At 41.9% G+C, this 142674-nt stretch overlaps 9 protein-coding genes across 24 annotated transcripts in view; 2 read left to right on the forward strand and 7 right to left on the reverse strand.

The window, feature by feature from the left end:
- Positions 1–7073: 7073 nt before the first annotated feature.
- On the reverse strand, positions 7074–33248 carry LOC107982488 (H-2 class I histocompatibility antigen, Q9 alpha chain). Of its 5 annotated transcripts, XM_062969439.1 has the most exons (9): positions 33079–33246; positions 30898–31173; positions 28351–28626; positions 24573–24857; positions 22960–23043; positions 21394–21426; positions 20617–20649; positions 17840–17983; positions 13287–13646 (listed from the first exon to the last, which is right to left on the reverse strand). In XM_062969439.1, the coding sequence occupies exons 1-8, from the start codon at positions 33146–33148 to the stop codon at positions 17847–17849; spliced, it is 1194 nt and encodes a 397-aa protein (XP_062825509.1). In that variant the 5' UTR covers positions 33149–33246; the 3' UTR covers positions 13287–13646; positions 17840–17846. The 5 variants fall into 5 exon arrangements, with proteins under 5 accessions (XP_062825510.1, XP_062825509.1, XP_062825511.1 ...); XM_062969440.1 differs by lacking the exons at positions 13287–13646; positions 17840–17983 and adding an exon at positions 7074–7206; XM_062969441.1 differs by lacking the exon at positions 17840–17983.
- On the reverse strand, positions 7215–9993 carry LOC134295935 (ubiquitin carboxyl-terminal hydrolase 4-like). The gene has a single exon (XM_062969452.1). It carries the CDS (start codon positions 9186–9188, stop codon positions 8349–8351), a length of 840 nt encoding a protein of 279 aa, XP_062825522.1. The 5' UTR covers positions 9189–9993; the 3' UTR covers positions 7215–8348.
- Positions 33249–35193: 1945 nt separating the features above from the next.
- Positions 35194–62173, reverse strand: LOC100559386 (zinc finger protein 420). Of its 4 annotated transcripts, none has more exons than XM_062972957.1 (7): positions 62143–62173; positions 46078–47006; positions 45470–45596; positions 42865–42947; positions 41661–41790; positions 41239–41322; positions 35194–40173 (listed from the first exon to the last, which is right to left on the reverse strand). In XM_062972957.1, exons 2-7 carry the CDS (start codon positions 46933–46935, stop codon positions 38087–38089), a joined length of 3369 nt encoding a protein of 1122 aa, XP_062829027.1. In that variant the 5' UTR covers positions 46936–47006; positions 62143–62173; the 3' UTR covers positions 35194–38086. The 4 variants fall into 4 exon arrangements, with proteins under 4 accessions (XP_062829027.1, XP_062829026.1, XP_062829028.1 ...); XM_062972956.1 differs by lacking the exon at positions 62143–62173 and adding an exon at positions 51773–51922; XM_062972958.1 differs by lacking the exon at positions 62143–62173 and adding an exon at positions 51379–51437.
- LOC103278147 (neurotrophin receptor-interacting factor homolog) lies at positions 52215–71639 on the forward strand. 3 transcript variants are annotated; one of them, XM_062972964.1, is made up of 6 exons: positions 52215–52352; positions 64598–65007; positions 66043–66154; positions 66434–66519; positions 66692–66812; positions 68998–71639. In XM_062972964.1, the coding sequence occupies exons 2-6, from the start codon at positions 64648–64650 to the stop codon at positions 69708–69710; spliced, it is 1392 nt and encodes a 463-aa protein (XP_062829034.1). In that variant the 5' UTR covers positions 52215–52352; positions 64598–64647; the 3' UTR covers positions 69711–71639. The 3 variants fall into 3 exon arrangements, with proteins under 3 accessions (XP_062829034.1, XP_062829033.1, XP_008104166.2); XM_062972963.1 differs by lacking the exon at positions 52215–52352 and adding an exon at positions 62246–62519; XM_008105959.3 differs by lacking the exon at positions 52215–52352 and having other exon boundaries at positions 64328–65007.
- On the reverse strand, positions 54943–59216 carry LOC100557418 (zinc finger protein 420). 3 transcript variants are annotated; one of them, XM_062972961.1, is made up of 3 exons: positions 59094–59124; positions 57587–57788; positions 54943–57194 (listed from the first exon to the last, which is right to left on the reverse strand). In XM_062972961.1, exon 3 carries the CDS (start codon positions 56925–56927, stop codon positions 55314–55316), a length of 1614 nt encoding a protein of 537 aa, XP_062829031.1. In that variant the 5' UTR covers positions 56928–57194; positions 57587–57788; positions 59094–59124; the 3' UTR covers positions 54943–55313. The 3 variants fall into 3 exon arrangements, with proteins under 3 accessions (XP_062829031.1, XP_003218132.3, XP_062829032.1); XM_003218084.3 differs by lacking the exon at positions 57587–57788 and having other exon boundaries at positions 59094–59216; XM_062972962.1 differs by lacking the exons at positions 57587–57788; positions 59094–59124 and adding an exon at positions 58945–59069.
- A 7106-nt stretch (positions 71640–78745) lies between the features above and the next one.
- Positions 78746–88479, reverse strand: LOC103278146 (zinc finger protein 660). Its single transcript, XM_008105958.3, has 3 exons — positions 88390–88479; positions 85431–85815; positions 78746–80757 (listed from the first exon to the last, which is right to left on the reverse strand). Exons 2-3 carry the CDS (start codon positions 85759–85761, stop codon positions 79418–79420), a joined length of 1671 nt encoding a protein of 556 aa, XP_008104165.2. The 5' UTR covers positions 85762–85815; positions 88390–88479; the 3' UTR covers positions 78746–79417.
- A 1247-nt stretch (positions 88480–89726) lies between these two features.
- LOC100556893 (caldesmon) lies at positions 89727–114162 on the forward strand. Of its 4 annotated transcripts, XM_062973032.1 has the most exons (5): positions 89727–90001; positions 93683–94140; positions 100051–100088; positions 107003–107462; positions 113890–114162. In XM_062973032.1, the coding sequence occupies exons 2-4, from the start codon at positions 93714–93716 to the stop codon at positions 107018–107020; spliced, it is 483 nt and encodes a 160-aa protein (XP_062829102.1). In that variant the 5' UTR covers positions 89727–90001; positions 93683–93713; the 3' UTR covers positions 107021–107462; positions 113890–114162. The 4 variants fall into 4 exon arrangements, with proteins under 4 accessions (XP_062829102.1, XP_062829100.1, XP_062829101.1 ...); XM_062973030.1 differs by lacking the exons at positions 107003–107462; positions 113890–114162 and having other exon boundaries at positions 89732–90001; positions 100051–101517; XM_062973031.1 differs by lacking the exons at positions 100051–100088; positions 113890–114162 and having other exon boundaries at positions 89848–90001; positions 107003–107463.
- An 8287-nt stretch (positions 114163–122449) lies between these two features.
- Positions 122450–129909, reverse strand: LOC100557222 (uncharacterized). The gene is made up of 4 exons (XM_003218083.4): positions 129850–129909; positions 126651–126756; positions 126028–126466; positions 122450–122688 (listed from the first exon to the last, which is right to left on the reverse strand). The coding sequence occupies exons 3-4, from the start codon at positions 126434–126436 to the stop codon at positions 122480–122482; spliced, it is 618 nt and encodes a 205-aa protein (XP_003218131.2). The 5' UTR covers positions 126437–126466; positions 126651–126756; positions 129850–129909; the 3' UTR covers positions 122450–122479.
- A 6276-nt stretch (positions 129910–136185) lies between these two features.
- Positions 136186–142674, reverse strand: part of LOC100559185 (zinc finger protein OZF) — a 19168-nt gene continuing 12679 nt past the window's right edge. Inside the window, exons 3-5 of one of the 2 annotated variants that reach the window (XM_003218093.3) lie at positions 141835–142055; positions 141229–141591; positions 136186–137895 (exon numbers count right to left, since the gene is read on the reverse strand). In XM_003218093.3, coding sequence (XP_003218141.2) covers positions 136727–137895; positions 141229–141535 — 1476 coding nt within the window. In that variant the 5' untranslated portion in view covers positions 141536–141591; positions 141835–142055 and the 3' untranslated portion in view covers positions 136186–136726. The remainder of the gene's footprint in view (positions 137896–141228; positions 141592–141834; positions 142056–142674) is intronic. The other variant, XM_062973006.1, reaches the window with a different exon arrangement.

Genomic DNA, 142674 nt, shown 5'->3' on the forward strand with positions numbered 1-142674 from the left:
AAACTCTAGATGACCTTTCCCAGCGGTTTCATGTATATCTTCAACAGCATGGGGGACAACACAGACCCCTGAGGGACCACACAGGCCAGTGGCCAAGGAGTCAAACAGGAGTCCCCTAGCACCACCTTCTGAGAATGTCCTCCAGGAAGGAACGGAGCCACTGAAGAATAGTATCTCCAAGCCCCATCCCAGAAAGTTATCTCAGATGGATAACATGGTCAATGGTATTGAAACTATAATGAAGATGCATGTATAAACAATGGCAGAAAGTCCACCCATGCAGCTCCACCTCCTCCCTCTTGCATGCCCAGGTGGAGGACATATTCCTTCCCTTCCCTTGAAGCCCAGACTGGCTGCCTCATCCTATTCCGACTTCCCTCTTCATTCTTCCAGGAGACAAGCACAACTATTTTCTAAGTGGATGAAAAGCTTAAGTTCATCCTTTTAGCTGCACATGCATTCTAAAATACTTCATTCCTGCAAACAAACAAACAGGCAAATCACCTCAAACCCATTTCCCTACAAAAAAGACAAATCTCAAAATCTGTACAGGTGACAAGCCAGCCGAAAACACAGAAGAACTGCTCCAGGGGTTTAAATGAATGCACTTCCCTCCTCTTTTCTTCCATGGCAGATCAGCCAGTTACGCTAGGGAGAGAGAAACAGGGAGGTGTTTTAGAATTAAGGACAAGAGCATGAAATGCGAAGATTTTGATTCAGTCTGAAGACAGAGTTTGAGCAATACTACTAGTTGTGTGTGTCCCTGCCTCCACCAGGCAAGATAAACTACAGCTGCCACCAGAGCATATATCAACATCAAAGTGGAGAGAAAGGGGGAAAGCAGATGTGTCTGCTTCACCAGGTCCCTCTAGCACAGTGATTCTCAGCCTGTCGGTCCCCAGATATTTTGGCCTTCAACTCCCAAACATCCTAACAGCTGGTAAACTGGCTGGGATTTCTGGGAGTTGTAGGCCAAAGCACCTGGGGACCCACGGGTTGAGAATCACTGTTTTAGCAGCTTAAAAAGCAAAGATCTGTAAGTCTGACCACTCAAACAGAAATCATAAGAAAACTGGAGGCAGGTGAGAAAACCCACATCTTCTCTGGATCCAATTGGAAGAATTTTTGAAGTGGTTTGTAGAACATCCAGAATTATTTCTTCTGCAAGCCCATTCTCTCCTGGCTGGTTCACATGTAAATATTGCTTTTTTGCAATTCCATTTTGCATTGTCTCCTTTGTTGACAGATGTATACCTGTCTCAAAAATACACTCTGCCCTGTGCCTTGGCACTCCCCTCCTCTGAACTCCTCCCCTCAATGCATACATGGGGATGGGAGGGGGAATGTGTCCCCAATGGAGTCCCTATCAAAAGCTTGATCCTCTTCCTCCTGTGGCCATTTATGTGACGCCTCTAAGCTGCGTGAACACTGGAAACCAACACGGGGCCAATAAACAATCTAATATCTTTATTAAAGCAATAAAGGAATCAAACAAAAATAAGCAGAGTATATTTATTTATTTATTTATTTACAGTATTTATATTCCGCCCTTCTCACCCCGAAGGGGACTCAGGGCGGATCACATTATAACACACATAGGGCAAACATTCAGTGCCCATAAACACATCAAACAGAGACAGAGAGAGACACGCAGAGGCAAGTTAACCTTCTTCTGAGGGGATGTTCGATTCTGGCCACAGGGGGGAGCAGCTGCTTCATCCACACTGACGGCACTTCCTCATACCAGGTCGTAAATTAGTTAATCTTGCCTCCCCACTTTTTATTAGTGGTACCTTATCTCCTACTTGATAGATGCAACTATCTTTCGGGTTGCTAGGTCAGCAACGAGCAGGGGCTATTTTTTATTTTTAATTGACGGGTGCTCACCCCGCCACGGGCTGGCCTCGAACTCATGACCTCATGGTCAGAGTGATTTAAGGCAGCTGCTCAACAGCTGCGCCACAGCCCGGCCCAGTCCAGCAATAGTCCTTTTAGGAAAAGTCAAATATAGTCCAGTAATATAAAGTTAAATGTCCAGTATTAGAGTTCAAAGTTTTAAATCCAATAACCGAAACACACTCAAACTTCCAAGCAGTTTGAGTGGGGAATAAAGCAAGGTCTCTCAGGAAAGTTTCCAGGCACGATGTCCAAGGCAAGGAATCAAGGCAAGGCAAGGAATCAAGGCAAAGTCGTGGTGAATCTGAAACGCAGTCCAGACTTGGCAGGGAGATGAGACACAACTCCCGGTCTACTCAAGAGTAGCGCTCCGTCAAAACAGGAACAAGAGTCGATGTTAACTTTCCAACTGACACGTTGACACCGCGATAGAATCATAGAATCATAGAATAGTAGAGTTGGAAGAGACCACATGGGCCATCCAGTCCAACCCCCTGCTAAGAAGCAGGAAATCGCATTCAAAGCACCCCCGACAGATGGCCATCCAGCCTCTGCTTAAAAGCCTCCAAAGAAGGAGCCTCCACCACGGCCCCGGGGAGAGAGTTCCACTGTCGAACAGCCCTCACAGTGAGGAAGTTCTTCCTGATGTTCAGGTGGAATCTCCTTTATTTCCTGTAGTTTGAAGCCATTGTTCCGTGTCCTAGTCTGCAGGGCAGCAGAAAACAAGCTTGCTCCCTCCTCCCTAGGACTTCCCTTCACGTATTTGTACATGGCTATCATGTCTCCTCTCAGCCTTCTCTTCTGCAGGCTAAACATGCCCAGCTCTTTAAGCCGCTCCTCATAGGGCTTGTTCTCCAGACCCTTAATCATTTTAGTCGCCCTCCTCTGGACACATTCCAGCTTGTCAACATCTCCCTTCAACTGTGGTGCCCAAAATTGGACACAGTATTCCAGGTGTGGTCTGACCAAGGCAGAATAGAGGGGGAGCATAACTTCCCTGGATCTAGACGCTATTCCCCTATTGATGCAGGCCAGAATCCCATTGGCTTTCTTAGCAGCCGCATCACATTGTTGGCTCATGTTTAACTTGTTATCTACAAGGACTCCAAGATCTTTTTCACACGTACTGCTGTCGAGCCAGGCATTGTCCCCCATTCTGTATCTTTGATTTCCATTTTTTCTGCCGAAGTGAAGTATCTTGCATTTGTCCCTGTTGAACTTCATTTTGTTAGTTTCGGCCCATCTCTCTAGTCTGTCAAGATCGTTTTGAATTCTGCTCCTGTCTTCTGGAGTGTTAGCTATCCCTCCCAGTTTGGTGTCGTCTGCAAACTTGATGATCGTGCCTTCTAACCCTTCGTCTAAGTCGTTAATAAAGATGTTAAACAGAACCAGGCCCAGGACGGAGCCCTGTGGCACTCCACTCATGAGCACCCTTTGGGTTCATTCGCTTAGCCAATTACAGATCCACCTAACCAATGTTGTCTAGCCAACATTTTACTAGTTTATTTGCCAGAAGATCGTGGGGGACTTTGTCGAAGGCCTTACTGAAATCCAGGTACGCTACATCCACAGCATTCCCTGTATCGACCCAACTCGTAACTCTATCGAAAAAAGAGATCAGATTAGTCTGGCATGACTTGTTTTTGGTAAATCCGTGTTGACTATTAGCAATGACCGCATTTGTTTCTAAGTGTTCGCAGACCACTTCCTTAATGATCTTTTCCAGGATCTTGCCTGGTATCGATGTGAGGCTGACCGGACGGTAATTGTTTGGGTCGTTCTTTTTTCCCTTCTTGAAGATAGGGACCACATTCGCCCTCCTCCAATCTGCTGGGACTTCTCCCGTTCTCCAAGAACTCTCGAAGATAATTGCCAGTGGTTCTGAAATAACCTCAGCTAGTTGCTTCAGTACTCTTGGATGTAGCTGATCTGGCCCTGGGGACTTGAATTCGTTTAGAGAGGCCAAGTGTTCCTGGACAACTTGTTTCCCTATTTGGGGTTGGATTTCCCCCAATCCTTCGTCCATTCCATGTTGCTGAGGTTGAAGATGGCTTTCTTTTTGTGAGAAGACCGACGCAAACGCAAAGTAGTTCTGCCTTTTCCCTGTCCCTTGTCACTATCACCCCATCTTCTCCTTGCAGTGGCCCTATCGCCTCCTTGTTCTTCCTTACATTTGGGAGTTGTAGTTGAATTACAACTCCCAGAAATCAAGGTCAATTTCCCCCAAACTCCTCCAGTATTTTCTGTTGTGCCAAGTGTGGTCCAGGTCTATCATTGGTCGGGTTCAGAGTGTTCTTTGATTGTAGGCAAACGACAAATCCCAGCAACTACATCTCCCAAGTGTCAAGGTCAATTCCCTTCAAACCCCACCAGTATTCAAATTTGGGCATATTGGCTATACCTGCCAAGTTTGGTCCAGATCCATCATTGTTTGGGAAAACAGGGTGCTCTCTGGATGTAGGTGAACTACAACTCCCTTAAATCAAGAACAATTCTCCCCAAGCCCCTCCAGTATTTTCTCTTGGTAATGAGGCTTCAACATGCCAAGTTAGGTCCAGATCCATCGATGTTGGGGTTCAGAGTGCTCTTTGATTGTAAGTGAACTATAAATCCCAGCAGCTACATCTCCCAAATGTCAAGGTCAGTTCTTCCCTGTGAAGATGTGGGGTAGAGGAGGAATCTTTTTATTCACTTTAGATGGTAGCATTACTTAAGTTTAGGATATGTGTGACAAAGGCTTGGATGTTGAAAGATAACAAGCTTATTCAGGTACAGAGCTTAGTGGTTACAATTTGTTTCTCAGAGTTAAACTTTCTTAATCTGTTGCAAATGTAACTTTTGAGGAATACACTTTCAAAATACTTGCTCCTTTCCCTTGAGCAGTCTAAACCTGATCACTTTGGATCTAACCGGGATTACTTCCCCTTACTACTCAGACTCTACAGTAAATATAAACAAGTCACCCAACTTGCTTAATTTGACACAACTAGAGACCTGAGTTTCCTTGGTTTTTCCTAACTTGGAACCAGTCCTTCCCCTGTGACTAAAAATCACAGACTAAACTGTTTTTTTAAACATTCCCTCCAAACCGCGGTTGGCTCCACCCCCGTTGCTATGGTAACTGCCTCAGAATGCTGAGCCGGTTACCTTCCCCCATGTATTGTTAACTATAATACTTACCCACTTTAAACATAGCCAAACATCATCATCATCATCATCATCATCATTTAAATACTTATTAATCGCCCTCCATCCACGATGCTCTAGGCGATTTACAAGATAAAATTGTAAAGGATCAAAATACATACATGCAAATATTGATTAAAAAATATTAAAATAGATTAAAAGCTCTAGTAAAGAGCCATGTCTTGAGTGCTAGGGTAAAAGGCCCCAACTCACGCATGGCTCTCATATGGGGCGGCAAGGCATTCCATAAGGCAGGGGCAGAAACAGAAAAAGCTCTGCGCCTGGTCCTTTCCAAGTGCACTTCTCTAGGACCCGGTACATAGAGTAAGTCTCGTTGGGATGGTCGTTGCGACCTCCAATGATGGGAGAAGGAGAGACGGTCCCTAAGATACGATGGGCCCTGGCCGTAAAGAGTTTTAAAAGTCAGGACTAGCATTTTATATCGACCATGGTAATCAGTTGGAAGCCAATGCAGATGCTGCAGCACTGGTGTTATGTGGCATTTCATGGGTGTTCTTGTGAGTAGCCTGGCTGCCGCATTTTGAACAATACGGAGCTTCCGGGTCGTGGACATCGGAAGGCCAACATACAGGGCGTTGCAATAGTCCAGCCTAGATGTGACCGTGGCATGGATGACTGTTGCCAGAGCCTCATCAGATAGATAGGGTGCCAGTTGCCTCGCTTGTCGTAGATGGAAAAAGGCCTGTTTGCTGGCAGCAGCGACCTGAGCTTCCATTGTCAGCTGCGAATCTAAAACGACACCCAGGCTCTTAACAGTAGGCGAAGGAGATAGGACAGCACTATCGAAGGTGGGTAGCAAGTGGGTCAGACCAGTCGAGCGGCCATGCCAGAGAATCTCAGTCTTTGCCGGGTTCACCTTCAGTCTACTAGCACGTAGCCAGTTCGACAGAGCCTCCAGACATAAGGTGAAATTTTCTGGTATTGACGTTGCTCCAGGCTCCAGGCGCAGAAGGAGTTGGGTGTCGTCCGCATATTGATAGCAGTCTAGGCCAAAACTCCGAACCAAGCTAGCAAGGGGTCTAACGTAGATGTTGAAGAGAAGAGGGGAGAGAATTGCACCTTGGGGTACCCCACATAGGAGGGGAGATCTGTCGGAGACTTGACCCATATACTCCACGCATTGGCTCCGGTTTCGCAGAAATGAGTTGAACCAATTGAGGGCCTGACTGCGAACTCCGGACATGGCGAGACGGTGAATCATTAGATCGTAGTCAACGGTGTCAAACACTGCGGTAAGGTCGAGAAGTACCAATAGTGCTGATCCGCCGCTATCAGACTGGCGACGAAGTTCATCTGTAATGGCAACCAGGGCTGTCTCCGTCCCATGGCCGGGGCGGAAGCCTGACTGGAAAGGGTCCAGGCCGGCTGTATCATCCAGAAATTGTTGCAATTGTCCCAGCACAGCCCGCTCTATCATCTTACCCAAGAATGGGAGGTTGGAGACAGGATGATAGTTGGCAAGGGTCATGGGATCCAAGCTAGGCTTCTTTAGCAAGGGACGAACCCTTGCCTCTTTTAGGATGTCCGGGAAGACCCCCTGTTCAAGAGAGCCATTGATTATATTACTCAATGGATCGAGTAGATCTTCCAGGCAGCTCTTCACCAGCCAGGAGGGACACGGATCAAGGGAATAGGTGGTTGGTTTTGCAACAGCCAGGATTCTAGCGACATCTTCCTTGTCTAGCGGATTAAATCGGTCAAAGATAGGCCCACTAAGCGGCCACAAAGTCTCAAGCTCACTTAAGGTATCAGCTGTAGGGGGCAGTTCCTGCCGAAGCACGGTGATTTTATCAGTGAAAAACTTCTGGAATGCCTCTGCTGTAAGAGCCGTGGTTGCTGGGTTTTGGACTAAGGGAGCCGGACTGGTCAAAGCACGAACGATTTTGAATACTTGAGCTGGGCGCGATCTAGCAGAGGCTATTAAGGAGGAATTGTAAGATTTTTTAGCATCCTTGACGGCTGATTCGTAGGACCTGCAAAAAGCCTTGAACGCGGACAGTGACACCTCGTCGGGCTTCTGTCGCCACCGATGTTCCAGCCGCTTTCATGCTTGCTTCATCGTCCGTAGCTCATTAGTGTACCAGGGGGAGCGAAACATGACTTCTAAAACAAAATCAAACAAACATGTCATCCATAAATCAAAACAAAACACACACTTCTTTACACCTCCCAACCCATAAAGATTATTTTTGACTTTTCTATAACCTAGAATAGTCACAAATAATATGGATTGTATCTAAACATATACAACAATACATGGTAACATACATTTAACATATAATCTTAACATATTATCATGCAACACATAAATCATAAATAAAAACCTTCAATGTTGCATATACACATAACATATTCATATCTTACCATACAGTTATGTAAGTAATATGCATAAACATTTCTATACACATGTCCAGTCTTACCATCTTTTCTACTGTTAAGATTCACAACCTCAAATCAAAAGACATTTTAAAATACATTTTCCATAAATCATATTTCTAACAGTTTAATTTTTATTCATACACTAGACCAATCAACCAAATCACAGGGATCCTCTTCATGCCACCTAGCACAGCATATAGATGTTTCACACTGCGCACATTCCAGATGTTAACATGTTGCCAGTGACAATTACACTCATCCTTCCCAGCAACTCCCTCTGTCCCAAAATGTCTTTTGCAAAACTTCCAAGAGTCATTTAAGAAGTCTTGGGAAACATAGTTCATGTTGCTGTGTCTTTTAACGATTTTCCATGGTCCAGTCCAGTCCAATTGGTGAATTTCCTCAGGGGAATCTCTTTAATCTTAGCTGGTTCTTTGTTTATCTCCTTTGCTGGGGCTTTCGCTAGATGTTCTTTGGCGGTGTTCCTGGCCATCTTCTTTTTTCCTTTCATAAAGGTGTTCTTTGGTCTCTTGGGCTCTCCCGCACACAGTAATTCAACTGGATCAAATTTGGTGGTTTCCTGAGGTAAATTTTTTCTTGGCCACAACTACTGACCATGCTCTGTACATGCAGTGACCAAAGAGGTAATCACTGAGTAAATAGAATCAGTCATTTCCCAAAATTCCCTCAGAACTTCATCTTCCTCCTTCCCATCTTCACTGGGAACCGCATTGTTTTTTCTGTTAGCACCAAGCAACTTCATGTCACCATCTTTCTCTGGCAAATCTTTTGTTATGGCACAGTCACTTTTTAAACCATTACTCTTCTTTATAACAATGGTCATTTCTCCACAATGCTCAAGTTATTTATTTATTTTGTGTCAAAAGCATTGCACGACAAATACATTTCAAAATGATGGGGGGGGGGGAAGGAGGGGGAAAATGCTCAAGTAAATCATTCTCATCAGTGACTGGCACTTCTAAATTCTCCATCACCTCAGCTTGTCCTACTCCTGCGTCATTACAGCGCTGAACAGGGATTTTAGCCACTGGTGACTCATTTACCTCAGCCACGCAATGAATTTCAAGCTGTGACCCAGATAACTTCTCTTGGGGGTCTATGATTTCTCCATCTTCAGCAGAATCTTCTGCTTGTTTAAATTGAGAGCTTACAAGATCCGTGGAGTCGTCATTCTGACATAGTTTCAACTCTGAAGGATAAACTTCCACTTCACAGTGCTTGAAATATTTGCCATGCTCCACAACCTTTCTCTCAATTGGTCTCTGTCCCTCTATACAACCATACCAACTGACTAACTTATTCCAGGCTGCAATAGGAATCACCTCATAATCCACTCTATTCATGCGATACTTTTTTAAAGTCTGAGTTTCTGAATCTTCAAAAAGTTTTGAGTTGTCAATGGGTCCTGGGTAGTGATCAGGCTTTCCTGCATAATACAGGTCCCAACTTTCAAAACCCACATATCTCTTCCACTTCATAAACCACTTATAATCAATCAGGCACATAGAATCTCCTGGACACAATGGCATCTTCAAAAGTGGTGCAAGCTCAATCCGCTGTATCTCCACATCCTCCTTAGTATATTTAGAAAACCTCTTTAAGGCTAAATCACTAGGAGTTCCTGGTTGTGTTACCAGAGAAGGCTGGGAAAGTGTCAGCTTCTGTCTTTCCCATTCTATCTCCATCTTTCTCAACTCTGCCTGTCTTTCTCCTTCTTTCTTTCCTTTGCCTGTCTGTCTTTCTCCTTCTCTCTTTCTTCCATTTCTAATTTCTTCAACTCTAGTTGATATTTCATCACCATCTCTGACATGGTGGTCTTTTCCTGTCTTTTGGTGGCCATTTTCTACAACTTTTACCTCACAACTTTTCTTTTTAAGTGATCTTAGGTACTGAATTAGTGGTGTTACACGAATCCCGCCGCTTGCCACCAATTGTGAAGATGTGGGGTAGAGGAGGAATCTTTTTATTCACTTTAGATGGTAGCGTTACTTAAGTTTAGGATATGTGTGACAAATACCTTTCCAGTATTTTATGTTGGTCATGGGGGTTCTGTGTACCAAGTTAGGTCCAGAAAAATGGATCAACTCACCCTAGTATATATAGAGCAGCTTTCCGAAAAGACACATGATTCACTTTCTTCTTGGCTCTGGCAAGGCTAGCAGAGAAAAAACACACGGCTGCTGTTGTCAATCACAGAGCAGCTGATTAATTTAAATGTTGCCGAAGGATCTGATGTCACACGGTCCGTTCCAGCCGGGGCTTGGACTGCCCCCTCCCAAGTCAATAATTCTATTATTGTGCATTTTGGGATTCGGGGAAATTTGGCTGCCGGATCACTGAATTTCGTCAAACCCCAAAATGGAATTACGCACACCCTGGCAGTATTCAGAGTTGGCCATGTTGGATGTGTGTGCCAAACTTGGGTCCTGACCCATCATCAGTGGAGCTCACTGTGTTCTCTGGAAGTGGGTGCCAATAGGAAATTGGCCACACACATACATACATACATACATACATACATACATACATACATAGAAACATATTTACATACACTTTTATTATAGACTAACTTGGGTACCCAGCATTGCCTGGGTTATTTGAAAAAGTTAGTTGTTTTAATTGTACAAAATGGATAACGTTGTGGGTGAACTACAACTCACATCATGCCAGGTTAACCGCCAGAGTGTGACTATTATGTGGTGGCAACTATTTATTATACAATGAAAAAGGCCCCCTTTGAGGGGCTTCTTTCACCACGTAATAGTTCTTGGGAGGGTGAAGCTGTGCAGGTGGGTGAAGCTTCAATCTCCCATGTGCCTGTGCCCACAAAGGGAAGCACCTGAGTGGCCGGATGAAGCGTCACCTGCCCACGCAACTATTCTCTTACCTAAAGGGAAAGAGGCCAGGCAGGCACCACCAGGCAACTGAATTAAGGGTGCGACTATTATGCGAGGACAACCAAAGTGCCAATTTTGCCTTTCCCAATAGAGGGGTGCGACTATTATGCAAGGAAATACAATAGTGTCCCTTATATAAAACAGACTACCTGTGCCCAGCCACGTGTTGCTGTGGTGGTATGGGAAATAAAGTATTGAGGAATAGGTGGTAGTTAAGGTAAAGGGTAAAGGTTTTCCCCTGAGTCTGGGGGTTGGTGCTCATCTCCATTTCTAAGCCGAAGAGCCAGCGTTGTCCGTAGACTCCTCCAAGGTCATGTGGGATGACTGCATGGAGCGGCGTTACCTTCCCGCCAGAGCAGTACCTATTGATCTACTCACATTTGCATGTTTTTGAACTTCTGGGTTGGCAGAAGCTGGGGCTAACAGTGGGGGCTCTCTCCGTTCCCCCAATTCAAACCTGCGGCCTTTCGATCCAGAAGTTCAGCAGTTCAGCACTTTAACACGCTGCGCCATCAGGGGATATTATTTCCTAAAGGTTGTGAATATACAATATTTGTGATTGTTTTTTTGTTTTTTTGTCTGTTGGAGGCAAGTATGAATGCTGCAATTAGGGGAAATGATTAGGATGTAATGGCCTTGCAGCTTTAAAGCCTGGCTGTTTCCTCCGAGTGAATTTTTTGTTGGGAAGTGTTAGCTGGCCCGGATTGTTTCCTGTCTGGAATTCCCTTGTTTTCAGAGTGGTGTTCTTTGCGATATTTTATGTGCTTCTACTGTCTGTGGCCCTGAGAAAACAGAGGATTTGCCAGACTTTGATGATGGGAATGCTTTGCTGGGAGGTGTTAGCTGGCCCTGATTGTTTCCTGTGTGGAATTCCCCTGTTTTCAGAGTGTTGTTAGTGTTCTGATTTTAGAGATTGTATTGTTCTGTTTTATTATACCACATTAATTTTTATATATTCTGATTTTAGTGTTTTTGAATACTTGGAGCCAGATTGTATTCATTTTCATGGTTGACTGCAACACAATAATAATAATAATAATAATAATAATAATAATAATAATAATAATAATAATAATAAATAATGATAGTAGGCTTTTCCTTAATGCCTCCTTATTATCCAACATATTCGCTTATCCAACATTCTACTGGCCAGTTTATGTTGGATAAGCGAGACTCTACTGTATTTCAAATGTGGTGAAAAAGGTTTCTATGGATCTCATAGACTGCTAAACAGATAATGGAATGGGTCCTAGGGAAAATCAGTCCTGAATACCTCCTAGAAGCCAAGATACTACACAGAGATGATTATGAAAATTGTGTGACGAATGTATCTTGGGAAATGAGATCCTTGCTGAAGACAATGAAAAAAGTGTAGACATTAGAAGTGAATTGTGGGATTGAATGATTTTGCAAAACTCTGTGCACATAAGTTGGAGAAAATGAAAAACTGTCTGTGCTTGCAGTTATTTATTTATTTAATTAATTTTATATACCACTCTTCTCCCCCAGGAGGAACCAGAGCGGTCTTACACAACGGCAAAATTAAATGCCACATTTAATGCAAAATGTAATAAAAACCAACAATCATAAAACACACTTAAAAACTGATATCAGGTCCAATTAAAACAGTAAAACACAGTGTGACCGTTACAACAGGGCCAGTAGAATTGAGCCACAAGTCAGAGCCAGTCCATGTTCAACTTCACATTAATCCAATGAATCCATCAGGTCATATCAGCCCATATCCTAGGATGGGCCAAAAGCTTGGTCCCACATCCAGGTCTTCAGCTGCTTCCTAAAAGACATGAGTGAGGGGGCTTCCCTAATCTTCCTTGGCAAGGAGTTACACAGCCGTGGAGCCACCACCGAAAAAACCCTGTCTTTCGTTCCCACCAACCACACCTGTGATGGTGGCGGGACCGAGAGCAGGGCCTCACTTGAAGATCTTAATCTGTGGGACGGCTCATAGGAGGAGATATGTTCTGAGAGGTAAGTTGGACCGGAGCTGTTTAAGGTTTTGTAGGCCAAAGCCAGCACTTTGAATTGTGCCCAGAAGCTAACAGGCAGCCAGTGGAGCTGCTTCAACAGAGGAGTTGTAGGCTCCCCGAATGGCACTCTGGTTAATAACAACAGATATGATAGGCATTCCTTAATGGATCTTCCTGTTCAGCCTTGGGAATCAGGATGTACTTGAGGAACACCAGAATATGACAACGTGGCCAAATGCACAACGTGGATGCATAAATGATGGGACTTTCCCAACTCGATTGTGTGCCAGAACCAGCCCAATGCTACTGCGCCAAATTGCTGTGTGTGTGTGTGTAAAGAAATCCTTGCAAAGTTGCTTGCAAAAGATCTCTACAAAAAGGGAGCTGAGCTTTTTGCAGAGACAAGCCAAGCCTCAAAACAATGTATCAGTTTGCTGGCAAATGGCTGGGTTTTGTCAGTTGGGAATCTGAGCTTGCAGGGAGAGCACACAAAAAGACAGGCTCTCTAGCTACAGTCAAGTAGCAATTTGAATATGCTATGCTGGATATATTGATTGCTGATTGATTAGTTATTGATCCTACACAACTACAAGGACATTGTACGATTGCTGAACTGTTTACTTAACTTCAACTCAATAAGTAAAGTTCCTTTGTTCTTTCAGTTCCTCTGCCTGGTCTGAGTCTTTTGCACATGGTGTTAACTGGACGCTACTGATTCCGCTATACACACTCGTTAACAAATGCTACATCTGACCAGCCCTCACCCTTTCTACAGCCTGCTCAGCTCTAGACGAGGGATTATGTATGTGAGTATCCAATGAATGATTTATGGAGATGAGACCTCTATGTATTGTTGGAGACTAGCCCGGAGGAGAAGTAAAGGAGAGAATTCCAGGAGAGCAATAAAACAAGCCTTTTATTATCAGTTGATGATAAGGCAAAACAACTATAGGTACCCACATTTTGTGGGTCCGTACCATGCAAATGGCCGTCGCCACATGTGCGTAGCAAACAAAAGATTTTATATCTCATCTTATCTACAATTGACCAATGGCTGAGGATCTTCCTCACCTTCCACACCTACTTGGCACAAGTGATACCAATGACCTAACTTGTTTCAGCTTTCTTCTCTTTCTGGAACTTCCTGAAGGAAGGCACCAGCTCACAGGAAGGGAGGGGCACAGGTCCTGTGTTGCACATACAGTAGAGTCTCACTTATCCAACATAAACTGGCCGGCAGAACGTTGGATAAGCGAATCTGTTGGATAATAAGGAGAGATTAAGAAAAAGCCTATTAAACATCAAAATAGGTTATGATTTTATAAATTAAGCACCCAAACATCATGTTATACAACAAATTTGACAGAAAAAGTAGTTCATTACACATTAATGCTGTGTAGTAATTACTGTATTTACGAATTTAGCACCAAAATATCACGATGTATTGAAAACATTGACTACAAAAATGCGTTGGATAATCCAGAACGTTGGATAAGTGAGTGTTGGATAAGTGAGACTCTACTGTACTACTTTGGTTTATACAAAGTGCTTATATTGTCTATATAAAGGCTATATGATATATGCAGAAGCAAAGCTATATAGGCAATGGTTTACTATTTTCTGGCTTATGGTCCCTACAGTATGATTATAAGTTGTTGAATAAATGTGGCATAAATAGTGATTACAACCCAGATCTGGTGTCCTTAGCCCTTTGTGCTTGACCATACATGGATGGTGGCAGTCCTTAGGTATATCTCTGGCTCTAAAAGAACTTGTGTTGTCGAAGGCTTTCATGGCCAGGATCACAGGGTTGTTGTATGTTTTCCGGGCTGTGTGGCCATGTTCTAGAAGTATTCTCTCCTGATGTTTTGCCCACATCTATGGCAGGCATCTTCAGAGGTTGTCAAGAACTTGGTTAAAAAAAACTTGGTTACTATTATGATGACAATTGTTCTCATTGTAATTTATTTACACAGCGCCATCAAATTTACACGGTGATTTACAAATGCAGAGGCATTTGCCATAGGCACACAATCTAAAATACGTATACATCCACACACAGAGGGAAGTAGGAATAACAAATCACAAAAGCGATATAATACAAATGCAAAAGAAATCATCTAGATAAAAGGCAGCAGAAATAAAAGGTCTGATTTTGGCAGTGTTGTCAAGGCAACGTAAAATCAACATGGTTTTGACACAGCCTCAATGTGAGGAACAAATGTCCCGCTCCATTTCTCTCCATTATTGGGAAGAAGAGAGACCTGGATTCCAGAAACAGAGGAGTCACTCTCAGTTCTTCATGGCACATCTGCCAAATGATTATTTCGTTATTTATTTATTTATTTATTTACTTATTTACTGTATTTATATGCTGCTTTTCTCACCCCAGGAGGAGACATAAAGCAGTTTACAACCATAATGGGAAAATTCAATGACTCACATACATACAAAATCAAATCATACATCTAAACAAAACATATAACTATTAACTATGTTACAAGCGTTGAATGAAAAGTAATGCCTCCACCTTTGTTACTTGGGTTTGGATGGGAATATTTTAATAAATCAAATGCAGAAATAATCCTTAGAATATGCTCTTTAACTACCACTATTCACTTTTCCACATAATCACCAGACAATTGGATACATTTCTGCCAATGATGAACATGTTTTCTGAAGCCGTGACGGAAGAAGTCGACACTCTGTTTCCGCAACCGACGTCTCACAGTCCCCATCATGCTCAGATATTCTGACAGCCAAGCAAAGCAATAATGTGACCCACACGTTCTTGTGCAATGCCGATGATGTTTGAAATTTCTCTGAGTGATACGACGATCATCTTGAATCAATCTGTCAACCTTTTGCTTGTGAAACTCGGTGGTTGCTGTCACAGGACGTCCAACTCTTTGTTTGTCAAGCAAGTCAGATGTTCCCACCTCAACACCTTTAAACTTACTCGCCCAGTGATGCACAGGACTCACATCAACACAATCCCCATAAACAGCTTGCATTCTCTGATGAATCTCCTTTGGGGTGACAACATCTGCTGTCAAGAATTCCGTGACTGCACATTGCTTAAGTTGCAGTGGCTGACTATCTGCGCAGGGTTCCATACTTCACACTTTAACAACACAACCGTTCAATGCTAAGGCTTCCCGTGTTGGGGGGATGATGAGTAGCAGAGTGGATTCCAAAAATCAACATTCTGGTCTCACCTCCCCCTTCTTCAGCAGGCTGACTTCTCTTGCGGAGAAACAGCACTGGCCAACAGAATTCCAGCAGCCGGAGGTTCAGTTGTAAATCCAATGGTTATAAATCTTTATTTACATAGCTATATACAACTAGAGTCAATTGCCATAAGTCCCAGACACATGGCAGTGTCTCTTCGGCAACAGAGCCATTCAGTTCTCAGTCCATCCTCCAAGAAAAGCTCACGCCGAACACAAGCACAGATGACACTCCCCTGCATTTCACAGACCAAGAAGGAAGTCCCGGTCAAACAAACTTGACCTTATTGGTCCTGTGATACGTCAATCATAGCAGGTTCCCATTAACTCCATAATTACTGAAATGCCTTGCCGAAAACTAACACAGAAGGCATTTCTAACAACCCAGATTGATTTTAACATTTCACAATACACAATACCCTGACATCCCGTCATATGGAACTGTAGAGGAGAGTCTACTGAACAAGCCAGGACCTGCCGCAGACCAGGACTGCCATCTGTTGAGGAGTTACGAAGGTGGAGGCATTACTTTTCAATCAACCCTCGTAAAATCAATAAGACAATTAAACATAAGATAAAACAACATTTAGACATGAGGACATAAAAATTACAACCACCTAATATAAACATTAAAATCACATGATCTGAACTATTTTACAAAAAACTGTTTTACAAAAAGCCGCTGTAGTCACTCAGACATTTCCAATTTCCCCAGACACTCATCCACATGTAAGGGAATTCCTCCATGCAGGCCCCATCTACACTGTCATACAATGCTGTTTCATAATGCAGTCAACTACATAATAAAACTGTATTATATGGCAGTGTAGATGGGGCCTCAACCAATGGTAACTGTAATGAAGATGCATGTATAAACAATGGCAGAGAGTCCACCCATGGAGCTCGACCTCCTCCCTTTACCCAGCCGATTCCAGGAATGGGGGAGTACGGATACAGACATTGCTGGCCCAGTACTCCAGAGGAGGACGGTTTTTATTTATTTATTTATTTATTTACAGTCTTTATATTCCGCCCTTCTCACCCCAAAGGGGACTCAGGGCAGATTACAATGCCACCAGACAAACAACATGCAGTATAGACACACTCAGAGGCATTTAACATTTCCAGCTTCATAAGGGTATGCTCGATTCTGGACACAGGGGGAGCTGTTGCTTCATCATCCACTAGTGACACCGAGTACTCTACTTCCTTATTCCTTTCGCCATGCTGCTGTCAGTTTTATGGTGTTGTAAATTAGTTAAATTAGCCTCCCGCATAAAGCATACCTAAATTTCCTACTTGACAGATGCAACTGTCTTTCGGGCTGCTTAGATAAACAGCAAACTGGGCTATTTAATGGTCGGGGGCTTAACCCGACCCGGGCTTCAACTCATGACCCCTTGGTCAGTAGTGATTTATTGCAGCTGGTTACTAGCCAGCTGCGCCACAGCCCGGCGGTTTCTGTGGGCTATGAGGGGAAGGGAGCGCATTTCCAGGTGGAGGACTTTATTTATTTATTTATTTATTTATTTATTACATTTCTATACTGCTTTTCTCTAAGGGAACTCAAAGTGGTTTCCAACATTATAAAGGCAAAATTCAATGCCGTACATACATGTGAAAACCAAAGGATAATAGCAAGACAATAACATATAACTATAAATTAATCAAAACAAATGAAAACATAAAAATAAAAGAACATCTCAACATAAAGCATAAAAAATTGAACGTTGATAATATATTAAAATTTATATTATTAAAAACAGTTATTAAAATCAAGTCAGTAGTCGTTCCATTGGCCCGATCATCAATGGAAAGAAATGCTCTTTCCCTTCCCCTTGAAGCCCAGACTGGATGCCTTGGACATGCTTAAAATTTTATATAATGTGATTTTATTTTGCAATGGTATCTGTTTTATATGAATTGTTGTTTTTACATTGTTTTAGGCATTGAATTTTTGCCTATTTATTGTAAGCCGCTTTGAGTCCCCTCGGGGAGAAAGGCGGGGTAAAAGTGATGTAAATAAATAAATAAATAAATAAATAAATAAATGTCCTATTCTGACTTCCTTCCTCATTCTTCCAGGAGGCAAGCACAACTATTTTTTATCAGATGAAAAGCTTAAATTAATCTCAAGTCGCTCCTGACACGGAAAAAAAATTCTTTTAGCTGCACATGAATTCTAACATACATCCCTGCAACAACAAAAAAAGCAAATCACCTCAAGCTCATATCCCTGCAAAAAAGAAAAATTTCAGAATCTGTACAGGTGACCAGACAGTGAAAAACACTGAAGAATTGCTCCAGGTGTTTAAATGGATGCACTCTTCCTCTCTTCTCTTCCATGGCAGATCAGCCAGTAATGCTAGGGAGAGATAAACGGGAAGGTGTTTTAGAATAAAGGACAACATAATGAAACAGGAAGATTTTAATGTGTTGTCGAAGGCTTTCATGGCTGGGATCTTAGGGTTTGGAAGCACTCTTTGACTGTAGGAGCAGTTTTTACAGTGGAGTAGACAGCCTGATGGGTGGTGGCCTCTCTTCTGGTACTTTTTACAGAGAGATTGGTTGGTAAGCTTTTGGGAGAGATGTGATTCTGTATCCCTGCATGACAGGAGATTCGTTTTACGGGACTTACATCTTTTTCCAAGTCTTTTTATTTGAAATTACTTGCAATTGTACAATGGAGTTGAATTTTAGTAGAAAGGGCTAAAATATATTTTTATAGTAAACCTTTTTTTGGAGCTGGAAATGATGATATAAAATGGCAAAAAAATTGAAGTCATTGCAGGGATTGGGTTGTTGTGTGTTTTCTGGGCTGTCTGGCCATGTTCCAGAAGTTTCCTCTCCTGACGTTTCGCCCACATCTATGGCAAGCATCCTCAGAGGTTGTGAGGTATGGAAAAACTAAGCAAGGAATGTTTATATATATCTGTGGGAAGTCCAAGGTAAGGGAAATTTTGTAATACTGGTAGCCAGATTTTGTTCATTTTCATGATTTCCTCCTTTCTGTTGAAATTGTCCACATGTTTGTGAATTTCAATGGCTTCTCTGTGTACCAGTATTTAAAAAACTCAAAAATCAGAACAGTAAATAAGAAGCAACACTCTGAGACATGGGAACTAGGGGCAGTTAACAAAGAATGCCCCCAGGCAGAAAGTAGCCAGTAGATGAAGCCATTCAATGCAAATTAGGGTGATTAACTGGAACATTTACGCTGTTCCCTCACCCTGGACTTCCCACAGATATATATAAACATTCCTTGCTTAGCTTTTTCATACTTCACAACCTCTGAGGATGCCTGCCGTAGATGTGGGCGAAACGTCAGGAGAGAATACTTCTGGAACATGGCCACACAGCCCGAAAGACATACAACAACCCCGGGAAGATTTTGATTCAGGTTGAAGAAGGGGTAGGGAGGAGAGGGCTCCAGGGTGAGAGTTTGTGAACACGGAAGGGAGGGAGTCATCGTTTAAAGATTATAATTGGAATAAACATCCCTTCTTCTTCTTTCAAACTGATATGTCACTAAAGTTGAGTGTGAGAAACAAAAAGAGGATAGCAGAGACTGGTTTAGGGCAAGATAGGATTGTGTGCAGATAGATGAAGAGAAGCTGCCTTCCTGCACTAGAAAACTTAGAAAATGTATATGCAGAAACAGTGAGTTAAACCGCCGAGCTACTGAATTTTTATTTATTTATTTACAACATTTTTACCCTGCCTTTCTCACCGGAGGGGACTCAATTTTCTGACTGAATTTTCTGACTGAAAGGTTGGCGGTTCAAATCCAGGAAGTGGAGTGAGCTCCCACTGTTAGCCCCAGCTTCTGCCAACCCAGCAGTTCGAAAACATGCAAATGTGGGTAGGTCAATAAAGCAGGAAGGTATTTGCGCTCCATGCAGTCATGCTGACCATATGACCTAGGAGGTGTCTATGGACAACGCCGGCTCTTCAGCCCCCAGAATCAGACACAACTGGACTTAATGTCAGGGGGAAACCTTTACCTTTACCTTATCTAAAATATAAGGAAAAAAAGCTAGGTTTGGAGGCAGCTTTCATTCTCAAGCAAAGTTTGAGCTTCTGCTCCAGCCAATATTACTGTAGCTGCATGTGTAGCTGCCTCCACAAGCTGCCACAAGGCATATATCAACATCAAAATGGAGAGAAGGGGGGAAAGTAAATGTGTCTGCTTTATTATGTTCCTCTAGCCCAGTGGTTCTCAAACTGTGGGTCCCCAGGTGTCTTGGTCTATAACTCCCAGAAATCCCAGCCAGTTTACCCAATTTCTGGGAGTTGAAGGCAAAAACATCTGGGGACCCACAGGTTGAGGACCTGTGCTAAAAAAGCACAGATCTGTAAGTCTGACCACTCAAATAGAAATCATAAGAAAGGTAGAGGTAGGTTAGAAAACCCACATCTTCTCTGGATCCAACTGGAAGAATTTTTCAAATGTTTTGTAGAACATCCAGAATTGTTTTCTTTATGTCTGCAAGGCCAACCTGTCCTGGTTTGTTCACATGTGAATATTGTATTGGAAAATGAGCACGCAAAGATACTGTGGGACTTCCGAATCCAGACTGACAAAGTTCTGGAACACAACACACCAGACATCACAGTTGTGGAAAAGAAAAAGGTTTGGATCGTTGATGTCGCCATACCAGGTGACAGTCGCATTGACGAAAAACAACAGGACCTCAAGACTGAACTGCAAAGGCTCTGGCAGAAACCAGTGCAGGTGGTCCCAGTCGTGATCAGCACATTGGGTGCTGTGCCAAAAGATCTCAGCCGTGATTTGGAAACAATAGACATTGACAAAAAATCATGATCTGCCAACTGCAAAAGGCCACCCTACTGGGATCTGCACGCATCATCCGAAAATACATCACACATTTCTAGACACTTGGGAAGTGTTTGACTTGTGATTTTGTGATACGAAATCCAGCATATCTATCTTGTTTGCTGTGTCATAATAAAATAATAATAATAATAAACACTTACCTGTCCCAGAACTGTTGGAACCTTGCTTAATTTCTGAAAAGGAGGAAAAAGAGGAAGAGGATCGGTTTTTTGGATAGCAGAGTATATCCCTTTCTCTCAAAACTAACATGTGCACATACATTTATTTTATTATTTATTTACAGTATTTATATTCCGCCCTTCTTTCTCACCCCGAAGGGGACTCAGGGCAGATTACAATGTACACATACGAGGGTTATCCAGAAAGTTCACTACGATTTGGAATTAAAAATAAACAAAGTATAGGAGAAAACATTTACCACATTCAGTTGAAAGCCAGACCCAAATACTAGTTCTCACCATAGTCCCCATTGAAATCTAGGCAGTTATCATAGCGATAAAAGTGTTTGAAAAGCCCCCCCCCCCCCCCAACATTCCCTCCTGGATTGCATCCTGAACCAGGCTGGCTTCCCTTCCCTCAGCTGTAAAGTGCTGCGCTCAGCTTTCCACACGATCTTCCTGGATCGCTCTTTTGTTTTGCAGGAAGGTTTTTTGGGACAGGAAAGGTGTGCTTCTTGCAAAACCTTCTATATGTCCAGAGGAGGTCGATCAGCATTATCTAAGGCCTGGAAGCCATAAACCGCTATGAAGAGCAAGATGAGCCCCTTTTTACAAGAGGAAGTCAGCAGAAGTTTTTACATTTTTACTCCTTGTCCTAAACCCTTGGAGATTGGAGCACATCCTATAATTTATCTATTTATTTCCCAATCCTGCCTCAGCCATCTGCAGTAAACCTGCAAGAGGGGAGGAGACATTCACCTGAGGGTCCTTTGTAGCCTTGTGGTGGTTTTTCTGCAGAGAAAGAATCAGGCAATTAAAGCTGATCCTCAGAGATCAACACCATCTCATTCTCTGATGAAGAAGACCACCCACCCTCCTCCTTCTCTCCTCACAGGGTTTCTCCCAACTCCTTCCCAACATCCTGCTGGGATGGAAGTCTTCCAGCCTTTTAGGATAGACATGAACAGAAATGGGAGAGCGTCCCTAGGCCACAGGCTGAGACTCGACCGCTTCCAGACAGCTGTATAAAATCAACATTTAACTGGATTATCTGGCAGTGTGGACTCAAGATAATCCAGTTCAAAACAGATATTGTAAATTATCTGTCTTGATATTCTGGGTTATATGGCAGTGTGGAAGGGTCCTCAAAAACTCATGACATGGACTGAGAGGAGGAGAGTAATGTAATCCAGGCCTCCAAGTTGTTGGTTAAGCTGAACATCAAGGGGAGGGGATTCCTCAAAGGGAAAATAATTCTCTATGAAATTAAGTCATAACTATTGACCAGTGATTCCCAAAGTGGGCGTTACCGCCCCCTGGTGGGCGCTGCAGCAATCCAGGGGAGTGGTGATGACCACAGGTACATATATCTTTCTGTTTAATTGCTATCAAAAAAAAATTTTTTTTTTTCAAATTAATTTCCAGGGCACTGAGTAATATTTTTTTTCTGGAAAGCAGGCAGTAGGCCAAATAAGTTTGGGAACCTATGCTATAAACCAGGGGTCCCCAAACTAAGGCCCGGGGGCCGGATGCGGCCCATCAAAGCCATTTATCCGGCCCCCACAGCACAAGGGCAGAAGGGGGTTGGGATAAATTACCCAAGGGGTCTCTTCTTCTCTTACAACCATTATTACTATTATTATTATTATTATTATTATTATTATTATTATTATTATTATTATTATTATTAACATTGAGGCTGGGTGGCCATCTGTCAGGGGTGCTTTGCTTGTGTTTTTGGTGCACAAAGGCAGAAGGGGATTGGACCAAATGGCTCAAGGGGTCTCTTCCAACCCTCTTTATAATTATTATTATTATTATTATTATTATTATTATTATTATTACAATTATTATTATTATTATTATTATTATTATTAACATTGAGTCTGGGTGGCCATCTGTCAGGGATACTTTGCTAGTGCTTTTGGTGCACAAAGGCAGAAGGGGGTTGGACTAAATGGCACAAGGGGTCTCTTCTAACCCTCATTATTATTATTATTATTATTATTATTATTATTATTATTATTATTATTAACATTGATTCTGGGCGGCCATCTGTCAGGGGTGCTTTGTTTGTGCTTTTGGTGCACAAAGGCAGAGGGGGATTGGACTCAATGGCCCAAAGGGTCTCTTCCAACCCTCTTTTTTATTATTATTATTGTTGTTATTATTATCATTTATTATTATTATTGCTCGGTGGCCAACTATAGTTCGGCCCTCCAACGGTCCGAAGGATCGTGAACTGGCCCCCTGTTTAAAAAGTTTGGGGACCCCTGCTATAAACTGTCTTCTCTCTGCAAGAAAATACAATCAGAATGTACTCACTGAAATACACAGCAAATCCAGCCATCCCGGATACCAGGAGGGCAACACCCACAACACACACAATGATCAGCCACAGGTTGGAGGCTGGAGGTGAAACAGGAAAGAACGAAAGAAATAAATGGAAATCTCCAAGTCAAGGCCTTTATGGAGTAATTTATAGATAGCGAAAAGAAGAACTGAAGAATTCATGGAGTCCAAGGCTAAAGTGTGTATTCAAGGAACAGCCCAGCTCCCATGATCATGTGTCAGTGATTACAGAGCTGGAAGTGGCCATAATAGAAACACAGCCAGATACAGATCCATTATGCCTGACTCCAGGGGCTCCATGTCTTAAATGGCTTTTCTCTGGACTCTGTGGGCGGGAAGAGCAGCCAGATCTACTAGACTTCACATTCCCCTCGCACTGCCATTCCCTTTTCCTTGTGTATTTAGAGGTTAAACCTGATGGCAGCGGTTAATGATTTATAGGAAACTCAGTGTATAAATACTCTAAACCAGTGATGGACAAACTATGACACACATGTCAGCACTGACACACCTAGCCATTTTTGCTGACACGCTGCCGCATGCAGATTGATTGGATGACTATGTCTTTTGTGGCCAAATTTGGTGTGATTTGGTCCAGTGGTTTTGTTGTTTACTCAATGGGAATGATGCACATTGCATTTATATATATATATATAATTTCTATTATTATTCTATTATTGTAGTAATATATTATCATATTATTACTATTATATTATTTTTATATTATTCATTATTCATGACTACATTGAAACTAGAATACAGAGAAATCAGCATGGAAACTGCAAGAGGTACTACATGGAAATAATGGTAGTAAATAGTTTTTTATTTATTGAATACAGTTATATACAGTAGAGTCTCACATATCCAAGCTAAACGGGCCGGCAGAAGCTTGGATAAGCGAATATCTTGGATAACAAGGAGGGATTAAGGAGAAGCCTATTAAACATCAAATTAGGTTATGATTTTACAAATTAAGCACCAAAACATCATGTTATACAATAAATTTGACAGAAAAAGTAGTTCAATACGCAGTAATGTTATGTTGTAATTACTGTATTTACAAATTTAGCACCAAAATATCACGATATATTGAAAACATTGACTACAAAAATGGCTTGGATTATCCAGAGGCTTGGATAAGCGAGGCTTAGATTAGTGAGACTCTACTGTATTACAATTATACATTTTTATTATTTAAACTATACATATTGCAAAATTATGGTGTTTTTTTTTCTCGAAGTGACACACCACCCAAGTCATGCTAGGTTTTTTTGGTGAATTTTGACACACCAAGTGCAAAAGGTTGCCCATCATTGCTCTAAACAAATACACACATAGTGAACTAATAAGCTTTGCTTATTGCATTTTGCTGGCACATTTGTATCAAATAGTTTAAAATTTACAAACTTCTCATCAGGAATGCGAATGTATGGCCCACAAAATATATGGCAGAAGAGTAACATTATGGCTGATAACTATACAACTGGGGTTCTCATGGCAGACTCTGCAGTGCTACAGTGCTACATATGGTGCCGGGGGGGGGGGGGGTTGCCCTCCTTTTACCCTCCCTCCCTGAAATGACTCACCAGGCTCCTCCCAGACCACATCCACAGGGTTCAGAAGCCCATCGTGCTCCACGTGGCATTTGTAGTGTTCCCGCTCCTTGGGGTCCACCCTGATGCTCCACCAGGTGTAGTATGTACCATCCGAGTTGGGGGACACAAGGCCATGGAAGACATCCTGCATCCAGACCTCCCCATCCTTGGTCCAGGTGATGTCAATCTCCTTGGGGTAGAAGCCCCTAACATGACAGATCAAGGTCTCCATTCCATCATAGTCCTCCTTGCGTGTCACCTTCAGTTCTGGTGCCTCTGCAGAAGTGACATGAGAATAAGCACAGGGCCTTTCCAAATGCCAGGAAAAGTGAACGCTCCAGTTTCAAAAAAGCAAGTTTCCCCACAGATTCAGCACTCGCACCTAAAGGATCTCCCATGACTCGGGAGAGCAATGAGTCACTGACCAGGAGGTCATAAGTTCGAGGCCCGCTCGGAGCTATGTTTGTTTGTCTTTGTCCTGTGTTAAAAAGGCATTGAATGTTTGCCTAATATGTGTAATGTGATCCGCCCTGAGTCCCCTTCGGGGTGAGAAGGGCGGAATATAAATGATGTAAATAAATAAATAAATAAATAAATAAATAAATAAGAAGGGGATTCACAAGCACTTTGAGATGCTTTGAAAAATCCTAACCACAGCAGAGTCATTCCTGATTCTCATGTTTTATCAGGACATCTCAGGGGCAAATGTGATATCGAGCTAGGATTTGGGGGGATCCCCTTCTTTAAGAGGGAACCCTAGCTCCTATCCCCGGCCATAGGTCTGAGAATCCTGGCAAGGGGGGAATCGCTAAAAGTCAAGATTTCTTGCTACGAAGATCTCACCCTTAGACGTGAAGAAAGAAGACCGAGTTGCTTATTCAGTTCAGCTGAAATGGATGACACCCGCGATCATTCATCAGGGAGCCATCACACAATACAGAACAGTAACTTTTATAATACAGAAAATGGGAGGCACGATTTGAAATTCGCGCCATTCATCTCCCCTCCCACCTGCGTGCTTATTGGTCCCTGAGGCAGCGGCGCGAACCCCTGTCCAATCAAGGAGCTTCTGCCGTCTCAGTTTTTCCACCAATCAGAGGCGACGGGGCGGGCTGACCCGAGAACAATGGATTTGCTTGGGATTGGCGACTCTCCTAGCTCGATATCAAATGCTACCAGGTTTTCATGCCTGAAGAGGTTCGAATTCCTCCAAACCAGAAGCCGTTGCGTGCTCATTTTCCAATACTTTTGCAGGTTTGTGATCCCACCAATTCTTTCGTGCTGGGAGGTGGTACTTGAGGCATACATTCCAATGAATCATTTGGGCCACATAGTTGTGCCTCTGTTTGTAGTCTATCTGTACAATTTTCTTATAGCAGCTGAGGATATGATCAATGGTTTCCTTGCACAGTCTGCATTTTGGGTCATCAGCTGATTTTTCGATCTTGGCCTTAATTGCATTGTTCTGATGGCTTGCTCCTGAGCTGCAAGGATCAGGCCTTCGGTCTCCTTCTTCTTCACTTCACTTCACTTCACTTTATTTCTTAATTAGTCGCTCCAAGTGCTCCGAGCGACTTACAATTTAAAATATCATTCCACAATATAAAAACATTCAACATAAAAACATTCTTCAGGGTCCCATTCATGAGCCATAGCCAGGTCTTCTCCTTATCAGCTTTTCCTTCAATTTTGTCAAGGAACTTTCCATGCAATGTTTTGTTGTGCCAGCTATCAGCTCTAGTTTGTAGTGCGGTTTTCTTGTACTGATTCTTTGTCTGCTGTGCTTTGCGGAGTTTCTGATTTTTGACTTCAATCAAAGCAGGTTCTTCACTTTGCTTTACATATTCTGCCAGGGCATGTTCTTCTTCTTTGACTGCTTGTTTTACTTGTAAGAGTCCTCTGCCCCCGATCTTCTAGGCAGATATAGCCAGTCAACATCACTGCGTTGTTATTATTGACACAACGACGTTGTATGACACAGCAAACAAGATAGACATGCTGGATTTCATTTCACAAAACCACAAGTCGAACACTTCCCAAGTGTCTAGGACTGTGTGATGTATTTTAGGATGATGCGTGCAGATCCCAGCAGGGTGGCCTTTTGCAGTTGGCAGATAGTGATTTTGTCAATGTCTGTTGTTTCCAAATGCCGGCTGAGATCTTTTGGCACGGCACCCAGTGTGCCCATCACCACTGGGACCACCTGCACTGGTTTCTGCCAGAGTCTCTGAAGTTCAATCTTGAGGTCCTGATAGCAGCTGAGTTTTTCCTGTTGTTTTTCATCAATGCGACTGTCACCAGGGATGGCAACATCAATGATCCAAACCTTTTTCTTTTCCACAACTGTGATGTCTGGTGTGTTGTGTTCCAGAACTTTGTCAGTCTGGATTCGGAAGTCCCACAGTATCTCTGCGTGTTCATTTTCCACGACCTTTGCTGGTTTGTGATCCCACCAGTTCTTTGCTGCTGGCAGGTGGTACTTGAGGCATAAGTTCCAATGGATCATTTGGGCCACACAGTTGTGCCTCTGTTTGTAGTCTGTCTGTGCAATTTTCTTACAGCAGCTGAGGATATGATCAATGGTTTAATAATAATAATAATAATTATTATTATTATTATTATTGACACAACGATGTTGTATGACACAGCAAACAAGATAGACATGCTGGATTTCGTTTCACAAAACCACAAGTCGAACACTTCCCAAGTGTCTAGGACTGTGTGATGTATTTTCGGATGATGCGTGCAGATCCCAGCAGGGTGGCCTTTTGCAGTTGGCAGATCGTAATTTTGTCAATGTCTATTGTTTCCAAATGCCGGCTGAGATCTTTTGGCACGGCACCCAATGTGCCCATCACCACCGGGACCACCTGCACTGGTTTCTGCCAGAGTCTTTGAAGTTCAATCTTGAGGTCCTGATAGCGGCTGAGTTTTTCCTGTTGTTTTTCATCAATGCGACTGTCACCAGGGATGGCAACATCAATGATCCAAACCTTTTTCTTTTCCACAACTGCGATGTCTGGTGTGTTGTGTTCCAGAACTTTGTCAGTCTGGATTCGGAAGTCCCACAGTATCTCTGCGTGTTCATTTTCCACGACCTTTGCTGGTTTGTGATCCCACCAGTTCTTTGCTGCTGGGAGGTGGTGCTTGAGGCATAAGTTCCAATGGATCATTTGGGCCACACAGTTGTGCCTCTGTTTGTAGTCTGTCTGTGCAATTTTCTTACAGCAGCTGAGGAGATGATCAATGGTTTCGTCAGCTTCCTTGCACAGTCTGCATTTTGGGTCATCAGCTGATTTTTCGATCTTGGCCTTAATTGCATTTGTTCTGATGGCTTGCTCCTGGGCTGCAAGGATCAGGCCTTCTGTCTCCTTCTTCAGGGTCCCATTCGTGAGCCAGAGCCAGGTCTTCTCCTTGTCAGCTTTTCCTTCAATTATTATTATTATTATTATTATTATTATTATTATTATTATTATTATTATATGTTTGGAGGCTGCTTAATCTTAAACAGTATCAAGTCTCCTGCAAGAAAAACATGAAATAAAGCCTCCTTCTCTAACTCCTCTAGGCTCGTTTTCTACTTCTAGGATTTTTCTTTCAAAATCTGGGGAAATGTTCAAAGATGTATCCCTCCCCCCTCCTTCCTTTGTGCCTGTAGTGTCTGCCTTCCTTCCATCAAAATACAAATTGTGATGGATGAGAAGGAGATGAAGACACCAGCCCTCCCCTCCTGTCCCCTCTGTCATGCCCTTTGTGACACACTCTTCACCTGTTCTCAGCAGTATCTCCTTCCCGTACTCCAGGTATCTCTGCAGCCACTCAATGCACTCTTCCTCCAGGTAGACCTTCCTTATCAAGGCAATGCCAGGTTCGGCCTCCCACTTCCTCTTGGTGTTCTGGGCTGGGACATCAGCTGCTATCCAGGTGAGGGTCTCCTTGTCCAGGCTGATGTAGTGCCTCCCGTTGAAGGCACACTGATAATACCCTACTTTGCTCCCGTCTCTCCTCAGCTCACAGCCATACATCCATTGCCATGTATTAGCCCCTGGAAGAAACCCACAAAAGGGAATGAGGGAGACAACAGAAGGCCATTAACAAAGACAGGCAAGTGCTCTTTTCAATGCTAGAAATCTGATGTCTCCCACGTTTCTCCCAAACATTTACAGAGGTTCACAACTCTTTCATTTTCATGAACTAAGAATTCAACTTGTCATTTCAACAGTTCACTACAACTCCACAATCTGTCGGAATGATTTGAAACTCGACAATCAGAGAAACATCAGGTTTCCAGCATGCAAAAGTGCACTTTTCTATCTTTATTAATGGCTGGGAAAATGAACGAGAGGCATTACTCATAGCTTCTCTTACACACTCAAGGTCCTCTACTGAAATGTTATGGTTTCACTTTCAATTGAAAGTTATGCTGTAAGATTTAGATTCCTACAGAGTGGGCTCCTAGGTTAAAAAATAAGCTTTTAGAATGTATGATTTTGCTACTTTGGCAAAGACCCTGCATCCCAACCACAGCAAATATGGAGGGTTTATTGTATTTTAACCTGTATTAGTTTTTACAATATATAAACTGACTTGAATCCGAGGATCAAAGTATTTTTTTTTTGGGAGGGAAGCGGTGGGAGGGAAGCGGTTAAATTTCTGTGAACATCATTTGCAGACATTAAAATATGAAGATGTTTATGTTTTGTGGAGCTCATTTTATAACATCATCCTAAGCATGTTTACTTATAAGAAAGTCCAAGACTAAACTGAATGGGGCTTCTTCCCAAACACTTCACAACCTCTGAGGATGCCTGCCATAGATGTGGGCGAAATGTCAGGAGAGAATGCTTCTAGAGCATGGCCATACAGCCCGGAAAACATACAAAAACCCTGTGATCCCGGACATGAAAGCCTTCGACAACGGCCCATGTTTCCTTTGCAAGGCAGTGCATCCACCCTCTCTCTGGGGATCTCCCTCTTCTTTTACTCTCTCAGCCTCTGAGAGACCTTGTTCGAGAGAATTCTTTGATGGGGATGGTGAAATTGGGACCCGATGCCCTCTTCCAGGATGGGATTGGCACGGAAAACACTGGCTGCATCCACCTCACTTGCCTTTTTATAGTCTCACGAGCCTCTGCTTTCCATTTCCATGGGCCGGGCTGTGGCGCAGGCTGGTGTGTAGTAATGATTTATATTATGATCAAGAGGTCATGAGTTCGAGGCCAGCCCCTGTCGGAGTGAGCACCCGACCATAAAAATAAAAAATAGCCCTGCTCGTTGTTAACCAGAGCAACCCGAAAGACAGTTGCATCTGTCAAGTAGGAAAATTTAGGGACCGCTTATGCGGGGAGGCTAATTTAACTGATTTACAACAGTGGATGAGGAAGTACTCCATCAGAAAAACAAAGGAGTCGTCGTCCCAGTGGATGATGAAGCAGCAGCTCCTCCTGTGGCCGGAAGGGGCATACCCTCACAAAGCCAGAGGCTGGGAAGTTAAATAGCCTCTTTGTCTGTCTGTCTGTGTGTTGTTTGTCTAATGCAGGGGTCCTCAAACTTTTTAAGTGGAGGGCCGGTTCATGATCCCTCAGGCTGTTGAGGGGCCGAATTATCATTTGAAAAAAAATACAAACAAATTCCTATGCACACTGCACATGTCTTATTTGTAGTGCCAAAAAAACCCAACCCAACAACTATTTTATTTATTTATTACATTTATACCCCACCCTCTCTCACATATTAGCATTATATATTACTATATTGTCCTATACCACTACTGTAATATTATTAGTAATATTACATTTAATATATAATGTATAATTTATATTATTATATTGTATAATTATTAATATTATATTGTATTACATTATAATATTAGTATCAATATTATAGGTATACACAATATATTCAGTTGCTACCATAGCACAATATTAGTAAATTAAATACAATATTTAAAAATAAAAACAATTTTAACCAACATAAACCTATCAGGATTTCAATGGGAAGTGTGGTCCTGCTTCTGGCCAATGAGATAGTCAAGTTAAGTAGGATTGTTGGTGTGAAGTCTAAAACTGAGGGTGGGGGCCAGGTAAATGACCTTGGAGGGCCGCATCCAGCCCCCCGGGCCTTAGTTTGGGGATCCCTGGTCTAATGGCATTGAATGTTTGCCATATATGTATGTTGTGATCCGCCCTGAGTCCCCTTCGGGGTTAGAAAGAAGGGCGGAATATAAATACTGCAAATAAATAAATAAATAAATAATATTTCTGTGAGGAAGAATAATCGGGATGAGAAGACCTGGTGCCCCGTCCTTTCCACTTACCTCTGCTCTGGTTGTAGTAGCTGGCCACGTTGGCCAGGGACACCCGGAAGACTTGCTCAGCATTCCACGCATATCGGCTGTTCTGCTCCCAGTATTGAGGGTGGTCCTTGACCACTTCTCTTATCCAGGGAACGGCAGGAAGACATCTCTTTGTCTTGGTGTCGTAGTACATGAACTGCTGGTCATCCACATAGCCCACAAGGAAAAACTGGGGCACCGGCTGCCCAGGCTTGGAGACAGAGGTGACGAAATAGCACAAGGAATGGGAGGAGGAGCCTGGAAAAGAGGGAGAAAGGGAGACATCAAGTCTTGGTGTAATGGGGCCGGGCTGTGGCGCAGGCTGGTTAGCAGCCAGCTGCAATAAATCACTCTGACCAAGAGGTCATGAGTTCGAGGCCAGCCTGTGTCGGGATTTGTGTGTGTGTGTGTCAGGAGCAACCAGAGTTGCTTCTGGAGTGAGAGAATTGGCCGTCTGCAAGGATGTTGCCCAGGGGACCCCCGGATGTTTTGATGTTTGTACCATCCTTGTGGGAGGCTTCTCTCATGTCCCCGCATGGAGCTGAAGCTGATAGAGGGAGCTCATCCGCACTCTCCCCAGGTGGGATTCGAACCTGGCAGCCTTTAGATCAGCAACCCAACCTTCAAGTCACGAGGCTTTCATCCCTTAGGCCACCGGAGGCACTGGTTAGCAGCCAGCTGCAATAAATCACTCTGACCAAGAGGTCATGAGTTCGAGGCCAGCCTGTGTCGGGATGAGCACCCGACAATTAAAATAAAAAATAGCCCCTGCTCGTTGTTGACCTAAGCAACCTGAAAGATAGTTGAATCTATCAAGTAGGAAATTTAGGTACCACTTATATGTGGGGCCACGGTGGCAAAGTGTGTTAAAGCGCTGAGCTGCTAAACTTGGGAGACCGAAAGGTCCCAGGTTCAAATCCCGGCAACGGCTTGAGCGCCCACTGTTAGCTCCAGCTCCTGCCAACCTAGCAGTTTGAAAACATGCAAATGTGAGTAGATCAATAGTTACCGCTCCGGTGGGAAGGTAACGGCGCTCCATGCAGTCATGCCAATGGCCACATGACCTTGGAGGTGTCTACGGACAATGCCGGCTCTTCGGCTTAGAAATGGAGATGAGCACCAACCCTCAGAGTCAGACATGACTGGACTTAACGTCAGACGAAACCTTTACCTTTACCTATATGTAGGGAGGCTAATTTATGACACCATAAAAAAAAAATACCCAGCCGCTGTCAGAATGAGGAAGTGGCCGTCGCAGTGGACGATGAAGCAGCTGCTCCCCCTGTGGCCGGAATCAAGCATACCCTCAGGAAGCTGGAAGCTGGAGAAGGTTTAAATTTATTTATTTATTTATTTATTTGCGACATTTATATACCGCCCTTCTCACCCCGAAGGGGACTCAGGGCCGTTTACAAGTATATATACATACATTATATTATACAACTATATCGCAATATTATTAGTAATATTGCATGTAATATAAATATACAATTATAATAGTCAATTATAATTATTATTACATTGTATTACATCATAATATTATTATTAATATTACATGTATATACAATGTATTATAATATTAGTGTAGTATAATATTATTATATATCATTATATCATTAAATTGATACAGGAGACATGGTGGAAAGATGTCTTCCCGGCCCCGCCTTCTTCATTCTGCTCCAGATATAAAACTAGCATAGCATGTTATTGCGGATAGGGGCTTCTAGCTAACCCTAACCCTAATTTAACCCTTAAATTGCCTCTGCGTCTGTCTCTGTCTCTGTTCTATGTGTATATGGGCATTGCATGTTTTCCTTATATATGTGTATAATGTGATCCGCCCCGAGTCCCTTTCGGGGTGAGAAAGAAGGGCGGAATATAAATACTGTAAATAGATAAATAAATAAATAATGCCCAAGACAACAAGAATATGGACAACAGGGGCATTAATCACTTTCAAATAAAAAAAAAAACAAGCAACAGAGGAGAGAAGGACAGAAAGAGAGGGTTCCTATGGCTGTTTCCTCCTGGGAATAAATACCTAGTCTGGAAGCAATGAGGGGGCCCTCCCCCTCCCCCTCCCCATGACAAACCCTGCCAGGAAGGGAGGGAGGGAGGGAGGGAAGGAAGGAATCCAAAGAAGGCCACCCCACCTCCACTCACCGGCGCCCCTCCCCACCAGGAAGGCCAGGAGGAAGGGAAGAACGGCAGGGGCGCCCCGGGACAGAGGCATCTCCGCCCCCCAGGCCCCTGGGTCTCTCCCTCTCTCGCTCCCTCTCTTTCTCTTTCCCTCTCTCTCTCTCTTCCACTCCGGAGCAAGGAAGGCCGAGAGGAAAGGACTCAGCCAATAGGAAAACAAGCATCGCGTGACGTCACCTGGAGCTAGGAAGAAAGCCGGTCACATGCTGACATCTGGCTGGAAAGGGAAAGCGAAAGTTGCCTGCGTCCGGAGTCTTTCCTGGAATTCGTATCCAAGCCAGGCTTGGCAGAAGGAGGAGGAGGAAACGCAGAAAAGGGCGAGGGTGGGGGGGGGGGGGGGGGGATAAGTAGGCCTGTAGCGGGGGAGGGGGGTTAGGGGTTCAAACCTCCCCACCCCGCAAAATTTTTCAGGTTAAAAAAAACCTGGTTTATTCATGAATTTTAACTGGTTTAACCAACTCCCCCGGAGCCCCGGTGGCGAAGTGTGTTAAAGCACTGAGCTGCTGAACTTGCAGACAAAAAGATCCCAGGTTCAAACCCCAGGAGCGGAGTGAGCACCTGCTGTTAGCTCCAGCTCCTGCCAACCTAACAGTTCAAAAACATGCCAATGTGAGTAGATCAATACCCTGTTTTCCCTTAAAATAAGACATCCCCAGAAAGTAAGACCTAGTAGAGGTTTTGCTGAATTGCAAAATATAAGACCTCCCCAGAAAGTAAGACCAAGCAAAGTTTTTGTTTGGACACATGCCTGCCAAACAAAACACCAGAGCTTGCACAATCGGTAAATGTATGTACCATCGAGTGTTGTACATGGAAATATTGGTAGTAACAAGAAATTCTTGATAGGATTCACAGTTTGCCTGGTTATGCTGGTTTGTGATGACAACTACTGTACAGTATATAATAAATGTTCGTTTTTTTGTTCAACAGTAAATGTGAATTCTTTTTCATGGAAAAATAAGACATCTCCTGAAAATAAGACTTAGAGCATCTTTGGGAGCAAAAATTAATATAAGACACTGTCTTATTTTCGGCGAAACACGGTAGGTACTGCTCTGGCGGGAAGGTAATGGTGCTCCATGCAGTCATGCCGGCCACATGACCTTGGAGGTGTCTATGGACAACGCCGGCTCTTCGGCTTAGAAATGGAGATGAGCACCAACCCCCAGAGTCAGACACGACTGGACTTAATGTCAGGGGAAACCTTTACCTTTACCTAACCAACTCCCCATGCTAAGTCTATGAGACGCAAAAAATTAAGAGTCCCTCCAGAACTACAAGCACTATATCAAGCGAATATTGACAGGCCTGTAGCCGGAGGGTGGGGGGGTTAGGGGTTCAGGTGCAGGGTGTTCTTGCTGTGGAAAATGAGGAGCAGGGAGGCTTTCCCACGGGAGGAAATGATGTTGTTAATGAGGATGGTTTTCAGGTGCAAGAAGCAGGAAGGGAGAGCAGCTCCCAGCCTCAGCCTGATAACACTACGAAGCCTGTGGCCTTGACGATGGGGCCGCATCTCTGGATCGAGCTAGTCGTCTGGAATTTCAGGGGTTGTGCAGAAGTCTTAGAATAGCAAATAAGAGGGAGGTCAAAGGGCAAAGAAATGCCTTCATGTTATGCTATTAAATCAGTGGGCTGAGAGGGAAATCTTTGTCAAAGCAATTTCCTCGCTTGAATCAAGAACCAATACTGCTTTCCTGTGTTATCTTATGGCTTGGATGTAAGCTTGTTTCTGGGACTCTGGTGTCTATTGAAAGGACTCTGCTCTATGTCTATTGTTCCCATGGATTTGTTTCTTACAGCCTTGTTTTGCAACTATCTTTTGGAACTATACTTTTGCCTTTTATGAACTGCTTTTTCCCTATTTCCTAATAAACTACAAAAGACTACATTCTTTGTGCAGCCTGGAGTCTTTAGCAAGGTGAAGCTAACCTAAGGTGCGACATCCACTGCTTCTTCCTCGCCTCCACAGAAACCCCCTTCTGCCCAACAGGACACTCGTCCCACCTGTTCTGCTGCGGATGCTGCAAACCCAAATGTTCCCCAACTCTAGTAGACAAACAAAAAGAGAAGGTTTTAATGTAGATATGGGTTGAACTTTATTTATTGATTTATTGATTTATGTCATTTCTATCCCACCTTTCTTACCTGAAGGGACTCAAGGAGGCTTACAGATCTGGCAAAAATTCAATGCCGATAAAAATAACAACACATTAAAAACATAAAACAGTTTTTTAAAAACGATTTACATTAAGCATTAATACACATGAAACAGTATATACAAAACTTAAAACATATAAAGTGCATAGTTCCGTTCATCCAAAAAACCTTGTGCATAGTCCTTAACTTTCTGCATTAATAAATATTTTAAACAAAAGAAAGTTACTGACATTTAGGAGAAAGATTAAAAGACAGAAAAAAGGCAGAGATCAGTCCCAAACCGACTAGGCCCGGATCTATTTTTATTAGGATTACAAAGTGAAGAATAGTAAATGCTCAGGTCAATAAATGCATTAACTTGCTTCATTATCTGGAGTAGGAGCTGTAGTTTTACAAGGTGATTAGAGTTCTCTGCTGAGGAGAACTGGTGCCTCGCCAAACTACAAATCCCAGGAGTCTCAGTATTGTGCCATGGGGGTTATAAGTGGCATCAGACTGCATTAATTCTACTGTGCAGATGCATCCCAGTTCAGCACGTGAAATGGGTACATCAGAACTGAAAAGGAAATGATACCTTGTCAAGTAAGATGCTCACACCTGGTCAAAACACTATCCAGCAAAAAGAGAGTCTGATAGAACAAGTGTGCAAAGTTTTATACTCAATTTTATCACACATAAATATAAGTAAGACCTTTCATTGCAGGAATATTGGGAAACATTTCCCTGACAGAGAATGTTTTATTATTGGATAGATGTCTGGACCACAACACCATTAATCTGCAGATTGAGCATCCACTATCTGAAATTCTAAAATCTGAAATATTCCAAAGCTTAAAATTGTCCACATGGGAAGCCAAGATAGTTTACTTTCTGATGGTTCAATGGACACAAACTTTGTTTCATATGCCAAGTTATTAAAATGGTGTATAAAAGTATATTTTTATTAGACTCTGTATATAAACTGTTTATGAAACACACAATCTGCATGTTTATATTTGGGTTTCATCTCAAAGATAGCTCATTAAGTATGTATATGCAAATAAAATGTATTCCAAAATCCAGAACACTTTCTTCCCAAGCATTTAGAAAAAAGATATACTCAACTAGGGCTATTTAGCCTTATTTATTTTGACTCTTGTGTTTGCTAAAACAAAAATTGGCAGGAGAAAAAACAAAGCAGGATTTGACAAACACAGAAGACTTGACTTGTTACATTCTTTTTCATAGAAGAAAGTTAGCAGTCATTTAAACAAAATACTCCACCTCATACAAAGATCTACATATTTTTCAATATTGTCAAATACTTTTGATTCTATACCTTCAAATATTTATCTCAGATGTGAGATTTTCTATTGTCTGTCATACAAATGAGATGTCCATATCATTGCAAAATAACTCAGATGACAATCAATGCAGATTGGGTGAACGGAGGATTAAAATTGTACAAACACCAGTATTATGCCTTTGAAACTTCAGACATTTCAATGAGAAACAACACAGAAAAAAACAAAACAACTGATGAGCTATATCACAGATAAGCCAACATGATTTTCTCATAATGTTAAATTTCAAAACTGCCTTTCAGTTTACTCCAAAGCACCATCCATTAAAGTAAGGTCCCAGTGGTTGAATATAGCAGACAGGATTCTCACTTTGATGAAAACGCTGCTGAAACATGGAGGTTAAATAAAGCCTGGCTTGCTTTGTAAGCCAAAAAGGGACCAAAGATTCTGTAGTATTTTGTGGATCAGGCCATAAACAAAACCCATTAATCACAACATTTTTAAAATTATAACCAGCATCTCCGAATAAGAACAGCAGCAATGCAAAATTAGGTTCTATATTGGGGAGGGATACTAACTTATACTTTAAATGGGTGTTTAAAGTGATGACACACATGATAATAAAATCTCTTTTGAAAACCCTAGAAAGAAATGTATTGTCAACTTATATACTTAGACACCCATATCCACAGGCATACGTTCCCAGTGGATACACTGTTACATGAAACTGGATACACATGAACAACACAGAATTGCCTCATTTCCAGTCCCAGAATAACAGAGTTCATTGGACGACCTAGAATGGTGAGTGTAAAGTTTAGGGTGGGGGGCAGAGAAAGGACCTTGACAAACTGGAACCAGCACATGGACTGTAGTTTGAGGGGCCCTGATCTAGGAGATGGCACCCATCCAGCAAGGCCAATTCTATGTACTGAAGACAGGAATACGAGATGTCTCTGGCCACACAACCATGCCTATTGTGGACAGAACTTTGGCCATTGTTTTAACCCTTAGCACAAGGAAATTGCTTCTTATCCAGGTTCTTTCCACATGCTAGACATGTATACTTATCAAAGCACATTACACATTTAAAAGTTCACTCTTCTATGCAGGTTACAGGTTGAGTATTTGTTATCCCAAATTTGTGGTACCAGAAGTTTTGAATTGTGGAAGACTTTTATTTGCTTACATATATATAATGAGATAACATGGAGATGGGACATGCAGTTCATTTGTGTTTCATATATACCTTATACACCTAGCCAGAAGGTAATTTTATACATAATATTTTTAATATTTTAATAAGTTTGTGTACTTTACATTACCTGAAAGCAAAGCAGACAATTTCAGACTTTGGAGTATTTCAGATTTTAGCATTCAGAACAAGGGATGTGATGTGATGAAAGAGTTCAACTAACTGGCCACTATCACATATCATGCAAAGCCAGGGTACCATGAAAAACTTGGCTTATGGTATATGGACAGTGTGACAGTGCATGCTACACAATTGCTACCGCTTGAAGCTGATACACCTAAACAAGCCATGGAACTTCATTCCATGGCTTATTTACTGATTTGCTCTGCTGGCAGGCAAGTCCCATGCTGTCACCAATGTAATTCACATATTCTAGAGATTTAAACGGTTTCTCCTTTTTATGGACTCTCTGATGATAGATAAGACTCCTGTTTTGACTGAAGCCCTTTCCACACTCTGGACATTTATAGGGCTTTTCACCTGTGTGGACTCTTTTATGTACAGCAAGGTTTGCACTAAGTCTAAAGAGCTTTCCACACTCCAGGCATTTAAAGGGTTTTTCCCCAGTGTGAACTTTCTGATGGAAGTGAAGGCTTCTGTTTTGCGTGAAGCTTTTTCCACACTCAAGGCATTTAAACGTTTTTTCCTCAGTGTGCACTCTTTGATGGTAGATGAGACTTCTGTTCTGACTGAAGCTCTTTCCACATTCCAGGCATTGATAGGGCTTTTCCCCAGTGTGGATTCTTTTATGCACAGTAAGGTTTGCACTAAGCCTAAAGAGCTTTCCACACTCCAGGCATTTAAAGGGTTTCTCCCCAGTGTGGACTCTCTGATGGAAGCCAAGGCTTCTGTTCTGTCTGAAACCTTTTCCGCACTGTAGGCATTTGTAGGGTTTCTCCCCAGTGTGGGTTCTTTCGTGGCAAATAAGAGAGTCTCGCTTCATGAAGGCCTTGCCACACTCTGGGCATTTAAACGGCTTCTCCCCAGTATGATGTCTTCGATGGATGGTCAGGTATTCATGCCTCAGAAAACTCTTTCCACATATCAGGCACTTATATGGTTTCTCTCCTGTGTGAATTCTTTTATGTGACATGAGATGGGAATCCTGGCTAAAATCCTTTCCACACTCCAAGCACTTGAAAGGTCTCTCCCCAGTGTGGATTCTCTGGTGCCGGATGAGGCTTCTGTTTTGGCGGAATCCCATACCACACTCTGGACACTGATAGGGCTTTTCTCCAGTGTGTACTCTCAGATGTATAACGAGTTGCCCACTCTGACTGAAGCTCGTTCCGCACTCCACACACGTGAAGGGTTTCTCCCCTGTGTGGGTTCTCTCGTGACGGGCAAGGCCGTTGCTCTGACCAAAGCACTTCCCACATGCCGAACATTTGAACGGTTTCTCCCCAGTGTGCACCCTTTGATGATCAGTAAGGTGGTGGTGGCTGCGGAAGCTCATGCCACATTCTGCGCATGTGTACGGTTTCTCCCCAGAGTGCATTCGTTGGTGGTAGGTGAGACTTGTGCTCCAGCTGAAGCTCTTCCCACATTCCTGGCAAGTGTACAGTTTCTCCCCTGTATGAACTCTTTGGTGGATGGTCAAAAGTTCATGCCTAGGGAAACACTTTCCACACTCCAGGCATTTGTAGGGTTTCTCCCCAGTATGGACCACTTGATGGTACGTAAGGCTTATGTTTTGGCTGAAGCTCATACCACACTCCAAGCATTTAAAGGGTTTCTCCCCGGTGTGGGTCCTTTGGTGGCGGCTGAGGCCTGTGCTTGAACTGAAGCTCTTTCCACATTCCAGACATTTATAGGGAGTCACTCCTGAGTGTATCCTTTGATGTATCGTCAGCTGCCCACTCTGGCTAAAGCTTTTCCCACACTCCACACACTGAAATGGCCTCTCCCCTGTGTGTACCCTCTGGTGATCTGTAAGCTGGTTATGGCCACGGAAGCTCTTTCCACACTCCAGACATTTATAGGGTTTCTCACCTGTGTGGATCCTTTGATGGTAGGTGAGGCCTGGACCTGAATTGAAGTTCTTCCCACACTCCAGGCATTTATATGATTTTTCCCTTGGGTGATTTCGTTGATGGATAATAAGCCGCCCACTCTGACTGAAGCACTTTCCACATTCCAGGCATTTATAGGGTTTTTCCACCACAACTTCTTTATAGTGGTAAGCAAAGCTTGATGCAGTCTGGTTGATGCATTTTCTTGATTCAAGAGACTGCAACGGTTTCTCCTCCATCTGCACTCTCTGATGGCAGCTGAAGCTCTTTTCATACTCTGGGAATTTTAATGTCTTCTCTGCTGGGCAGGGTTCCCAGTGGTTTTCTAGTGATGAATTAAGCACATCCTTAGCTTTAAAAAGAGAAAGAAATGAAATTATTGGAAAAAAAGAGTTGCATTTTTCAATTGAGGAATGAATCAATGAAATGTGGTAGAGAATACTGAAATATAAAAGCATTTTAACTAATGCTGGTGTGGAGGCCAATCCTAACAATAGAACATCTTAATATACAACCTCGCTTGGATACTGGAAACCCACCCTGGCTGTGTTGGCTGCTGTAAACCATTCTATACTTTTGATGCATTTTAGTTGTTTAGCTTTTATTATGTTGTAAATGTGTTTACTGAGATTAATCATGTTTATTTAAGCACTTATTGTTGACTAGTTATTATATGCTTATATTGATGTAGCTTTAATTATTGTTTTGATTTGGTCTGTCTGTCTATTTGTTTTTTATTATGGCACTTTTTTTTTGGAAACTGCCCTAATCCCCCTGGGGTTATAAATAAAGATATTATTATTATTATTATTATTATTATTATTATTATTATAACAGAAATTAGATTTCATCAATTTTATCTCAGCTGCATATTCACAGTAAAAAAAAGTTATAGCCAATAGCTAACAAGCCAGTATCAAACTAGAAGTGCAAGACAGAAAAAGCTGATTTTGTTTTTTGTGCTTTTAATCATAGTTCAGCTCTTAGTTTGATTTCCTTTCACTTTTTGGGGGGGGGATAATAATACGCCTTTTTAAATGAACAGGTAAATTAAAAATTAAATATTGCATGCAAGTCCTTATAATGCTGTTTATTAGTTTGTTGTTACCTATTATATGAAAATTTGGAAAACCCATTTCCAATAGGTGCTTTTATAATGCCCTTTAAAATATTTTCTTCAGACATCAGGCAAAGGTTTCAAATGTAGCATGTGTGTATGCCTAAAAGTGGTCTATTTCTTTTTACTTCACTAGCAACAAAAATCCTGGTATTCGCTTTTAGAAAATCGAGTATTGCACTTTTTATTAGCCAGTTTATGGGTTACATGTTATAAATTGGGATATAAACAGAAGTGATTAATATAAAATAACATTCTGTCTTGTGAGCACTTTCTCTTTTTCCCTCTCAAAAGTAATACCTGGCAATCTTTCCTGGACACACAGTTCTTCCTCCATTTCATTAAGTCTGGGGATAATGCCAGACTTGGGCATCAGAGAGCCATCTTAAAGAAAGAACAAAATTGGACCTGTTATGTCTGAAAGAAGGGAAGGCCTCAAATAGAGAAACTCCTTTCATCAGACAATATATACAAACACTGGTGAACATTTCCCCTCTGTCCCTAAACTCTTGTTCAGCTTGGAGTTGGGCGATGGCACCACAGTTCAACCAAAATATCCAAGGGATCCCCTCCTAGACAAAGGATTGCTTATTATTAACATTCAAGTCCCATTTTGCAGGAAGGTGGAACAGAAATCAACTAAATAAACAAAAATATCATAAACAACCCTTCCTGCTAAAGAAAGAAAAATAAGGGGAATATTCAAAAAAAGAGGTCCCTACCCGGAAGAGCGCCGGTCTTTAGCTTCTCCTCCATTGTTTCCTTCTGCAGGGCTTTTTTCTCTGGATTTGGCAGGGACCCTTCCTCTTTGGTGAAATCTTCTGCTCCCAACTCCTCGAAGGACACTGGGACCTGGAAAAAAAAACAAAGAGTATTTCTGATTGCACAATACACAAACAAGTACAACCATCAACTCCTTGCAGCCAGGCATTCACTGCCATCATTTAAGGTTAGATTCGTGTTTTGCTTCAATGTAGCGTAAGGCAAGCTTTCAGTGGCTGGACCACTCTGACAATCATAATGTCAGACAACACAGAGAAGCCACTGAAATTCACAAGCACATGGACAATTTCAACAGGAGGAAAACATGAAAATGAACACAATCAGGTTACTACCAGTATTAAAAAACACCAGAATCAAGACAGTAAATAATGAACACTACTCAGAAACAGGGGAACTCCACACAGAAAACAATCAAGTGCCAATGAATACCTCCCAAACAGAGGATGCCTTTAGACAACACGGACAAAGCTACCCCTATGCAGATACCCTCAGTGATTGACTGTGCAGTTTCATGGCTACTCAATGCTAGTCAAGCCTAGGATTATTGTGTGTTTTCTGGGCTGTATGGCCATGTTCCAGAAGTATTCCCTCCTGATGTTTCGCCCACATCACAACCTCTGGGGATGCCTGCCATAGATGAGGGCGAAACATCAGGAGAGAATACTTCTGGAACATGGCCATACACCCCGGAAAACACACACCAACCCTATGATTCCGGCTATGAAAGTCTTCGACAATACATTAGTCAAACCTGGTAATGGCAACATTCACACTTGCTTTAACCAGACAAGGGTTCTTTCTCCCATCCTGGACATTTCACAGGTATATATACACTCCACTTCCCTCACTTCCAACAGACCTCTGAAGATGCCAGCCACAGATGCAGACAAAAGGTCAGGAGAGAATGCAGCTGGAATATGGCCAAAAAACAGTCCAAAAAACTCACTGCAACCCAGTTTCAGTAGCATGTCACTCGACAGCTTCAAAACAAAACTTCAGAGCAATAACCTTCAGAGCTGGTTACATGTTAAAGAGGACTATTCTGAAACTGGAAATCAGGAATGAGGGAGAAGAAGCATGAATCCATTTGTCTCTAATCTGCTCCTAGAGAATCTTTTCAACAGACAGAGGAACTTCCCTTACCTGATCTGAGTGCAGAATAGCTTTTCCCAATTCATCACACACAGGAGCAGATCTGGATTGCATCATTGATGTTTTGTCACTGCCTTTAGAGAGTAAGGGGGGAAATAAAGAGAACAGACTAATTCTTTTTGTATTACAATCTTTTCCTGAAACTACATCATCCTACTTGTCTTGTGGCACATCTCAATATGTTGGGCATGACCTTGGAATGCTCAAAGCATTTCCCCTCAACTTAAGTGTCCTCCAGACAAGATGAGCAGCGGAAAGTGTAACCCAATACACCCAAAAGTCTGGATGTGTTAAGTATTTCCAAGAAATAAGTGGATGGGAGAAGGCAATGGACTTTTCTCGACGTTTCTGCCTTTCTTTGCCTCAGGACCTATCCACATAGCTGCCCTATGAAAGGGTGACGATAACATTCTGAAGTACTGGAAAGATCTTCTACCTTTCCTCTCTGAGACTATTATTATTATTATTATTATTATTATTATTATTATTATTATTATTACAGTAGAGTCTCACTTATCCAAGCTAAACGGGCCAGCAGAAGCTTGGATAAGCGAATATCTTGGATAATAAGGAGGGATTAAGGAAAAGCCTATTAAACATCAAATTAGGTTATGATTTTACAAATTAAGCACCAAAACATCATGTTTTACAACAAATTTGACAGAAAAAGCAGTTCAATATGCAGTAATGTTATGTTGTAATTACTGTATTTACGAATTTAGCACCAAAATATCACGATATATTGAAAACATTGACTACAAAAATGGCTTGGATAATCCAGAAACTTGGATAAGCGAGGCTTGGATAAGTGAGACTCTACTGTATTATTATTATTATTATTATTATTATTATTATTATTATTATTATTATTATTATTATGTTTATTTATATCCCATTTTTTCTCTCCATAAGGAGACTCAAAGTGGCTAACATTAAAAGCATTACAATACAATTTCAAACATACTAATATTAAAACAGAATTAAACATCGATAGTATTAAAAACAATTCAGATTAAATCCATTAAAAACTACCAATCTCTTTTCTCTAGTTTTAGACTCCAGAAACTTTTGAGAACAGTACAATGCACAGACTTCATGTGGATATGCAAAATTTCAAATAATAATGAACCCTGTATTGTCAAAGATCCTCTGAAGATGCCAGCCACAGATGCAGGCAAAATGTCAGGAGAAAATGCTGCTAGAACACAGCCATAGTGTCCGGAAATCACACAACACCCCAATGATCGACCCTATTGAAATGGGCCCAAGCAAGTCACAGAGTCACACTGAGGGCCCTTCCACATAGTCCAGAATATTAAGGCAGATAATCCACAATATCTGCGTTGAACTGGATTTTCTGAGTCTGCACTGCCATATAATCCAGTTCAATGTAGATTTTATACAATTGTGTGGAAGAGGCCTGAGGGAATTACACCACGCTTAGAGATTACATATTTTGCCAGACATGAATAAATGAGACCATAAATATCAATCTTGTAGATACTAGTCTCATACCACACCATCCCCACTTCTACTGCTTTAAAATCAGATTTATCTCAATCACTCATACTGAGCCTGACAAATCCTAAATTTGCTTTAACATCTAGAAAAAATCCCCCATAATTATTCTTGTCTGGAATTAGGAAAGGGATATAACTAATGATAATGTCACAGAAGAATGCAAATATGTAAGCACTGCAGCCCCTTTTGTACCAACAATTGGAAGGAAACGGTCAAACTATTGAAGAGAATTTCAAGGCGTATGCAGAAATGCACAGGACTAGATAATTTAATTTAGAAATACAAATAGAGAAGAATTCTATTAGCCGCTTTGAATCCTTTTCGGAGAGATAAAGCAGGGTATTATTATTATTATTATTATTATTATTATTATTATTATTATTTTATGACACAGCAAACAAGATAGATATGCTGGATTTCGTATCACAAAATCACAAGTCGAACACTTCTCAAGTGTCTAGGACTGTGTGATGTATTTTCAGATGATGCGCGCAGATCCCAGCAGGGTGGCCTTTTGTAGTTGGCACATCGTAATTTTGTCAATGTCTATTGTTTCCAAATGCCGTCTGAGATCTTTTGGCACTGCACCCAATGTGCCAATCACCACTGGGACCACCTGCACTGGTTTATGCCAGAGCCTTTTCAGTTCAAGGAGCCCCGGTGGCGAAGTGCGTTAAAGCACTGAGCTGCTGAACTTGCAGACCGAAAGGTCCCAGGTTCAAATCCCGGGAGCGGCTTGAGCGCCCGCTGTTAACTCCAGCTCCTGCCAACCTAGCAGTTTGAAAACATGCAAATGTTAGTAGATCAATAGGTACCGCTCCGGCGGGAAGGTAACGGCGCTCCATGCAGTCATGCCAGTCACATGACCTTGGAGGTGTCTATGGACATCGCCGGCTCTTCAGCTTAGAAATGGAGATGAGCACCAACCCCCAGAGTCAGACATGACTGGATTTAACGTCAGGGGAAACCTTTACCTTTACTTGCAGTTCAATCTTGAGATCCTGATAACGGCTGAGTTATTAATATTACTATTATTACTATTACTATTATTGGCAAAGGGCAAAAGCATTCCTACCGAGAAAGGCCACATTCCCATAATTCTCCAGCATAACTTCTCTGTATAGGGCTCTTTGACCTGAATCCAGCAGGGCCCATTCTTCCTTGGTGAAATGCACAGCAACCTCCTCAAAGGACACAGGGACCTAGAAGAAGAAAAGAGATGGTTTCTGCTTTATAATGGCTGAATGGTTCCTCTCTGTGGATAATAAGTCTTCACATTTGTTCTGGCTTCTGTTTTAGACACTGTTGTTGTTGTTGTGTACCTTCAAGTTTCTAACTTACGGAGACTCTAAGGCAGCCATGGGCAAACTTGGACCCTCCAGGTGTTTTGGACTTCAACTCTTACAATTCCTAACAGCCTACCGGCTGTTAGGAATTGTGGCAGTTGAAGTCCAAAACACCTGGAGGGCCCAGGTTTGCCCATGCTTGCTCCAAACTTTCCTCTAATTTTTTTTTCTTACAAAAGAGAAACATGTTCCCCCAAAGCCTGCAGCACGTGTAAAACAAACCACGCCTGTGTGTTATTTGGCACACACAAAGAATATACTGTACTTTCCCAGTGCAGCATTCAATTGGATGTTCTTCTCCTCAATCCCTTCCACTGGGAAAATGTCAAGGACTCACCTCTTTCTGCAGAGCCCATATTTCTGTCCATGGGGCACCCATCTTCTCTAGGATGGTTGACATCTTCTCCTGCAGCTGAGCATCCCGGAGGAGACCCCACAAGGTTGTCTGAAGGGCTTCCCATTTATCCATGGTCCCCAATGTCCATTTCGGGTCCTCCATTTCCAAGGGGGCGGCCACTTTCCTCTGCAGGCTCTCCATCTTTTCTCGCAGGGATCCCAAAAGGTCATCCTTTTGGGTGTCTTCCACTTCTCGTCGCAAGGTGTCCATCTTCTCCATAAGGACGTTGCTGCCCAAAGCACCTAGAAGGAGGGCAGCCCCTTCCTCCAGCAAAGGGACACCACGAAGGGTGAAGGCCATGTCCGAACAGCCACCCTCTTGCTCAAAACCAAACAGGCCACTCTTGAGGATCTTCTTCCGCAAAGCATCCATTCTCTCATGTGGGGCAACCTGTAGGATGCTCATTCCTTCCTTCAAGGATTCAGTCTTCTCTCTCTTGCCCAATATCTCCTTTGCTTCACCCACTTTCTTCCCTATGGAGTCCATTTCCTCTTGCTTAGCAACATCTAGGTTGCCCGTTTTCCTTTGCAGAGCTCCCTGAGAGGTATCTATTCTCTCTTGCAGGGAGTCCACTTTTCCCCTCATGGAGCCCATTTTCTCTTTCAAGACATCCAGCTGGGCATCCATTCCTTCCTGTGACGCACCCACCTTCTCCCTCAAGGAACCCGTTTTCTTTTGCAGGGGGACTTGCGGGACACCCGCTTGTCTCCTCAAGACCTCCATTTTCCCTTCAAAGGCAACCTGAGGGGCATCTCTTCCTTCCTGAAGGATGGACGCTTTTCTCTTCAGATCCTCCATTTTGTCTCTCAATGGAGCCTGAGGGACATTTATTTTCTTCACTTTTCCCCTCAGAGGCTGTATTTCCTCTCCTAAGAAACAACGTGAGACATCTTTTAATAATAATAATAATAATAATAATAATAATAATAATAATAATTTTATTTTTATACCCCACCACCATCTCCCCAGAGGGACTCGGGGCGGCTCACAGATATAAAACAAGCATACAGTGGTATCAAATACAAAAAACACACAAATAAAATTAAAAGGCATAAAATAAAAACACAGTCATTATAAAACACATGATAAAACACAGCAATAAAATCATACAATGGACTGGGCAAAGTGCACTGAGTGAAACTTGTAAACATGAAGGAAGTTAAGGTGCTATAAGATCATGGGGAGAACCTTAAACTGAGGTGAACCCTGTGGCTATCTTTTCCCTCAACTTTTCCCCTCAGAGACTCAATTTCCTCTCTTAAGAAAGCTCTTTCTTCCATTATCCTCCTCAAAGGCTCCATTTTCTCTCCAAAGACTACCTGAGGGCCATATTTTCCTTACTTCAGGGTGCCCAATTTCCCCCTCAGAGAGTCCATTTCATCTCTTAAGGAACCCTGGGGGGCATCTCTTTCTCCCATTCTCCCCCTCAGGGGCTCCATTTTCTCTCTCAAGGGAACATGGCAAACATATATTTCCTTCACTTTCCCCCTCAGAAGCTCAATTTCCTCTCGCAAGTCATCCTGAGGGCCATCTCTTCTTTCCTCCAAGGTGCCCATTTCCCCCCTCAGAGGCTGTATTTCCTCTCTTAATGCAGCCTTAGTGGCATCAGCTTCTTCAATTTTTCTCCTCAGGGGCTCCGTTTCCTCTCTCAAGGAGTCCATCCTGTCCTGTAAGATGCCCACTTGATCACTAAAGGAATCAATTTTGTTGAGCATGCTGCCCACTTTTCCCCTCAGAAGCTCCTTTATCTCATCTCTTGAGCCCTGAGGGCCATCTCTTTCCTCCACTTTCCTCCTCAAAGGCTCCATTTTCTCTCTCAAGACAACCTGAGGGCTACCTATTTCTTCCCTCAGGGCGCCCATTTTCCTCCTCAGAGGTTGTATTTCCTCTCTTAAGGAACCCTGAGGGCGATCTCTTTCTTCCTTCAGAAGCTGAATTTTCCCTCTCAAGGGAACCTGGGGGATATTTATTTCCTCCACTTTTCCCCTCAGGGAATCCATTTTCTCTCCGGAGATAACCTGAGGGCCATCTATTTCTTCCTTCAAAGTGCCCACTTTCCCTCTCAGGGGCTCCATTTTCCCTCTCAAGGGAACCTGAGGTACATCTCTTTCCTCCACTTTTCCCCTCAGGGAATCCATTTTCTCTCCGGAGACGATCTGAGAGCCACCTATTTCTGCCTTCAAAGTGCCCACTTTCCCTCTCAGGGGCTCCATTTTCCCTCTCAAGGGAACCTGAGGTACATCTCTTTCCTCCACTTTTCCCCTCAGGGAATCCATTTTCTCTCCGGAGACAATCTGAGAGCCATCTATTTCTTCCTTCAAAGTGCCCACTTTCCCCCTCAGGGGCTCCATTTTCCCTCTCAAGGGAACCTGAAGTATATCTCTTTCCTCCACTTTCCCCCTCAGGGGCTCCATTTTCCCTCTCAAGGGAACCTGAAGTATATCTCTTTCCTCCACTTTCCCCCTCAGGGGCTCCATTTTCCCTCTCAAGGGAACCTGAAGTATATCTCTTTCCTCCACTTTCCCCCTCAGGGGCTCCATTTTCCCTCTCAAGGGAACCTGAGGTACATCTCTTTCCTCCACTTTCCCCCTCAGGGAATCCATTTTCTCTCCGGAGACAACCTGAGGGCCATCTATTTCTTCCTTCGGGGCACCCACTTTCCCCCTCAGGGGCTCCATTTTCCCTCTCAAGGGAACCTGAGGTACATCTCTTTCCTCCACTTTCCCCCTCAGGGAATCCATTTTCTCTCCGGAGACAACCTGAGGGCCATCTATTTCTTCCTTCGGGGCACCCACTTTCCCCCTCAGGGGCTCCATTTTCCCTCTCAAGGGAACCTGAGGTACATCTCTTTCCTTCACTTTTCCCCTCAGGGAATCCATTTTCTCTCCAAAGACAACCTGGGGGCCATCTATTTCTTCCTTCAAAGTGCCCACTTTCCCCCTCAGGGGCTCCATTTTCCCTCTCAAGGGAACCTGAGGGACATCTGTTCACTTTTCCCCTCAGAGGCTCCATTTCCTCTCTTAAGGAACCCTGAGGGACATCTCTTTCCTTCACATTTCCCCTCAGAGGCTCCATTTCCTCTCTTAAGGAACCCTGAAGGGCATCTCTTTCTTCCATTTTCCCCATTAAGGGCACCCGAGGGACCTTTATTTCATCCATTTCTCCCCTCAGAACCTCAATTTCCTCGCTTAAGATACCCTGAGGGCTATCCTTTTCTTCCCTCAGGGTACCCATTTCCCTCCTCACAGATTGCATTTCCTTGCTTAAGAAAACTTGAGAGACATCTCTTTCTTCCACTTTCACCCTCAGATCCTCCATTTTCCCTATCAAGGGAACCTGAGAGACATTTATTTCTTCCACTATTCCCCTCAGGGACTCCACTTTCACCCTCAGATCCTCCATTTTCCCTCTCGGGAGAACCTGAGGGACATTTAGTTCCTCCATTATTTCCCTCAGGGACTCCACTTTCACGCTCAGATCCTCCATTTTCCCTGTCAAAGGAACCTGAGGGACATTTATTTCCTCCACTATTCCCCTCAGAGACTCCACTTTCACCCTCAGATCCTCCATTTTCCCTCTCAAGGGAACCTGAGGGACATTTGGTTCCTCAATTTTCCCCTTCAGGGGCTCCATTTCATCTCTTAAGTAACCCTGAAAGACATCTATTTCTTCCTTCAGGGTGTCCATTTGCCCCCTCAGAGACTGTAGGATGTCCACTTTTCCTTTCATGGGCTCCATTTCCTCCCATAAGGAACCATGAGAGGCATCTCTTTCTTCCAGTTTCCCCTTCAGAGGCTCCATTTTCCCTCTCAAGAGAACCTGAGGGAGAGTTATTTCCTCCATTTCCCCCTCAAGGGCTTCATTTCCTCTTAAGAAACCTTGAAAGGCATTTCTTTCCTCCACTTTTCCCCTCAGATCCTCCATTTTCCCTCTCAAGGTACCCCAAGGGACATTTATTTCCTCCACTTTTCCCCTCAGAAGCTCCACTTTCACCCTCAGATCCTCCATTTTCCCTCTCAAGGGAACCTGAGGAACATTTATTTCCTCCACTATTCCCCTCAGGGACTCCATTTTCACCCTCAGATCCTCCATTTTCCCTCTCAGGGGAACTTGAGGGACATTTAGTTCCTCAATTTTTCCCCTCAGGGGCTCCATTTTCTCTCTTAAGGAACCCTGAGAGACATTTCTTCCTTCCTTCAGGATGCTCACTTTATCCCTCAGGATATCCATTTCATCGCTTAAGGAACCCTGAGAGACATCTGTTTCTTCTTTCAGGGTGTCCATTTGCCCCCTCAGAGACTGAAGAGTGCCCACTTTTCCTTTCATGGGCCCCATTTCCTCCCTTAAAGAACCCTGAGAGGCATTTCTTTCCTTCACTTTCTCCCTCAGATCCTCCATTTTTCCTCTCAAGAGAACCTGAGGGACATTTAGTTCCTCAATTTTTCCCCTCAGGGACTCCATTTCCTCCCATAAAGAACCCTGAGGGGCATCTCTTTCCTCCACTTTCCCCCTCAGGAGCTCCATTTTTCCTCTCAAAGTACCCCAAGGGACATTTATTTCCTCCACTTTTCCCCTCAGAAGCTCCACTTTCACCCTCAGATCCTCCATTTTCCCTCTCAAGGGAACCTGAGGAACATTTATTTCCTCCACTATTCCCCTCAGAAGCTCCACTTTCACCCTCAGATTCTCCATTTTCCCTCTTAAGGGAACCTGAGGGACATTTAGTTCCTCAATTTTTCCCCTCAGGGGCTCCATTTTCTCTCTTAAGGAACCCTGAGAGACATTTCTTCCTTCCTTCAGGATGCTCACTTTATCCCTCAGGATATCCATTTCATCGCTTAAGGAACCCTGAGAGACATCTGTTTCTTCTTTCAGGGTGTCCATTTGCCCTCTCAGAGACTGAAGGGTGCCCACTTTTCCTTTCATGGGCTCCATTTCCTCCCTTAAGGAACCCTGAGAGGCATCTCTTTCTTCCAGTTTCCCCTTCAGAGGCTCCATTTTCCCTCTCAAGAGAACCTGAGGGATATTTATTTCCTCCATTTCCCCCCTCAAGGGCTTCATTTCCTCTCTTAAGAAACCTTGAAAGGCATTTCTTTCCTCCACTTTTCCCCTCAGATTCTCCATTTTCCCTCTCAGGGGAACTTGAGGGACATTTAGTTCCTCAATTTTTCCCCTCAGGGACTCCATTTTCCCTCTTAAGAAACCCTGAGAGACATTTCTTTCTTCCTTCAGGATGCTCACTTTATCCCTCAGGATATCCATTTCCTTTCTCAAGGCAACCTGAGAGACATCTATTTCTTCTTTCAGGGTGTCCATTTGCCCCCTCAGAGACTGAAGAGTGCCCACTTTTCCTTTCATGGGCCCCATTTCCTCCCTTAAAGAACCCTGAGAGGCATTTCTTTCCTCCCACTTTCCCCCTCAGGAGCTCCATTTTCCCTCTCAAGGGAAGCTGAGGGACATTTATTTCCTCAATTTTTCTCCTCAGAGACTCCATTCCTTCTCTGAAGGAACCACGAGAGGCCTCTCTTTTTCCCCCTTATGGGCTCCATTTCCCCCTCCAGGCCCCCGGATTGCCCCCTATTTCTCCCTCCAGGGTTGGGGGGAATCCTCCTCTCCCTCCTCCCCGCTTTCTCGCCTCTTCCGAAGCGTCGCGTTCACACGATCACTGGCCCGGACGCGTGTCAGCCTCGCTTTGACCCGCGTTGGGCCCTCCTCGGTCGAGCAAGGCCTCCTTCTTCCTCCTTAGACACATATAATCCTTATTATTTTTCATATCCCGGCCTGTCAGAGCAATAAGCTCAGATTCCTGGGAAGGGTAGTTTTTTCAAAAGTAACTTCTCCACCCGGGCCTGCCATTCTCAGCCAGCCCACTAGGGGCAGCCTCTTCCTATGTTATACATTATTATCCACATTCCAGGCTGTCAAAGCCTGGTGCTAAGGATAATGGGAATGGTTTTTAAAAAAGTAACTTTTCTATCTAGGTCTGTAATCCCTATCTGGCTAACCAAGGGCCATGAGAGGGAGCAAATGCTTCCTTCAACTGTGCCCATTAAGTAACATTTCTTATATCCTCATCCCATCCTATTAGAGCCAGATGGTGAGGATAATGGGAATGACAATCCTCTCAAAAGTAACTTCTCAACCTACCTGAAATGGGAAGCAGTATTCCGACAAGGCGTTTGTCTAAAAGAGGATGGACTCCCATTTCCTTTGAGGTACAGTACTTTTCTACTACAGTAGAGTCTCGCTTATCCAACGTTCTGGATTATCCAACACATTTTTGTAGTCAATGTTTTCAATACATCGTGATATTTTGGTGCTAAATTCGTAAATACAGTAGTAATGTAGTAATTACTACATAGCATTAATGTGTAATGAACTACTTTTTCTGTCAAATTTGTTGTATAACATGATGTTTTGGTGCTTAATTTGTAAAATCATAACTTAATTTGATGTTCAATAGGCTTTTTCTTAATCTCTCATTATCCAACATATTTGCTTATCCAACATTCTGCCAGCCTGTTTACGTTGGATAAGCGAGACTCTACTGTATATGATTACAGTAGAGTCTCACTTATCGGGCCGGCAGAACATTGGATAAGCGAAAATCTTGGATAATAAGGAGGGATTAAGAAAAAAGCCTATTAAACATAAAATTACATTATGATTTTACAAATTAAGCACCAAAACATCATGTTTTACAACAAATCGACAGAAAAGGCAGTTCAATACACAGTAATGTTATGTAGTAATTACTGTATTTACGAATTTAGCACCAAAACATTGCAACATTGACTACAAAAACAATGACTACTAAAAGGCAGACTGCATTGGATAATACAGAACCTTGGATAAGTGAAGCTTGGATAAGTGAGACTCTACTGTACATGGAAGCAGTCTCCAAGTTACAAACAAGACATGTTCTGTAGGTTTGTTCTTAAGCTGATATTGTTTTTCTAATATATGTAATTTCATAATGCTTGTGGGTATACAGTTTTACTGTTCCATTGTCTGTGAGATAGATATATATTTGGTTTTTCCTATCTGGGGCTGCCTGGTCATCTGTTTGGTGGGTTTTGACGGTGTCTTCTTGCATGTTTGAAGAGGATTGGACTGGATGGTCTTTGGTGGTATCTTCCAGATGTATGTTTTATATCATGTGGGTGTATCTGTATGTACAGTATATGTATGTATGTGTGTGGTTTTTCATATCTACGGCTCGCTGGCCTTCTGCCTGGAAGGCTTTGTTGGTGTCTTCCTGCATGGTAGAAAAGTGTTAGACTGGATGGCCCCTTGGGGTCTCCTCTAGATCTGTGATATCTATTGTGGGTGTGTGTGCGAGTCTATCCTATCTATGGCTGGCTGGCCATCTGCCTAGAGGGCTTTGTTGGTGTCTTCTCCCTTGGCCTGCTTCCCCCAGCCCTCCTGTGGCCCCTTCTCTCTCCACAGCCTCACAGACCGCCTCCTTGGCCTTCTCCATAGAGTCCCTTCCAAAAGGCCTCTGCAGCGAGGCAACCACTACCTCTAGCATCCGGCCAACTACTGATCAAAGGATATTTAGTATAATGCCAAGTTTTAAACTTTGTCTTTTCAAATACATTAATAAATAATAATAATAATAATAATAATAATAATAATAATAATAATAATAATAATAATATAGCTTTATTGTTATACCCCGCCTCCATCTCCCTGAAGGGAGTCGGGGCGGCTTACATAAGAAAAATTGTACCCTCGGTTCACTTCTGACACAACAAGTAAATAAATAAAATGTAAAGGTATTCTGTTTTCCTTCTTTTTGTCACATGACAAGAGCCCACAAAAATGTCCTTGCCGTGGATTAAGCAGAGATATGTCCAAATAAGCAAATAAACTTAAAATGCAACCCATTCAGTTGATAACAAAAGTTTAGTTTACAATAAATATAGTAGTCTTAAGGTTCCACACAACTCTGCAGTGAACCAATCAGTTTCTTTTGGAATGCCTTCCTGTTCATATTGCAATTTTAAAAAAATGAGAAAAGGGAGACAAAAGGATGCTGAAAATTACATACACAAAGTAGGACTGAAGGAGCATTAAATCTCTCAAGCAACTTGCTTGGAGAATTCCTTACCAGAAAAAACTGGTTCTCAGATAATACACCATTAAAAAGGCATTTTTAATTCACAAATTGGCAGAACATATCCACTTGAGTGTAGTTTGTTTTCCCAAGTAAACACAAAGTGGAGTTCTTGGAAAAAGAAATTTTAAAATAGTGTCAGAAGTGACTTGAGAACATACTGGTCGCTTCTGGTTTGAGAGAATTGGCTGTCTACAGGGACGTTGCCCAGGGGACACCCAAATGTGTTACCATACTGCTGGGAGGCTTCTCTCATGTCACCGCAAGCTAGAGCTGACAGACGGGAGCTCACCCCATCTCACAAATTCGAACCACCAACCTTCAGGTTTTAACTTAATGTTCATGTGGTCTGCCCTTGTTTTTATTGTCTCCTTGTTTTATTTTGTAATGCATATTATTTACTGTATTGTTTATTGTATTGTGTTGTGCTGTTCTTTTATATGCTGTTTACATTGTATTGTTTTGGGCGTGGCCCCATGTAAGCCGCCCCGAGTCCCCATTGGGGAGATGGTGGCGGGGTATAAATAAAGTTTTATTATTATTATTATATTATTCAGGTCAGCAGTTCAGCTGGCACAAGGGTTTAACCCATTGTGCCTCCTGCAAAAGACTAATGACAATTCATGAAAATAATTGGTTGTAATCTCTACTTCTTAATTGTTTACATAGTCCTGCCTCATTCCATGTCATATAGATAGATTTGTTTATTGATTAGTCCTCTGACTATATCAACAGTAAAAGACAAAAGACAAATACACAAAGACACAATAAACACAAATGTCTATCCTAACACTCTTGTGATAGTTAGCTAAAATGCATTTAAGCATTTAAAACTTGATTAAATAACAGGTTTGGTCCTTTTACCACAATAGCGATTCTCTCACTCTCTACTGTCTAACATAATTTAAAGTAGATCCTTTACAGAAGTTCTCACTACAACATGGACATATTCCAGGATTTTTTAATTTAAAGTACATTTACAACTTTCTGAGGCATACAGCATGACAAACGCATTCACCACATTCTGATCGCTATGAAGAATTGTTCTATCAGCAAATTATTTTATGTCAAATAAGATCTGGGCTCCAGCTGAATCTCCTTCCATGTGCCAGGCAGTACATGATTGTTCCTTTTTGTGAATGCGCTGGTGTCGAATGAGGAGCGTGCTGGAAAAAAAGCTCTTTCCACACTCAAAGCATGTAAAGGGTTTCTCCCCAGAATGGCGTCTCTGATGCTTATTCAGTAAGGAGGCTTCGCTGAAGCCCTTCCCACATTCTGAACATTTAAACGGTTTCTCCCCAGTGTGGGTTCTTTCATGCCGAATAAGGAGCGTGCTCCAAGTAAAGCTCTTTCCACACTCCAGGCATTTAAAGGGCTTGTCTCCTGTGTGGGTTCGTACATGAGAAATAAGGATTGATTTATGGCCAAAGCTCTTTCCACACTCCAAGCATTTAAATGGTTTCTCCCCAGTGTGGATTCTCTTGTGGGAAGTAAGATGTATGTGCTGACGAAAACTCCTCCCACACTCCAGACATTTGAACGGTTTCTCTCCCGAGTGGATTCTTTTATGCGAAGTAAGATGTATATGTTGGCGGAACCTCTTCCCGCACTCTAGGCATTTGAATGGTTTCTGCCCCGTGTGCATCCCTTGATGCGCAGTCAAAATGCCGCTCTGGCTGAAGCATTTCCCACACTCCGGGCATTTAAATGGTTTCTCTCCCGCGTGGGTCCGCTGATGCGCAGCCAAACCTCGGCTCTGGCTGAAGCACTTTCCACACTCCTGGCATTTATATGGTTTCTCCCCTGTGTGGCTTATCTGGTGTCTAATAAGATTTGTGCTATCGATGAAGCTTTTGTCGCACTCCAAGCATTTGAACGGCTTCTCTCCGGTGTGAATCCTTTTATGCCTAATAAGCTCGGAGCTCCGACTGAAGCATTTCTCGCACTCTGGACACTTGAACGGCTTCTCTCCCGTGTGCGTCCTTTCGTGCCGAACAAGCTCCGAGCTGTGGCCAAAGCTCTTTCCACACAGCAGGCATTTGAATGGTCTCTCTCCTGTGTGGGTTCTTTCGTGTCTTATAAGGTGGGAGCTTTGGCTGAAGGTTTTCCCACACTCGAAGCACTGAAACGGTTTCTCTCCCGTGTGGGTTCTTTTATGAGAGGTAAGGTGGATGTGCTGACGAAAGCTCTTTCCACATTCTAGGCATTGGAACGGTTTCTCTCCCGTGTGGATTCTCTCGTGGGAGGTAAGGTGTATGAGCTGGCGAAACCTCTTCCCACACTCCAGGCACTGGAAAGGCTTTTGCCCCATGTGCATTCCTTGGTGGGCCAGAAGAATGCCGCTCTGACTGAAGCACTTCCCACACTCCAAGCATTTGTAGGGTTTTTTGCCCGTATGGCTCCTTTGATGTGTAGTAAGAATCCCGCTATTGCTGAAGCCCTTTCCACATTCCAGGCATTTGTATGGTTTCTCTCCTGTGTGGCTCCTTTGATGGGAAGTAAGGTTTCTGCTTTGACTGAAGCTCTTCCCACACTCCAGGCATTGGAATGATTTCTGTCCTGTGTGGACTCGTTCATGTCTATTAAGTTCCGATGTCCTACTGAAGCTCTTTCCACACTTCAGGCATGTAAATGGCTTCAGTTTTTCTCCAGTGCTTGTCCTCCTCGGCATTTTAAGGCATGACGTATTGCTGTGACTCTCCACGTACGCTGGGCACTCGTTCTCTCTTTCTTCTGTCTATTTTGGCATGGATTGGCATTTCGCAAAAGTCAGCATCCAAGCAAGGAATGCATTGATCCATTTCCTTAACCACATTATATCCCTTCTGCTTCTGCAAGCCATCTAGATTCCCAACACATCCTTCCATGTCTAGATAGATCACATTTTTCTCCAGCACCTGATCTGCTTCCCCGTCATTTGCTCTCTTCCATATCTCCCCTGCAAAAAGACAAAGAAATCTGATATAACTGAGGAGAAAGATTAGACTCACAATGAAGAAATGAAGCAGTTATTGACTGGCTAGAATACAGATTGGATATCCCTTATATTGTGATGTTGGGCAAGGCCCCATGTGAGCCGCCCCGAGTCCCTACGGGGAGATGGGGCGGGATACAAGAATAAAATTATTATTATTATATCCCTTATCCAGACCTGAAATGCCCTGAAATCAAAAACAGTCCACAAAGGTGGCTGGAGATGAGGACACCTTTGCTTCCACATGGATCAATGTGCACAAAGTTTGTTTCATGCACAAAATTGGAGCCCCTGATGGCGCAGTCAGTCAAACCCTTGTGCTGGCAGGACTGCTGACTTAAAGGCTGGGTGCTGACCTGAAGGTTGCCTATGCGAATCCAACTTGGGGAGGGCATGGATGAGTTCCCCCTGTCAGCTACAGCTCCATGCAGGGACATGAGAGAAGCCTCCCACGAGGATGGTAAAAACATCGGAACATCCAGGCCTCCCCTGGGCAATATCCTTGCAGACAGCCAATTCTCTCACACCAGAGGCAACTTGCAGTTTCTCAAGTTGCTCCTAACATTAAAAATGCACAAAATTGTTATAAATATTGTGCACATAATTACCTATGTGTACAAGGTGAATATGATACACGAATCCCATATTTAGACTTGGGTCCCATCTCCAACATATTTTATTATGTACAAGTATCCATATTAGCATTAATGGATTTCATTATACAAACAGTCCCCAAGTTAGATTTGTTCTTAAATTGAATTTGTATGCAAGTCGGAACACGTACTCCTGCAATATGTGTGTGTGTGTGTGTGTTTTGGATTGCATAGGGAAGGGCTAACACCCCTGTGGTGTTTCCTTTGCTGTTTACTTGTTCAGAAGATTTCACCTCACTTCCTGTCCCTGTGATAATTGGATTTTGACAAATTTGGCTTGTTGTGGAAACAAGGACTGGTAATAAAGCTTCAATTGAGACCCTTTTCCCCATGATAACTCTTTCAGGACTGAATGTCCCTTCCTCAGGGTAATTTCTTTCATCTCCTGTGGTCTCATCCCTATTTGTAAGTATGAGTAATTTGTAAGTCTGATGTTTGTAGCTTGTGGACTGCCTGTACATGGTTTCCTGCATCTGCTGTCAGGTCTGCTGCTGCCTTGTATAAGACTGAAAAATACATATTCTCCATAGACATTGTGTCCTGTACAAATGATTACAACTAGGCCAAGGAAGTGTATTAGTCTGGTATGTAAAATTGTTATAACCCACCTACCAGTCATCCTGGATGGGTGGTTTATAACTGTAGAAGAAGAGTGAATATAGGTTGTGTGTACACTGTAAAATCATTGTTTGATGTTGCCTTAACTCCCATGGCTTTGGGAAGCAAACAACAACAACAACCATCCAAATAGCTCCACACCAAGGTTTGCATTCTTCCAAACAGTTCCTGTATTAGCTTCATGCATTTCTCGTTCTTTTACTCTTTCATAATCTGAATCTCCCTCCAACAAAAAAAACCCTCTTTGCTATTAGTAACCTGTCTTTTACCCCAAAAAATGACATTCAGCATGGCTCACAAACAAAACTGAGCATCACAAGTTTGTCAACATATAAAAAAGATATTATTCAACCATCAATTCAGAACACAATCCTATGAATTTCATGGAGCTTTCTTAGGCAAGAAATAAGAGGTTCCTTCCTCTGCGATACACCCTGAGGCACCTGGCATTGCTTTGCTGTCTCCCATCCAAATCCTCACTAGGGCTGACACTGCTTAGCTTCCAAGGACAAAGCAGGTCTGAGGCCTGTATGTAGGGATTGATGATTCCCTCCATCTCTTCGTTTTTCTCCACAATGAACTTGCAACTCACCAGATCCTTTCCAGTCTTTCTTCCAGTAAAAGGATTGGGGGGGGGGGGATTCCACCGGAAATGGTTTCTAGAGGTCAGCCCCCCCCCTCCTCCCCTGCCTATGCTTTTCTAGGATTCCTGACTCTTGTTTTGTTAACCCTTCCAAGGTTGCAAAGGAGCAGCTCTGCATTCATTGCCTATCCTTTTGTTGTGCATACAGAAAGAGGAGGGGGGTGCACCTCCACTGTTGAATAAGTGCAGATTGATACCGCTTTAACTGCCATGGCTCAATTCTATGGAATCCTGGGGGGTGTATTTTGGTGGGTGACCAGCACCCTTCGACTCTGAATATCTTATAAAACTACAACTCCCAGGATTCCCATAGCAATTGAGCCTTGGCAGTAGGTGCCTAACTACATTAACTCTCCAGCGTGGATGCATCCCCTGGCCAGGCTCTTCTCTCTTTCGCTTTCCTTCCAAAGAATTAAAGAGAATTCTTGGGGAAGCATTGGGGAAACAATGCTGAGCCAAGCCATCCCCCCCCCCCAATTTATTTAGGAGACTCAGATTGGACTCAGAAAGAAGCAAGGGAGGACATTGGACCACACTTTTCCTATCCCCCTCCTCCTTTTTCATTTATAAATATTCCTAATATTATAAATATATCCCCTTTTCAAGCTGAAGGGCTTTTCCCATGCAAATCAGAGGGGTAGTCTTTCTTTGGAAGAAACCTAGTAAGTTGGCAAACTTTTAGTGCCCAAACTCACCCACTTTTTCCCCTTTTTATGGAGATTCACAGAGAAAAGAGAAAACCAAATTAGGATATGGGGAAGAGAGAGAAAGGTCCCCTTTTCCAGTTCTCTTCCCCAAAGAATTCTAGAGTTGTGATGCTGGAAGGGACCCCCAAAGGCCATCTCGTCCATCCCCCTTTCTCTCTGAGAATCTAGAATCAAAGCACTCCTGAGACATGCTCATCTATTACTGCACCGTGAAAGTTAGGATTATGTGTGCTACCCTAGTATCCATTTCTAGGAATGGATGTGAATTTGGCGAGTGAGGAAAGCTGGGATGTACTGGAGAAGAGTTGTAGATGAATACCTGTCAGTGGGTTCTAGGGAAAACCAAGCTTGAAGTCTTCGCAGGCCCCTTGCACACAGTTGTATGAAATCCATATTGAACTGAATTGCAGTATATGACAGTGTGGACTCATATAACCCAATTCAATACTGTTATTGTGGATTATTTGCCTTGATATTCTGGGTTATATTGCTGTGTGGAAGGGTCCCTAGAATCCAAGATGACTAAGCTAAGGAAATATACTACTTTCCCAGTGAATCATTATTTTTTATTACTACTTTTCCAGTGAAACCCTGAATTTGCTTGCAAGTCAGCTTGATGGCTGGTAATAACAGTATGTAATGGATCCTTGAAACTAGACACATTGTGTATTTTTTCTCTGACACATTTGATATTTGTATCGATTTAGAAAAGCAACTGATGTCACTTCACATCAGGAGAAAGGCAGGATAAAAATCAATGGATGAGTGAATGCGAAGGGAACAGCTGGGCATTTTCAATAGGGAGATGTACACAAAGTATTATGTTTTTTCCTAAATAAATATATTCACAACTGGCTACAAAATAAAATTACATGTGGCATTATTTCGCTAACAATTTCAGTCCATCACATCTCAAAAAACGTCAAACGCAAGTTGTGAAAATTCAGAGCAAATCTGGAATTGTGCATAGATTTTTTTTTAAAAAGGGGATGGCATTAGGACCCTAAGTTAGAATAATATGTAGCACTGTGTATACCAGGCCTGGGCCAACTTTGGCCCTCTTTCTAGGTGTTTTGGACTTCAACTCCCACAATTCCTAACAGCCTACCGGCTGTTAGGAATTGTGGGAGTTGAAGTCCAAAACACCTGGAAGTTGGCCCAGGCCTGGTGTACACCTTTGCTCCCAGTTTAAAACAAAGAGTGACAACTAGGCAGCTTTGCTCTTCAATGCAGTTGAGGAATTGTGTTTTCGCTCATCCTTTTAGGGGATTGTGGGAATACCAACTGTCCTTTCTACATACAGTAGAGTCTCACTTATCCAAGCCTCACTTATCCAAGCCTCTGGATAATCCAAGCCATTTTTGTAGTCAATGTTTTCAATATATCATGATATTTTGGTGCTAAATTCGCAAATACAGTAGTAATTACTGTATTTACGAATTTAGCACCAAAATATCATGATATATTGAAAACATTGACATTGTTGTAACATTTCTGTGTATTGAACTACTTTTTCTGTCAAACTTGTTGCATAACATGAAGTCTTGGTGCTTAATTTGTAAAATCATAACCTAATTTGATGTTTAATAGGCTTTTCCTTAATCTCTCCTTATTATCCAAGATATTCACTTATCCAAGCTTCTGCTGGCCCGTTTAGCTTGGATAAGTGAGACTCTACTGTATTTGTATTTCTGGGCTTCAAATAGTATGGATATCATACTATTTGAATAATGTAAAATACTATAAGAAATACCGAGACTCCCATATCCATAGGAACCCATACTTGGGAGAAAATGATCTCTTTAGGGATTTGTTAGAAATCCTCCAAATGATGCTCTGGTGTGCTTTACTGGGAAGTTTGTGAAGAGTGACTGGAATAATAATAATAATAATAATAATAATAATAATAACTTTATTTTTATACCCCGCCCCATCTCCCCGAAGGGACTCGGGGCGGCTTACATGGGGCCTTGCCCGATAAAACAATCAAATATCAAAACACAGCAATAAAACAGTTTAAAAACATCAATTACAGTAAAAACAATCGTTAAAATCAAGATAAAACATACAATATTAACACTGGAGACTAATTCATAGAATGCCATTGGTACATTTTTGTTATCTATAAATATATTCCACTCCTAATCATCAAGCTTCTGCCACCTATAACACTTTTTGAAATTTTATTTTTAAGGATATGGTGCCTTTTGCAAACAATTGTATTTCTTCCAGTCTCTGCCTGAAAATTGATAGATGTCTCCTTCGGTTATATATAAGCAGTGGTCCCCTACCTTTGGTCCCCCAGGTGTTTTGAATTCAACCACCAGAAGCCTCGGCTGAACCACCAGAAGCCTCAGGGATTCTGGGATCTGAAGTCCAAAAGTGTGGAAAATACTGATAGAGTGAATGCAGCCTGACACCCCTTTAAATGCCATGGATGTGCCGCCAGGGGTTTTGGACTTCAACTCCCAGAAGCTCCAGCTAGTTTGGCTAATGGCAAGGAATTATGGGAGCTGAAGTCCAAGCAGTCTTAACGCCTGCTCATACAGTACTGCGTCTGGCCGGAAGGGGCGGGACGAAAGCCAAGAGTGACAGCTAGGAGAGCTGCTTCCCAGAAAGAGAGGAGGAAGAAGTAGGGACTTTTGGGGCTCAAGGGGAGGCAAGGCAGGTAAGTGAATCGAGGTAAAATGGCCAGGTGTCCTGTCATGCTTCCTGTGTGCAAATGCATATCTGTATTCCCTTCCCTCTTAATGCCTGATTTTTCTCTATGTGTGATATCCTCTTAATGTCAAGTTCTGAAAGGCCTTGGTGACTTCCCCAATTGCAGGATGAGCAGCTTGTTTCATGGGCATGAAGGGTTCATCTACACTGTAGAATTAATGCAGTTTGGCACCACTTTAACTGCCCAGGCTTCATGGTATGCAATCCTGGGAGTTCTCTGTTTGGCAGAGGAGGTTCAATCAAGACCTTGCAAAACTACAACTCACATGAGTCCATAGCACTTAAAGTGGTGTCAAACTGCATTAATTCTACATTGTAGATCAGGCATGGGCAAACCTTGGCCCTCCGGGTGTTTTGGACTTCAACTCCCACAATTCCTAACAGCCGGTAGGCTGTTAGGAATTGTGGGAGTTGAAGTCCAAAACACCCAGAGCATCCAAGTTTGCCCATGCCCATGCATCCCAATATTCTCTAATTGCTGCAAAAGGCTTGAACAAAACACCTGGTGCTCCCTGCTTCCCTATTCTGCCCTCACAACAACCCTATAGAGAAGCCTTGGAGGAAAGAATGCATTCTGCCTTTAAATCATGTGATAAAATGAGATTTATTTAATTTTTTTTTGCATGGATTATTGCAAACCTAACCATTGCGCAAGACTGTCTCTTGGGCTGCATCTACACTGTAGAATTAATGCAGTTTGACACCTCTTTCGCTGCTATGGCATGAATTTTAAACTCTCGTGTCTTGTGTTTAATCTGTGTTCTGTGTATTTTAATATGTATTTTATAGAAATGTATTTTAATATGTGTATTTATAGAATGCTTACAATGTTTATGTGTTTTAATTATGCTGTAACCTGCCTTGAGCCACGAGGGGGCATCTACACTTTAGAATTAATATCCTGTTTAAAGGTTTGGGATTCAACCCCACACTTCTTTTTTTCTCTCTTTTGAAACCTCAGAAGAGATGGGTGTCAGAATAGCTCAGACCCAGTTCTTTAAACATTAAGAAATGTAGTTGTTTTTATTTTAAATAAACCTTTTGTGATTTTTAAAGACAAGACTCTGCATCTTTGCTTGCCTAAGCTCTAAATTCTTTGCAGCCACATCCAACGGCACTTCATGCTTTGCTTGCTGTGAGCTGACTGCTCAACTGTTTTTGGATGCTCTGCTTATTTTTGAGTAGTTTTCCCTAACACAAAATCCTAACCATTTATGTCCCGCTTTTTCTCTCCGTAAGGAGACTCACAGCGGCTTACATTAAAAAGCATTGCATTACAATTTAAATATACAAATATTAAAAGAGTATTAAACATCATTAATATTTTAAAGAATTCAGATTAAATCCATAAGAACGTAAAAAACATTGAAAAAATATATAAATATTCTATAGAAGATACATATTAAAATGTATTTTTATAAAATACATATTAAAATACAGTAGAGTTTCACTTATCCAACACTCACTTATCCAACGTTCTGGATTATCCAACGCATTTTTGTAGTCAATGTTTTCAATATATCGTGATATTTTGGTGCTAAATTCATAAATACAGTAATTACTACATACCATTACTGCATATTGAACTACTTTTTCTGCCAAATTTGTTGTCTAACATGATGTTTTGGTGCTTAATTTGTAAAATCATAACTTAATTTGATGTTTAATATGCTTTGACTTAATCCCTCCTTATTATCCAACATATTCGCTTATCCAACATTCTGCCGGCCCGTTTATGTTGGATAAGTGAGACTCTACTGTACACAGAACAGGGATTAAACACAAGGCACACGTTTAAAATTCATGCTTAAAGCTGGATGTGTAGGCCTGCCAGAAAAGATAGGTCTTTCGATGGTTTTAAAATTCTGAAAGCAGATTTAGCTCTCGGGGCACTCTAAGGGATATTTGCTTTTAATGTAAATATCCCCAGCTTATATTTGCTTTTCTGCGAAGAAGGGAACCATTTCCCTTCCAGATTAAGGTAATAGTATAAACTTCACAGACGGTTTGGTTTTGTCTTTGTAGGACTTGGCCTGCCCAGTCGTTTTCCAGAAGGAGAAAGAGAGCCCAATGAAATGTGGGGCAGGAGAAGTATTGGGTTCCCAGGCAGAATGGGACAGGATGCCCTGGATAAGAACTTCAGCCGAGACCTTTACTACCAGCGCTTCCGGTGCTTCCGCTTCCAGGAGGCCTTGGGGCCCCGAGAGGTTTGCAGCCGCCTCCACTCTCTCTGCCGCCTGTGGCTGAAGCCCGAGCGACACTCCAAGGCAGAGATGCTGGACCTGGTGCTCCTGGAGCAGTTCCTGGCCGTCCTTCCTGCGGAGATGGAGTGCTGGGTGAGGGAATGTGGGCCAGAGACCAGTTCCCAGGCCGTGGCTTTGGCTGAAGGATTCCTCATGAGTCGGGCACAAGAGGAGAAAGAGAAGGAACAACAGGTGAGAGGTCTTCATCTTAGCCATTCCAAAGTTTATTTTCATTGATATTGAAAGCTCTTCAAAAGTTGAAGCTCAATCCAATTGAAGGGCAGAGCAAGGAATATGGATTCAAGTCTACACATATGTCACATGGGATTCAATTTCTCCAAAGACGTAAGTTTGAAGTCTCCATGTGCTCTGCACCATAGCATTGATAAAGTTGGATACCACTTTAACTGCCATGTCTCAGTGTTATGGAGTTTGGTGAGGTATCTCATAACTTCCAAGAGCTCTACACATGGTCGTTATTATTTAATTTGTTGGGGGCTTTCCCCAAAATAACAGAATAAGTAAAGATTGTGTGTGGAGTACTGTGGATCATATCTTCCCCTTTTTACCTATGGGATTTATATTGTAAGCCAACTTGAGCTCCAGGATGCACCTAAACCAGGCCTGGGCCAACTTGGGCCCTCCAGTTGTTTTGGACTTCTTACCAGCTGTTAGGAATTGTGAAAGTTGAAGTCCAAAACACCTGGAGGGAGAGCCAAAGTTGGCCCATGCCTGACCTAAACTGTAGAATGACTGTAGTTTGCTGCTCCTTTGACTACTATCGCTTGCCACTGTGGAATCTTGGGAATTGTAGTTTGGTGAGACACCAGCATGCTTTATCAATAAAGTGAAAAACCTTGTGAAACTACAACTCCCATACAACTTCATAGCATGGAGCCAGGGCAGCTGAATTGGTATCCCACTGCATTAATTTTGCAAGGTAGATTCACCCCTATTCTGGGGGGAAAAGATGGAATATAAGTGACAGCATGTGTAGTGGTTTGAGTATTGATTAGAACTGTGAAAGACTAGGGTTCAAATCCCTGCTCAGCCATTGAAGCCCACTGGGTGACCTTGGCCAATTAATAACAACAACAACAACAACACTATCCTCTGAGGATGCCTGCCATAGATATGGGTGAAACGTCAGGAGAGAATACTTCCGGAATATAGCCATACAGCCCAGAAAACCCAATAATAATAATAATTTCTTTATTACCCCTGCAGGCCTCGTTTGCAGAAGAGGTGGCTATGATAAAGATGTCCTCTTCTGAATCCCAGCAAAGGCTGCACCCAAAGAGGAACAAGGTCCATTGGAGCAGAGCATCCCCCTTTGAGGGTAAGTTTCAAAGGGGCAACTTTCTGCTTGACTTCCTCCTCTTTCTAAAATGTGGGGTATTGTCACAACCCTGCACAGCATCTCTCAATATAAACAGTCACTCACTACTCTTGGAGAGGGGGTATATTTGTCTCAGCATGTGGATCGGAAACAGAGGAAATGGCAAGTAACTGCCCCTCTGGTCTTTTCCTCCTCCTCCTCCTCCTCCTCCTCCTCCTCCTCCTCCTCCTCCTCCTCCTCCTCCTCCTCCTCCTCCTCCTCCTCTTTTTTTACTTACAGAATATGGAAGGAAGGCAGGACCTCTGTGTACAAGGCCATCTTCCCCTCAGGATGCTCCCAGGACACCTTCTGTTCACCAGGACCAGGTATGGGGAAGAAGGATCATTGTGAAGCCAAGGAATGGGTTGGATGTCCCTCACCGTACATAAGTTCTAAGTTGCCCTTCTCAGGCCTGCTGTGTCAAAAATATATAATGTTGTCTCTTTTCCGGCTGAGGTTTTCCCTTCCCACTCATGGGTGTGACATGTCTTCCTTCAGATGACCTTCAGGGAGGTGGCGGTGGATTTCTCCACGGAGGAGTGGGCCTTGTTGGGTCCAGACCAAAGGGATCTCCACAGCGAAGTCATGGCGGAGAATTGGGGGATTGTATCCACTCTGGGTGAGGCTCCTTCTTTCTTGATGTTGATCAGAGATCGGATTACAAGTACGGAAGAGTCGCTTTGGATCTCTTCCTTAGGAAGGCGTGCTGGTTTTATGTACCTTGTGATCCTGCTTACTTGTAATAATACTTTTTTTAAAAAAAGCCAATGCAGTATCTGGAATCCCATCTCTTAACCCAACTTGAAACCGATGCAAATCAATTAGCTAGCATTTGTAGACATACCCATGTTGATCTGGATCAGTCTGCAAATATACCAGTTTCATTTTCTTTCAAAGTACTACAAGATCCCTTTGTGTTCTGATTAGATCACAAATGTAGTACGGCCTCTGTTTCTGTGGAGGATATCTTCCTATAAATGTATTGTCTAAATCCCAAAACTTTGAAAAACAGCAATGAATGATTTTTTTTTTACATACATTACCATACAGTAGTACTAGAGCAGAGCTTCTTAAACTTTTTCCATTGTGGACGAGCTGCAGCTCACAACTTCCCAGATCAATCCCCTGCAAAACCCTCCAGTGTGTAAAGTTGGTCATGGTGGGTCTGTGTGCCAAGAATGGTCCCGATCCATCATTGGTAGGGTTCGCAGTGCTTTTAGAAAATACATACACATATTTTCACTTACAGAGAAAATAGAGATTAAAGAAAATTTCCAGATTAATTAGATGGGTGTACCTGAATACTGGCTAAATATTTGATACTGCAGGATGTAGAGCATAGGCCAACTTCCAGCTGTTAGGAATTATGGGAGTTGAAGTCCAAAACACCTGGAGGGCTGAAGTTGGCCCATGGCTGACATAGAGAATTCAACCATTTTCATGCCACACTGGTGTGATCCTCAGGGCCATCCCTTTGCCATGCAGAAATAACTAATCAAAGCACTCCTGACAGATAGCCATCCAACCTCTGCTTAAAATCCTCTAAAGAAGGCGAATCCACCACATTCCCAGTTGAAACATCAGGTGCTACATATTTTGCAGGTATGGGTCTCATAGTGTAGTGTTGCTTCTATGACCACAGTCGCATTTTTTTGGAAAGACATGAGATCATAACCTTTTGATGAAAAACCAGAATCTCCGTACCATTTGGAAGTGTGACCCTTTTTGTAGATCAATTGGCATTCACACTATTTGGAATAATCATTATCTTTTTGTATTGTGTGATCTTCCTGAGAAGAGTCAAAAACTCACTTGAGTCAATCTTCTTAGTGGTAAATATCTACTAGTATTCATGCAAAGCAATTTATTAACAAAAGACCCTCCCCATAAACGTAAAGCAGAGTAACTTATTAGCAGCAGCGAGACCCAGCACCTGTAGCCCAAAGTGATAAAAACAAAAACAAACAGACCAATGTTTTCTCTTCCTTTGGAGGCTTTTCTTTGTAGCAAAATAATATGGTTGCACTATTTACAAGAACAAAGTTTCCACAACACAAATAAAGTTCTTTATACTTCCTTCTTTGCTTCCACGCTGGGCTTCTATCTCATGCAGATAAACAACTTCTAGCTTCACTCTCACAGAGCCTCCTCTCACACTGAACTTACACAGGCGCTTCACAGAGTAGCTTTTACACACAGCACCCTTCACACTGGAGCTTTACACAAGAGGCCGTCAACCAGGGGCTTCTCTCACTGAAGCTTACTCACACCAGGCTTTCTCACAAACTGAGGCTTTTCTCACTCTCCTCAGGACGACACTTTGTCCCACTAATTCTAACAGGCTTCAGCCTACTCACTCTCCTCAGGACGACACTACCTTTGTCCCACTAACTCTTAACAGGCTTCAGCCTACTCACTCTCCTCAAGGCGACACTAGCTTATTTAACTCTTTCAGTGCTTGACTCACATTTTTGTAATTAAAAATACCTATTAATATTAATTTTAAATATTTCTGACATGACTGACTGATGCTTACTGACTGCTATACTATACTCAACTGTACTGACTTCTAAAATGAAATCTCAGCCTGAATAGTCCCAGATCTGTTCACATGGTTTGTAGTCCCCCTCCCACAACTTCAAACATAGAGTTAAAGGAAAAACTGCATGCCAATATATACATGCAATATAGTAAGCAATCTCAATTATATACACAACACATAACTAGTATAGGAGGCTTGTAGAAGGTTGCTATTTCCAACAGCATTTATTCTCTTGAGTGCTGAAGACTTCTTTCTTTTATAGGGGCTGGTGGGCAAGAGAATGAGGAGGGAGAACCATGCAGCATGTTCATGCAAAACATTCAACGTGAACACATGGAAGAGGATGAAACAAAATGTAAGATTGAGGAGGAGAGGAGGAGCCCATCCCCTGTTTTGCAAACGGAGAATATACACGAACTGTCCTTCCAAGAAGTAACACTGAAAGGGGGGGAGGAGAGGAGTGTCTGTGTGTGCATTGCCTGTGGGATCAGCTTCCATTCCAGAACCAGCCTCATTCTTCACCAAAGGACTCACGTCTGCAAGAAGCTCTTCCTGAGCGAGGGGCACGAATATGCCTCTGCGCTGATTGCCTATGAAGTAACTCGCACGAATGAGAAACCCTTGCAGTGCTTGCATTGTGGGAAGCGCTTCAAGTTGGAGTCATGCTTGAGGACACATGCAATGACCCACATGGGGGAGAAGCCTTTCCAATGCCAGAAGTGCGGGAAGCGCTTCCAGCAGCTGGCGCACGTCAGCCGCCACCAGGCAACTCACAGTGAGAAGCCCTTCAAGTGCCTGAAATGCGGGAAGGGGTTCGGCCAGAAGAGCAGCCTCATGCGGCACTTGGCCACCCACTCAGAGGAGAGGCCCTATCAGTGCGTGGCCTGCGGAAAGAGCTTCAGGCAGAAGAGGGGCCTCCTTTGCCACCAGATGACACACACCGGGGAGAATCTTTCAATCTGCTTCCAGTTTTGAAAGAAGGCCTGCCTTGTTCCCCAACGTACATGGGAGAAGCCATTTCAGCAGCAGGTTTTGGAAAAGCATGACCTTTCAGAGAAGAGCCAAAAACCTGTTTGAGTAGAATCTTCTCAAGTGGTATACAACCAGAAGTAATATGCAAGGCAATTGGCTTCAGTTATTAGACTGAACCTATTGTCTCTGATCTGTTAAGAAAACAGAGATTTGCCAGTGCATAAAAACAGCAGTGTTTCAGAAGTGTTTTTCAGTGCCCAAAAATATATCTACTCTCCCATAAAACAACTTGTTTCCATATCATGCATTCAGGAGACAAACATGAAGGAGTTTGGTAAAATAACATATTTTGTTTACTCACAACTTCATGAGTTCAGCATAACACAGATACATCGCTTATCAGTCCAGTTTCAGATATATTTGAGATAATCTCTGTGCAACAACAGCAGGCATTTTTTTGTGTCAGGCGTGACTTGAGAAACTAAGCTGCTTCTGGTGTGAGAGAATTGGCTGCCTGGAAGGATGTTGCTCAGGAGACACCTGGATGTTTGATGTTTTACCATCCTGTGAGAGGCTTCACCCATGTCCCTGCATGGGGAGCTGGAGCTGACAGACGAGAGCTCACCCCGCTCCCCAGATTCGAACCGCCGACCTTTCGGTCAGCAGTCCTGCCGGCACACATTGTTCCTAGGCATGTGTTGATCTGAGCAGTCCAAAGTCTAAAGCATCTCATGGAGTCTGTGCTCTAGTGGTCCCAGATTTGACCATATGGCCTGCAGCCCCTCCCAGGATCTCAAGAAACATAGAGTAAAGGGAAAGCTGCATATGAAAGCTTACATATACAATACAGTAAGCAAACAGAATCATACACAAACAAATTAATAGTGGAGACTTGAAGAAGGCTGCTATTTCCAACAACTGTAGTGTGGAAAGAGTTTCAGGAAAAGGACATTCTCATTGGAAAAACAGAACAAAGGGAGATGTACAGGGCACTTCAAAAATAATCCCAGTAATGATTTACTGACAGCTATGGAACACAGAAGACCTCTAAGTTGGCAGAGGTACACTCTGGGATAACATTGGTTTCTAACATGAGCAAAGAATTGAACAAAGTCAGTGAAAAAAATGGAAAAAGAAAAGGGAGTGTTTTGTTTACTTTGTTGATAGGAGCAGCTGGAAATATCTGTGTCAAGAAAATCAGTTTTGCAGTGAGAAAGGTACCCATGTAATGTATATATGCCAAATTGTTTGACAGTGAACTTCCTGCCCATTTAAAGGACATTGAGAAGAATATGTGTAGAGAAGTCATAGCTATTGTGTTTAAATTATGTCTGTTGGAGTATGTATTTGTGTTTTAGTTGACAGTAGCCATTTTGAAACATGAATGATACAGAAGCCATTTTGTTTCATTTCACAGTGGTTCGGTTACCATGGAGACGAAGCTGGCTAGCTCATGAGAGGGAGAAGTGGGCGGAGCCAGGGAAAGGAAAAAAGAGCAGTTTTAAAAAGAGAGGCGAGAGTGTGTGTGGGAAAGAAGGAGAGAGTGTGTGTGTGTGCATGGCTGGAGGCATTTCAGTCAGGAAGTGCTGAAAAGACAGGCCTGGCAAAGAAATCTTTAGTCAGGACAGACTAAAGGGAGTCTAGTAAGATCTCTAGTTGAGAGAAGACTAGTGATCAGGGATTTGATCGGTATTGGATCAAATTATTAGTTTTATTGTAGTTGAGACATTGTCCATTAAGGAACTCGGCTGAGGTTAGAGTTCGCTACAATTGGAAACATCAGTAGGAGAGTGAAAGGGGATTTACACCAAAGACTACTGTTGGGTGGTTATAGAGTTATTAAACCACTTGTTTATTTAAAGTTTCATAAGTTAATCAATCAAACCTGCAACCATAAGCTTTGTGCGCAATAAACTTGTTATTTGTTAACAACTGACTCCTTTCATTCCATCTGCGTCTGTGGAGCCAAGTTTCATCAGTAATAATTCAAAAGCGTCACGTTGGTGGCAGTTACCTGAATAGATCACCTAATTGGGGAAGAATAATAGACACAAGCACCTCAGAAAGGGAACCACAACACCTAAATCCCTAAATACAGAAACAGAGGCTGGGATCTTGGAATAGAGATCACCCCCTGTAATCCTTCCCCTCATATAAAGGTGATATATATAATCTAGAGGGATTTAAAGATTATAAAATCCCCTCAGCAGTGGAAACAGGATTTACCATTTCCCTGCCTCACCTCACACCATTTCATCATTCATCACTATTACAATTGGCTTTAACACACCATCATCCACATTACAAATTTGGTGGCAGCGGTGGGATCAAAAAGGATTCCTCCCTGTCACACCATCATCATACATTACTTAATTGGCGGCAGCGTCGGGACTCCGTGTAACACCTAAGTTTAGTGCCTTAAGATCGCTTAGAGAAGAAAATCGTGAGGTAAAATTTGACAGAAATGGCCACTAGACGACAGAAAAAGGTTGCTGAAGAAGAAGGTGCATATCAGGAAGAGAGTTCAGACTCTGAACAAACACCGGTGTCAGAAATGACTCTTAAATATAGACTGGAGATGAGAAAGTTAGAAATTGAGGAAAGAGAAAGACGATTTCAGGCTGAAGAGAGAAAACAAGAGAGAGAGTTGCAATTAAGAAAAATGGAGATAGAGTTGGAAAAACAGAGGTCAACACTATTTCAACCACATATCAATACCCAGGAAGGGGACTCTAGAGCTGAGGCATCAGACATGATTCTGAAGAGATTCCCTTGGTATAATAAGGATGATGATGTGGAAAAGTTTTTAATTTCATTTGAAAGGTGCTGTAAGGATTTTGAAGTTAGTGAGGAGAAGTGGATGATTTATTTGAGACCTCAAATAAAACTTTTAGAGATCTATGGTGACATGTCTGAGGAGACCCATAGAGATTATAAATTATTCTAAGAGATTATAAGTTCATCATTCATCACTATTACAATTGGCTTTAACACACCATCATCCACATTACAAATTTGGTGGCAGCGGTGGGATCAAAAAGGATTCCTCCCTGTCACACCATCATCATACATTACAATATGCATGAAACCTTCTGTGTGAACTCTAATTCACGGTTCTGCTTTGACTCCATCATCACAGGTACATCTGCTGGGATCATGGGAAAGGACCTTCTCTGTGGCTGTTCCTAAACACTGAAATTTATAGAACATTCTAATTATATTTATAACTTTTGTATTTGGTGTAATTGTCAGCTATGTCTCTTTTAGCTGTTTGTAAGCTTCCTTGAGTCCTAAACCAAGGACAAAGTAGGGTGTATATATATATATAGTAATACATAGAATAAGAATAGTATCCTATGGATAAAAATAAGAACACTCCTTAGCTGCAGATTTCCAAGAATGAAAAAAAAAAGTGCTGTCTTTGCTTTCATAAAACAGCAAGTTGATGTGCATATGAACGGCACACTTACATCCTTTCATACGTTTAATCCATTTCATTCTTAATTTTCTCTTCTGAAATGCAGGTTGATATAATCTGTGTATAATCTGCACCCCACTTTTCATTGATTCCGCATCAACAATATTTCTGAAACGGGGGGTAAATTATAATTGTTTTATAGAGCTAGATGTATAATTGTTTTATAGAGCAAAATAAATAAATATTTATTTATTTACAGCATTTATATTCTGCCCTTCTCACCCTGAAGGGGACTCGGGGTGGATCACAGAACACATATACGGCAAACATTCAATGCCGTTATACGCAGACAGGACAGACAACAGATAGAGGTATATAGGCATTTCCCATCTTTGGCGTCTTGGAGGTTGTGCTTGATTACAGCCACCGGGGGGGGGGGGGGTTGTTGCTCCATCCTCTTTGTCAAAGAGCCCTGTTCATCAACCACCTCCTTTTTATGATCACTGGCATTTTTCTGGTATTCCCTTTATGGTGCTATTAAAATACCTCCCCGCTTAAGAGGTACCTATTAATCTACTAACAGCTGTTTTTGATCTGCTGGGTGGGCAGTGAGCTGAGCTGAAGGTCCGGCACTCACCCTGACCCGGGCTTCGAACTGCCAACCTTTCGACTGGTACTCAGATTTCTTGTATCTGGTAGTTAACCTGCTGTGCTAAACCCAATAACACATTAATGGAATAATAGCAAGGTATTGGATATCATAAACATTGTATTATGTACAATCTATATATATAAAAGGGTAATGAAATTTCGGCCTAGGACAAAACAACAGAACTACACATCCCAGAAACACTAAACTTGGCAGCACAACCCCTCATCCATGCCTCTAGGTTCATACAACAAAAAGAAAAGAAAAATAAAGCCCTAATTAGAGGGAGAGGAATAATTGTTTTTATCCAATTGCTGCCAGTTAGAAGGCTAAGTTCCGCCCACTTGGTCTCCTAACAACTCTCTCAGCCCAGGGGACAGGCAGAATTAGGCCTCACTTAGGCCTCTTCCACACTACCTATAAAATACAGATTATCTGATTTTAACTGGATTATATGGCAGTGTAGACTCAAGGCCCTTCCACACAGCTATATTACCCATTTATAATCTTATATTATCTGCTTTGAACTGGATTATCTTGACTCCACACTGCCATATAATCCACTTCAGTGTGCAGTCGTACATAACTGGACTTAATGTCAGAAGAAAACCTTTACCCTTTACCTTAACTACCACCAATTCCTCAATACTTTATTTCCCATACCACCATACTTCGCCACAGCGTGGCCGGGCACAGCTAGTATATACATATAAATGTCCGATAAGCGGTTACAAATCACAAACTGTTGCATTCACAGTGTGATGCATGTTGCATTCGCAATGTAGTAAACATTCTTGTGCATTTTCTCAATTCTTCGTAAAGGATTCGTAAAGTAGACCCCTGATCCACAACAGGTTCCAACTACATAGAGTCTTTGTCTAGTGGTAGGGTCTGCAAGTATTGGGTAACATTAATACAATTGTACAAAGTGTTTTCTGGCCTCGTAAAATTAGCTAATATTAATACATACTATTTACTTTTGTTATTTAGTTCAAACAATTCAAGAATGTGATCAATGAACAGTAAAATCTTTCATAGATATCGTGGAACCGATTGGGAACATACAGTGGCTTACAAGTTGTTCTCTTAATACATTAAACACAGCGTGAATAAACATCAAATAATATATAATTGCAAAAATATTATGCCTATACAGTAGAGTCTCATTTATCCAAGCTAAATGGGCAGACAGAAGCTTGGATAAGCGAATATCTTGGATAATAAGGAAAGGCCTATTAAACATCAAATTAGGTTATGATTTTACAAATTAAGCACCAAAACATGTTTTACAACAAATTTGACAGAAAAAGCAGTTCAATACGCAGTAATGTTATGTTGTAATTACTGTATTTACGAATTTAGCACCAAAATATCACGATATATTGAAAACATTGACTACAAAAATGGCTTGGATAATCCAGAAACTTGGATAAGCGAGGCTTGGATAAGTGAGACTCTACTGTACTTACAAAGCATTCTGTTTCCAATCAGTGATACTCTGCACTCAGGTTTTATTCTACTGCGAGTATGAGCCTAAATGGCTCAACCTGTCGTTTATATAGCAAAGAATTTCACACAGTTATTTTACAATGTGGTATGTAGCATTAACTCGTGAGTCGCATTTAAAGAAATACAACAAATTTATAAATTATGAAGAAGTAAGAAAATAAACAAGGAAGTTTACTACATTGTGAATGTAACTACCATTCATCATACTGTGAAGCAGCCAGGCTTTGAAGCTGCAAGGCCATTAAATGCTAATCAAGCTGGCCAATGGCAATATTCCCATTGGCCTGAAACAGGCAAGAGTTTTTTCTCACACCCTGGACATTATTCCACAGATATATAAACCTCCCTTGTCTAGTTTTCAACAGACCTCACAACCTCTGAGGATGCCTGCCATAGATGCAGGCGAAATGTCAAGGAAGAATGCTTCTGGAAACATGGCCAGAGAAATTGGGGACAGGGATATGATGGGCTGGTGAGGGAGGACCGTTTGTAAGTACATTCTTCTAACCCCATGAATCATGTAATGCAGTAGTTCTCAACCTGTGGGTCCCAGATGTTTTGGTCTTCAATTCCCAGAAATCCTAACAGCTGGTAAACTGGGTGGGATTTCTGGGAGTTGTAGGCCAAAACTGGGGATCCACAGTTTGAGAACCACTGATGTAATGCATCAGATGAAGAGGACTAATGCCATAACAATTTTATTTCTCTTTTAACATGTCGCGTATCTATTTTTGCATTAAATAGTTTCTCCCACAGAAATAAACAATACATGGTCATAGTTAAGATCAGTGAACATACCACAAATCGCCACATAATAGCATCCCCACTTTTGGGTGTCAAAAATTGTATTTTTTCCCCTCCCATAACAGTTGTACCCCCATTTGAGGCTGGTTCTCCCGTCTTTCCTTCTTTATCTGAAGAACCACTTCTCTGAAGTGGTTTTCTTTATTAAAAACCACTTCTCTGAAGTTCCACTCTTACCTCTTTTCTTCCTTCTATGAGACAAAATCTGTAACAGAACTCAGATCTTTCCTCTCCTCCTTTTGTTTGGAGCAGAATCATCCCTTCTCTTCCTCCCAAATTGGAGCTACGACATTTTAAAACCATTTTCTTCACATAATAGTCACACCTCCTTTTTATGGGAAGAAGTGTGACCATTATGTGATGAAACACAGTATTTCTTCTTTGCCATATTTCCCACATATACTCAACTTGTTGTATAAGTCAAGGGCAGATTTTAAGACCAAAGTTATGGATTTTGATATGACCCACGGATAAGTCATGGATCATTCCATGGACAGCAAAAGCGCCAATGCCTCCACCCCACCAATTTCCCAATTGAGACATACAAAAAAGCCAGAAGCAGTGCCATGGCAAAGAAAGCAGAAGGGCTCGATGCTCCTTTTAGGTTCTTCCAAGATGAACAAGTATCCTGCCTTTCACCCATTTATTCAAAGAAGGAGAATGATTCCTTTTTTATTGTTTTGTATCTTGGGGTCCTGGCGGTGCCCAGGTTATTAGAAGAAGGCATTGTTTCCAGATCAGTCATCGGCTGGGTTCAGTGCTGTCTGGATAAGGGTGAACTACAACTCCCAGATTCCCAGGGCAATCACCCCCAAACCCTTCCAGTATTTGCAGTTGGCACACAGACCCAACAAGGCCAAGTTTGGTCCAGATTCGTCTGGGTTCAGAGCTCTTTGGATAAGGGTGAACTACAACTCCCAAAATCAAGATCCATTCCCCTAAACCCCTGAAGTATGTTCAGTTGGTCATGGGGCTTCGCTCTGCCGAGTTTTGTCCCGGTCCATTGTCGGTGGAGGTCACAGTATCAGTGGCAAGTTTGGTCCTGATCCATCATTGGTTGGGTTAACATTGCACTCTGGATGCAGGTCAAGTACAACTCCTGTAAATCATGTGAATTCTCCGCAACCCTCTTGTTCAGTTGCTGATCAACTCCTCTGTTAACTGTATGCCATTGGAAAAGGGAGGAAAGGGTTAAGGGAGAGGCAGGAGGCGGGGTCATGCAAATTAAGGAACCCTGGGATGTGCATTCTGGAGAACATCTAGGACAGTGATGGCCAACCTATGACACGCGTGTCAGCACTGACAAGCCTAGCCATTTTTGCTGACACGCTGCTGCATGCAGATTGATTGGATGACTATGTCTTTTGTGGCCAAATTTGGTGTGATTAGGTCCGGTGGTTTTGTTGTTTACTCAATGGGAATTATGCACATTGTATATGTGTATATATATACATATACATATATATTCTATTATTATTGTAGTATATTATCATATTATTACTATTATATTATTATTGTATTATTCATTGCTCATGACTACATTGAAACTAGAATACAGAAAAATCAGCGTGGAAACTGCAAGAGGTACCATAGATGGTTGTACATGGAAATAATGGTAGTAAATAGTTTTTGATTTATTGAATACAGTTATATATTACAACTAGCTGTGCCCGGCCACGCGTTGCTGTGGCAAAGTGGTGGTGGTATTGGTTAAAAATTGTTGTGTAATTTTTATTTGACGTTATTTGCATTTTTTAATTAATTTTATTGTAAGTAATATTTTTATTTATTATATTTTATTATTTTCTTGTATTATTTTTAGTTATTTTCTGTTATTATAGTATTTTATTGTATTAATTTTTTAGTGTTTTTTATTATTTTTTATTGGGTTGCTAGGAGACCAAGTTGGAGGAGCTTAGCCTTCTAACTGGCAGCAATTGGATAAAAGCAATTATTCCTCTCTCTCAAATAAGGACTTTATTTTTCTTTTCTTTTTGTTGTATCAACCTAGAGGCGTGGATGATGGGTTGCGTTGTCAAATTTCGAGGTTGGGGGGCCTGTAGTTTTGTTGTTTTGTGGGTCGCCGTGATGCCATCACTCTTTTATATATATAGATTATTATATATTTTTGTTATTTAAACTATACATATTGCGAAATTATGGTTTTTTTCTCGAAGTGACACATCACCCAAGTCATGCTAGGTTTTTTGGTGAATTTTGACACACCAAGCGCAAAAGGTTGCCCATCATTGATCTAGGATGAAATTGTCCCCGCAGAAAAGCCTTCGCTTGGGTGGGCGGCAGAATGGTGTTTGTGGAGGACATTGGCAGGGTCTGGGTTACATGATCATAGCAGTCACTATAACCTGCAATGTTCCTTGGAGGAAGGGCCATGGGTGTCTCCTGCTAAGTGGGAACTATAGCTGTTTGTGGAGGCGAGAGGCTGTCTGTGTAAGTGGACACTTCCGTTACATACACTTTTATTTTGCGTAAAGATAGAGATCAGCTCCGCATATCATTCTAGGATAGGTGCGTAGTATGATTGGCAGGGAAAGAAGAAATTTGGTGACAGAAATACTTGTTTACTTGCCTGCAGCTGCTGTGGCCATGTGACATTTAAAAATCTGATACAGTGAACCTATAAACATGCCAGAAATGCCAGTTTTATCTTATTTTATTTACTTCATTTCTACCCCGCCTTTCTCAACCTCGAAGGGGACTCAAGGCGGCTTACAAATCCAGCAAAAATTCAATGTGTTGTCGAAGGCTTTCATGGCCGGGATCGCAGGGTTGTTGTATGTCTTTCGGGCTGTGTGGCCATGTTCCAGAAGTATTCTCTCCTGACGTTTCGCCCACATCTATGGCAGGCATCCTCAGAGGTTGTGAGGCATGGAGAGATTAGGCAAGGAAGGTAAATATATATCTGCGTAGAGTCCAAGGTGTGACAAGAGTCCTTTGTCACTGGGAGCCAGCATTGATGTTTCAGTTAATCACCCTAATTAGCATTGGAAATGTTTTGTCCCTTGCCTGGGGGCATCCTTTTTTCAGTCAAGCCTTCAGAATGTTGGTTCCCATCTATTGTTTTGATTTTGGAGTTTTGTAATACTGGTAGCCAGATTTTGTTCATTTTCATGGTTTCTTCCTTTCTGTTGAAGTTGTCCACATGCCTATGGATTTCAATGGCTTCTCTGTGTAGTCTGACATGATAGTTGTTGGAATGGTCCAGCATTTTTGTGTTCTCAAAAATTCAATGCCGCACAGGTAAACAATAAAATACATCTGATCAAAATATAAATAATCTAAACATATAAGCAATAAAACACATAAGAGCTAAGGTACAATGCTTACATTACCCAATGAATAAGTGTACCCAGGATTTGAGGGTTGAATCTGAAATTGTGTATAAAGGGTATCTTTCCTAATTCCAAAACTACTTATACTGCCTGGAAGACACATTACATATGGTGCCTGGAAGCTGGAAAGTATATTGGTTTGTTTCCTCATGTGGATGCTTTGGTGGGAGGAAAGGTCTGCTAACTGGCAAAAGCTATTTCCACACTCCAGGCATTTATGCGGATTCTCTGTGTGGGTTCTGTTATGCCTAGTAAGGTACTCTTTCGCATGGAAGCTCTTTCCGCACTCCAGGCATTTATGCGGTTTCTCTCCCGTGTGGGTCCTTTTGTGCACGTTAAATTTCCCTTTCTGACGGAAGCTCTTTCCACACTCCACACACTTGAATGGTTTCTCTCCTGTGTGGATCCTTGTATGTGCATCAAGGTTTCCTCTCCCAGTGAAACTCTTTCCACACTCCAAGCACTTGTGTGATTTCTTCCTTGTGTGGGTTCTTCTGTGTTCTTTAAAGCTTGCACTTGCCGTGAAGGCCTTTCCACAATCCAGACATGTATACGGTTTCTCTCCTGTGTGGGTTCTTGTATGCATATCCAGGCACTCTCTCCCACTGAAGCTTTCCCCACACTGCATGCACTTATGCAGCTTCTCCACTTTGGTCAATTCATGGCTAATAAGAGGTGTGCTTGTCTGGAAGCTCTTAGCACACTCCAAACCTATGCCCGATTGCTTCTCTATGTGGGTTTTTCCATGTGCGTCAAGAAGAACAGCAGAACAGAAGTGCTTTCCGCATTCCAAACATTTGTAAAATTTCTCTCCTCCATGATGTATTTCATGTCGAATAAGCTCTAAGCTCCCGTCAAATCCCTTTCCACACTCGCAGCATTTGTATGGTTTGTCCCCCGGGTGCGTTCCTTGATGTGATAGGAGTTCACTTTTCAGCCGGAAACTCTGGTCACACTCCCGGCATTTATAGGGTTTCTCCCCTTTGTGGTTCTTTTGATGGGAAACAACACAACCGTATGAATTGAACTGCTTTCCACACCCTGAACACTGAAATAGCTTCTCTATTGTGGAAATTATTTGAGATCCATGCGGATTCGTGCAGTAGGTCTTTACACACTCTGCACATCCTTGTGCTTTATCTTCATCTAACTGGGAAAGGATTGGTGGACAAAGCACGTTTTTCTCTGCTTCCTGTCTCATCCCTTCTCCTTCTCCTTTTCTCTCCCCTGTGTTTCCCTCCTCATGTCGAGGCTGAGCATTTTCAACCTCTGCATCAGTAGTTTTTTCCTCGTTCTCACTCTCTCTCCCATCTTTGCCTGGAACGTAAAGAAAAAGGAATATTTTAATAGTGAAAGGTTACATCAGTCCCTCTGGCTTCAGCTCCTTCCTAAAACTTACAGAATTACCACTCTTCGACACTCCCTCAACTGCCATGGCTCAATGCTGTGAAATCTTGGAAGTTGTAGTGTTCTGTACAAGAACCTCCTCTGCCAAAGTTTAACCACCAGCTACAAGAAATCTTACCAATTGAAAGGTTGGCAGTTCAAAACCCAGGTCAGGGTGAGTGCCCAAACTTCAGCCCAGCTCACTGCCCAACTAGCAGATCGACAACAGCTGTTAGTAGATTATATAGCATTGAACCATGGCAGCTACAGTGCTGTTGAACTGCATTAATTTACCCTTGGTGAGCTATTAGATCAGGCAAGGGCCAACTTCAGCCCTCCAGGTGTTTTGGACTTTGGCTCCCACAATTCGATAGGCATTTATTTATTTACCTTGTTTATACCCTGCCTTTTTCTACCCCAATGGGACTCAAGGCAGCTTACATACGGCAATTATTCAATGCCTTAAAACACATACAAAACATTAAGATTAAGCATGAATTAAAATACCTGTTAAGCATTTAAAACATTGCATTCAATATTAAAATTGTGCCATGCAGAAATCATAGTCCAAGGCCATTCCGTAGCCATTGTACATATTCCAGATCTATTATTACACTGCATTATTCTCCAAAAGCCTGATTCCAGAGCCAGTTCTTTAGTTTCCTTCTCAAGGCTAGAATGGAGGGAGCTGATCTAATGTCACTGAGAAGGGAGTTCCACAGCTGAGGGGCCACCACTGAGAAGGCGAAGCAGGTGGGACCAAGAGCAGGGCCTCCCCAGACTATCTGTTGTATCCCAGCCACAGGCTGGCCAGATTCTAGATGAAGATGGAGAGGATTCTGGGGATTCTGGATTTGGGATTCAAGATCAGCAGTCTGAGGCAGAAGCTAGCTCAGACATGCAGTTGCAGGATGAGCTGCTGATTCCAGGAGAAACAGATAACGGTCAAGCTGACATGAGAAATATTGAGGGAGAGACTTCAGCCTTGGAAAATAATGAGGATGACGGTTTAGCTTCTGACCAGCAGGTGCAAGATAATGAGGACTTATCTAGAGAGGACCGTTTGTCTTGGATGGGTTCCCAGGTCCGTAGAAGTGAGCGTTTGGCGTGCAAACGTGAACGTGAATCTAGCTGTGGGAAGAGGAATGCATTCCTAAGTTGTTATTAAAGCATGCTTTTAAAGACTATTCTTTGTCAGTGCAATTTCATCGCTTCATCTGTGAGGAAGTTCTATCAAGCCAGCGTTCTTGGATTCTTGGGCCTTGTTCTTTGGACTATTTGCCTTGTGGTTTATCTTGGATTCTTGGACCTTGTTCTTGGACTCTGTGGACTAATTCTTCGCCTTGTGGATTATCTTGGATTCTTGGATCTTGTGCTTTGGACTCTATGGATTAATTCTTTGCCTCATGAATTATTGTTCCTGCTATGCTCTTTGAACCTATGGACCTAGCCTATTGGATTAAATAGACATTCATGTACTTTGTGAATCTCTTGGACCTATTGACTCTTTCACTACAACTTTGAACTACCTTTTGATTGCTTGCTTGATTTATATTCTGCTTTGCTTAATAAAAACTTCAAAAGACAACCTGTGTGTCTGCCTGGGTATCTATAGCAAGGTGAACTTAGCCTGAGGTGCGACACTATCTTAATCTTTGAAGTGAATCATAAGGGAAGATGCGTTCGGACAGGTAAGCTGGGCCAAAACCATTTAGGACTTTATAGGCTAAAGCCAGCACTTTGAATTGTGCTCAGTGGAGCTGGCGCAACAGAGGATTTGAGTATTCCCTGTACGTCGCTCCAGTGAGCTGTCATAAAATATCTAATGTTATGAAATATATATTAGAGTGAGAAAGGTGTATGAATGTGGCCTAATTGGGCTGAAGATACCATCCTAAGGAATAAGGCCTGGAAAACTACAATTCATGGACTTGCTGATGAGACCTGTGACAAATAATTAACTGTTGACATCGCTGGCTTGATTAACTCTTGGTGGAAAACCAACTTGTTTACATTGCGAAAGACAATGGTTCTTTTAAGTAAGGAGGTCAACATGGTGGCTCCTTACATTTGTCAACATTAAGAAAGCAAACAAGGCTCCTCGATAAGGAAAGCTAATTAAGCAATGTATACATCTGTCCAGGAACTGATGGAATCAACGGATTTTAGCTGTCTGTCAGCAATTTACAACTTTCAGAACCAAATCAACAGAAAATACTACATAAAGGACCCTTTGCTCTCAGAAAAGGTGTGTCAGACCAGCTGAACACCAATTTCTGAACACCACTGTGAACAGCCGTCTCCTTTCAAGAAGCTGATCAACCTCAACAAGAAGGGTGGTAAGAATGCTTGAGGAATGAATGATGAATGAATGTTAGATTATATGTGTAACTGTTGATGCAATATCCCCTTTTGCCTATGTAATCAATATAATTATTATAAAACCCAATACAGGAGTCTGTGTCTACTTCTTTCTCTGAAAGTGCCTAATACAACCTGTCTCACTGAAAGCGGAATAAAAGAACCTTTTAAAAGTACTTATGACAGAGCAACCTGGCTGCCGCCCGTCGAACCAATTGAAACTTCCAAACAGTCTTCAAAGGCAACCCCACATAGAGTGTGTTGCAGTAATCTATACGGGATATAACAAGAGCGTGGACCACTGTGCACAAGTCTGACTTCCCAAGGTATGGGCGCAACTGGAGCACAAGTTTTAGTTGTGCAAAAGTTCCCCTGGCCACCACTGAAACCTGTCTTGTCTGGATTCAATTTCAATTTTTTCGACCTCATCCAGACTGTCACAGCTGCCAAGGGCCTGAACAGCCTCCTTAGCAGCAGGTGGGAAGGAGTGGTAAAATTGAACATCATCTGCATACAGATGACATCGAACTCCAAAACTCCAGATGATCTCTCCCAGTGGCTTCATGTAGATGTTAAACAACACAGAGGGTAGCAATGAACCCTGCAGGACCCAACAACAATCGTGGGAGTTGAAATCCAAAACACCTGGAGAGCCAAAGTTTGCCCATGCCTGTATTAGATCCTTCTTGATGTTGTGTCCTGGCTTACTTATTCTATCCTACCCATTATCAATTTCATTGGCTCTCCCAGGCAGAGTAAATTCTGCAATTGCTTGATGCCATTTTCTGCTGTAGCTTCTTTTTTTTTTTAAAAAAGATAAGGTTTTAATTGTCTTGGAGCAAAACCCACAGCAACATAGATCCACTCAGAGGGTTCACAAATTCCAGGAAGGTATATAGCAAACAAAAAAAAAACCAAACCAAAAAACAAAACCTGCCAAAAACCCTTGTGGGGCCGGGCTGTGGCGCAGCTGGCTAGTAACCAGCTGCTATAAATCACTACTGACCGAGAGGTCATGAGTTTGAAGCGCAGGTCGGGTTAAGCCTCCGACCATTAGTAGCCCCAGCTTGCTGTTGACCTATGCAGCCCCGAAAGACAGTTGCACCTGTCAATTAGGGAAATTTAGGGACGCTTTATGAGGGAGGGTAATTTACAACACCATAAAACTGCCAGCAAAACACGAGGAAAGGAATGCGGAAGTACAGCCACTACTGGACGGTGAAGCAACAGCTCCCCCTGTGGCCGGAATCGTGAAGCTGGAAAATGTTAAAAATGCCTCTGAGTCTGTCTAATGTATATTGTTTGTCTGTTGGCATTGAATGTTTGCCATATATGTGTTCATTGTAATCCGCCCTGAGTCCCCTTCGGGGTGAGAAGGGCGGAATATAAATACTGCAAATAAATAAATAAATAAGGTTCAATATTCATTCCTGCAGATGTTTTGAGGACACTTCCCAAGGCATTGCTAAGTCCTCCAGTGCGGTTCTATGGTATGCTTCAGCCTGAAGCCCAATACATGGTTCATTTTAGATAAGAAAAATAGGATTTCAGGTCACAAGTAGTCCCCGAGTTAGAAACACCCGACTTACAAATTACTCATAGCCAAGAACAGTGGGAGGGGGAGATGGGTGGGGGGAGAACAAGAAGTAGAGGGATCTACCCCTAGAAAGGGAAATTTACTTCTGGAAGAGCTATTATCATGGGGAAAAGTATTCTCTGCTGAAGCTTTAGCACCAATCCTTGTTTCCACAACAAGCCACGTTTTCCAAAATCCAATTCTCACAGGGACAGAAAGCGAGGTGAAATCTTCTGAACAGGGACACAGATAGCAGAACAAACACATCAGGGGGGGTTCAGCCTTCCCTGTGCTATCCAAAGTTTATATATATTGAGATAGATAGACAGATAGATAGACAGACAGACAGGGTAGAGGTACACTAAAAGTGTACCTGTTCTGACATACATACAAATCCAACTTAAGAATAAACCTACATGCTCTATCTTGTTTGTAACTTGGGGACTGCCTGCATATGCAAAAATTATAATACATGAAGGATCCTGGAATGGATCCCTTGTATAATATGCAGTTCTACTGTAAGGGACACAAATCAAAACAAAGCTGAATGGTTTAAAGGAGGAACTCTATATCAAATTCTACATTTTTCCTCAATCTATACCATACTCAGTCATACTCCCTCCTTAACCTAGGAAAAGGAGATGGAAATGACAAGACTTTGGGATACCTGAGGAAGGGAGAGGAAGAGGAAGCAGGCTCCACTCGTTTTCACTCAGCACCGTTGCGCTCCCGTTGCCCTCCTCCTTCACCACCCACCGGAGGGGTGGTCCCTCCTTGGTGTCTGAGACAACCTCATTGGCCTCTCCTGCTGGGTTTACTTTGCCTTGCCCTGGCTGTACATCCGGGCCAAGAGTGTCCTCCACAGGGGTCTTCTCCCCAGCAATTACACATGGTCCACCATCGCTACTACCAGTCGGTGTGACATCGACGCCTTCTGGTTCCTCTTTTATCGCCGACTTCTTGGAGGAGGAATTCAACAGCCTATCCATTATCCTCATTTGAGGCTGGGATGAGCAAAAGCAGAGGCTTGTTATTCTATCGTGATCTTCACCCTGATGGGAAATGGGACAAATGATAACAAAACATATTCTTGCAGTTAAAGCAGAGCCAAGCTGCATCCATTCTAAAGTATAGAGCAGTGGTTCCCAACCCGTGGGCTGCGGACCAGCATGCCATGAGAACAAAAACCAGGTCTGCAAACCTATTTATTTATATATTATATTTTAGTTTATTTCCACTCCTTTCTGCCAAGCTGACCAACTCCACTCCCGCCCCATCCCTTTACCATCCCAGATCATTCTCTCTCTCCTGAACAAGGCAGACTGTAATGCCGCCCGCTGCCCCTACCACGTCTCTCCTGACAACATCCTCTTCCTGTGAAGAGCCTCCACTTCCCTCCCCACAGATGGAAAAGCCGCTGCGTGCGGCCTGAACTTGGCCTCGGCTCCAGTGCAGTTCCTTGGGGACGGCGCTGTTTATTTATTATTGATTACAACATTTATATCCCGCCCTTCTCACCCGAGAGGGGACTCAGGGCAGCTTACAATAAACACACATATAAAAATTATACAATACACTATAAATCAGATTAAAATTATTAACTTACATCAACATTCATAAAAACATTCTAAAATACAAATGGGTGTGTTCAAGTTTAAAAGACTGGGTCAGTCAATTGAGTTCTGGCATACATAATAATAATTAGCGCTGCTAATTCTTATTCGAAAGCCTGGCCCCACAACCAAGTTTTAACCTTCCTGTTGGTTCCTTGGCCCTGCCACAGGGCTCCCACAGTATGGGTTGAGTATGTTGTGGAGTATGATTATGCAGTACAAGATGATAAGTTAATTATTTGTGTTGTGTTGGTGAAATCATGTCAAAAAACTAGAAGAGGAAAGATAGCTAGAAGACCTAATGCAAGAGACTCCACTTAGGCAGAAAAAAATGAAATGCAAAGATACAGAACGGGGGACAATGCCTGGCTCGACAGCAAGACGTGTGGAAAAGATCTTGGAGTCCTCGTGGGGAAGAAGGTGAACATGAGGCAACAATGAGATAGGTAAAGGTAAGGGTTTTCCCCTAACGTGAAGTTCAGTCGTGACTGACTCTGGGGGTTGGTGCTCATCTCCATTTCTAAGCCGAAGAGCCGGCATTGTCTGTAGACACCTCCAAGGTCATGTGGCCATTGGCATGACTGCATGGAGCGCCGTTACCTTCCCACCGGAGCGGTACCTATTTATCTACTCACATTTGCATGTTTTCAAACTGCTAGGTTGGCAGGAGTTGGGGCTAAACAGCGGGCGCTCATTCCGCTCCCGGGATTTGAACCTGGGACCTTTCGGTCTGCAAGTTCAGCAGCTCAGTGCTTTAACACACTGCTCCACCACCAGGTACAATGAGATACAGCAGCTCAAAATGCCAATGGGATTTTGGCCTGCATAAAGAGGAGTCTAATGTCTAAATCCAGGGAAGACATGCTCCCCTCTATTCCGCCTTGGTCGGACCACACCTGGAATCACACTCTGTCCAATTCTGGCCACCACAATTCAAGGGAGGTGTTGACAAGCTGGAATGTGTCCAGAGGAGGGTGGTTCAAATAATCAAGGGTCTGGAGAACAAGCCCTATGAGGAGTGGCTTAAAGAACTGGCCTGCAGAAAAGAAGGCTGAGAGGAGACATGATGAGGGCCATGGATCAAGAGGTGAGAGGAAGTAACAGGGAGGAGGGAGCAAGCTTGTTTTCTGCTGCCCTGGAGACCATGACACAATTGAACAATAGCTTCAAACTACAGGAAAGAAAGGAGATCCCACCTGAACATGAGGAAAAACTTCCTAACTGTGTGAGAGAGCTGTTCAGCAGTGGAACTCTCTGCCCCGGAGTGTGGTGGAGGCTCCTTCTTTGGAGGCTTTAAAACAGAGGCTGGATGGCCATCTGTTAGGGGTGCTTTGAATGCGAATTTCCTGCTTCTTGGTAGACCTGTGAGGTCTCTTCAAACTGTGGGATTCTAAATGAGAACAGAGGCTTATTCCCTGACAACTTCGTTAAGGAAGTTCAGAGAGAGACGGCAACTAAAGATGATGATTTGCCAGTAACGAGAGAAAGGCAAAGGAACGTAGCCAACCTTGTTCAGCATATGAGCACTGATGGTCTTCCAGCAGGAGCATTTCCACCATATGCCCAGGGCAAAGACCTCAGGAGGAAATCAAAGAAATGGCTACTCCTGCTATAAAATGCCAAATTATTGGCTTTGAACTGGAATATGTGACAGTGTGGACTCAGATAACTCAGGGTCCTTCCACACAGTGATATAACCCTGAATATCAAGGCAGACAACCCACAATCTCTGCTTTGAATTAGAATATATGGCAGTGTGGACTCAGATAGCCCAGTTCAAAGCAGATATTGTGGGATGTACTGCCTTGATATTCTGGGTTATAGGGGCTGTGTGGAAGGGCCCTAAATTATCTGAGTCCACACTGCCATATATTCCCATTCAAAGCAGATATTGTGGGTTATCTCCCTTGATATTCTGAGTTATATGGCGGTGTGGAAGATCAAGACCAAAAAGTATCATGGCATATCAAAAGTAACTAGTTCCTAGTAACGACACTGCAGGCAACACGTTACCTTCTTTCCAGCCAGCTCTCCTCTTCCCCCAGTTTGAAAAAGAACTCCTTCCTTCCTTCTCTTTGCTGGCCACGCCCCGCTCCCCCTTTGACCAATCAGCTGCGTCCATCTAGTGCTGCGTCATTTGTTGGCGGGTGAACTCTGCCAATGGGTATCTTTCCACCTTCTGATTCATGGGGCCACTCCGGATGTGACGTTGGGGATTCCCTCCCCTCTTCTCTAGGCCTGCGCACTCTGGACCATCAATAATAGAACAAACTCACGTGTTGGATAATCCAGAACGTTGGATAAGTGCGACTCTACTGTATATATATAATCATGAAGTACAAAAATTAAAATACAATTAAAACTACTACTGATTTGCCTTTGTGTGTATGTTCTGTTATTTCTAACAGGTATAATATACTTGTAGTGTTTTAATAGTAGTAGTAGGTAGAATGTAGCCATGTAGTTTATATATATATATATACACACACACACACACACACACACACACAGTAATGAGGGCTAGAGCCTCACTTATCCAAGCCTCGCTTTTCCAAGCTTCTGGATAATCCAAGCCATTTTTGTAGTCAATGTTTTCAATATATCATGATATTTTGGTGCTAAATTCGTAAATACAGTAATTACAACATAACATTACTGCGTCTTGAACTACTTTTTCTGTCAAATTTGTTGTAAAACATGATGTTTTTGTGCTTAATTTGTAAAATCATAACCTAATTTGATGTTTTATAGGCTTTTCCTTAATCCCTCCTTATTATCCAAGATATTCGCTTATCCAAGCTTCTGCCGGCCCGTTTATGTTGGATAAGTGAGACTCTACTGTCTGAGTCACAACAATAATGAGGGCTGTATGTATGTATGTATATATATATATATATGTATACTAGCTGTGCCCGGCCACGCGTTGCTGTGGCGAAGTATGGTGGTATGGGAAATAAAGTATTGAGGAATTGGTGGTAGTTAAGGTAAAGGGTCCCCTGGGCTGAGTAGGTTGCTAGGAGACCAAGTGAGTGGAGCTTAGCCTTCTAACTGGCAGCAATTGGATAAAAACAATTATTCCTCTCCCTCTAATTAGGAATTTATTTTTCTTTTCTTTTTGTTGTATCAACCTAGAGGCATGGATGAGGGGTTGTGATGTCAATTTTCGAGGTTGTGGGGTGTTTACTTTTGTTGTTTTGTCCGCTGCTGTGATGCCATCACTCTTTTATATATATAGATGCATATGTATATATGTATATATCTATCTCTACACATACATATAAGCCTTCAAACTGTTCTTGTAAGCCGCCCCGAGCCCTAGGGGAGTGGCGGCATATGAGTTTGAACAATAAATAAATAAATAAACAAACAAACAAGTGAGTTTCTTCTATTATTGCTGGTCCAGAAAGGGTTAAAATGACAGAGTGCGCAGCCCTAGAGAGGAGGAGAGGGAATCCCCGACGTCACTTCCGGAGATGCGCCGCTGAATCAGAAGGTGGAAAGAAGCCCATTGGCAGGAGTTCTCTTGCCAGCAAGTGACGCAACACTAGGAGGCTGCCGCTGATTGGTCAAAGGGGGAGCGGGGCGTGGCCAGCAAAGAGGATGAGGAGAGCTGGCTGGATGGAAGGTAACGCGTTTCCGCAGCGTCGTTACTTGGAACTAATGACTTTTGACATGCCGTGATTCTTTTAAAGGCCATGGCTGAGTGCTATGGACTCCTGGGAAATGTAGTTTGGAGGCTCAAGACCTTGAAGAAGCCACAACTCCCAAGACTCCATAACAATACGAAAGAAAATAAAAGTAAACACAAAAGAATGAAAAATCAACATAAAACATCTCAAATCCAAATACAATAAACAATAAACATAGCGAAGGATTAAAGGTTTAAAACCGTCGTATACAAACCGGTTTGGATAGGATATCCCTGCCATAAATCAAATTGGAAATCAGACTAAACAAGTACAGTAGAGTCTCGCTTATCCAACATTCTGGATTATCCAACGCATTTTGTAGTCAATGTTTTCAATATATCATGATATTTTGGTGCTAAATTCGTAAATACAGTAATGACAACATAACATTACTGCGTATTGAACTGCTTTTTCTGTCAAATTTGCTGTATAACATGATGTTTTGGTGCTTAATTTGTAAAATCATAACCTATTTTGATGTTTAATAGGCTTTTTCTTAATCTCTCCTTATTATCCAACATATTCGGTTATCCAATGTTCTGCCGGCCCGTTTATGTTGGATAAGTGAGTCTCTACTGTATCAACACCAGGGTAAAATAGGCAATGACACAACATTAGGCACATTAAATTGAAGTCTGTTCATTGCTTCAATATACAGTAGAGTCTCACTTATCCAAGCCTTGCTTATCCAAGTTTCTGGATTATCCAAGCCATTTTTGTAGTCAATGTTTTCAATGTATCATGATATTTTGGTGCTAAATTTGTACTACATAACATTACTGCGCATTGAACTACTTTTTCTGTCAAATTTTTTGTAAGACATGATGTTTTGGCGCTTAATTTGTAAAATCATAACCTAATTTGATGTTTTATAGGCTTTTCCTTAATCCCTCCTTATTATCCAAGATATTCGCTTATCCAAGCTTCTGCCGGCCCGTTTAGCTTGGATAAGTGAGACTATTGTATTGGGATATGTGTCTGTGTTCAAAGCAAATATTGTGGGATTGTCTGGTTTAATATTCTGGGTTATATGGCTGTGTGGAAGGGCCCACACTGCCATATATTCCAGTTCAAAGCCAATAATTTTGGATTTTATTTATTACCCCATATAACCCAAAATACTGTATTAAGAATATCTGCTTTGAACTGAGGGCCCTTCCACACTGCTATATAACCCAGTATATCAAGGCAGAAAATCCCACAATATTTCCTTTTCTTAGGTTAATTGTATTTTTATTGGAAAACAAATATACAACTTGGAATGGATTTGAGGCAAGTTGTGCCATAAGCAGATTCTTTTGAAAATAAGTGGCTGAACAAAAGATTTTAAAAGCATAGTAACCATAGAATAAAATGTTTTCTGGTACAAGACCAGGAGTACAAACAAATAGTGTACAAGTACCTGGATAATACAGTAGTCTCACTTATCCAACATAAACGGGCCGGCAGAATGTTGGATAAGCGAATATGTTGGATAATAAGGAGGCATTAAGGAAAAGCCTATTAAACATCAAATTAGGTTATGATTTTACAAATTAAGCACCAAAACATCATGTTATACAACAAATTTGACAGAAAAAGTAGTTCAATACGCAGTAATGCTATGTAGTAATTACTGTACCAAAAGATCACGTTGTATTGAAAACATTGACTACAAAAATGTGTTGGATAATCCAGAACGTTAGATAAGCGAGTGTTGGATAAGTGAGCCTCTACTGTACACCCGTTTTGCAATAGTGCAAACTTTTAAAGTTCCATATTGTTGACTGTCCATGGTCCACACAAAGTTAAGACTACATTTCAACAACATGCTAAGTTTTCTAAAATAACTTAGTTAAAATAACTGGGTTATCTGAATCCACACTGCTATATATTCCAATTAAAAGCAGATATTGTGGGTTATCTACCTTGATATTCTGGGTTATATGGCTGTGTGGAAGGGCCCTGAACTATCTGAGTCCACACTGCCATATATTCCAGTTCAAAGCAGATAATGTGGGATTTTATTCAGCTGTATGGAAGGGTACGAAGGCCCTTCCACACTGCCATATAAACCAGAATATCAAGGGAGATAATGCACAATATCTGCTTTGAATTGGAATATAAGGTACTGTGGACTCAGATAACCGAGGGCCCGTCCACACAGCCATGTAACCCAGAATATCAAGGGACACAACCACACATAATAATAATAATATTAACAATAATAATAATAATAATTTTTTTGTATGCCTCCTCCCTCTCCCCAACGGGGACTCGGAACGGCTCACATATCGTACAATCATATAATATAAAATTAATAGTTAAGACATCAAAGAATGCATTAAAAAACAAATTAACAAGTCATGATTTAAAATAGACATAATTAAAATATTAAACAATCATCCAAGGCAGGGGTCCCCAAACTAAGGCCCGGGGGCCGGATGCGGCCCTCCGAGGTCATTTACCTGGCCCTCAGTTTTATAATATAATATATTCTATATACATATAATATTATAATATTGATAGTAATATTATAATGTAATACAATACAATAATAATACCATATAATAATATTACTTATATATTCTATATTACATATTACTAATAATATTACAGTATAGTGGTATAGTTCAATATAGTAATATATAATGCTAATATTGTGCTATGCTAATAATATAATATATTGTATGCACATATAATTTGTAAGCCACTCTGAGTCCCCTTTGGGGTGAGAAGGATGTGATACAAATGTAGTAAATAAATGCAGTAAATAAATAATAAATAAATAAATAAATAAATTTTAGACTTGGGCTCACCCAAAGTCTGAAATGACTTGAAGGCACACAACAACAACAACAACAACCCTAATTAACTTGACTATCTCATTGGCCAGAAGCAGGACCACACTTCCCATTGAAATCCTGATAAATGTATGTTGGTTAAAATTGTTTTTATTTTTAAATATTGTATTGTTCTTTCATTGTTCTTGTTTTTGTTTTTGCACTACAAATAATTCATATGCAGTGTGCATCAGAATTTGTTTGTATTTTCTTTCAAATGATAATCCGGCCCCTCAACAGTCTGAAGGATTGTGGACCGGCCCTCGGCTTAAAAAGTTTGAGGACCCCTAATCCAAGGCATTAAAAGGTCCAACATAGGACAACATTTTCTGCTTTCCAGTTCTACGATTCTATTTCAGTGTTTCCAAATGCATTGTTAAATTGAATTTTCCTAGATTTCGATTTATTTTCATGTTTTGCAATGTTGTATGAGCCCCGGTGGCGAAGTGTGTTAAAGTGCTGAGCGGCTGAACTTGCGGACCAAAAGGTCCCAGGTTCAAATCCCAGGAGCGGAATGAGCGCCCGCTGTTAGCACCAGCTCCTGCCAACCTAGCACTTTGAAAACATGCCAATGTGAGTAGATCAATAGGTACCGCTGTGGCAGGAAGGTAACAGCACTCCATGCAGTCATGCCGGCCACATGACTTTGGAGGTGTCTATGGACAACGCCGGCTCTTCGGCTTAGAAATGGAGACGAGCACCAACCCCCAGAGTTGGACTCAACTAGACTTAACGTCAGGGGAAACCTTTACCTTTTTTAATGTTTCTGTGATAACTCGCTTTCTTCTTGTTCAGGGCCGCTGATCTGCTTTAGTTCACCCAAATAATGCCTCGCCGAAAATCAAACTTAGGTCGTCGGACTCGCAGAGCCCAAGCAAAGCGACGGGTGATTGCCAATCAAACTGAGGAAGAAAGGGCAGCAGCGAAGGAGCGACACAGACAAAAAATTGCTCAAATACGAGCCTCGGAAACACCGGAGCGACGTGCGGCCAGACTCGAGGAGGCACGGTTGCGAGCACAGCGATTGCGTTCTGCAGCTGCAAATCGGCTTCGTTACCAAAAGAATAAACTCAAGAGGCTGAGAGAGGCTGAAAGACGTCAACAAGAAGCAGCAAGTCGGTGCAAGACAAGACTCCGTGCTCAGCGATCGAGACCACCGCTCCGGTGGGTGGTGAAGGAGGAGGGCAACGGGAGCGCAACGGTGCTGAGCGAAAACGAGTGGAGACTCCTTCCTCTTCATCCTCCTTTCTCAGGTATCCCGAAGAAGTCTTGTCAGCTGCATCCCCCTTTCCTTGAGTTAAGGAGGGAGTGTGGCTGAGCATGGCTTAGATTGGAGAAAAAATGCAGAATTTGATACAGAGCTCCTCCTTTAAACCATTCAGCTTTGTTTTTATTTGTGTCCCTTACAGTAAAACAGCATATTACGCAAGGGATCCATTCCGGGATCCTTCATCTATATATATAAAAGGGTAATGAAATTTCGGCCTAGGACAAAACAACAAAACTACACATCCCAGGAACACTAAACTTGGCAGCACAGCCCCTCATCCATGCCTCTACGTTCATACAACAAAAAGAAAAGAAAAATAAAGTCCTAATTAGAGGGAGAGAAATAATTGTTTTTATCCCATTGCTGCCAGTTAGAAGGCTAAGCTCCGCCCACTTGGTCTCCTAGCAACCCACTCAGCCCAGGGGACAGGCAGAGTTAGGCCTCACTTAGGCCTCTTCCACACTGCCTATAAAATACAGATTATCTGATTGTAACTGGATTGTATGACAGTGTAGACTCAAGGCCCTTCCACACAGCTATATAACCCATTTATAATCTTATATTATCTCCTTTGAACTGGATTATCTTGACTCCACACTGCCATATAATCCACTTCAGTGTGCAGTCGGACACAACTGGACTTAATGTCAGGAGAAAACGTTTACCCTTTACCTTCACTACCACCAATTCCTCAATACTGTATTTCCCATACCATCAGACTTCACCACAGCAACGCGTGGCCGGGCACAGCTAGTTTAATATAATTTTTGCATATCCAGGCTGTCCCCAAGTACTGTAGATTTGTTCTTAAGTTGGATTTGTATGTAAGTCAGAACAAGTACATTTTTAATGTACCTCCAGCCTATTTATTTATTTACAATATTTATATTCCGCCCTTCTTTCTCACCCCAAAGGGGACTCAGGGCGGATCACAATGCACACATATACATGGCAAACATTCAATGCCATTAGACATACGACATATAGACACACACAGAGGCAATTTAACACTTTGCAGCCTCCAGCTTCATGAGGGTATGCTCAATTCCGGCCACAGGGGGAGCTGCCGCTTCACCATCCACTTGTGACACCAAGTCCTTGATGTACTTCCTCATTGCTTTCAGCGCATTGCTGGCAATTTTATGGTGTTGTAAATTAGGTAAATTAGTCTCATTGCTTAAAGTGGTACCTAAATTTCCTACTTGACAGATGCAACTGTCTTTCGTACTGCTGCGGTCAACAGCAAGCTAGGCTATTAATGGTCAGGGGCTTATTTTGACCCAGTCTTTGATCTCATGAACTCTTGGTCAGTAGTGATTTATTGCAGTCCACGTTTCGCAGGCATACAGCAGGGTTGAGAAGACAATCTGTATAAGTAAAAATGTAATGTCTGTTTACGGAGACCTAATCTCTCTCAAACTACTTCATCGATTCCTACAAAATTTTGACACAACATAGCATTTGAACTGTCGAGTGTTCTAAGGTATTCACATACCTACTATCACAAACCTGTCACACCTGAGAAAGGTAATATATTATTACATTATACTATCATATTGTAACTTATTATAGTATAATTATATTATTACAATTGTATTACATTATTGCTACGTATTATTATTATTATTATTATTATTATTATTATTATTATTATTATTATTATTATATTATAATGTATGACACTATGTAAAACTATAGTTTTTGCTCCTAGGTTTATCAATGTCATTATTTCCTATGGTTCTATCATAAAAACATGGGAAAAAGTTTATTAAGCTGCAAAAAAAAGGTTGTTGCAGGACATCCTGCAACACATTATATTACTATATTATAATTATATTTTTATTGTAATTTTTTTCCATGTCAGGAGCGACTTGACAAACTGCAAGTCGCATCTGGTGTGAGAGAATTGGCCGTCTGCAAGGATGTTGCCCAGGGGACGCCCGGATGTTTTACCATCCTTGCGGGAGGCTTCTCTTTATATATCTGTGGAAGGTCCAGGGTGGGAGAAAGAACTCATTTCTACTTGAGGCAAGTGTGACTGTTGCAATTGGCCAACTTGATTGGCATTGAATACTCTTGCAGCTTCAACGGTATTGTGAGGTGTTAGCTGGCCCGGATTGTTTCATGTCTGGAATTCCTCTGTTTTCTGAGTTGTGTTCTTTATTTACTTTTTCTGATTTTAAAGTTTTTAATACTGGTAGCCAGATTTTCAATAATAAGGAGGAGGAGGCACTGGGGTTGCTCCCTGGGAGTAGCCTATGGCCTCTCCCGGCAGGAGAATAACACAGGGGCGTGGCCAACGAGGAAGCCACACCCCCTGTCAATCTCCCCAAGGGGAGGGTAGCGAAAGAAAAAGATTTATATCCATCCATTCATCCATCCATCTATCAATGTTTACACTCAGAGGCAATCTTTAGAATTCTGCGTTTTACATCAGGACACAGATTGTAATATGTTTTGCGTTCCAGAGTTGCCAAATCAGACAATCTCCATATCTGCACAGATAATGGAACCACCACAAATATTGCCTACCAACAAGCATTGTGAAATCACATATATCTGGAACCACTTCTTTCTCTATCCGTTTTCCCCATTGAATCAGACTGGGCCACAGCAACGTGTGGCCGGATACAACTAGTCTATATATATAAAAGAGTGATGGAATCCTGGCGACCACCAAAACAACAAAACTGAACATCCCGCAACTTCGATAATTGACAACACAACCCATCATCCATGCCTCTAGGTTGATACAACAACAAAAAAGAAAAATAGAGTCCTAATTAGAGGGAGAGGAATAATTGTTTTTATCCACTTGCTGCCAGTTAGAAGGCTAAGCTCTGCCCACTTGGTCTCCTAGCAACCCACTCACCCAGGGGACAGGCAGACTTAGGCCTCAGGCCTCTTCCACAGATTATCTAATTTGCACTAGATTAGATGGCAGTGTAGACTCAAGGCCCTTCCACACAGCTATATAACCCATTTATAATCTTATATTATCTGCTTTAACTGGATTATCTGGACTCCACACCTTTACCCTTTACCTTAACTACCACCAGTTCCTCAATACTTTATTTCCCATACCACCATACTTCGCCACAGCAACGCGTGGCCAGGCACAGCTAGTAGCTTTATAAACAAGCGCCTTGGTATCCCTACAGATGTCCTCAAACTCTCTGCTTCATTCGGAAAAAATGCTGCACTCGCAGAGCTCAGGCTGGGTTGTATTTCAGTGTCAATGTTGACTTTTGTGGAGAGGTGGTTGCCAAGGGAGTGAAAATGGTAAACATTTTCTAATGTTTCACCATTAAGCTGTATTACTGGCATTGCAGAGGGATTGGCTGGTGACTGCTGGAAGAGCACTTTGGTTTTCTCGATGTCCAATGAGAGAAACATTTTGAATAGCACAGGGAAGGGTTAAACCCCCTGTGGTGTTTGTTCTGTTGTCTGAGTCACTGTTCAGAAGATTTCACCTCACTTTCTGTCCCTGTGATCATTGCATTTTGGAAAACATGGCTTTTCGTGAAAAAAAAAATTTAGTGTCAGGAGCAACCGGAGTTGCTTCTGGAGTGAGAGAATTGGCCGTATGCAAGGACGTTGCCCAGGGGACGCCCGGATGTTTTGATGTTTTTACCATCCTTGTGGGAGGCTTCTCTCATGTCCCCGCATGGAGCTGGAGCTGAAAGAGGGAGCTCATCCGCGCTCTCCTCGGGTGGGATTCGAACCTGGCAGCCTTCAGGTCAGCAACCTGGAAATAAGAATTGGGGATAAAGCTTCAGCAGAGACTCCTTTTCCCCGTGATAATAGCTCTTCCAAAAGTAACTTTCTCTTTCTAGGGCAGATTCCTCTCACTTCTTGTCCTCTCATCCCCCCGTTCTTAACTATGAGTAATTTGCAAGTCGGATGTTTGTAACTCGGGGACAGCTTGTGACCTGAAATCTTATTTTTTTATATACAATGGACCCTGTCTTGGTCTTCAGGCTGAAGCATACCATAGAACCGCACTGGAGGACCTAGCAATGCCTTGGGAAGTGTCCTCCAAACATCTGCAGAAATGAGTATTGATCCTTACAAAGTCTTTTGGGTGGGTTTTGGGTTTTTTTTTGTTTTGTTTTTTTGTTTTGCTATATAACTTCCTGGAATTTGCAAAGCCCCTTAGTGGATATGTTGCTGTGGGTTTTGCTCCAAGACAATCAAAACTGTATTTAAAAAAAGAAAAAGAAGAAGAGACGACAGCAGAAATTAACACCAGGCAATAGTAACATTTACTCTGGATAGGATAGAATAAGCAAGCTAGCGTGTTGTACTGGCATTAGTCTATGACAGGGGTCCTCAAACTTTAAAAGCAGAGGGGCGGTCCACCATCCTTCAGACTGTTGAGGGACCAAATTATCATTTGAAAAAAAAAATGAAAAAATTCCGATGCACACTGCACATATCTTATTTGTAGTGCAAAACAACAACAATAACAATGAAAGACCAATACAATATTTAAAAATGAAAACAATTTTAACCAACATAAACCTATCAGAATTTCAATAGAAAGTGTGGGCCTGCTTCTGGCCAATGAGATAGTCAGGTTAATTAGGATTGTTGTTGTTGTGTGTCTTCAAGTCATTTCAGACTTTGGGCGAGCCTAAGTCAAAAAATATTTATTTATTCATTTACTACATTTATTTACTACATTTATATCCCACCCTTCTCACCCTGAAGGGAACTCAGAGCAGCTGTATGTACATACAATATATTATATTATTAGCATAGCACAATATTAGCATTATATATTACTATATTGAACTATACCACTATACTGTAATATTATATGTAATATATAACATATAATTAATATTATTATATGGTATTATTAAAATTATATTATATAAAATGATAATATTATTATCAATATCATATGTACAGTAGAGTCTCATCCAACATAAACAGGCCGGCAGAACGTTGGATAAGCGAATATGTTGGATAATAAGGAGAGATTAAGAAAAAGCCTATTACACATCAAAATAGGTTATGATTTTACAAATTAAGCACCAAAACATCATGTTATACAACAAATTTGACAGAAAAAGTAGTTCATTACACATTAATGCTATGTGGTAATTACTATATTTACAAATTTAGCAACAAAATATCACGATATATTGAAAACATAGACTACAAAAATGCGTTGGATAATCCAGAACGTTGGATAAGTGAGACTCTACTGTATATGTAATATATAACATAATTAATATTATTATATGGTATTATTAATATTATATTGTATAATATGATATTATTATCAATATCATATGTATATACAATATATTATATTATTAAAACGGATATAAAAATATTATATTATAAATGAGGGTGGGGGCCAGGTAAATGACCTTGGAGGGCCGCATCCGGCCCCCGGGCCTTAGTTTGGGGACCCCTGGTCTATGACTATGGAAACCAGGACACAACACCAAGAGGGATCTAATTCAGGCCTGGGCAGACTTCAGCCCTCCAGGTGTTTGGACTCCAACTCCCACAATTCCTAATAGCCTACTGAATTGTGGGAGTTAAACTCCAAAACATCTAGAAGACTGAAGTTGGCTCATTCCTGATCAAATAGCCCACCAGGAGTGCATCTACCCTGTAGCATTAATGCAGTTCTACACCACTTTAGCTCCCATGGCTCAATGCTATGGAATCCTGGGAGTTGTAGTTTGTTGTGGCACAATCACACTTTGGCAAAGGAAGTTCTTGCAACACTACAGCTCCCTCAGCTTTGAGCCATGGCAGTTGAAGTGATGTCGAACAGCAGTAATTCTGTAAGTTTTATGAATGGGGCTGAAGCCAGAGGCACTGATATAACCTTTCACTATTGAAATATTCTTTTTTCTTTATGTTCCAGGCAAAGAGGAGAGGGAGAGTGAGAACGAGGATGCACGGGTTAGAACACTCAACATCGACACAAGGAGGGGAACACGGGGGAGAAGAAAGGAGCAGGGAACAAAGACCAAACAGAGACCAAACAGAGAAAAACATGTTTTGTCAATCAATCCTTTCCCAGTTAGATGAAGAGAAAGCGCATATTGTATATGTATATACAATATGTTATAATTATACATCAAAACATCCAGGGCAAGATCCTTGTAGATGGCCAATTCTCTCACACCAAAAGTGATTTGCAGTTTCTCAAGTTGCTCCTGACATGGAAAAGAGAGAGAGAGTGAGGTCTGCATACACTTAGAGAGATGTAAAAAGCAGAAATCTTAAACAAAGGCATGCACCTGAAAAGTATCAATTCTACATAAGAATAAGAGTAGAAGAGAGAGGAGAGAGCAAATAGATACATTCCAACTGTCATTCAGATTCCCTCAGCCTATTCTAAAGCTAACTAACTGTTCCTCACTGAGGACTACAGGCTTGGGCAGACTCCAACATTTCTCAGCATGTGTCAATGTAATGGGATTGTGTATGCCATCTAATAAACTGGACACTTCCCCATCATCTCAACAAATTTTCTCTCTCCCTGCCCTTTAAAACAAAATTGTTTTGGTTTTTGTGATGTACAGTAGAGTCTCACTTATCCAACCCTCGCTTATCCAACATTCTGTATTATCCAACAGAGTTTGCCTTTTAGTATTCAATGTTTTTGTAATCAATGATTTCATGTTACTGTGTACTGAACTGCTTTTTCTGTGGATTTGTTGTAAAACGTGGTGTTTTGGTGCTTTATTTGTAAAATCATAACATAATTAGATGTTTAATAGGATTTTCCTTAATCCCTCCTTATTATCCAACATTTTCGTTTATTCAACGTTCTACCGGCCCGTTTAACTTGGATAAGTGAGACTCTACTGTACTTTCTTATTTGCTGACAACTGGCATGACACAAGGCAAACTAAAAATAGAAACAGTATGCTAAAAATTGAATATAAATTTATATATACACACACACACACACACACATACATATATAGTATCAAAGTTAAATACAGTAGAGTCTCACTTATCCAAGCCTCGTTTATCCAAGCTTCTGGATAATCCAAACCATTTTTGTAGTCAATGTTTTCAATATATCGTGATATTTTGGTGCAAAATTTGTAAATACAGTAATGACAACATAACATTACTGCATATTGAACTATCTTTTCTGTCAAATTTGTTGTATAACATGTTTTGGTGCTTAATTTGAAAAATCATAACCTAATTTGATGTTTAATAGGCTTTTCCTTAATCCCTCCTTATTATCCAAGATATTCGCTTATCCAAGCTTCTGCCGGCCTGTTAATGTTGGATAAGTGAGACTCTACTGTATATATATACAGACACACACACACATATATAGTATCAAAATTAAATACCGTTAAACTACTACTGATTTACCTTTGTGTTTATATTCTTTTATTTCTAATAGGTATAATATGATTGTAGTGTTTTAATAATAGTAGTACAGCAGTCTCACTTATCCAAGCTAAACGGACCGGCAGAAGCTTGAATAAGCAAATATGTTGGATAATAAGGAGGGATTAAGGAAAAGCCTATTAAACATCAAATTAGGTTATGATTTTACAAATAAAGCACCAAAACATCATGTTATACAACAAATTTGACAGAAAAAGTAGTTCAATATGCAGTAATGCTATGTAGTAATTACTGTATTTATTAATTTAGCACCAAAATATCACGATGTATTGAAAACATTGACTACAAAAATGCATTGGATAATCCAGAACGTTGGATAAGTGAGACTCTACTGTACTGATTTGCTTTTCTGTTTATATTCTGTTATTTCTAATAGGTATAATATGCTTGTTGTGTTTTAATAGTAGTAGTAGTAGGTGTGTGTATATATATATATATATATATATATACACACACACACACACACACACACACACACAGCAATGAGGGCTGTATATATGTGTGTTTGTTAGTTGCTTCTATTATTGCTGGTCCAGAAAGGGTTAAAATGACAGAGTGCGCAGCCCTAGAGAGAAGGAGAGGGAATCCCCGACGTCACTTCCGGGGATGCTCCACTGAATCAGAAGGTGGAAAGAAGCCCATTGGCAGGAGTTCTCCCGCCAGCAAGTGACGCAACACTAGGGGGCGTCGCTGATTGGTCAAAGGGGAAGCGGGGCGTGGCCAGCAAAGAAGGAAGGAGTTGTTTTCCAAAGAACTGGCTGGAAGGAAGGTAACGGGTTGCTGTAGTGTCGTTACTAGGAACTAGTTACTTTTGATATGCCCTGATACTTTTGAATGCCATGGCTGAGTGCTATGGAGTCCTGGGAGATGTAGTTTGGTGAGCAGGAGGAGGATCAAGACCTTGAAGACACCACAACTCCCAGGACTCCATCACACTGAGCCAGGGCAGTGGAAGCGGCATCAAACCACTTTAATTCTGCCCTGTAGATGCACCTTAAGTTGCATTTCCCAAGCCTGCTTGATCCTCATTTCAGTATCATAAGACAGGGATGGATCATGTTCATACTTACTTGGATATATAAAAGGGTAATGAAATTTCGGCCTAGGACAAAACAACAAAACTAAACATCCCCCAACCTCGAAAATTGACAGCACAACCCCTCATCCACGCCTCTAGGTTGATACAACAAAAAGAAAAGAAAAATAAAGACCTAATTAGAGGGAGAGCAATAATTGTTTTTATCCAATTGCTGCTAGTTAGAAGGCTAAGCTCCGCCCACTTGGTCTCCTAGCAACCCACTCAACACAGTTAGGCCTCAGACCTCTCCCACACTGCCTATGAAATACAGATTATCTGATTTTAACTGGATTATATGGCAGCATAGACTCAAGGCCCTTCCACACAGCTATAGAACCCAATTATAATCTTATATTATCTGCTTTGAAATGGATTATCTTGAGTCCACACTGCCGTATAATCCACTTCAGTGTGCATTTTATACAGCTGTGCACAAGGGGCCTCATATAATCCAGTTCTAAGTACAGTAGAGTCTCACTTATCCGTCATAAACGGGCCGGCAGAATGTTGGATAAGCTAATATGTTGGATAATGAGGCATTAAGGAAAAGCCTATTAAACATTAAATTAGGTTATGATTTTACAAATGAAGCACCAAAACATCATGTTAGACAACAAATTTGGCAGAAAAGTAGTTCAATACGCAGTAATGCTATGTAGTAATTACTGTATTTATGAATTTAGCACCAAAATATCACAATATATTGAAAACATTGACTACAAAAATGCGTTGGATAATTCAGAACGTTGGATAAGCGAGACTACTGTAGATAATATAAGATTATAAATATACAGTAGAGCCTCACTTATCCAACATAAACAGGCCGGCGGAACGTTGGATAAGTGAATATGTTGGATAATAAGAAGGGATTCAGGAAAAGCCAATTAAACATCAAATTAGGTAATCATTATACAAATTAAGCACCAAAACATCATGTTATACAACATGTTATACGACAGAAAAAGTAGTTCCATGTGCAGTAATGCTATGTAGTAATTACTGTATTTACAAATTCACCACCATAATATCACAATGAATTTAAAACACTGACTACAAAAACATTGACTACTAAAAGGCAGACTGCATTGGATAAAAGCCAGAACATTGGAAAAGCGAATGTTGGATAAGTGAGGTTCTACTGTAATATGAAATAATTACTGTGGTAGAATAATACAGAACAATATAATATCTAAAACCAGGACAGTAAATAAAGAGCAACACTCTGAAAGCAGGGAAACTGGGAATTCCATAAAGGAAACAATCAGGGCCAGCTAACACCTCCCAAGAAACGATTCTTCCAGAAAAGAAGCTGAGAACAGAGTGAAGCAGTGTGTATTACCAAAGTCATTATTATTACTGTACTATTATTATTATTATTATTATTATTATTATTATTATTATTATTATTATTGTGTTGCTGTGAACCGGGAAAATGAATACAACCTGGCTCCAAATTTTCAAAAACACTAAAATCAGAATATATAAAAATTACCGTGGTATAATAAAACAGAACAATACAGTCTCTAAAATCACAACACTAAATAAAGAACAACACTCTGAAAACAGGGGAATTCCACACAGGAAACAACCAGGGGCAGCTAACACCTCCCAACAAAGGATTCCCACCACCAAAGTCTAGCAAATCCTCTGTTTTCTGAGGGCCACAGACAATAGAACCACATAAAATATCGCAAAGAACACCATTCTGAAAACAAGGGAATTCCAGACAGGAAACAATCCGGGCCAGCTAACACCTCCCAACAAAAAAATCACCCAGGGAGGAAGCAGCAAGGCTTTAAAGCTGCAAGGCCATTACATGCTAATCATTTTGCCTAATTGCAGCATTCATACTTGCCTCCAACAGACAAAAAAAACAACAATCAGAAATATTGTATATTCACAACCTTTACGAAATAATATCCCCTGATGGCGCAGCGTGTTAAAGCGCTGAGCTGCTGAACTTCTGGACCGAAAGGCCGCAGGTTTGAATTGGGGGAGCAGAGAGAGCCCCCACTGTTAGCCCCACCTTCTCCCAACCCTAAAGTTCAAAAACATGCAAATGTGAGTAGATCAATAGGTACTGCTCCGGCGGGAAGATAACGGTGCTCCATGCAGTCATGTTACATGACCTTAGAGGAGTCTACGGACAACGCCGGCTCTTCGGCTTAGAAATGGAGATGAGCACCAACCCCCAGAGTCAGACACAACTGGACTTAATGTCAGGGGAAAACCTTTACCCTTTACTTTAACTACCACCAATTCCTCATACTTTATTTCCCATACTTTGCCACAGCAACGCATGGCCCGGCACAGCTAGTACTATATATAACATTAGATGAAATAGTTGGTCGAGAACTCAAAGGAGGTATGCTTTTTAAAAAAGAGGTCAAAGAATCATTGGAAGGTATAATAAGAGAACCCTAGAGATGTCTATATAAAATATAGCAAGGGGCATAGATCTCCCTTTTGTTCTTCTCCTGTGAGCATGGAGAGAGGCAAGGTGTGTGCTGTGAGTGCGATAGATAGGTCCTGTGCTTACTTTCCTATCTAGTTATGCGGTTGTTTGAATCCAGTCTTCTGTAACCTTTTACAGCTCGACTGACCTCCTAATTGAAGAAGTTCAATCGCACTAGAAGCTTCTGAACATCCCGCTGCTGTTGATTTACCATTTCTGAATGCTTTTCCCTTTTTTATTTGTTTTGGAAATTATTCTTCCTCCCCAGCAGTAAAATGGCACCTCTTTTATAATATTTACTATTTTCAAGGCTAAAGCAGGGGTCCTCAAACTTTTTAAGCCGAGGGCCGGTCCAAAATCCTTTAGACTGTTGAGGGGCCGGACTATCATTTGAAAAAAATACAAATTCCGATGCACACTGCATATGTCTTATTTGTAGTGCAAAAACAACAACAACAACAACAACAACAACGAAAGAACAATACAATATTTAAAAATAAAAACAATTTTAACCAAAATACATTTATCAGGATTTCAATGGGAAGTGTGGTCCTGCTTCTGGCCAATGAAATAGTCAAGTTAATTAGGGTTGTTGTTGTTGTTGTTGTTGTTGTTGTGTGCCTTCAAGTCATTTCAGACTTTGGGAGAGCCTAAGTCTACAATTTATTTATTATTTATTTACTACATTTGTATCACACCCTTCTCACCCCAAAGAAACTCAGAGTGGCTTACAAATTATATGTACATACAATATATTATATTATTAGCATGGCACAATATTAGCATTATATATTACTATATTGAACTATACCACTATACTGTAATATTATTAGTAATATTATATGTAATATATAATATATAATTAATATTATCATATGGTATTATTATTAGTGTTATATTGTATTACATTATAATATTATTATCAATATTATATGTATATACAATATATTATATTATAAAACTGAGGGCGGGGGCCAGGTAAATGACCTCGGAGGGCCGCATCCGGCCCCCGGGCCTTAGTTTGGAGACCCCTGACCTGGAATATCAAGGGAGATAATCCCACATTTTATGCTTTCCAATTCTACGATTCTATTTCAACATTTTCAAATGCATTGTTAAATTGAATTCTCCTGGATTTCGATTTATTTTCACGTTTTGCAATGTTGTATGTTTCTGGGTTGTATGTTTTCCAGGCTGTCTGGCCATGTTCCTGAAGTATTCTCTTCTGACGTTTCGCCCACATCTATGGCAGGCTTCATCAGAGGGTGTGAGGCACCTCACAACCTCTGAGGATGCCCGGCATGTCAGCGGGAATGATGGGTAGCAGAGTGAAATCCAAAAATTCACCATCCCGGTCTGCCTCCTTCTCTCCAGACTGTTTCCCCGTGTGGAAAACAGCACTGGACAAACTCACTCCAGCAGATGAGGGTTCAGTTGGTAGTCCAACGGCAAACAACTTTATTTACATGTTCTATTTACAGACAGAGCAAATTCAGTCCTTTCTCCTCCATGAGTGCTTGCCGAAACACTCATGCACACACACGCTGCTCATTGCTCATCGCTGTTCTCGGCTCGACACAGGAAAAACTAACTCCCTCGCATTCCACAGGAACAAGATAGTAAGTCCCGGTCAAAACACACTTGACCCCATTGGTCCTGTGATACATCAATCATAGCAGACTCTCATTAACTCCATAATTGCTGAATCCAGATTGATTTTAACATTTCACAATACACAATACCCTGACACGGCATAGATGTCAGAGAAACGTCAGGAGAGAATGCTTCTGGAACATGGCCAGACAGCCCAGAAAACATACAACAACCTTGTGATCCCGGCCATGACAGCCTTCGACAACACATTGTATGTTTCTGTCATAACTCCCTTTCTTCTTTTTCCAGGCAGTCGATCGGCTTTAGTTCACCCAAATAATGCCTCGCCGAAAATCAAACTTGGGTCGTCTTACTCGCCAAACGCGAACAAAGCGATGTGCAATGTTAAATAAAACTGAGGAAGAAAAGGCAGCCGCGAAGGAGCGAAAGAAACAAAGAGCGGGTGAAAGACTTGCCAAGGAAACACCAGAGCATCGTGCAGCCAGACTCGAGGAGGCACGGTTGCGAGCACGGCATATGCGTATATTAGCTGCAAAACGTCTTCGTGCCCGACAGAACGAAGAACGCAGAAAGCTGGAAGAGGCTGAAAGACGTCAACAAGAGGCAGTAAATGAGTACAAGTTAAGACTTCGTGCTCAGCGATCGAGACCACCGCTCCGGTGGGTGGTGAAGGAGGAGGACAACGGGAACGCTTTGGTGCTGAGCGAAAATGAGTGGAGACTCCTTCCTCGTCATCCCTCTTCCTCAGGTATCCCGAAGAAGTCTTGTCAGCTGCATCTCCCTTTCCTTACATTAAGGAGGGAGTATGGCTGATAGGGGGGAAATTAGAATTTGATACAAATCTCCTCCTTTCAACCATTTATCTTCGTTTTGATTTGTGTCCCTTACAGTAGAACGGCATATTACACAAGGGACCCATTCCGGGATCCTTCATGTAATATAATGTTTGCATATCCAGGCTGTCCCCAAGTTACAAACAAGATTTGTTCTTCAGTTGAATTTGTATGTAAGTCAGAACAAGTACATTTTTAATGTACCTCCAGCCTATTTATTTATTTACAGTATTTGTATTCCACCCTTCTCACCCCAAAGGGGATTCAGGGTGGATCATAATAATAATAATAATAACAACAACAACAACAACAACAACAACAACTTTATTCTTATACCCCGCCCCATCTCCCCGAAGAGACTCGGGGCGGCTTACATGGGGCCATGCCCGGACATAATAATATAAAAGCGAACAATGCAATAAAAACAGAACAATCAACAATAAAAACAGCAATATTGATAAAAACAGTCATAAAAAGGCAGTATACAAGATAAATATTAAAAACATGAATGTACGGGTCTGGGCCAAAGTGCAAAATATGTCGAGGTCGGAGGGGTAGTTGCCCAACTGACACAATGCACATATACATGACAAACATTCAATGCCATTAGACATACAACATAGAAACAGACACAAGAGGCAATTTAACATTTTCCTGAAGTGCTGCTATGTCAATGTTAAAGCATCCCAGCTCCCTTATTTATTTATTTATTTGCAGTACAGTAGAGTCTCACTTATCCAACATAAACGGGCTGGCAGAACGTTGGATAAGCGAATATGTTGGATAATAAGGAGAGATTGAGGAGAAGCCTATTAAACATCAAATTAGGTTATGATTTTACAAATTAAGCACCAAAACATCATGTTATACAACAAATCTGGCAGAAAAAGTAGTTCAATATACAGTAATGCTATGTAGTAATTACTGTATTTAGGAATTTCGCACCAAAATATCATGATACATTGAAAACATTGACTACAAAAATGCGTTGGATAATCCAGAACGTTGGATAAGCGAGTGTTGGATAAGTGAGACTCTACTGTATTTACATTCCGCCCTTCTCACCCCAAAGGGGACTCAGGGCGGATCACATTACACATATAAGGCAAACATTCAATGCCTTTTAACATAGAACAGAGACAGAGACAAACGCAGGCTCTGAGCTGGCCTCGAACTCATGACCTCTTGGTCAGAGTGATTTGTTGCAGCTGACTGCTCACCAGCCTGCGCCACAGCCCGGCCCCCTTGCAATAATACGCCTTGTTTTTCTTCCTCGGAGTCTGTGTTTGGGGACAATCTTGATAGCCATCGTGGATCGGATTAACCTGTGGTCTGTCCAGCAGTCATCAGTACCTGTCATGGCTCTTGTGAGAAGCACATCACGACGGTCTCTGGCATGTGTAATTACATAGTCCAAGAAGTGCCAATGCTTTGACCGGGGGTGCTTCCATGATGTCTTGAGCTTGTTTTTCTGTTGGTGATGACGAGGTTGTGCTCTCCGCATTTGGTGAGAAGCAAGATGCCATTTGAGTTGCTGTTTCCAACCCCGTCTTTTCCTATGATCCCTGGCCACAGGCCGGAGTCCCTTCCGACTCTTGCATTAAAGTCCCCCAGGAGGATGATTTTGTCCTCCTTAGGTATCTCTGATAGGATGATGTCCAGCTGACAATAAAAATTTTCCTTGATGTCTTCGTCAGCATCTAGTGTTGGTGCATAGGCACATATGATGGTTGCCTGTTGGTTTTTGGCAAGGTTAATTCGGAGGGTTGAGAGTCGTTCGTTGATGCTTTAATCAGGTGCTTCACCAGGTCGTTTCTGATCGCAAAGCCAACTCCATGTATTCGTCGCTCTTCTTCAGGCAGTCCCTTCCAGAAGAAGGTGTAGCCTCCCTTTTCTTCCTTCAGCTGTCCCTCTCCTGCTCTCCGGGTCTCCTGAAGGGCTGCTATGTCCATCTTAAAGCGTCCCAGCTCCCTTGCAATGAGAGCAGTCCTTTTCATGCAAGGCAAAAAAGGAAAGCAACAAAAAGTTGGCCCTAGCTGCACAAGCATGTAGAAGGCAAAACCAAACAAAAACTCCGCCGTAGCAAGCTATAAATCTTCTTAATGCCTCCAGATTCAGGTCTCTCCCAAGGTTCAGCGTTCAGCAGCAAGCTGTCGCTTTAAACTTTGTTGTTCTTCAAAACAACAGGAGCAGAAGGCTCAAAACATGCCTTCAATAAAAAAACTTCTCAATTTTTCAAAAAAAAAACATCACCACAGACACATTAGCTATGTAGTATCTGGGCCCATAACCTGTTAGCAAAGGTAAAAACCTTAGGTTGCAGAGTATCAAAGAAAAATAGATTAAAGCTGCAACAGAAACATAGCCCCGAAGTAATGTGGTCAAATAAAAAACTACATTGTAGCATAAAGTCAACTTACTTTAATGCTGTAACAGAAGCATAATGCAGAAACAAAAAACTCAGAGAGAGAATACAGGCAGAGTGCAAAGAATATATAAATGACAAACATAGCTCCACTTGTATCTAATTGATAAAGCTCAAAATACAAACATACTACCAGTTAAAGGTACAGACCTATTGGCTAAACATGAACTATATAATTTTGCAAACATTATAATACTTTCAACACATTTGCTGTCAGTGTTATCCAACAGTGTCCGTACGTTCCATGTTCCAAAGTTCGTTTCTCTTTTTTGGCCGCAGAGTGGTGACCCCTCTGGACGCGGCAGACCAGTCAGGGTAGGAGAGGCAGACTATGTTTAGGGCACCTTTTCTAGCCCCTTCCCTGTGTGGGGTGAGCAGAGCGGATCCTAAAAAGGGCTGCTCAGTCATCGATACAGCTGCCAGACTACTCAACTGCCTCGGTCCTTGAGGTAGAGCGACTGAGTCCATATCCACCGCCCATGTGCCAGTCTGTGACTAGGGGCTTCCAGATTTCACAGTCCTGCCCCCGTCGCCACTCGCTGATCGCCATGGGATGTTTGTTGGTTTGTTTTTATTTTTCTTGGAAGACACTTGTGTAATTTTTTTAATGTGTGGAGGTCGGTGCACAGCCAATGAACACACAGTCTTCATTGAGTGAGGGTCCCACCCAGTGGCATGGTTAAGACGATGATGATGGCTTCTCAGTCTGTTGCAGCTTTCTTCCGCCTTCACAGCTGTAGGTGACAATCCCTCGATGGATTCTCACCTTGAGTTTTCCATTGAACCTGAGGGTGTAACCACCGGAGTCATGCACTCCCAGGAGGGGCTGTGGGGGAGGTTTCAGACCAAACACAATCTGAAGACTTGAAGATCTCAACGGAGGATCAGGTGGAGGATAACATGGTATCTGAGTCCCTTCAGGGAGATAGGGCGGAATACAAATAAATATTTTTTGTGTGTGTTGTCGAAGGCTTTCATGGCCGTGATCACAGGTTGTTGTATGTTTTCCAGGCTGTCTGGCCATGTTCCAGAAGTATTTGTTAATGTGGGATTTGTGTATTGATAGTGTTTAAATGAAATTTGTGTCTGGCATGTATTGCATACTGATTGCATCATCCAGAGTATGCTATAGTCTGTAAAGAGTTAATGACTGTGAAGCTGTGTTGACCTTGATGTGTGGCTGGAACCTGGGGAGTGTCCAGACACAAGTGTGTTTGTACATTACTGATTGCATCCGTTGAGATCTTGCTCTGTTCTGAGTTGTGTCTGCTTAGAGTGAAAGCCAAGTCCTGTATTCGTCTGCAAATCTGTTTGTCTTGTACAGTAAAGCTTTGTATATATATTTTTACCATCGTCTCTGACGTCTCTTCGTTTTGTGTTCCATTGACAACATACAACTGCTGCTACGCTGCGAATTACTCTGACAGTATTCTCTCCTGACGTTTCACCCACATCTGTGGCAGGCATCCTCAGAGGTTGTAAAATATGGAGAAACTAAGCAAGGAAGATTTATATATATCTGTGGAGAGTCCAGGGTGAGAGAAGAACTCTTGTCAGTTGGAGGCCAGTGTGAATGTTGTAGTTAATCACCTTAATTAGCATTGAATAGCTTCATCTCCTGGCTTCTTCCTGCCTGGGGGCATCCTTTGTTCAGAGTCGTTAGCTGCCCCTGGTTAATTCATGTCTGGAACTCCTCTGTTTTCAGAGTGTTGCTTCTTATTTACTGTTCTGATTTTTAAGTTTTTTAATACTGGTAGCCAGATTTTGTTCATTTTCATGGTTTCCTCCTTTCTGTTGAAGTTGTCCACATGCTTGTGAATTTCAATGGCTTCTCTGTGTAGCCTGACACGACAGTTTTTGGAGTGGTCAAGCATTTCTGTGTTCTCAAATAATATACTGTGTCCAGGTTGGTTCATCAAGTGCTCTGCTATGGCTGATTTCTCATGTTTTTTATTTATCTATATCACTATATATACATTTTAGATAGCACAGGGAAGGCTGAATACCCCTGCGGTGTTTTTTCTGCTGTCTGTGTTCCTGTTCAGAAGATTTCACCTCACTTTCTGTCCCTGTGATCATTGGATTTTGGAAAATGTGGCTTGTCATGGAAACAAGAATTGGGGATAAAGCTTCAGCAGGGACTCCTTTCCCCCTTTTCCCTTCTTCCAGAAGTAACTTTCTCTTTCTAGGGAAGATTCCTCTCACTTTCTGTTCTCTCACCCCTGTTCTATGAGTAATTTGTAAGTCAGATGTTTGTAACTTGGGGACAGCTTCTGACCTGAAATCCTATGTTTCTTATATACAATGGACCCTGTCTTGGGCTTCAGGCTGAAGCATACCATAGAACTGCACTGGAGGACCTGGCAATGCCTTGGGAAGTCTCCTCCAAACATCTGCAGGAATGAGTATTGATCCTTACAAGACCTTTTGGGTGGGTTTTGGGGTGGTTTTTTTGTTTGTTTGTTTTTCTGTTTTGTTTTTTTGTTTGTTTGTTTGTTTTAATATTTTGCTTTTTGCTATATAACTTCCTGGAATTTGGAAAGCCTTAGTGCAGGGGTCCTCAAACTTTTTAAGCCGAGGGCCGGTCCACAAACCTTCAGACTGTTGAGGGGACGGATTATCATTTGGAAAAAAAAATACAAACAAATTCCGATGCACACTGCACATGTCTTATTTGTAGCGCAAAAACAACAAGAAGAACAATGAAAGAACAATACAATATTTAAAAATAAAAACAATTTTAATCAACATACATTGATCAGGATTTCAATGGGAAGTGTGGTCCTGCTTCTGGCCAATGAGATAGTCAAGTTAATTAGGATTGTTGCTGTTGTTGTTGTTGTTGTTGTTGTTGTTGTTGTTGTTGTGTGCCTTCAAGTCATTTCAGACTTTGGGCGAGCCTAAGTCTAAAATTTATTTATTTATTTATTTATTTACTGCATTTATTTACTACATTTGTATCACACCCTTCTCACCCCAAAGGGGACTCAGAGTGGCTTACAAATTATATGTACATACAATATATTATATTATTAGCATAGCACAATATTAGCATTATATATTACTATCTTGAACTATACCACTATACTGTAATATTATTAGTAATATTATATGTAATATAGAACATATAATTAATATTATTATATGGTATTATTATTAGTGTTATATTGTATTACATTATAATATTATTATCAATATTATATCTATATGCAATATATTATATTATAAAACTGAGGGTGGGGGCCAGGTAAATGACCTTGGAGGGCCGCATCCGGCCCCCGGGCCTTAGTTTGGGGACCCCTGCCTTAGTGGATATGTTGCTGTGGGTTTTGCTCCAAGACAAAAACAAAAAAAGGAAGAAACTACAGCAGAAATTAACACCAGGCAATAGTAACATTTACTCTGGATAGGATAGAATAAGCAAGCTAGTGTGTTGTACTGGCATTAGTCTATGAGTATGGAAACCAGGACACAACATCAAGAAGGATCTAATTCAGGCATGGACAAACTTCAGCCCTTCGTGTTTTTGGATTTCAACTCCCACAATTCCTAACAGCCTACCGAATTGTGGGAGTTAAATTCCAAAACACCTGAAGGACTGAAATTGGCTCATTCCTGATCTAATAGCCCACCAGGGATGCATCTACCCTATAGCATCAATGCAATTCAACACTACTTCGGCTGCCATGGCTCAATGCTATGGAATCCTGGGAGTTATAATTTGTTGTGGCACAATCACACTTTGGCAAAGGAGGCTCTTGTGACACTACAACTCCCAAGATTCCTTAGCATCGAACCATGGCCGTTGAAATAGTGTTGAACAGCAGTAATTCTGTAAGTTTTAAGAATGGGGCTGAAGCCAGAGGCACTGATATAACCTTTCACTATTGAAATATGCCTTTTTCTTTATGTTCCAGGCAAAAAGAAATAAAGAAGCCCCAGGCATAAAGGAGAATGAGAACGAGGAGGCACAAGTTAAAATGCTCATCATTGACACGAGGAGGGGAACACAGGGGAGAGGAAAGAAGCAGGGACCAGAGACCAAACAGAGCAAAAACATGTTTTGTCAATCAATCTTTTCCCAGTTAGATGAAGAGAAAGCGTAGGGATGTGTAGAGTGTGAAAAGCTCTACTACATGAATGTACATGAATCTATATAAATAAAAATGTAAATGTCCGTTTGTTCAGAATCTCAAATCTCCTGTAATTCTTCACCGATTGCTTTGAAATTTTTACACAACGTAGCAATCGAACAGGCGCATGTTTTTATGTTTTCACATACCTACTACTATATAGAAGTCACACCTGTGACAGGTAAACATATGCCTTTCTTCAAAAACAGTGCCACCTACTGGACATCTAAGCAACACATGCTATACTACATATTTTACGTTTCTATTCCAGTCTTTCCAAATGCATTGCTACATTGAATTTTCATAGATTTCGATTTAGTTTCACTTTAATTGTGTTGGAATTCCTCGGTGCCTGGAATATCAGTATGCCAAGAGAACACACTGTAGAACTGATGCAGTTCGCCACCACTTTCACAATCCAGGGCCAAGGCTGTGGGAGTGTGGGAGCTGCAATTTTTAGCAGCACTCTTTGGCAGAGATGGCTAAAGATCTTGACGAACTACAACAGCTCCCATGATTTAACGCCTTCGAGTTGCAGTGGTGTCAAAGCTGCACCCGTTCTCCAAGCAGAGAGTCAAAGGATGCGGCGGTGGCGGCGACAGCAACTCACCCACTCCCTGCACGGTGTTCTCAAAGGTTGAATGCCACATACAGAGTTTATTTATTTATTTATTTATTTATATTCCTCTTTATCTCTTCCTGTGAGCCCTTCCTTCCACAATCTGGAATATTAAGGCAAATAATCCACAATTTCTGCTTTGAACTGGATTATCTGAGATACAAACTACCATACAATCCATTTCAATGTGGACTTTATACAGCTGTGTGGAAGGAGCATCAGAATATCAAGGCAGAAAATCCTATGATATCTGCTTTGACCTGAGTTATCTGATCCACACTGCCAAATATCCCAGTTCAAAGCATATATTGTGGGTTTCTCAGCCTTGATATTCTGGGTTATATGGCTGTGTGGAAGGGCCCAGAGTCCACACTGCCATATAACCCAGTTCAAAGCAGATAATGTGGGATTTTATTCAGCTGTGTGGAAGGGGGCCTCAAAGTGGCTCACAATCAAAAACATGACACAGATTGCTTCCCACATGGACAATTATATGTTGCCTATTCTAGAGTTGGCAAAACAGACTGGCGATGTCAGAAAGGGGGAGAAATCCTTCCAAAAATCCCACCTCTGACACCGACTGCGGAGATGTGGAGGAGTTCCTATTAATTAATTATATTTATATTATATATCCGCTGCCACCAATGTAAAGATGTTTTTATTTTAAACACTGCCACCAGAGGTAAAGATGTTTATAATACAGCCACCAGATGTTAAGGGGATTTTCAACTCTTGCCACCACTATTGGAAGATTTAGTCACTGGCTACTTAGAGAGGAGACTTTTAAATCTTGGTTTTTCTTTCTTCTTCTTTATTCTTGATATTATATATGACAGAGGCTTGGATGTTGAAAGAACAATAACAAGTTTATTCAGGCACAAGCTTAATCGTTACAATAACTTCTTTTCTTGGTTGAGGCACTTAGATTAACAGTTGCAATAACAGAATGAGGTGATTCAAACTTCCTAAAATGTCACTTCTTTTTTTTACTGCTCTAAACTGCAGTCACCCTGTGAATTTCAATCACAGCCTATCTGTTCCTTATCTGGAAACAGACTACCTTAAAATAAGTCACCAAACTTATTTTAAACTTGACTCAAAATCCAACCTTTGAGTCTCCCTGATTCTCCAACTGAGAATCAGCCTTCCCTGTGTCTCATAAGAACACAGACTCTAAAATCAACCTTCCCTGTGATTCTCTGACCACAGACTGCCTGACTGAATTTCTTTTCAAACTCTCTTCTGCCAAATGACAGTTGGCTCCGCCCGCGTTTCTATGGCAACCACTCATGACAGCAGAGTAACTGAAATACTGACTCTTTTAAAACACAGTTAAACATGACTTTTAAAACGCAGTTAAAAATGACATCTGTAAACTAAAATTCATACTTCTTTACACAGACAATCTCTATATCTGCACAATGGAACAAAAAATATTGTATACCCACAAGCATCATGAAATTACATAGATTAGAAAGCAACTCTTTCTCCTTTCTTTCTTTTCCATTTAACTAGACTGGGCCACAGCTAGTCTCAAATAATTTCCACAGTAGAGAAGCTATATCAGTGTTTGGGGTGTGGAAAGTAGATCAATTCATACGGCTGTGTGGTTTCCCATCAAAAGAACCACAAAGGGGAGAAACCATATAAATGCCTGGAGTGTGACCAGAGTTTCCAACCGAAGAGTGAACTCCTATCACATCAAGGAACGCACCCGGAGAACAAACTGTACAAATGCTGTGAGTTTTGGAAAGGGATTTGATGGGAGTCTAGAGCTTATTCGTCATGAAATACATCACGGAGAGAAATTTTACAAATTTTGGAATGCGGAAAGCACTTCCGTTCTGCCAGGCTCCTTCATGCACACAGAAAAACCCACGCAGAGAAGCAATCGGGCATAGGTTTGGAGTGTGGCAAGAGCTTCCAGACAAGCACACCTCTTATTAGCCATGAATTGACCCACATGAGGGAAAAGCCATAGAAATGCATGCAGTGTGGGGAAAGCTTCAGTGGGAGAGGCAGCCTTGATATGCATAGAAAAACCCACACAGGAGAGAAACCGTAGAAATGTTGAGTATGGAAAGATGGTCACTGTGAATGCAAGCCTTGAAGTGCACAGAAGAACCCACACCAAAAAAAAAAAGACATAAATGTGTGGAGCGTGGAAAGTGCTTCAGTGTGAGAGGAAACCTTGATGCATACAAGAATTCACGCAAGATAGAAACCATTCAAATGTATGGAGCTTCCATGCAAAAAAGTACCTTACTAGGCATAGTAGAACCCACCCTGGAGAGAATCCACATAAATGCCTGGAGTGTGGAAATAGTTTTTGCCAAAATCAGACCTTGCGTCCCACCAAAGAATCCACATGACGAAACAAACCAATATGCTTTCCAGCTTCCAGGCACCATATGTAATGTGGCTTCCAGACACATATGTAGTTTTGAAATAAAGAAAGATGCCCTCTATACATAATTTCCAAGTCAACCCTCAAACCCTGGGTACTCTTATTCAACGTAAGTACTGTACCTTAACTCTTACAAAAAGGAATCATTCCCCTTCTTTGAATAGATGGGTGAAAGCCATGAGACTTGTTCATTTTGGAAGAACCTAAAAGAAACATCGAGCCCATCTACTTTTTCGCCAATGAATTGCTTCTGTCTTTTTTGTGTCCCAATGGGGAAATTGGGGGCGGGGGGGCATTGGCACTTTTTGCTCTCCATGGAATGGCCCATGACATATCCATGGGTCATATCAAAATCCATAACCTTGGCTTTAAAAGCTGCCCTTGACGTATACAAGTTGAGTATATGTGGGAAATATGGCAAAGAAGAAATACTGTATGTCATCACATAATGGTCACACTTTTCCTATAAAAGGAGGTGCAACTATTATGTGAAGAAAAATAGTTGCTTCAATAAATACCTTCGCTGCAAATTGGGAGGAAGAGGAGGGATGATCCTGATGAAGGTGTATTGGGAAAATATAATACTTGTATTGGAAACCATATATTGAATGTAATCATGTTAAAGAAATAGAAATAGGAAAATATGTAATCACCAGCAGATTGTGTACTAGCCTTAAAAATACATTCTGCTCAGCAAATACCTGCCTCCCCATAGTAAGACCAAAGTTCATTCTGAGTGCCGGGGACATATGTTAAGTGTCAACAAGAGTAGATAAGCTAATGGACAAAAGACAAATTAAGCCTTTTTGGGATGTCAAGATAAGACCTGGCGCCATGAGGGGAGTGCTAATGGGTCTCTGACAGCTAAGATAAGGGGATTCTCCTTAATTAACGAGAACCCCTAATGGATGAGATGAGAATTCCAAGAGATAAGGCTAATGGAGGGTCAAAGGTCTTGAAAGTAGTCTATATTTTAGGAAAATGCAAAGATAGCTTTTTAGTTAAGTGCCCAGTAAGACTTTTTTTTGACACTAATTGGTGATTGATAATACCTGTGTGACATAGTAGATGGAGGAAAAAGGGTATATAAGAACTTGTGATCCTCTGTTCCAGTACCTTCGCTTTCCTGATGACAGGGAAGGTCTTTTTCTTTATTGCTGTATTCTCACTGGCCATTGAGAATAAATGTCATTTTTTCTACAGCCACCGGAACTCTCTTTGTCTCATTTCCTCAAACCTTTGTCTGCCATTTCAATCCAGCTTCAGTCAAATAGCTCTGTTTGTTTGTTCTTAATTGTAGAGCCATTTGGGGCTGATTTTCCCTTTCTTCCTTCTTTCTCCAAAGACAAGGCAGTTTAAAAAACTATGAAATGGAGGTCATTGAAGTTCCAGTGTCCTCCTTCCAAGAGAAGGCAGTTTACAAAACATTGAATGGAGTTCTTTGGAGAAAAGAGGAGAGGAAAGATCTGAGTTCCAGAAAACTCAATTACAGGTTTTGTCTCAGAGGAGGGAGAAAAGAGGTAAGAGTGGAACTTCAGAGATATTGTAGTTTTTAAGCTGCCTTGCCTTCTTACTTACTTAGGCGATCCTTCGTTGTCCAAGTATGATGGCCTTCCAAATTTTTGGAAGATGGCTGTGAGTTTTTGGGAGTTGTAGTTCACCTACTACCAGAGAAACTTTGAATCCGACAATGAACTTGGATCAGATTTGGACCACAGAACCACCATGACCAACTGAACATTTATTTACAGTATTTATATTCCGCCCTTCTCACCTCAAAGGGGACTCAGGGCGGATTACAATGAACACATATATGGCAAACATTCAATGCCAACAGACAAACAACATACAGTATAGACACACACAGAGGCATTTTAACATTTTTCCAGCTTCACAATTCCGGCCACAGGGGGAGCTGTTGCTTCACCATCCACTAGTGGCTGTACTTCCTCATTCCTTTCCTCGTGTTTTGCTGGCAGTTTTATGGTGTTGTAAATTAGTTAAATTAGCCTCCTGCATAAAGCGTACCTAAATTTCCCTAAATTAATGCTATGTAGTAATTACTGTATTTACGAATTTAGCACCAAAATATCACAATGCATTGAAAACATTGACAAAAAAATGTGTTGGATAATCCAGAACGTTGGGTAAGTGAGACTCTACTGTATATATAAACTACACAACTACATTCTAGCTACTACGTACTACTATTAAAACACTACAAGTATATTATACCTGTTAGAAATAACAGAACATAAACACCAAGGCGAATCAGTAGTAGTTTTAATTGTATTTTAATTCTTGTACTTCATGATACAAAATATATTTTTTTGAAAAATAACATTCACTTTTTAACGTATTGGCTCTATTTCTAGTTTGCCTTGTGTCATGCCAGTCGTCAGGCACCCCAAGTCCCTCCATGGGGAGAAATGTGGGATTAAAAATAAATAAGTAAATAAGTAAACAAAACAAACAATATGCAAAAAAAAATCAAAACAACTTTGTTATAAAGTGCAGGGAAAGAGAAAACGTGTTAGAAAGACGAGGAAGTGTCCAGCTTATTAGATGGCATATGCGATCCCATAGCATTGACCCATGGTGGTAAATATGGGTGCCAAACTGCATTAATCCTACAATGCAAGATGCAATTGAAGACCCATCTATTCTGCCAAGCCTAGCCAGACAGTTTTAACTTGTGAATTTTGACTTACATTTCATTGGTGTGATCTTGTATTTTGCCGTATGTATTTTAATCGTGTTGGGTTTCACCCCTCTGTTCTAACCCTATTATTATTTTAAGGCTACCACAACCGGGCTGTGGCGCAGGCTGTTGAGCAGCTGCAATAAATCACTCTGACCATGAGGTCATGAGTTCGAGGCCAGCCCGTGGCGGGGTGAGCACCCGTCAATTAAAAATAAAAAATAGCCCCTGTTCGTTGCTGACCTAGCAACCTGAAAGATAGTTGCATCTATCAAGTAGGAAATAAGGTACCACTTATAAAGTGGGGAGGCAAGATTAACTAATTTACGACTTGGAATGAGGAAGTGCCTTTAGAGTGGATGTTGAAGCAGCTGCTCCCCCCTGTGGCCAGAATCGAACATCACCTCAGGAGAAGGTTAAATTGCCTCTGCGTCTGTCTGTCTCTGTTTGATGTGTTTATGGGCATTGAATGTTTGTCCTATGTGTGTATAATGTGATCCGCCCTGAGTCTCCTTCGGAGTGAGAAGGGTGGAATATAAATACTGTAAATAAATAAATAAATAACCACTTGTGGGACACCACGTAACAGCCCTGCCATTTGGAACTTGCCTGAAAGGTATGACCGGAACCACTGCAACACTTCCCAAATTCCAGGAGGAAACCATGGTTGATGGGACTGGATGCTGCTAAGAGATCTAGAAGCCCCAACAGTGTTGACCCGTCAGTGTTGAGACGGAGAACATCCATGGTTCTCAACCTGTGGGTCCCCAGATGTTTTGGCCTTCAACTCCCAGAAATCTGGCTGGGATTTCTGGGAGTTGTAGGCCAAAACACTTGGGTACCCACAGGTTGAGAACCACTGCACTAAGGTGACCATAGCAGTCTCAAGTCTGTATCCTGCTCTGAAGATGGTTTGAAATGAGTCAAAGAAATGTGTATCATCCAAGAGTGCCTAAAGTCTAACTGCCTTCTCAATCACCTTGCCCAAAAAAGGGAGGCTAGACACTGGTCTGCAATTATTAATGTCCAGGAGATCCAGCGAGGGCTTCTTCAGTAGTGGTCTAGTTACTGCTTCTTTTAGACATAATGGAAAGTTTCCCTGCCTGAGAGATGCATTAATAATTTGTTGTATTTGAAATCTAATTGTACCTCCTCCCTGGATGACGAGCCAAGAGGAGCAGGGATCAAGCTCAGAAATCTTTATTATCCGATTACAGACAATTTTTGCTTTGAACTGGGATATATGCAGTGTGGACTCAGATAACCAAGGTCAAAGCAGATATTGTGGGATTTTCTGCCTTGATATTCTAGCCCCCTTCCATACAGCTGTATAAAATCCACATTGAACTGGATTTTATGGCAATATGGACTCAGATAACCCAATTCAAAGCAGATATCGTAGATTATTAAAACTACTACTGTCGGCTGGGCTGTGGCGCAGGCTGGTTAGTAGCCAGCTGCAATAAATCATTATGACCAAGAGGTCATGAGTTCGAGGCCAGCCCCTGTCGGAGTGAGCACCTGATTATGAAAATAAAAAATAGCCCTGCCCGTTGTTGACTTAAGCAACCCGAAAGATAGTTGCATCTATCAAGTAGGAAATTTAGGTACCGCTTATGTGGGGAGGCTAATTTAATTAATTTAAGGTAAAGGTTTCCCCTGACGTTACATCCAGTCATGTCTGACTCTGAGGGTTGGTGCTCATCTCCATTTCTAAGCCGAAGAGCCGGCGTTGTCTGTAGATACCTCCAAGGTCATGTGGCCATTGGCATGACTGCATGGAGCGCCGTTACCTTCCCGCCGGAGCGATACCTATTGATCTACTCACATTGGCATGTTTTCAAACTGCTAGGTTGGCAGGAGCTGGAGCTAACAGCGGCCGCTCCTGCCACCCTCGGGGATTGAACTTGGGACCTTTCGGTCTCCAGCTCAGCACTTTAACGCAGTTCGCCACCGGGCTCCATAAAAATCGTCCAACAGTGTTTGGAATGAGGAAGTATCCATGGACTCGGCATCACAGTGGATGATGAAGCAGCTGCTCCCCCTGTGGCCAGAATCAAGCATACCCTCAGGAAGCTGGAAACTGGAGAAGGTTAAATTGCCTCTGTGTCTCTGTCTCTATGTTCATATGGCATTGAATGTTTGCCATGTATGTGTACATTGTGATCCACCCTGAGTCCCCTTCGGGGTGAGAAAGAAGGGCAGGATATAAATACTGTAAATAAATAATAAATAAATAATCTGCCCCGATATTCTGGGTTATATGGCTGTGTGGAAGGGCTCAGTTGAACTGCATCAGCTCTACAGTGTGTTCTCTTGGCATAGTGATATTCCAGGCATTGGAGAATTTCAACACAATTAAATCAAATCTATGAAAATTCAATGTAGCAATTCATTTGGAAAGATTGGAATAGAATCATAAAATATGTAGTATAGCGTGTGTGGCTTGGATGTCCAGCAGAGGGTGCTGTTTTGAAGAAAAATATATTTTACCTGTCACAGGTGTGGCAGCTATATAATAGTAGGTATGTGAAAACATAAAAACATGTGCCTGTTTGATTGCTACGTTGTGTCAAAATTTCAAAGCAATCGGTGAAGTATTTCAGGAGATCTGAGGTTCTGAACAAACGGACATATACATTTTTATTTATATAGATTCATGCACATTCATGCAGTAGATCTTTTCACACTTCACACATATCTGCGGTTTCTCTTCATCTAACTGGGAAAGGATTGAGTGACAAAACATGTTTTTCTCTGTTTGGTCTCTCTTCCCTGCTCCTTTCCTCTCCCCTGTGTCGATGCTGAGCATTTTAACCCGTGCATCCTCGTTCTCAATCTCCCTCTCCTCTTTGCCTGGAACATAAAGACAAAGGAATATTTCAATAGTGAAAGGTTATATCAGTGCTTCTGGCTTCAGCCCTCTCCCTAAAATGTACAGAATTACTGCTGTTCGACACCACTTCAACTGCCATGGCTCGATGCTGAGGAATCTTGGGAGTTGTAGTGTTACAAGAACCTCCTTTGCCAAATGTGATTGTGCCATGCCAAATTACAACTCCCAAGGCATCCATAGCATTGAGCCTTGGCAGCTAAAGTGGTGTCGAACTGCATTAATGCTACAGGGTAGATGCATCCCTGGTGGGCTATTTGATCAGTCAGTCCTCCAGGTGTTTTGGAGTTTAACTCCCACAATACGGTAGGCTGTTAGGAATTGTGGGAGTTGAAGTGCAAAACACTTGGAGGTCCTAAGTTTGCCCATGCCTGAATTAGATCCTTCTTGATGTTGTGTCCTGGTTTCCATAGTCATAGACTAATGCTTAAAGCAGTACAACATGCCTGCTGTGATGTCCCATGGACCCTTGGGCCGTGAACCTGACTCCATTGTGGACCACAGTGATGAGGAAATAAGTTTTGTGCCGATTCAGCAAGACTCTGCCCCGTTCCAGATGTTCCCTATTGACAATTCTAGTTCAATGCTCATTAAAAAGGCCCTTGAAACGGAGTCTTCTCTTCCCAGTTCCCCTCCCTTTGATAGAAGGATGTTTGTGGAAACTAACAGACAGGAGAAAACTGGCAGGAGACGAAGCGTGCGATTAGCAGCTAGGGAATCTGCTGATTAACCTATTTTCCCCTGAGAATTCTAAGGGAGGATTGCATCTGGCCAAGATGTTGTTCTAGCTCTTTTCCCTTGGGAAAAGAGCATTTGAGACACCTGTTCTGAGGGAAGATTCGAAGTTCTTTAAAAGCTCTGTGCGCTGGCTAGCCAGCGCGGAGTCAACGTGTCAGTTGGAGGAATAACTTCGCTTCCAGCCAAGTGTGGACCGCATTTGGATCCACTATTTTCCAGCCTAGCTGTGCCTTGCCTAGCTGTGTTTCCTTGCCTTGCCTTGCTGTGGTTCCAGCCTTGCCTTGTCGTGTCGTGTATCCAGCCTTGTCTTCAATTCCTTGCCTTGGACTTGCTTTGAACTCTAGTAAAAGACTTGGACGTTTCCCCACTCAAACTGTTTGGAAGTCTGAGTGCGTTTCGGTTTTTGGATTACAAACTTTGGACTTTAATATCAGACATTGGACAATATATTATTGGACTATATTTGACCTCTCCCAAAAGGTCTATTGCTGAACTATATCTTCTGCTTGGTTTTATTTCATTTCTTCATTTTCTTAATAAAGATATTAGATTGTTTATTGGCCTCGGTGTATTGGTTTCCAGTGCTCTCGCAGTCAGGGGCGTCACACCTGCTTACTTATTCTGTCCTATCCAGGGTAAATGTTATTATTCCCTGGAGTTATTTCCTGTTGTAGTGTCTTCTTTAAAAAACAAAACAAAAAAACGGTTTTGATTGTTTTGGAGCAAAACCTACAGCAACATATATCCATTCAGAGGGTTTCCAAATTCCAGAAAGTTATGTAGCAAAAAGCAAAAACAAAAAACACCAAAAACCCCCAGAAAGCAAAACAAAACCTGCAAAAAAGCCTTGTAAGGATCAATACTCATTCCTGCAGATGTTTGAAGGACACTTCCCAAGGCATTGCTAGGTCCTCCAGTGCGGTTCTATGGTATGCTTCAGCCTCCCAAAGCAAGAGAACGGAAAGCAGAATGTTACTGGACAGGAAAAGAAATTTAAAGATGGACTTAAAGCCAACCTTAAAAACTATGGCATAGACACTGAGAACCGGGAAGCTCTGGCTCTTGAGCGCTCTAGCTGGAGGTCAGCTGTGGCCAGCAGTGCTCAAGAATTTGAAGAGGCACGAATGGTGGGCGAAAGGAGAAACGTGCCAAGAGGAAGGCGCATCAAGCCAACCCTGACCAGGACCGCCTTCCGTCTGGAAACCGATGTCCTCACTGAGGAAGAACATAGGATCAAAAATAGGACTCCACAGCCAACTACGCATCCACAGCTAAGACGCTACACTTGGAGGACCATCATCCTCGAGCTGCAAGGGATCGCCTAAGTAAAGTAAGTAAGTATAGATAAGTAGATAGATAAATAGACAAATAGATAGGCTGGAGTGTTGTAACTCAGCCTTTGTGTGACTCTGATGAGGATTCTGGGATGCAGTTTCCAGATGATGGGATTCAGGTTCAGGATGAGTTTCAAGATGACTCTGATGGAGATTATGGGATTCAGGTGCAGGGTGTTCCTGCTGTAGATTTTTTTTCATGTCAGGAAAAACCGGAGTTGCTTCTGGAGTGAGAGAATTGGCCGTCAGCAAGAATGTTGCCCAGGGGACGCCCGGATGTTTTGATGTTTTTACCATCCTTGTGGGAGGCTTCTCTCATGTCCCCGCATGGAGCTGGAGCTTATAGAGGGAGCTCATCCGCGCTCTCCCGGGTGGGAGAAAATGTGGAAAATGAAGAGCAGGGAGGCTTTCCCATGAGAAGAAATGTTGTTGTTACTGATGATGGTTTTCAGGTGCAAGAAGCAGAAAGGGAGAGCAGCTCCCAGCCTCAGTCTGATAACACTAACGAGCCCTGTGGCCTTGAAAGCGATGAGGCCATGTCTCTAGATCGGGCTTGTTGTTTGGAATTTCAGGAGTTGTGTAGAAGTCTCAGAATAGCAAATAAGAGGGAGGTCAAAGGGCAAAGAAATGCCTTCATGTTATGCTATTAAAACAGCCTGCTGAGGGGGAAATCTTTGTCAAAGAACTTGAATCAAGAACCAAGTCTGCTTCCCTGTATTATCTTGTAGCCTGGATGTATCCTCAATTCTGGGACTTGGGCTTCGTTTTAAGGACCTTGTTTCATGCCTAATGTTTCCATGGATTTGTTCTTACAGCCTTGTTTTTGTAACTATCTTTTGGCACTGAACTTTTGCCTTTTATGAACTATCTTTTCCCTATTTCCTAATAAACTACAAAAGACTACATTTGGTGTGCAGTTTGGTGTCTTTAGCAAGGTGAAGCTAACCTGAGGTGTGACATGGAGGTACATTAAAAATGTATTTGTTCTGACTTTGTAACTTGGGGCCACCCTGGGTATGCAAAAATTATAGTATGTGAAGGATCCTGGAATGGATCCCTTGTGTAATATGCCGTTCTAATGTAAGGGAAACAAATCAAAACGAAGATAATTGGTTGAAAGGAGGAACTCTGTATCAAATTCTACATTTTTCTCCAATCGAAACCATACTCAGCCACACTCTCTCCTTAACGTAAGGAAAGAGAGATGCAGCTGACAAGATTTCGGGATACCTGAGAAAGAAGGATGAAGAAATAGTCTCCACTCGTTTTCGCTCAGCACGGTTCCGCTTCCATTGTCCTCCTCCTTCACCACCCACTGGAAGGGTGGTCCCAATTGCTGAGCACAGAGTCTTGCTTTTTCTTGTTGACGTCTTTCAGTCCTTCTCAACCTGTCACGTTCATTCTGTCGGGCACGACCCTTTTTTGTAGCTGCAGAACGCAATTGCTGTGCTCGCAACCGTGCCCTCTCGAGTCTGGCTGCACGTTGCTCTGGTGTTTCCTTGGCAAGTCTTTGGGCCTGTCTTTGTCTCTGTCGCTCCTTCTCTGCTTCCCTTTCTTCCTCAGTCAGATTTGCAATTGCTCGTCGCCTTGCTTGCCATGGGCGACTATGACGACCTAAGTGTGTTTTTCGGCGAGGCATTATTTGGGTGAACGAAAGAAGATCGGTTGCCTTGAAAAAGAAGAAAGGGAGTTATAACAGAAACATATAAAATTGCAAAAATGGAAAAATAAATCAAAATCTAGGAAAATTCAATTTAACAATGCATTTGGAAACACTGAAATTCAGAAATTGTAAATGGATCGTAAATTGGAAACATTGAAATGGTATTGTAAAATATTTAGTATAGGAATACCTTTATTTTCAGAGTTTTGTTCTTTATTTACTGTCTTGGTTGTAGAGTTGTTTAATGCTGCTGCCAGGTTTTCTTCATTTTGATGATTCTCAGGAACCCAATAATACTGTAATAATAATAATAATAATAATAATAATAATAATAATAACAACAACAACAACAACAACATTGGGTGCCGTGCCAAAAGATCTCAGCCGGCATTTGGAAACAATAGGCATTGACAAAATTATGATCTACCAACTGCAAAAGGCCACCCTGCTGGGATCTACGTGCATCATCCGAAAATACATCACACAGTCCTAGACACTTGGGAAGTGTTCAACTTGTGATTTTGTGAAACGAAATTCAGCATATCTATCTTGTTTGCTGTGTCATACAATAATAATAATAATAATAATAATAATAATAATTTTTTTTTCCGTGTCAGGAGCAATCGGAGTTGCTTCTGGAGTGAGAGAATTGGCCGTCTGCAAGGACGTTGCCCAGGGACATTGCCCGGATGTTTTGATCATCCTTGTGGGAGGCTTCTCTCATGTCCCCGCATGGAGCTGGAGCTGATAGAGGAAGCTCATCCGCACTCTCCCCGGGTGGGATTCAAACCTGGAAGCTTTCAGGTCAGCAACCCAGCCTTCAAGTCATAAGGCTTTTATTCCCTAGGCCACCAGAGGCTCCGAGGAATAATAATAATAATAATAATAATAATAATAATAATAATAATAATGGGGAATCCTTTGTTGGGATGTGTTAGCTGGCTCTGGTTGTTTCCTGTCTGGAATGTGTCTAGCTGTGCTCGGCCACGCGTTGGTGTGGCGTAGTCTGTTGTTATGGAAATAATGTAATGAGAAGCAGCCTGTGTTTGAAGCTGCAAGGCTGTTCAGTGCTGTTCAAGGTGAGCAACGGAGGATCCCCATAGGTAGAAAGGAGCCATGCAAGTGCAGTCATGTATCTGTGGAATAATGTCCACAGGGTGGGAGAAAGAACTCTTGTCTGCTTGAGGCAAGTGTGAATGTTGCAATTGGCTAGCTTGAATAGCATGTAACAGCCTTGTAGTTTCAAAGCCTTGCTGTTTCCTCCCTGGAGGTATCCTTTGTTGGGAGGTGTTAGCTAGCTCTGGTTGTTTCCTATCTGGCCTTCCCCTGTTTTCAGAGTGTTGTTCTTTATTTATTGTCCTGGTTGTAGACTTTTGTAATGTTGGGAGCCTGGTTTTGTTCATTTTCATAGTTCACAGCAACCTAATAATAATAATAATAATAATAATAATAATAATAATAATAATAATAATGCTGGGGAGGCCTTCCAAGGCCTCTGGCTCTCTTCCTCTCGCCACCGGCGCTCTTTCCTGAGGGAGAAAGTGGACAGGAAAAGAGAGGGAAGCCTCGTCGTCAGCACGTGGTGGCCGTTGAAGCCCTGCCCACCTGGCTAATGTCACCAAGTTTCCCGGCTCTGCGCATGCGTGGTTCGTAATTTTTGGTTTTGGGTTTTTTTCTGTAATTTGGACCTAATTTTATAGGGTTTTTTGATGGAAAGACATAGATTGGATGACTATGTCTTTTGTGGCCAAATTTGGTGTGATCTGGTCCAGTGGTTTTGTTGTTTACTCAATGGGAATTACGCACATTCCATTTATATATAGAGAGAGAGATGATAATGATAATAGCCCCTTCCTCACAAGTCCCTCACCTCCTCATCTGTTTCTTAGTCTCTTCTCCTGGGGCCCTTCCACACAGCCATATAACCCAGAATATCAAGGCAGAAAACCCCACAATATCTGCTTTAGAATTGGAATATATGGCAGTGTGGACTGATAACCAAGGGCTCTTCTACACTGCCATATAACACAGAATAACAAGGAAGAAAACCCACAATATCTGCTTTAGAATTGGAATATGTGGCAGTGTGGACTGATAACCAAGGGCTCTTCTACACTGCCATATAACACAGAATATCAAGGCAAAAAATCCCACAATAGCTGCTTTGAACTGGGTCATCTGAGTCCACACTGCCATATATTTTAATTAATTAAAGCAGATATTGTGGGTTATATAGCGGTGTGGAGGTTCAAGGCCAAAAAGTGAGGCACTCTTAACTACAATCAACCCTCCGTATCCGCAGACACCACCATCCACAGCTTGAAAATAGTAAATATTATAAAAGAGGTGCCTTTTTACTGCTGGTGGAGTGTAATTTCCAAAAGAAACAAAATAGGAAAAAGCATTCAGAATTGGTAAAGCAACAGCAGCGGGAGTTCAGAAATTTCTCGTGCCAGCTCTAGAGTGATTGAGCTTCAACCATTCAGGAGCAGAAGACTGGATTCAAAGGACTGCATAACTAGATAGGAAAGTAAACACAGAATCTAAATAACACACTCACAGCTCACACCTTGCCTCTCTCCATGCTCACAGGAGAAGAACAAACGGGAGATCTCTGCCCCTTGCCATAAGCTGAAATATTTTATATAGAAATGTCTAGGGCTCTCTTATTATATCTTTCACTCACTCTTTGACCTCTTTTTTTTTTAAAAAGCACGCCTCCTTTGAGTCCTAGACCAACTATTTCCTCTAATGTTATATACAGTAGAGTCTTACTTAAACGGGCCGGCAGAACGTTGGATAAGCAAATATGTTGGATAATAAGGAGGCATTAAGGAAAAGCCTATTACACATCAAATTAGGTTATGATTTTACAAATTAAGCACCGAAACATCATGTTTAACAACAAATTTGACAGAAAAAGTAGTTCAATATGCAGTAATGCTATGTAGTAATTACTGTATTTACGAATTTAGCACCAAAATATCACTATGTATTGAAAACATTGACTAAAAAAATGCATTGGATAATCCAGAATGTTGGATAAGCGAGTGTTGGATAAGTGAGACTCTACTGTATATATATACAGTATGAACCTGATCCACCTCTGTCTTATGATGCTTAAATGGGGATCAAGCAGGCTCGAGAAATGCAATTTGAAAGTGTATCTACAGGGCAGAATTAAAGCGGTTTGATGCTGCTTCCACTGCCCTGGCTCAGTGTGATGGAGTCCTGGGAGTTGTGGTGTCTTCAAGGTCTTGAGCCTCCTCCTCCTGCTCACCAAACTACATCTCCCAGGACTCCACAGCACTCAGCCATGGCATTTAAAAATATCAGAGTATATCAAAAGTAACTAGTTCCTAGTAACGACACTACATGCAACACGTTACCTTCCTATCTTCCTTCCAGCTCTCCTCTTTCCCCCAGTTTGAAAAACAACTCCTTCCTTGGGGTTGTTGTATGTCTTTCGGGCTGTGTGGCCATGTTCCAGAAGCATTCTCTCCTGACGTTTCGCCCACATCTATGGCAGGCATCCTCAGAGGTTGTGAGGTATGGAGAAAACTAAGCAAAGAGGTTAATATATATCTGTGGAAAGTCTAGGGTGAGAGAGGTCAGTGTGAATGTGTAGTTAATCACTTAAATTAGCATTGAAAAGCTTATCTGCTGTCTTCTTCCTGCCTCTGGGGCATCCTTTGTTTAGAGTCGTTAACTGCCCTTGGTTGATTCATGTCTGGAAACCCTCTGTTTTCAGAGTATTGCTTTTTATTTACTGTTCTGATTTTTGAGTTTTGTAATACTGGTAGCCAGATTTTGTTCATTTTCATGGTTTCTTCCTTTCTGTTGAAGTTGTCCACATGCTTGTGGATTTCAATGGCTTCTCTGTGTAGTCTGACATGATAGTTGTTAGAATGGTCCAGCATTTTTGTGTTCTCAAATAGTATTCTGTGTCCAGGCTGGTTCATCAAATGCTCTGCTATGGCTGATTTCTCTGGTTGAATTAGTCTGCAGTGCCTTTCATGTTCTTTGACTCTTGTTTGGGCGCTGCGTTTGGTGGTCCCTATGTAGACTTGTCCACAGCTGCATGGTATCCGGTAGACTCCTGCAGAAGAGAGAGGATCCCTCTTGTCCTTCGCTGACCGTAGCATTTGTTGGATTTTCTTCGTGGGTCTGTAGATAGTTTGTAGGTTGTGCTTCTTCATCAGCTTCCCTATGCGGTCAGTAGTTCCCTTGATGTATGGTAAGAACACCTTTCCTCTGGGTGGATCTTTGTCTTGACTCTCCTGGCTTGTTCTTGGCCTTGCAGCTCTTCTGATGTCTGTGGTGGAGTATCCATTGGCCTGTAGAGCCCAGTTTAGGTGGTTGAGTTCACCTTGGAGGAGGTGAGGTTCGCAGATTCTTTGTGCACGGTCTGTCAGGGCTTTGATTGTGCTCCTTTTTTGACTTGGGTGATGGTTGGAGTTTTTATGAAGGTATCTATCTGTGTGTGTAGGTTTTCTGTAAACTGTGTGGCCCAATTGTTGATTGGGTTTGCGGATGACCAGAACATCTAGAAATGGCAGTTTTCCTTCCTTTTCTTTTTCCATGGTGAATTGGATGTTTGGGTGGATGCTGTTAAGATGGTCCAGGAACTTGCTGAGTTCTTCCTCTCCATGGCTCCAAATTGTGAAGGTGTCATCTACGTATCTGAACCAAACAGTGGGCTTTTTTGGTGCTGTTTCTAGGGCCTGTTTTTCAAAGTATTCCATATAGAAATTTGCTACTACTGGGCTGAGAGGGCTCCCCATGGCCACTCCATCCTTCTGTTCATAGAATCCAGTGTCCCACTGAAAGTAGCTAGTGGTGAGGCAATGGTGAAACAGGGCTGTGATGTCTTCTGGGAAGTTTTGTTTGATTAGTGTGAGGGTGTCAGCTACTGGGACTTTGGTAAAAAGGGACACCACATCAAAGCTGATCAGGATGTCCTTGGTGCTTAGATTGAGGTTGCTGATCTTTTCTATAAAGTGTGTAGAGTCCTTGATATAATGTGCAGTGAGCCCAATGTGGGTTTGTAGCTGTGTAGCCAGAAATTTTGCCAGGTTGTAAGTCGGCGATCCAATGGCACTTACAATGGGTCTGAGTGGGATGGAGTCCTTGTGGATTTTGGGGAGTCCGTAAAGCCTGGGTGGGAGGGCTTCTGATTTGCACAGCTGTTGGCGTATGTCAAAGTTAATGGAGGAGTTCTTGATTAGAGTGTTCGTTTTTCTGGTGATTTTGTTAGTGGGGTCTTGTTTCAGTTTCTTGTAAATTGTGGGATCTAGAAGTTGTCTGATTTTTTCTTTGTATTGTTTTGTTTCCATGATTACTGTGGCATTCCCCTTGTCAGCTGGAAGAATGATGATTTCAGGATCTGAGTTGAGATCTTTGATGGCCTGTCTTTCTTTTCTCGTTATGTTGCTGGGGGGGAGTTTTGCATTTCTCAGGATCCTTGCTGTTTCCATTCTTACTTCCTCTGCTTCTTCCTCAGGGAGCTGGTAAATTGCTGATTCAACATTGGCAATGATGTTTTCTACTGGGATCCTGGTGGTGGTGACTGCAAAATTTCCTCCTTTTTCTAGAATGGATACTTGGTCTCCATTCTAGAGTGGGACTCCATCCCACTCAGACCCATTGTAAGTGCCATTGGATCGCCGACTTACAACCTGGCAAAATTTCTGGCTACACAGCTACAAACCCACATTGGGCTCACTGCACATTATATCAAGGACTCTACACACTTTATAGAAAAGATCAGCAACCTCAATCTAAGCACCAAGGACATCCTGATCAGCTTTGATGTGGTGTCCCTTTTTACCAAAGTCCCAGTAGCTGACACCCTCACACTAATCAAACAAAACTTCCCAGAAGACATCACAGCCCTGTTTCACCATTGCCTCACCACTAGCTACTTTCAGTGGGACACTGGATTCTATGAACAGAAGGATGGAGTGGCCATGGGGAGCCCTCTCAGCCCAGTAGTAGCAAATTTCTATATGGAATACTTTGAAAAACAGGCCCTAGAAACAGCACCAAAAAAGCCCACTGTTTGGTTCAGATACGTAGATGACACCTTCACAATTTGGAGCCATGGAGAGGAAGAACTCAGCAAGTTCCTGGACCATCTTAACAGCATCCACCCAAACATCCAATTCACCATGGAAAAAGAAAAGGAAGGAAAACTGCCATTTCTAGATGTTCTGGTCATCCGCAAACCCAATCAACAATTGGGCCACACAGTTTACAGAAAACCTACACATACAGATAGATACCTTCATAAAAACTCCAACCATCACCCAAGTCAAAAAAGGAGCACAATCAAAGCCCTGACAGACCGTGCACAAAGAATCTGCGAACCTCACCTCCTCCAAGGTGAACTCAACCACCTAAACTGGGCTCTACAGGCCAATGGATACTCCACCACAGACATCAGAAGAGCTGCAAGGCCAAGAACAAGCCAGGAGAGTCAAGACAAAGATCCACCCAGAGGAAAGGTGTTCTTACCATACATCAAGGGAACTACTGACCGCATAGGGAAGCTGATGAAGAAGCACAACCTACAAACTATCTACAGACCCACGAAGAAAATCCAACAAATGCTACGGTCAGCGAAGGACAAGAGGGATCCTCTCTCTTCTGCAGGAGTCTACCGGATACCATGCAGCTGTGGACAAGTCTACATAGGGACCACCAAACGCAGCGCCCAAACAAGAGTCAAAGAACATGAAAGGCACTGCAGACTAATTCAACCAGAGAAATCAGCCATAGCAGAGCATTTGATGAACCAGCCTGGACACAGAATACTATTTGAGAACACAAAAATGCTGGACCATTCTAACAACTATCATGTCAGACTACACAGAGAAGCCATTGAAATCCACAAGCATGTGGACAACTTCAACAGAAAGGAAGAAACCATGAAAATGAACAAAATCTGGCTACCAGTATTACAAAACTCAAAAATCAGAACAGTAAATAAAAAGCAATACTCTGAAAACAGAGGGTTTCCAGACATGAATCAACCAAGGGCAGTTAACGACTCTAAACAAAGGATGCCCCAGAGGCAGGAAGAAGACAGCAGATAAGCTTTTCAATGCTAATTTAAGTGATTAACTACACATTCACACTGACCTCTCTCACCCTAGACTTTCCACAGATATATATTAACCTCTTTGCTTAGTTTTCTCCATACCTCACAACCTCTGAGGATGCCTGCCATAGATGTGGGCGAAACGTCAGGAGAGAATGCTTCTGGAACATGGCCACACAGCCCGAAAGACATACAACAACCCTGTGATCCCGGCCATGAAAGCCTTCGACAACACAACTCCTTCCTTCCTTCTCTTTGCTGGCCACGCCCCGCTCCCCGTTTGACCAATCAGCGGCGTCTTCCCAGCGTTGCGTCACTTGCTGGCGGGAAAACCCCTACCAATGGGCTTCTTTCCACCTTCTGATTCAGCGGGGCATCCCCGGAAGTGACGTCGGGGATTCCCTCTCCTCCTCCGCAGGGCTGTGCATTCTCATTGTAACCCTTTCAAGACCAGCAATAATAGCTACAGTAGAGTCTCGCTTATCCAACGTTCTGGATTATCCAACACATTTTTGTAGTCAATGTTTTCAAAACATCATGATATTTTGGTGCTAAATTCGTAAATACAGTAATTACTACATAGCATTACTGCATATTGAACTACTTTTTCTGTCAAATTTGTTGTGTAGCATGATGTTTTGGTTCTTAATTTGTAAAATAATAACCTAATTTGACGTTTAATAGACTTTTTCTTAATGCCTCCTTATTATCCAACATGTTTGCTTATCCAACATTCTGCCGGCCCGTTTATGTTGGATAAGTGAGACTACTGTATATATATATGTATATACAGCCTTCATTACTGTATGTATATATATACACAGAAAGACATACATATATACAGCCCTCATCACTGTGTATATATATTATATATATAGTTTTGTAATTTTCATATACAGTAGAGTCTCACTTATCCAACACTCACTTATCCAAGGTTCTGGATTATCCAACGCATTTTTGTAGTCTATGTTTCAATACATCATGATATTTTGGTGCTAAATTCATAAATACAGTAATTACTACACAGGATTACTGCATATTGAACCAATTTTTCTGTCAAATTTGTTGTATAACATGATGTTTTGGTGCTTAATTTGTAAAATCATAACCTAATTTGATATTTAATAGGCTTTTCCTTAATGCCTCCTTGTTATCCAACATATTTGCTTATCCAACATTCTGCCGGCCCGTTTATGTTGGATAAGTGAGACTCTACTGTATATATATATACTCACACACAAATTGTATATATGAAAACTACACAACCACATTCTGCCTACTGCTACTATTAAAATACTACAAGTATATTATACCTGTTAGAAATAAAAGAACATAAACGCAAAGGCAAATCAGTAGTAGTTTTAACTGTATTTTAGTTCTTGTACTTCATGATACTATATATATATATATATACACACACACACACACACAGTAGTGTCTCACTTATCCAAGCTGAATGGGCCGGCAGAAGCTTGGATAAACGAGTATCTTGGATAATAAGCAGGGATTAAGGAAAAGCCTATTCAACATCAAATTAGGTTATGATTTTACAAATTAAGCACCAAAACATCATGTTATACAACAAATTTGATAGAAAAAGTAGTTCAATACGCAGTAATGTTATGTTGTAATTGCTGTATTTACAAATTTAGCACCAAAATATGATATATTGAAAACATTGACTACAAAAATGCCTTGGATAATCCAGAACCTTGGATAAGCGAGGCTTGGATAAGTGAGACTTTACTGTATATATATACAGTACAGTCTCACTTATCCAACATTCTGGATTATCCAACGCAGTTTGCTTCCCACCCCGATCCACAGCTGTTTCTCTAGGCAGCAAGGATTGAACTTTTCATGGATTTAATTTCCGACAATGTTGCTACTATAAGTTCATTTTATGCAATTATATCTTTATTTGTAGTTAATTTGTTAGTAGCCAATTTTTTTTATTCAATGTTTTCAATATATTGCAATGTTTTGGTGCTGAATTCATAAATACAGTAATTACTACATAACGTTACCGTGTATTGAACTGATTTTTCTGTCGATTGTTGGTAAAACATGATGTCTTTGATGCTTAATTTGTAAAATCATAACGTAATTTGACTTTTAATAGGCTTTTCCCTAATCCTTCCCCATTATCCAGCATTTTCGCTTATCCAACGTTCTGCCGGCCCATGTATGTTGGATAAGTGAGACTCTACTGTATATATATATATAATTTATATTCACTTTTTAACGTATTAGCTCTATTTTGAGTTTGCCTTGTGCCATGGCGAGGCCGGGCTGTGGTGCAGGCTGTTGAGCAACCAGCTGCAACAAATCACTCTGCCCAAGAGGTCATGAGTTCGAGGACAGCTCAGAACCCCACGTTTGTCTTGTCTTTGTTCTATGTTAAGGCATTGAATGTTTGCCTATATGTGTAATGTGATCTGCCCTGAGTCCCCTTCGGGGTGAGAAGGGCGGAATATAAATACTGTAAATAAATAATAATAAATAATGCTGGTCGTCAGGAGCCCTGAGCCCCTCCATGGAGAGAATGGGAAGATTAAAAATAAAGTAAATAAGTAAACAAAACAAACAACACAAAACATCAAAACAACAGGGAGAGAGAAAACGTGTTGAGAAGACAAGGAAGTGTCCAGTTTATTCGATTTCATACGCAATCACATAGCATTGACTCATGGTGGTAAATAGGGGTGCCAAATTACATCAATCCTACAATGTAGATGCACCCCCAAATAAAGAGCTCAACGGCTGTCGGGATGTAAGATGCAACTGAAATACAGCATTTCTTCCTTGCCATATTTCCCACATATACTCATGGATAAGTTGACTTGTTGTATAAGTCAAGGGCAGCTTTTGAGGCCAAAGTTATGGATTTTGATACGACCCATGGATAAGTCGATGGCCATTCCATAGGGAGCAAAAAGCACCAATGCCCCCCAACACTTCCCCATCGCCACATAAAAAAGCCAGAAGCAGTGCCATGTGTACATAGGGTATCTTTCTTTATTCTAAAACTACATATGTTGTCAGGAAGCCTTTGTGAAAAGTTCCTCCACGCTCTAAGCATTTAGGTTTGTTTCCTCATGTGGATTCTTTGGTGGGAGCAGAGACTCGATTTCTTGCAAAAGCTCTTTCCGCACTTCAGGCATTTATGTTTTCTCTTTCATGTGGGTCTTTTCATGGTTAGTAAGGCCTCTTTTCACACGGAAGCTCTTTCCACACTGCACACATCTGTATGGCTTCTCGCCTGTGTGGATACTTTCATGCTCAGAAAGAGAATGCCTCAAACTGAAGCACCTTCCACACTCCACACATTTGTATGGCTTCTCTCCTGTGTGGGTTCTCTTATGATTAGTAAGGTATTCTTTCGCACGGAATCCCTTTCCACACTCCAAACATTTATACAGTTTTAGTCCTGCGTGGGTTCTTATATGCAGATGAAGTTTTCCTCTCATACTGAAGCTCTTTCCACACTCCACACATTTAAATGGTTTCTCTCCTGTGTGGATTCTTCTGTGCACTTTAAGGCTTGCACTCGCACTGTAGGTCTTTCCACAATCCACACATTTATACGGTTTCTGTCCTGTGTGGGTTCTTGTATGCCTATCAAGGTACCGTCTCACACTGAAACTTTCCCCACACTGCATGCACTTATGCAGCTTCTCCTCCACTTTGGACAATTCATGGCTAATACGAGGTGCACTTGTATCAAAACTCTTAGCACACTCCAAACCTATGCCTGATTGCTTCTCTGTGTGGATTTTTCCATGTGCGTCAAGGAGAACAGCAGAACGGAAGTGCTTTCCGCATTCCAAACATTTGTAAATTTTCTCTCCTCTGTGATACATTTCATGTTGAATAAGCTCTGTACTCCCGTGAAAACTTTTTCCACACTCCCAGCACTTGTACGGTTTGTTTCCCGGGTGCGTTCCTTGATGTGATAGGAGTTCACCTTTCAGCTGGAAACTCTGGTCACACTCCCAGCATTTATATGGCTTCTCCACTTTGTGGTTCTTTTGATGTGAAACAACACAGCCATATGAGTTGAACTGCTTTCCACACCCTGAACACTGATACAACTTCTCTATTGTTGAAGTTATTTGAGATTTATGCGGATTCGTGCAGTAGGTCTTTACACACTCCACACATCCTTGCATTTTCTCTTCATCTAAGTGGGAAAGGATTGATGGACAAAGCGCGTTTTTCTCTGCTTCCTGTCTCATCCCTGCTCCTTTCCCCTCCTCGTGTCGATGCTGAGTGTTTTCAACCTGTACATCAGCTGTTTTTCCCTCGTTCTCACTCTTCCTCCCATCTTTGCCTGGAACAGAAAGAAAAAGGAATATTTCAATAGTGTAAGGTTACATCTCTGCCTCTGGCTTCAGCCTCCTTCCCAAAACTTGCAGAATTACTGCTGTTCGACACCACTTCAACTGCCATGGCTCGATGCTGGGGAATCTTGAGAGTTGTAGTTTGACTCTACTGTATTATTACATAGAGAAACTACTTCAAATCCTATCTGTAACTGGATTGATATGCAAAGTACCTGTATGCTGAATACATGAAGTTTGTGAGTAAACCAACTATGTTACGTTTAAAAAGGTCTGCTTATTTTTGTCTCTTGAGAGCATGATTTAAGGGAGAGTAGATGTTTTTGGGCAATTGAAAGAATATTTCTGAAACTCTGACACACACACACACACACACATCTATATATATAAAAAAGTGATGGCATCACGGCAACCCACAAAACAACAAAACTACAGGCCCCCCAACCTCGAAATTTGACAACACAACCCATCATCCACGCCTCTAGGTTGATACAACAAAAAGAAAAGAAAAATAAAGTCCTAATTAGAGGGAGAGGAATAATTGCTTTTATCCAATTGCTGCCAGTTAGAAGGCTAAGCTCCTCCAACTTGGTCTCCTAGCAACCCAATAAAAAATAATAAGAAACACTAAAAATAATTAAAAACACTAAAAAATTAATACAATAAAATACTATAATAACAGAAGATAACTAAAAATAATACAAGAAAATAATAAATAAAATATAATAAATAAAAAGATAACTTACAGTAAAAATAATTTTAAAATACAAATAACGTCAAATAAAAATTACACAACAATTTTTAACCAATACCACCACCACTTTGCCACAGCAACGCGTGGCCGGGCACAGCTAGTGTGTGTGTGTGTGTGTGTGTGTGTATGTGTGTGTGTGTGTGTGTGTGTGTGTGTGTGTGTGTGTGTGTGTATATATATATATATATATATATATATATATATATATATATATATATAGGGTATTGGCATATCTTTATCCCTAACAGTTCAAAGAGATATCTAGGGACATCAGTTTAACAGCTGAGAAACCTAATTGCTTTGTGTAAGACTCTGGAAGATCTTGGAATTGAAATCAAGCTCAAAATAATGCGCTCGATCCAAATGATGTATTCCTTCTTTTCACAGTCCCTAAAAGACAGTCCAAAAGTTTCCTGTAATATAACAGCACAACCCCCACCTGCCCCCTAGTGGCCAAACACATGCCCACAGTCTGTTAACTGCAATTTCTATTTCCCTCACAAAACAGATGTCTTATCTACACTACCTTCCCTGTACCCAGCCTCCCTTCCCCCTACCTCCCCTTCTTTATGGCAGAGAACTGAAAGAGCCAGTTCCAGGCTGATAAGGTGATCCTGACAGCATTGCATGAATGCCATTTTCCCAAAAAGTTATGGCATCGTATTTCAAAAGGATATGATTTCAGACAAGGGCATGCCTTTCCAAAGATCATAAAATCTCCAAAAGGTTATGGGGATTTCCATTTTCCAAAAGCTCTGACTTACATACAAATTCAACTTGAGAACAAACCTACAGAATCTACCTTGTTTGTAACTTGGGGACTATCTCTACAGGAGAGTCTCACTTATCCAACCATCGCTTATCCAACGTTCTGGATTATCTAACGCAGTCTGCCTGCCACCCGTATCCACAGCTGTTTCTCTAGGCAGCAAGGAATGAACTTTTTACGCATTTAATTTCCAACAATGTTGTTACTGTAAGTTCATTTTATGCAATTCTATCTTTATTTGTAGTCAATTTGTTAGTAGCCAGTGTTTTTTTAGTCAATGTTTTCAATACATTGTGACGTTTTGGTGCTAATTTCATAAATACAGTAATTACTACATAATGTTACTGTGTATTGAACTGCTTTTTCTGTTGATTTGTTGTAAAACATGATTTTTTTTTCGTGTCAGGAGCAACCGGAGTTGTTTCTGGAGTGAGAGAATTGGCCATCTGCAAGGATGTTGCCCAGAGGACGCCCGGATGTTTTGATGCTTTTACCATCCTTGTGGGAGGCTTCTCTCAAGTCCCCACATGGAGCTGGAGCTGATAGAGGGAGCTCATCCGCGCTCTCCCCAGGTGGGATTCGAACCTGGCAGCCTTCAGGTCAGCAACCCAACCTTCAAGGCACAAGGCTTTTATCCCCTAGGCCACTGGAGGCTCTGTAAAACATGATGTTTTGGTGCTTAATTAGTAAAATTAGGCCCGGGCTGTGGCGCAGGCTGGTTAGCAGCCAGCTGCAACAAATCACTCTGACCAAGAGGTCATGAGTTCGAGGCCAGCCCGTGCCTGCGTCTGTCTCTGTCCTATGTTATGGTATTGAATGTTTTTCTTATATGTGTGCAATGTGATCTGCCCTGAGTCTCTTTCGGGGTGAGAAGGGCGGAATATAAATACTGTAAATAAATAAATAAATAAAATCATAATCTAATTTGACGTTTAATAAGCGTTTCCTTAATCCCTCCTTATTATCCAACATTTTTGCTTATCCAACTTTCTGCCTGCCCGTTTATGTTGGATAAGTGAGACTCTACTGTATATGCAAAACTTATATTACACGAAGGATCCTGGAATGGGTCCCTTGTGTAATATGCCGGGCGGTGGCGCAGGCTGGTTAGCAGCCAGCTGCAACAAATCACTCTGACCAAGAGGTCATGAGTTCAAGGCCAGCCCGTGCCTGCGTCTGTCTCTGTTCTATGTTATGGCATTGAATGTTTTCCTTATATGTGTGCAATGTGATCTGCCCTGAGTCTCCTTCGGGGTGAGAAGGGCGGAATATAAATACTGTAAATAAATAATAAATAAAATAAATTCTACCATAGGTAAAGGTTTCCACTGACATTAAGTACAGTCGTGTCTGACTCTGGGGGTTGGTGCTCATCTCCATTTCTAAGCCGAAGAGCTGGCGTTGTCCGTAGACACCTCCAAGGTCATGTGGCTGGCATGACTGCATGGAGCGCCGTTACCTTCCCGCCGGAGCGGTACCTATTGATCTACTCACATTGGCATGTTTTTGAACTGCTAAGTTGGCAGAAGCTGGAGACAACAGCGGGCGCTCACTCCACTCCCGGGATTTGAACCTGGGACCTTTCGGTCTGCAAGTTCAGCAGCTCAGTGCTTTAACACACTGAACCACTGGAGGCTCCCAAATTCTACCATATGGGACACAAATTAAAATGAAGTTAAAGGGTTGCAAGGAGGAGCTCTGTATCAAATTCTACATTTTCCCCCAATCTAAACCATACTTAGCCATACTCCCTCCTTAACCTAATGAAAGGGAGATGCAGGTGACAAGATTTTAAGATACCTGAGGAAGAGGGGTGAAGAGGAAGCAGGCTCCACTCGTTTTCACCCAGCACCATTGCGCTCCCGTTGCACTCTTCCTTCACCACCCACCGGATGGGTGGTCCTTCCTTGGTGTCCAAGCCAACCTCATTGGCCTCTCTTGCTGGGTTTGCTGGTTGTCCATCAGGGCCAAGAGTGTCCTCCACAAGGGTCTTCTCCCAAGCAATGGCCCAGGGTCCTCCACCGCTACTCCCAGCCGGGACTCCTGGTTCTTCCTTTATCGCTGACTTGTTGGAGGAGGAATTCAAGAGCACACAAAGCCAACACATTGTCCTCTGTGAAGGAACCTTTGAGGCTGGTTTGTTGTTCTATCTGGATCTTCTCCCTGGAGGGAAATGAGGCAAATGATAACAAAACATATTCTGGAAGTGAAAGCAGGGTCAAGATGCATTCATTCTACAGTATAGAGCAGGCATGGGCAAACTTGGGCCCTCCAGGTGTTTTGGACTACAACTCCCACAATTCCTAACAGCCGGTAGGCTGTTAGGAATTGTGGGAGTTGTAGTCCAAAACACCTGGAGGGCCCAAGTTTGCCCATGCCTGACACCCAAGGCCAAAAACGCATTACCTTCCTTTCTTCCTTCCAGTTCTCCTCTTCCTCCAGTTTGAAAAAGAACTTCTTTGTTAGCCACGCCCTGCTCCCTCTTTGACCAATCAGCGGCGTCCTCCCAGTATTGCGTCACTTGTTGGCGGGAAAACTCCTACCAATGGGCTTCTTCCCAACTTCTGATTCAGAAGTGACGTCGGGGATTCAATCGTCTTCTCTCTACTCTGTCCTTTTAACCCTTTCTGGAAACACCAATAATAGGGCAAACTCACATGTAAATAAATAAGTAAGTAATATATATGTGTGTGTGTTTATATATAAATATATATATACAATATAATTTACAATAATATGTAATAATTATAACATTGTATATACATATAATATTCATGATATTATATTGTAATACAATATAATACTAATAATATAATATAATAATATTAATTATATATCATATTTTACATGTAATATTACTAATAACATTACAATATGCTGATACAGTACAATATAGTAATTTGTTACCAGTATTGTACTGTACTAATATAATATTGTATGTAAATTTAATTTGTAAGCTGCTCTGAGTCCCCTTCGGGGTGAGAAGGGTGGCATATAAATGTAGCAAATAATAATAATAATAATAATAATAATAATAATAATAATAATAATATCATCTCCTCAGCTGCTGTAAGAAAATTGCACAGACAGACTACAAACAGAGGCACAACTGTGTGGCCCAAATGATCCATTGGAACTTATGCATCAAGTACCACCTCCCAGCAGCAAAGAACTGGTGGGATCACAAACCAGCAAAGGTCGTGGAAAATGAACACGCAAAGATACTGTGGGACTTCCAAATCCAGA

This window comes from Anolis carolinensis, chromosome 2 (assembly GCF_035594765.1).
Source record: "Anolis carolinensis isolate JA03-04 chromosome 2, rAnoCar3.1.pri, whole genome shotgun sequence".
NCBI classification, from domain to species: domain Eukaryota; kingdom Metazoa; phylum Chordata; class Lepidosauria; order Squamata; family Dactyloidae; genus Anolis; species Anolis carolinensis.

Excerpts from the sequence above, each read along its gene's own strand:
- LOC134295935 (XM_062969452.1), bottom strand. The coding sequence starts at position 9,188 with ATGGAGATAGAATGGGAAAGACAGAAGCTGACACTTTCCCAGCCTTCT.
- LOC100557222 (XM_003218083.4), bottom strand. The coding sequence starts at position 126,436 with ATGCCTCGCCGAAAAACACACTTAGGTCGTCATAGTCGCCCATGGCAA. Across the intron at positions 122,689-126,027 it reads TCTTCATCCTTCTTTCTCAG|GCAAAGAGGAGAGGGAGATT; the intron begins GTATCCCGAAAT and ends TTTATGTTCCAG.
- LOC100556893 (XM_062973030.1), top strand. The coding sequence starts at position 93,714 with ATGCCTCGCCGAAAATCAAACTTAGGTCGTCGGACTCGCAGAGCCCAA. Across the intron at positions 94,141-100,050 it reads TCTTCATCCTCCTTTCTCAG|GCAAAGAGGAGAGGGAGAGT; the intron begins GTATCCCGAAGA and ends TTTATGTTCCAG.
- LOC103278147 (XM_062972964.1), top strand. The coding sequence starts at position 64,648 with ATGTGGGGCAGGAGAAGTATTGGGTTCCCAGGCAGAATGGGACAGGAT. Across the intron at positions 65,008-66,042 it reads AGAAAGAGAAGGAACAACAG|GCCTCGTTTGCAGAAGAGGT; the intron begins GTGAGAGGTCTT and ends TTACCCCTGCAG. Across the intron at positions 66,813-68,997 it reads GGGGATTGTATCCACTCTGG|GGGCTGGTGGGCAAGAGAAT; the intron begins GTGAGGCTCCTT and ends TTTCTTTTATAG.
- LOC100557418 (XM_003218084.3), bottom strand. The coding sequence starts at position 56,927 with ATGCCGAGGAGGACAAGCACTGGAGAAAAACTGAAGCCATTTACATGC.
- LOC107982488 (XM_062969439.1), bottom strand. The coding sequence starts at position 33,148 with ATGCCTCTGTCCCGGGGCGCCCCTGCCGTTCTTCCCTTCCTCCTGGCC. Across the intron at positions 24,858-28,350 it reads GGAGATACTGCTGAGAACAG|AGGCACCAGAACTGAAGGTG; the intron begins GTGAAGAGTGTG and ends TCACTTCTGCAG. Across the intron at positions 21,427-22,959 it reads TGGATTTGCTGTGTATTTCA|AAAAACCACCACAAGGCTAC; the intron begins GTGAGTACATTC and ends CTTTCTCTGCAG.
- LOC100559386 (XM_062972957.1), bottom strand. The coding sequence starts at position 46,935 with ATGGAGGATCTGAAGAGAAAAGCGTCCATCCTTCAGGAAGGAAGAGAT. Across the intron at positions 45,597-46,077 it reads TATGGGCTCTGCAGAAAGAG|GTCCCTGTGTCCTTTGAGGA; the intron begins GTGAGTCCTTGA and ends TTCTTCTTCTAG. Across the intron at positions 41,323-41,660 it reads AAAGACCGGCGCTCTTCCGG|ATGGCTCTCTGATGCCCAAG; the intron begins GTAGGGACCTCT and ends TCTTTCTTTAAG.
- LOC103278146 (XM_008105958.3), bottom strand. The coding sequence starts at position 85,761 with ATGAGGATAATGGATAGGCTGTTGAATTCCTCCTCCAAGAAGTCGGCG. Across the intron at positions 80,758-85,430 it reads TCTTCCTCTCCCTTCCTCAG|GCAAAGATGGGAGAGAGAGT; the intron begins GTATCCCAAAGT and ends TTTACGTTCCAG.